Raw genomic sequence first — 142564 nt, 5'->3', positions numbered from 1 at the left:
TACTGAATTAAGTTAAAACGGACTGAATTAGGATTAACGCCTTTTGGGGTTCATTGGATTGAAAATGCAAATGTTTAGGTACAATTGAGATTAGGCGAGAGATGAGATTAATGCCATCTCTGGAAGGGCAGAGGGAGTTGGAAGGTCTTTCTGGAACAATATGTGTGAAGTGGGTTTCCTTAGGAAACAACATGAGAAAGCAAATTCTCCCCCTCTGAAGCCAACCTTTTGGAGAAATGCCCTCAGGAGAGAGACCTTCTGTATACTAACTACTTGCTTCTGGAAATGCCACTTGAAAGACCCTCCTGAACTGTAGAAAAAGGGAACGGAGCCTGTGGGGAGTGGGCTTGCTCTGAGCTGAAGCTCTGATGAGCTTGTAACCATCAGGATGGGGTATTAAAAGATTGCGCTTGCCAGAGCCCACGTGAGAGCGGGGATGAACTTGGGTGAGTTTGTCAGCAATCGTGTAGGTTCTTTTGCTGAGTTTTCTCTAACATTTTTCACCTTAAGAATAAAGTAGGCTCACTTAGAAAGAGCGGTGGGGTAACTTACATCTAAGTGATTCCAACAAAATGGCAAATGAAATTTAATGTGGATAAATGTAAAGTAATGCACATTGGAAAAAAATAACCCCAACTATACATACAATATGATGGGGGCTAATTTAGCTACAGTGAATCAGGAAAAAGATCTTGGAGTCATCATGGATAGTTCTCTGAAGACGTCTGCTCAGTGTGCAGAGGCACACAGCGCAGAGTCAACCTGTGGAACTCCTTGCCTGAGGAGGTTGTGAAGGCTAGGACTATAACAGGGTTTAAAAGAGAACTGGATAAATTAATGGAGGTTAAGTCCATTAAGGGCTATTAGCCAGGGTGGGTAAGGAATGGTGTCCCTAGCCTCTGTTTGTCAGAAGGTGGAGATGGATGGCAGGAGAGAGATCACTTGATCATTACCTGTTCTGTTCATTCCTTCTGAAGCACCTGGCATTGGCCACTGTCGGAAGACAGGATACTGAGCTGGATGGACCTTTGGTTTGACCCAGTATGGCCGTTCTTATGTTCTTATCTGTAGCAATGACACCGTCTGTCTCTGAAAAGAGAGTGCAATCGGGTGCCCTAGGGCTGGGCATACCACAGGGAAGGCAGGAAACTGTTCAGCCAAGGAATACCCTGCTCAGAAGGGAGAGAGATCTAGGTCTGGAAGCCTGATGGCGGATGCCCAGGCTGAACTGCTGAGGGGAAACACAGGGGCATTTGCCTTGAGCTGTGACAGGAGATTCTGGAAAAGCCATTTCAGTTAGCGGAAGCGAGGTGGGGGGACAGACTGGTAGTTAAGGGTGTTGCAGGGGCTGGGATGTGACAGACGAGTGGATGGTCACAGTGTTGCTGTCTCTTGTGAACTGTTTGGCTCCTGCCAAAATCCTGTCACTCGTGAATCTCCCAATGATGTCAGAAGCCTGAGTGCTCTGGTTGGTTGCCCGCCTCAGTCAGAATTGCTGCAGGAACAACGTCCTCTCCCGGCACCCTTTCCACCTAGGAACCCCAAGCCTTTCTCACAGGAGGGAGCTAAAGAGCTGTGCCACTGAGGGTGGCTCCATTCCCTCCCTGTGAGCAGTTGGGTGGCTCCTCTCCCTCCCCCCCTGCATGAAGACCCCTGGAGCTGCCCCCACCTTGGAAGGGGGAGATAGGACCCTGCTGCAGCCCCCCCACCCCAAGCCTGGCAGAGGGTGGTGAAGAGGCCTAGGAGAAGCAGAGGTGGGGTTGGGGAGCTGGGCTGCGTAGATGGGCTGAGCTGAAAGGGAACTGGGTGGGGGACAGGATTACAGGAGGGTGCCATTATGGGGAGATGGTGTCAGAGTGGCAGCAGTACCATCCCTAGGGGGGTGCAGGGCCTAGGACATAGGTGCTCCCACCTGACTCTTCCCAGGCCCTGCTCTCACTCCACCCCTGCCCTGCCTCGTCTCTTCCTCTCCCAGTTCCACATCCTCCACCAAGTGCACTGTGCCCTAGCTCCTCTCCCCTCCCCCCCAACACCTCCTGATGCTGCAAAACAGCTAATAAATTAATATATCTCCAATTATTAATACCAATCTCCTAGAACTGGAAGGGACCTTGAAAGGTCATTGAGTCCAGCCCCCTGCCTTCACTAGCAGGACCAATTTTTGCCCCAGATCCCTAAGTGGCCCCCTCAAGGATTGAACTCACAACCCTGGGTTTAGCAGGCCAATGCTCAAACCACTGAGCTATCCCTCACCCCCAAGCAGGTTGTAGGTGCTGATTAGTCGGGCCTGCTGCTGGACAGGAGGGGCTGAGGGGAGGGGGAGATTCTGGTAGGGGATTCTAGTGAGGGGAAAACAACTGGGAACACAGGAGAGAAGTCTCCCAGTCTGCCTGCTGTCATTGCCATAACTGCAGGGCAGGGGCGTAGACACCTTTTTATTTTGAAAGGCTAGAGTTTTTTTTTTAAAAAAAAAAGCTGTTGAGTGTCACTTTAAAGAGTAGTTTTATTCTGTGACTAAAACTGTCCATTTCTAATAAAGCAAGATAAATGAGTTTTTGTTCCATACCCAGTATTTATTTATTTACTAATACAACCCCCCCCCCCATTCCCCCAGTGCAAGGGGACCATGAGACAGTCTCTTTTTGGGGATGGCAACTCATTAAGATAATAAAAGCAGTCAGGTGTTGGGAAAACTTATTCTGTCTGACTGAGAGCTGTAGATCATGGACCAAAAATCAAATTAAAGGTAGATGGATATGTTTGTTTTCCCTATTGCTAAGGTGGGGTGGGGGGTTTAGAGGCTGAAAGTCAGGTTTTGTCAGTGAATAGGAGACAGACTGGCAGTTAGGAATATGGGGATGTTGGGCGTGTTTTATTATAAACTTATAGTCTGTTTATATATATATCCAATGTATAGTTTGTAAAGATATAGCAGCAATCCAAGATGGAGTCTGAACTGCCATCTTGTGACTGCCATCTTGTTGTTTACTGTTATCATGGCCCAGTCATAACTGGATCCAACTGGTTTTTTCTGCCACTGACCACTCCAAGAACAGTTTTACCTCAGACTGTTTCCCGCCTTTGCTGGGACTGTACCATCTTTTTCCACCACTAAATGCATAAAGGGACTGAACTCACTGACAAGTGGCGCAGTCCATCCCAGTGACTGTGCGTGTGCGGTTCAGGTCTTCACAGCACCAGTGCTTTGTTGAAGGACACCCCGTTCCTGAGGTGAAGAGAAAGGGAAGGAGACGTTCCATCGGACCTGCTCCTGTTCCTGGGTGCGACATCACCAGAGAGTTTCAGTCGCTTCTTCCGCCCAGAGACCTCCACCGAGGGACTCCCCAGTGCTCCTCCTCTGCGGGTTCCAATTACCCAACGAGTTGCAGGTCCTGGACTTCACCGCCAGAGACGTGCTGACAACATAGTGAGAGAAATCGGGTTTTCTCGGTTGGGGATTTGTGTGTGTTATTGCCAGTGTGATTTGTATTTTGGGCCTGAGCTTCATGCTCCTGTTTTAAAGCTGCTGTTTCACTGTCTGTATTGTTTATCTAGTTACTGTTCATTTACATCTTTCCCTGATTTTGTACGTGCCCCCCCCATACACTTACCTGTTGTTTTTACCTTCACCTATTGCCAGTTTTGATTATTTGCACAACACACAGGGAAGAGGGAGGGAGACCTGCACACCAGCCCACCGGTGACAGACACGGCAGAGGGCGGCTCTGCTCTTCTGAGGAAAAGGGGCTTGTTTTACATCTCGATACCTACATGATTATATATTTAGCGTTACCTTGACTCCCCTGTGAAGTAGGGGCTTGCCTATGTGAACAGTTAGTTTGTGGCAAGCTGGGTTGTGACTCTACCCTGTGCTCTATGGTCCCTACTGCTGTGAACTAATGGTTCCCTAGTGCACTTTGATCTTCTCCTGTTTCAAGGTGCAATAGTCAGGTTGGGACAGTCAGGGGACGGGGTGGGATAGGTAGGAGGTGGGGTCCTGGGGGGAGCAGTTAGGGTGGGGAGTCTCTGGAGGGGGCAGTCACGGGACAAGGAGCAGGGGGGTTGGATGGGTCAGGGGTTCTGAGGGTGGCAGTCAGGGGGCGGGAAGTGGGAGGGGGCAGATAGGGGGCAGAGGCCACGCTGTTTGTGGGGGCACAGTCTTCCCTACCCGGCCTTCCATACCATTTTGCAACCCTGATGTGGCCCTCAGGCCAAAAAGTTTGCCCACCCCTGCTCTAAACCCTAAGGCCCAGATGCATAAAAGGAGTTAGGCACCTGAGTCCCAGTGACAGGCTCCACTGCGATGCACAACATTCTGCTGAACCCTTTACGTTCATAAATTCACTCTGTACCTAAGTTTTTGCAGTAAACGTTCCCTAAGTGCCTATGTTTCTGCCTTTGCACATGTGCAGTGCAGCCCCACTCAGGACATTTGGGTGCCTATCTCCCAAAGCAATCCACAGGAGAAGATAAGCATTTGGCTGCCTAAGTCATGTGTAAGGTCCAGTCCGGTAGGCATGCTCAGAGGCTGCTTATCAGATCGGATCCCTCAGGCACATTTACATACAAGGGTGGGCAGGCAGGCAAGAAGGGCTTCCCTCATAACTTTCTGCCAAGTAGCTAGGGCACTCACCTGGGATGTGGGACACCCCTGGTTCAAGTCTCCTCTCTGCCTCAGGGAAAGAAGGGATTTGAACAGGACTCTGCCCCCTCTCGGGTGCATGCTCAAACCACCGAGCTGTGGGGCACCCTCAATCTCTCGTGTTGAACTGCTCCACTCTGGATAGCTAACTAAAGAGCCACTGGAGCAGACAGAGTGAATCTTGGCTCTCCCACTTCCTGGGTGAGTACTCTAACCACCAGGCTATCCTATCTCACTCTTGCTCTCTGTGTAACCCAAATGATGCAGAGAGAGAAACCCCTGCTACCGCTCCATCTTCCTATAAACACGTGGTCTAGCTACTCCTGCTGCCTTGGCTTCCTCACTTTCTCCTTAACTCTTTATAGTCTGGATTTTATCCTCCACTCCATTGAGGCTGCTCTCACCCATAATCTGGTCCTGGCCAAGTTCAAGGGTCTCTTCTCTTTCCTTCTTTCTCCAGTTTTCTCCTGCATTCATTACTATTGATCACTTCATCCTTCTTGTCTCTCTCTCTCTCTCTCTCTCTCTTATTTGTGGGATTTTACTGACTCGCCTACCTTTCTGTTGCTGCGTCTGCTTTCCTTGACAGCCTCCATCTCCTCCACCCTCTCATTCCGTGGGATTTCCACCAGGCTTCATCCTCAGCTCCTCCTCTTTTCCCTCTGCACTTGTCCCTGAGTGAGCTCAACCACTATCATGGCTTCAGTTACCATTATTACACTGAAGACCCTTAGATCTACCTCTCCCCACCTGACCTCAGCTCCTCAGTTCAGACTTGCATCCGCCACTGTCTCTGAAATTTCCTCCTAGGTCTCCCTTCGTGAACTCAAACTGCACATTGAACACAATGGGAATAACCCTCCCCTCACTCCAAAAAAGATATTGTCTCCTCCATCAGTTGACAATTCCATGACTCTTACCATTCCCTGGCGTTTGAAAGATCAATGTTGTCCTTGACTCCTCTCTACGCTTTACCCATTGCTCAGGCTACTGCTACATCCTGTTACTTCTTCCAAACTCCCTCCCTTCATTCCATCCCTCCTACCCAAGTTTGTGTCCCCTCCTTGATATCCCACTTGGACAGCTTCAGCATCCTCCCTCCGGTCTCCCTGACACCCACCACGCTCCCCTATGATTTCACTAAAATGCTGCAACAAACTCCTCTTCCTCACACACTGTCTGACCACATCACTTCCATTTACAAGTCACTCCATTGACACTGCATCCCTTTCAACATTATTTCCTCACTCCCTGTCCTCTCTTTCAAGATCCTGCACAGCTCTTGCCCTGCTACATCTCATCTGTGGTCACCCACTAATACTCCACTAAATACGCCTCCCTCCATATCCCTTTCTTTCACTAATGCCTATGCACCTTCTTCTAGTCTGCCCCCTATACCTGGAATCTCCTCTCTGATCCTGTAGACAATGCATCTTCCTTCTATTCCTCTTTCGTATCCCTCCTCAAAACCCAATTTCCCCCACAAACTCACACAATGACCTTGTTGCCTATAAACGATTAAGAAAAATAATCAAGCACTCCCAATAATTTGTTCTGTGCAATCCTGCTTGCTCCACCTCTATTCCCTTGCTTACTATTATCTTCCTTCCTCTGTTCTTTTGCCTGCATTATCCATTTGGCGTCCAGTCTTGTACCAATGAAGTCAGTGGGTATTTAGCCATTGCTTTTAAAGGCAGGATGATAATATGTAAGCTCTCTGGGGCAGGGAATTGTCTTATATTATGTCTGGATGCTTTAAGGGATGAGATTTTCAAAGGCACAAATGGGAATTCTGTACTTAATTATCATTTGTGCCTTTGAAAATCTTCCTCAACAATTAAGAGTCTAGCACTGGCCTCCTCTCTGCCCTCTTCGTACAATCTCACCACAGTCCCAGGAAGTTTTCTCCCAGGATGCATTGTCAATGAAATTGATATAAATTAATATCTTAGTTACTTTTAAAAAAGTAGGTGTTTTGGTTACAGTAACTATTTAGGCCAAGATTTTCCAAAAACAGGAGCCTAAAGTTAGGCTTTTAAACCCATGTTTAGGCGCCTGTCTACTTTTCAGAAGTACCCAACAAATCCCATTGACCTAAGTCTGTTCTATGTTACTGCTGGTTTGTCTTTTGTCAGACAGTTGCTACATTTTAACGCTGGGCGGCATAGTATATAAAAGAGGCACTGTCTGTGCTTTATAAAGAAATAAGAAAGGATTTTCAAAGGAGCCTAACTGAATTAGGTGCCTAAACCCTATTGAGTTTCACTGGGATTTGGGAACTTAATTCCCTTAGGCTTCTTTGAAAATTCCAGCCTGTATTTTTGTTTTAATTCCCATTTTAGGGATATTATGTATAAAGTTATAGGTTCATTAATCCAACTCTGTCATGATAGAAACGATACAAAGTCCAACAGTGGGGGGGGGGGGGGGGCGATTGGATATCTGGTATAATCCTCTAAAGGGATTGGCAGCAGCCTTACTAATTGAAACACTTAAAGTTAGGATGAGACAAAGAAAGGGGCAGGAGTGCGAAGACAAGATGCAATCTAATAGGGTTTTATCACTGCCACTTCACTTAATCTAACACGAATGAGTCTCAGATTTCCCACCTTCGATGACTGGACCACATCCTCTACGGGAAGCACGTCATGGTAGCGGTGCTCAAAGGATATATCACAGTCCTGACAAATGAGTTTGTTATGATGCTCACAGTACAGCTTAAGGGTTTCTTGTGTTCCTCACACAGTTTCTCTCCCTCTGACCCTTTCACAGCGGGAGCGCTGACTTGCTTGGCTATTTCTTCCTGCTGGGGGTTAGGCCTGACTTGCTTGGCTATTGCTTCCAGCTGGGGATTAGGCTGGATATTTCCCTTCCGAAACCTTTTCCTGCACTGAGGGCAGGGGAAGTCTCTCTTCAATCCCTCTCAGCGCTGGGCGATGCAGGAGCGGCAGAAATTGTGCCCACAGTCCAGGGTCACTTGATCTTTAAAAATATCCTGGCAGACTGAGCAATTCACTGTGTCCTGGAGGCTTTTCAGAAGGTCGCTGGTGGCAGCAGCCGAGGCCATGGCTCCTAGCGGAGAGGAAAGAGGAGTAAAGTAAGTTTCACTTTCACTTGCCCAGAAATCAGTTTGTTACTGAATGAAAAGGACACTGCTCTTCCCAGCACAGGACACACCCTCAAGACTCCTGTGTGCAGTTTGTTACCTCCTGACCTGTTTAACTGTAGCTTGGAAAGGAGAGAATTACTGGGAGTTTTTTTATGATGGGGCATGTAAAACAACAAATAGTGAGGAGGAAACTGAGCTCTTTGAGGCAGGGAGTGTCTCTTTGTTCTGAAATTCCCTCACCTATCTTGTCCTGTGGGGTCTGATCTGGTAGCCATGTTCAGAGCACACCTATCCCACGACTACCAGATCAGGTGCTGCATAAAGTATGGCTGCAGAAGGAGGCAGTGTCCTCTTTATAACTTTTAACCTAGAGGTCAGCGCACTTATCCAGGATGTGGGAGACCCAGGTTCAATTTCCCCCTCTGTCTAAGGCAGGCCAAGGATTCACACCTGCATCTCCCACCTATCAGGAGATCGCCCTCAACACTGAGCAATGGCATATTCTAGGGATTAGGGTCTCTCAGTCTCTCCTCTTGAAGCTGCTCCACTTGTATGACATATTTAAATAGTCACTGGGCCAAAAAGAGAGACTGATTCTACAGCCCAGAGGTAGGAGACTCAAGATTCAGGCCCTGCTTATGTGACTATTTAAGTATTTATACCCTGTGGGGTAGCTTCAACAGTAGAGATTGAGAGAGCCTTCACATCAAAATACCTCATAGCTCTGTGGTTAGGGTAGTCACCTACACGGTGTTCAAATCCCTGCTCTCCCTCAGGCGGAGCAGGGATTGAACCTGGGTCTTCCACATCCTAGGTGAGTGCTCTAGCTGCTGGACCCTTTGGCATAAGGGAGGTTTCTGTCAGGTGTTTTCCAAGAAATGGCTCAGATGCCTAATTTCAGGAGAGGGCTTATGGCTGTGAATCCTAAGTGGGCGGAGGCACATCTCTCCAGCCCTGACTTAGGCCCTGTGAGAGTGGCAGGGCTTAAGATGCACCCCTCTCCTTGGCATTTCCTACTAGCTATCTTAGGCATTTCCCTGCTCAGCATGCTGTTTTTGTAAATCCCATTCCTAGGTGCCTAACTCCCTATGTGTTGTATAGGGAGCCTGGGTGCCTAACTTGGGGTTGTGAATTCTACTGGGTGGCAAGGCACCAGAAGTTAGGTGTTACAAAACCAAAGTTCCTTTGTGAATGTAGTCCCACATGCATAAAGTTAACCACAGGAGCATCGGTGAGGAGGGGATCTGGACACATGGGCTTTGGGGTTGCAGCTCAGCACCACTCTCCCTAAGCCACCTGCTGAGTAGGTGGATAAGTCACTCACTGAGGTCTTTCCTGTGGAGCCTGAGATGAGCCACAAATGACTCGGATTTCCCACCTTTTGTCGCTTGGCCATATCCTCTATGGGACACACTAGATCATCGTGGTGCTCAAAGGATATATCACAGTCCTCACAAATGAGTTTGCCATGTTCCTCACAGTACAGCTTTAAGGGTTTCTTGTGTTCCTCACACAGTTTCCCTCCCTCTGACCCTTTCACAGCGGGAGCGCTGACTTGCTTGGCTATTTCTTCCAGCTCGGGGTTAGGCCTGACTTGCTTGGCTATTTCTTCCAGCTCGGGGTTAGACCGGATATTTCCCTTCCGAAACCTTTTCCTGCACTGAGGGCAGGGGAAGTCTCTCTTCAATCCCTCCCAGCGCTGGGTGATGCAGGCTCTGCAAAAATTGTGCCCACAGTCCAGTGCAGGGCCGGTGCGACGACACGTTTAGAAACCCTCCCGTTTTGCAACTAGGTGCAGTTTCCGCCAGGCAATGTAATTATCTGGGCTCCTGCTCAAGACTTGCTGCCGCCTGGTCCATGGGGTTGCAAATCGGGAGGGATGGGGTCTGTGGTCGAAAACACTCCCGATTTGCTTCCTCCTGGCTAATGTGCCAAATTGATGGGTCTGTGGTCCAGGAATGGTTGTGCACCAGTCACTTATTCCAGGGATGGTTGCAAATCGGGAGGGATGGGGTTTGTGGTTGAAAACACTCACGATCTGCTTCCTCCTGGCTAATGTGCCAAATTGATCTATTGTGTGATTGAGGCGTGCTCTTTCACTTTTTTGTGTGTGAGAATACGTGAAAAGGGAGGTAAGGTTTGGGGGTATGGAGCATGCCCATGATGAGACCACTTTCATTTTTTAAATTTACTTTTATAATTTTATAATTTGCATTATATACATGGTCACAAATACAGAGAATATTTTTTTCAAGTAAAAAACATGTATTATAATCTGATATATACATAAAAATATATTTCTTTGGGTTGCATTATGTTTTGAACAAGAGGCATTTAAACCCAGTCAATGGTTTGAACATATCTTTTTCTTTTTTTGGAATCATATTTTCTCAAATTTTTACTTTACTGCACCTGTATCTAAAAATGCAAATTTCATTTAACTGGTCAATCAATAGCAATCATTCACCCCATTCAAATTTTTGTGTACTTAAAGATATTATTGATTCATAGTCACCCTTACAGAACCAAACCTATGAGAGATCCCACTTTAGGGGTACTAAGATAACTGTCTACTATGTGACAGAATTCCACTCTTCATGTTATCTTCACATGTGCCTAATGAGTCCACAAGACATGGTAGAAAATAATTACCTGACTCCTTCATTAGAAGAATTGCTATATGTCTTCTAAACGTAGTATTAGCCTCTTGTGTTGTTTCTACCGTATTGATGTCTTTGTGCTGCAAATATGTTTCTGCAAGAGGGAGGAGGAAGGGGGGTGGAAGGGGGGGCATGAAATAAATTGGAGGTGGTACTCAAATTCCAGCTTGCGTAAGACCCAGCGATCTGACGTTAGCTGGGACCACGCAGGGAGGAAAAAGGAGAGGCGGTTGGAGAAAGGAGGGAACGGATCTTGTGATGATACTGGTATGATGCCCTCGGGCGCACCTTCAAAAGGAGGGTTTTGGCCCTGTGGAAGGTTTGGAGGAACCTTGGTTCTGCCCCCTTGGTTGCTTGACTGCCTCCGGCGACCGGTTCTACTCCGCCTTCTGGCAAAGTCCTGTCTCTGTCTGGGCTGAGGGTAAGAGCGGTGTGGCTGGGGGCGGAAGGGCCTGCACTGAGTCACTGGCGTGTGCATGCCTAGTGAGCGCATAATGACCCTGTTATCTTTTAGGCTTTGCAGTCTAGGGTCTGTCTTATCAGAGAACAGGCCTTGCCCTTCAAAGGGGAGGTCCTGGATTTTGTGTTGGAGCGCCGTGGGGAGGCCTGAGACTTGCAGCCATGAGATACGCCTCATAGTAACCCCGGAGGCTAGGGTCCTGGCCGCTGAGTCCGCGGCGTCCAGGGAAGCCTGGAGGGAAGTTCTAGCGACCCTTTTTCCCTCGTCCAGGATGGCCGCAAATTCCTGTCAGGAGTCCTGCGGGAGCAATTCCTTGAATTTGTCCGCCGCTGCCCAGGTATTATAGTTGTAGAGTCTAAGGAGGGCTTGTTGATTAGCCACGCGGAGTTGGAGTGCCCCTGCAGAATAGACTTTGCGCACCAGCAAGTCCATGCGCCTCGCGTCTTTTGATTTCGGGGCTGGAGCCTGCTGGCCATGGCGCGCGCTCTCGTTGACCGACTGGACAACGAGGGAGCAAGGAGGGGGATGGACGTATAAGTATTCATAGCCCTTGGGAGGCACTGTATATTTATGTTCCACTCTGCGGGCAGCAGGTGGGACAGAGGCCGGAGACTGCCAGATCGTGTTGGCGTTGGCCTGGATTGTCCGTATAAAGGGGAGGGCCACTCTTGTGGGGGCATCAGATGATAAGATGTCCACCACTGGGTCCTCTACCTCCGGGACCTCCTCGACTTGCAAGTTCATATTCTGTGCCACGTGCCGGAGGAGTTCCTGGTGGGCCCTCAGGTCGATTGGTGGAGGGCCTACAGACGACGTTCCGGCTACCGCCTCGTCAGTGGAGGAGGATGAGGAGAGACCTGGGACAAGCGGGTCAGTCGAGGGCTCTTCTTGTTGGACAGCCTCTGTCTCCCTTGGGATCTGGAAGTCCCGAGGCTAGACCGACACTTCCTCCGAAGCAGGAGGAGGAGGGCGGCTTATCGTGGGGTTTTATCACTGCCATTTCACTTAATCTAACACGAATGACTCTCAGATTTCCCACCTTCGATGACTGGACCACATCCTCTACGGGAAGCACGTCATGGTAGCGGTGCTCAAAGGATATATCACAGTCCTCACAAATGAGTTTGTTATGATGCTCACAGTACAGCTTAAGGGTTTCTTGTGTTCCTCACACAGTTTCTCTCCCTCCGACCCTTTCACAGCGGGAGCGCTGACTTGCTTGGCTATTTCTTCCTGCTGGGGGTTAGGCCTGACTTGCTTGGCTATTGCTTCCAGCTGGGGATTAGGCCGGATATTTCCCTTCCGAAACCTTTTCCTGCACTGAGGGCAGGGGAAGTTTCTCTTCAATCCCTCCCAGCGCTGGGCGATGCAGGAGTGGCAGAAATTGTGCCCACAGTCCAGGGTCACTGGATCTTTAAAAATATCCTGGCAGACTGAGCAATTCACTGTGTCCCGGAGGCTTTTCAGAAGGTCGCTGGTGGCAGGCTTTTCAGAAGGTCGCTGGTGGCAGCAGCCGAGGCCATGGCTCCTAGCAGAGAGGAAAGAGGAGTAAAGTAAGTTTCACTTTCACTTGCCCAGAAATCAGTTTGTTACTGAATGAAAATGGCACTGCTCTTCCCAGCAAAGGACATACCCTCAAGGCTCCTGTGTGCAGTTTGTTACCTCCTGACCTGTTTAACTGTAGCTTGGAAAGGAGAGAATTACCGGGAGTTTTTTTTATGAGGGGGCATGTAAAACAACAAATAGTAAGGAGGAAACTGAGCTCTTTGAGGCAGGGAGTGTCTCTTTGTTCTGAAATTCCCCCACCTATCTTGTCCTGTGGGGTCTGATCTGGTAGCCATGTTCAGAGCACACCTATCCCACGACTACCAGATCAGGTGCTGCATAAAGTATGGCTGCAGAAGGAGGCAGTGTCCTCTTTATAACTTTTAACCTAGAGGTCAGCGCACTTATCCAGGATGTGGGAGACCCAGGTTCAATTTCCCCCTCTGTCTAAGGCAGACCAAGGATTCACACCTGCATCTCCCACCTATCAGGAGATCGCCCTCAACACTGAGCAATGGTATATTCTAGGGATTAGGGTCTCTGTCTCTTCTCTTGAAGCTGCTCCACTTGTATGACATATTTAAATAGTCACTGGGCCAAAAAGAGAGACTGATTCTACAGCCCAGAGGTAGGAGACCCAAGATTCAGGCCCTGCTTATGTGACTATTTAAGTATTTATACCCTGTGGGACAGCTTCAACAGTAGAGATTGAGAAAGCCTGCACATCAAAATACCTCATAGCTCTGTGGTTAGGGTAGTCACCTGCACGGTGTTCAAATCCCTGCTCTACCTCAGGCAGAGCAGGGATTGAACCTGGGTCTCCCACATCCTAGGTGAGTGCTCTAGCTGCTGGACCCTTTGGCATAAGGGAGGTTTCTGTCAGGTGTTTTCCAAGAAATGGCTCAGATGCCTAATTTCAGGAGAGGGCTTATGGCTGTGAATCCTAAGTGGGCGGAGGCACATCTCTCCAGCCCTGACTTAGGCCCTGTGAGAGTGGCAGGGCTTAAGATGCACCCCTCTCCTTGGCATTTCCTACTAGCTATCTTAGGCATTTCCCTGCTCAGCATGCTGTTTTTATAAATCCCATTCCTAGGTGCCTAACTCCCTATGCGTTGTATAGGGAGCCTGGGTGCCTAACTTGGGGTTGTGAATTCTACTGGGTGGCAAGGCACCAGAAGTTAGGTGTTACAAAACCAAAGTTCCTTTGTGAATGTAGTCCCACATGCATAAAGTTAACCACAGGAGCATTGGTGAGGAGGGGATCTGGACACATGGGCTTTGGGGTTGCAGCTCAGCACCACTCTCCCTAAGCCACCTGCTGAGTAGGTGGATAAGTCACTCACTGAGGTCTTTCCTGTGGAGCCTGAGATGAGCCACAAATGACTCGGATTTCCCACCTTTTGTCGCTTGGCCATATCCTCTATGGGACACACTAGATCATCGTGGTGCTCAAAGGATATATCACAGTCCTCACAAATGAGTTTGCCATGTTCCTCACAGTACAGCTTTAAGGGTTTCTTGTGTTCCTCACACAGTTTCTCTCCCTCCGACCCTTTCACAGCGGGAGCGCTGACTTGCTTGGCTATTTCTTCCAGCTCGGGGTTAGGCCTGACTTGCTTGGCTATTTCTTCCAGCTGGGGGTTAGACCGGATATTTCCCCTCCAAAACCTTTTCCTGCACTGAGGGCAGGGGAAGTCTCTCTTCAATCCCTCCCAGCGCTGGGTGATGCAGGCTCTGCAGAAATTGTGCCCACAGTCCAGTGCAGGGCCGGTGTGACGACACGTTTAGAAACCCTCCCGTTTTGCAACTAGGTGCAGTTTCCGCCAGGCAATGTAACTGTCTGGGCTCCTGCTCAAGACTTGCTGCTGCCTGGTCCATGGGGTTGCAAATCGGGAGGGATGGGGTCTGTGGTCGAAAACACTCACGATCTGCTTCCTCCTGGCTAATGTGCCAAATTGATCTATTGCATGCTTGAGGCGTGCTCTTTCACTTTTTTGTGTGAGAATACGTGAAAAGGGAGGTAAGGTTTGGGGGTATGGAGCATGCCCATGATGAGACCACTTTCATTTTTTTAAATTTACTTTTATAATTTTATAATTTGCATTATATACATGGACACAAATACAGAGAATATTTTTTTCAAGTAAAAAACATGTATTATAATCTGATATATACATAAAAATATATTTCTTTGGGTTGCATTATGTTTTGAACAAGAGGCATTTAAACAATGGGTTTTTTATTGCTTTTTGGGGGGGGTAATGAAGTGAACTATGCACATTTCTTGCAGTTGTACTCTTTCTTCTCATCTGGCAGGTTTTCTTGATTGGTTCCTTTCTGTAATGCAGGGTATATGTGCCCACCTCTTGCAAGAATCACACTGGACCTTTGATAAGTACAGGGCCGCCCAGAGGATTCCGGGGCCCCGGGGTCTTCGGCGGCGGGGGGGCCCTTCCGTTCCGGGACCCGCCGCCAAAGTGCCCCGAAGACCCGTGGCGGGATCCCCCGCCGCAGAATTACCGCCGAAGCGGGACCTGCCGCCGAAGTGCAGCCCGGTCTTCGGCGGGAATGCACCGGCGGGGGGGGGCCCCCACCGCGGGTCTTCGGGGCACTTCGGCGGCGGGTCCCGGAACGGAAGGGCCCCCCGCCGCCGAATTACCGCCGAAGACCGAGCTGAACTTCGGCGGCGGGTCCCGCTCTGTCTTCGGCGATAATTCGCCAGCGGGGGGGTCCTTCCGCCCCAGAGTGGAAGGACCCCCTGCGGGCGAAGACCAGGAGCGAAGAAGCTCCTGCGCCCGGCCCCGCAAGAGTTTTCCGGGCCCCCCAGAGCGAGTGAGGGACCCCGCTCCAGGGGCCCCGAAAAACTCTCGTGGGGGCCCCTGTGGGGCTCGGGGCCTGGGGGAAATTGCCCCTCTTGCCCCCCCCCTCTGGGCGGCCCTGGATAAGTAACAATTAAGAAATGAAATCACAGAAGTTATAATGTTACACGTACTTTGCATTCACTCATGCTATTCCTTCCACATGTGAGCATTACCTAATATATGCCTATCAGCATGAAGAAAATGTTTACTGTTGTGGAATTTTTACAAGACTCATGATCCTTAGGCAGTTTATGGCATATATTTCTCATTCAATGCTATGTTTCTTACCATCGTGCAATCCTCACTTTCTTTTTCACAGTTGATAAGGTTGCAGTATATGCACTAGTCCTCCACGCTTTCTTAAAAATAAATATAGCGTTATGAAATGATGAATATGTTACAACCAACACTGAAAATGCAAATCTTGATTTATTAATTGCCAATATTTTAATCCAGTCAATGGTTTGAACATATCTTTTCTTTTTTTGGAATCATATTTTCTCAAATTTTTACTTTACTGCACCTGTATCTAAAAATGCAAATTTCATTTAACTGGTCGATCAATAGTAATCATTCACCCCATTCAAATTTTTGTGTACTTAAAGATATTATTGATTCATAGTCACCATTACAGAACCAAACCTGTGAGAGATCCCACTTTAGGGGTACTAAGATAACTGTCTACTATGTGACAGAATTCCACTCTTCATGTTGTCTTCACATGTGCCTACTGAGTCCACAAGACCTGGTAGAAAGTAATTATCTGACTCCTTCATTAGAAGAATTGTTATATGTCTTCTAAACGTAGTTTAGCCTCTTGTCTTGTTTCTACCGTACTGATGTCTTTGTGCTGCAAATATGTTTCTGCAAACTAACACTGATATTTAGAATAAATATCATAATTACCAGAGGTGAAAGTGGGCCGGTCCAGTGTACCGGTAAGAACTGGCCACTGGTTCCGGCCCTTACATGGCTGACATTACACTTCTGCTGTGGCAGTGCTTTATGCTTTAACGGCGCTGCCCCCTTTATCCCATGGCCCCCACATCAGCGGCCCTGCCACAGGGTGCGGCAATGCTGTTGAATGCTCCTGGCAGGGCTGCCTATAGTGGGGGAGCGAAAGGGGCTCTGGGTTACAGTGATTTACAAGCGCCTGGTGCTCCTGGCCACTGCAGCAGCAGCTGTCAGGAAGGGCTGGCTGGTAGAATCTGGTCCTCCAGCACCACACCTTCCACTGGAGACCCCATCCCTTCTTGGGGCCACAAGCCCACCCCGTACACCTTAGCAAGGATACCGGTGCAGTGCCCACTGCTAATCTCTGGCATTTACTTTCAACCTGGATAATTAAACATACATAACCAATAATAATGGCAATTTGGTATTCAATACCTTTAAGATGAGTGGTCCGCAGTTGTGGCCATCACTTTGTCTGGGATGCTGAACAATTTTACTGTTCCAATCAGATGAGGATTTGCTAGTTAATCGTTTGATGAAGTTTCTGAAATTTTTAGAGAGTACATTAGCAGACTGCAGAAAAGACGGTTACTCACCGTTGTAACTGTTGTTCTTCGAGATGTGTTGCTCATATCCATTCCAGTTAGGTGTGTGCGCGCCGCGTGCATGGTCGTCGGAAGTTTTTTACCCTAGCAACACTCGGTGGGTTGGCTGGGCGCCCCCTGAAGTGGCACCGCTATAGCGCCAGATATATACCCTTGCCGACCCATCCGCCCCTAAGTTCCTTCTTGCCAGCTGCTCTGACAGTGGGGAAGGAGGGCAGGTCTGGAATGGATATGAGCAACACATCTCGAAGAACAACAGTTACAAAGGTGAGTAACCGTCTTTTCTTCTTCGAGTGATTGCTCATATGCATTCCAGTTAGGTGATTCCCAAGCCTTACCTGGGCGGTGGGCAGGGCCGGCTCCAGACCCCAGCGTGCCAAGCGCGCGCGTGGGGCGGCATTTTCGCGGGAGGGCGGCAGGCAGGTCTGGCAGACCTTCCGCAGTCATGCCTGTGGGAGGTCCACCGGAGCCCCAGGACCAGCGAATCCTCCGCAGCTGCGAGAGGTCCACTGGAGCTGCGGGACCAGCGGACCCTCCGCAGTCATGCCTGCGGGAGGTCCGCTGCTCCCGGGGCTCCGGCGCACCTCCCGCAGGCATGACTGCTTGGGGCGGCCAAATTCCTAGAGCCGCCCCTGGCGGTGGGGTCGGAGTGAGACGTGGCACAATGTAAGACTGCTGAGTCGAAGGCTGCATCGTCTCTGGATTGTTGGACCAATGCGTAGTGTGAAGCAAAGGTGTGAACCGATGACCAGGTAGCCGCCTGACAGATTTCCTGGATGGGGGCATGGGCCAGGAAGGCGGCAGAAGAGGCCTGCACTCTTGTAGAGTGAGCAGTAAGATGGCTAGTCTGAACATGAGCAAGCTCGTAGCATGTCTTGATGCAGGATGTTACCCAAGACGAGATCCGCTGGGAAGAGACTGGCATGCCCCTCATGCGGTCTGTTACAGCTACAAAGAGCTGGGACGAACGCCGAAAGGGTTTGGTCCGCTCTAGATAAAATGTGAGAGCCCTACGGACGTCCAAAGTATGAAGCTGTTGTTCCCGGCGCGATGAGTGCGGTTTCGGGAAGAAAACGGAGGAAGATGTCCTGGTTTACATGAAAAGCAGACACTACCTTAGGGAGGAAGGAGGGGTGTGGTCACAGGTGCACCTTGTCTTTGTGGAAGATTATATAAGGAGGGTCAGCTGTCAGGGCGCGAAGTTCTGAGACTCGTCTCGCCGAAGTGATAGCGACGAGGAAGGCCGTCTTCCAGGAAAGATATAAAAGGGAACACGTGGCCATAGGCTCGAAAGGGGGCCGGATAAGTTTGGCTAAGACCAGGTTTAAGTCCCAGGTAGGGGCCAGGCGCCGGACCTGTGGGTATAACCGTTCTAGTCCCTTAAGGAACCTGGAAACCATCGGGTTAGAAAAAAAAACGGCCACCTTCACTTGGTCGGAAGGCCGAGATAGCTGCCAGGTGCACCTTTAAAGAGGAGACCGCGAGGCCCTGCTCCTTGAGGGACCAAAGGTAGTTCAATATCGCTGGAATAGACACCAGATGAGGATCGAAGTTGTTCTGATTGCACCAGTGGGAGAAACACTTCCACTTGGCGAGGTAAGTCGCCCTAGTGGAAGGTTTCCTGCTCCCCAAAAGCACCTGCTGTACCGCAGCAGAACAACGCCGCTCCACTTGGCTCAACCACCCAGGAGCCATGCCATGAGGTGGAGGGACTGCAGGTCCGGGTGGTGAAGCCTGCCAAAGTCCTGCGTTATGAGGTCCGGCCACAGTGGCAAGGGAATTGGTGCCGCCACTGATAGGTCGAACAGCAGGGTGTACCAATGCTGCCTCGGCCATGCTGGAGCAATGAGAATGAGGTTGGCTCTGTCCCTCCGGAGCTTGAGCAGCACTCTGTGAATGAGGGGAAACGGCGGAAAGGCGTAAAACAGGTGTCTCATCCACGGGAGGAGAAAAGCATCTGTGAGGGAGCCCGGGGAGTGTCCCTGGTAGGAGCAGAACATGTGGCATTTCCTGTTCTCTCTGGAGGCAAAGAGGTCTACTCGGGGAAAGCCCCACCTCCGGAAAACTGTATGGATGACATCGGGATGGATCGACCACTCGTGAGACAGCAATGACCTGCTGAGGCGATCTGCCAGGGTGTTCTGTACTCCTGGGAGAAAAGATGCTACTAAATGAATAGAGTGGGCTATGCAAAAGTCCCACAAGAGGATGGCTTCTTGGCAAAGTAGGGAAGAACGCGCCCCGCCCTGCTTGTTTATATAGAACATTGTCGTCGTGTTGTCCGTAAACACGGATACACAGCGGCCTTGTAGATGGACTCGAAACGCCTGGCACGCTAGGCGGACTGCCCTCAGCTCCCTCACGTTGATAGGTAAGGCCAGCTCCTGGGGTGACCAGAGGCCTTGAGTGTGTAGGTTCCCGAGGTGGGCACCCCAACCCAGAGATGATGCGTCCGTGGTCAGTGCCACGGAGGGTTGGGGAGGTTGGAACGGTATCCCTGCGCAAACTACCGTGGGGTCTAACCACCAAGTGAGGGAGTCGAGGACTGGCCCGGGGATCGTGACCACGGAGTCTGTATTGTCCCTGTGTGGACGGTATAGTGAAGCGAGCCATATTTGAAAGCGCCAAAGTCGCAGTTTCGCATACAGGGTCACAAAGGTGCATGACGCCATGTGACCTAGGAGGCCGAGGTAGGTACGCATTGATGTTGTCGGGTAGGATTGGAAACTTCGAATGATCGAAGACATTGCCTGAAAACGTGGCAGAGGGAGGCAGGCCCTGGCCAGATTGGAGTCCAGAACTGCTCCAATAAATTCTATCCTCTGCGTTGGAGTCAGAGTAGACTTTTCGACATTGACCATAAGGCCTAGCCTCCCGAAGAGATCCGTGACTACACACAGGTGTTGGGATACCTGCAGCTGGGAAGTCCCTCGAATGAGTCAATCGTCGAGGTATGGGTAGACGTGTATTCGACGAAGGCGGAGGGCGGCAGCGAATACGGCCATGCATTTGGTGAAGACCTTCGGGGCCATAGACAGGCCGAAGGGGAGCACCGTGAACTGGTAGTGCTGGTGGTTGACGACAAAACGAAGATAGCGTCTGTGTGGCGGGTAAATGGCAATGTGGAAGTACGCGTCCTTCATATCGAGGGCGGCATACCAGTCTCCCGGATCCAGGGATGGGATAATGGTCCCCAGGGTTACCATGCGGAAAAGACGGTTACTCACCGTAGTAACTGTTGTTCTTCGAGATGTGTTGCTCCTATCCATTCCATTTAGGTGTGCGCGCCGTGCGTGCACGGCTCTCCGGAACATTTTTACCCTAGCAACTCCGGCGGGCCGGCTGGGCGCCCCCTGGAGTGGCGCCGCTATGGTGCTGGATATATACCCCAGCCGGCCCATCCGCTCCTCAGTTCCTGCTTGCCGGCTACTCCGACAGTGGGGAAGGAGGGCGGGTCTGGAATGGATAGGAGCAACACATCTCGAAGAACAACAGTTACTACGGTGAGTAACCATCTTTTCTTCTTCGAGTGATTGCTCCTATGCATTCCATTTAGGTGATTCCCAAGCCTTACCTAGGCGGTGGGGTTGGAGTGAGACGTGGCCGAGTGTAGGACTGCAGAGCCGAAGGCTGCATCGTCTCGAGACTGTTGCACCAACGCGTAGTGGGAAGCGAAGGTGTGTACAGAAGACCAGGTGGCCGCTCTACAGATGTCCTGGATGGGGACATGGGCCAGGAAGGCGGCCGACGAGGCGTGCGCCCTCGTCGAGTGTGCGGTGAGTCGGCATGGGGGGACGCGAGCAAGCTCGTAGCACACCCGTATACATGACGTCACCCAGGATGAAATCCGCTGCGAGGAGACCGGCTCGCCTTTCATGCGATCGGCAATCGCCACAAATAGCTGGGTCGAACGCCGGAAGGGCTTCGTCCGGTCGATGTAAAAAGCGAGGGCCCTGCGGACGTCCAGGGTGTGGAGCTGCTGCTCACGAGATGAGGCGTGCGGCTTCGGGAAGAAGACCGGGAGGAAAATCTCTTGGTTGAGGTGGAAGGCCGACACCACCTTGGGGAGGAAGGCCGGGTGCGGTCGAAGCTGCACCTTGTCCCCATGGAAGACGGTATACGGGGGACCTGCCGTCAGGGTGTGGAGTTCCGAGACTCGTCTGGCGGATGTGATTGCCACGAGGAAGGCCGTCTTCCAGGTGAGATGAAGCAGAGAGCATGTGGCCAGGGGCTCGAAGGGTGGTCTCATCATCTGAGCGAGAACCAGGTTTAAATCCCAAGTTGGAGTAGGGTGATGTACCGGCGGGTACAGACGGTCTAGACCTTTAAGGAAGCGGGCAACCATCGGGTTAGAGAAGACGGACCGGCCTCCTATGGCGGGCCGAAAGGCCGCCAGAGCCGCCAGGTGCACCTTCAGGGAAGAGATCGCGAGACCTTGACCTTTCAGGTACCAGAGGTAGTCGAGGATGGTCGGGATGGGGACCAAGAATGGGTTAAGACCTCGTTGGTCGCACCAGATCGCGAAGCGTTTTCACTTCGCGAGGTAGGTAGAGCGCGTCGAAGGCTTTCTACTTTCGAGCAGTACTTGTTGCACCGCCAACGAACAACCCCTTTCTGCGTTGGTCAACCACTCAGGAACCAAGCTGTAAGATGCAGCGACTGCAGGTTCGGGTGACAAAGCCTGCCGAGGTCCTGAGTGATGAGGTCCGGCCATAACGGAAGGGGAATGGGATCCCGAACTGACAACTCGAGCAGCAGGGTGTACCAGTGCTGTCTCGGCCAGGCCGGAGCGACGAGTATAACGCGGACCCTGTCCCTCCGAAGCTTGAGTAACACCCGGTGTACGAGCGGAAACGGGGGGAACGCGTAGAGGAGGGGATCCGTCCATGCCAGGAGGAACGCATCTGAGAGGGAGCCCGGAGCTTGACCCTAGTACGAGCAGAACCTGTGGCACTTCCTGTTGGCCCTGGAGGCAAACAGGTCTATCTGGGGAAACCCCCACCTCTGGAAGATTGTGTAAGCCACATCTGGGCGAAGGGACCACTCGTGGGAGGCGAAGGACCTGCTGAGATGGTCGGCCAACGTGTTCTGCACCCCTGGCAGAAAAAACGCTTCTAGGCAAATTGAGTGGGTCACGCAAAGATCCCATAGGAGCATCACTTCCTTGCAAAGCGGGGAGGATCGGGCTCCGCCCTGCTTGTTCACATAGAACATTGCTGTGGTGTTGTCTGTGTACACCGCTACACAGCGGTCCTGGAGGTGGGCCCGAAAGGCGAGACACGCCAAGCGGATTGCTCTCAGCTCCCAGACGTTGATGTGGAGGGAGAGCTCCCGGGCTGACCAGAGACCCTGGGTATGCAGATCTCCTATGTGAGCACCCCACCCAAGCGCCGAGGCGTCTGTGGTCAGGGTGACAGACGGGCGAGGAGGGCGGAACGGGACCCCTGCGCAGACAATCCCTGGATCCAGCCACCAGGTGAGCGTCTGGAGAGTGGGCTTTGTAACCGTCACCACCATGTCTATGGGGTCGCGATGGGGGCGGTACACCGATGCCAGCCACATTTGGAACGGGCGAAGTCGCAGCCTTGCGTGCGCGGTCACAAACGTGCACGCTGCCATGTGACCCAGTAGGCGCAGGCAGGATCGCACCGTCGTTGTAGGGAAGGCCTGCAGTGCCCGTATGAACGAGACCATCGTCGCGTGCCGAGGACGAGGGAGGCAGGCTCTGGCTAAATTGGAGTCGAGGACCGCTCCTATGAACTCCACCCTTTGTGCTGGAATTAAGCTGGACTTCTCGGCATTGATAAGCAGGCCTAGTGAACGGAACAGATACAGTATTTCGGTCACCTGAGCCGCTACCAGTTCTTGGGACCGACCGCGAATCAGCCAGTCGTCGAGATACGGGTACACATGTATTCGACGACGGCGGAGGGCTGCAGCCACGACCGCCATACACTTGGTGAACACTCTCGGTGCGGTGGAGAGGCCGAAGGGTAGTACCGCAAACTGGTAGTGAGCGTCGTTGACCACGAAGCGCAGGTAGCGTCTGTGGGGGGGGGGGGAAATTGCCACATGAAAGTATGCATCCTTCATGTCGAGGGCGGCAAACCAGTCTCCCGGATCCAAGGAAGGAATAATGGTCCCCAAGGTCACCATACGAAACCTGATCTTGCACAGGTGTCTGTTGAGCTTCCGGAGGTCTAAGATGGGACGAAGGCCTCCTTTCGCCTTGGGGATGAGAAAGTATCTGGAATAGAATCCCCTGCCCCGCCTGCTGCGAGGCACCTCCTCTATAGCACCCACACTCAACAGAGACTCGACCTCCTGTAAGAGGACTTGCTCGTGAGAGGGGTCCCTGAAGAGGGACGGGGAAGGTGGGTGGGAGGGAGGGGGCGAAACAAACTGCAGGCGGTAGCCGTGCTGGACGGTGTTGAGGACCCAGCTGTCCGATGTTATGGAGCACCATGCCTGGAGGAAGCGGGAAAGGCGATTTGAAAATAATAGGGATGGATCCTGGGGGGAGAGTGGTTGGCCGTCCTCGGGCGTCCCATCAAAAGGCCGGTTTTGGGCCTTGAGGGGCCTTGGAGGGGCCCTGGGTCTGGTTACGCCTACCCCCCGACGGCCTGCGGCGGTAGGGGGCCGTCCGGCGATTGTTAAATGGCCTAGACCTGGCCTGGGTGAAGGGCCGGTAGGGCTGCTGCCAGAACGTCCGTCTCTGGGTGGCCGGCGTGTGCATGCCCAAAGTTCGAATAGCAATCCTCCCATCCTTCAGGGTCTGAATTCTCGAGTCTCTCTTCTCTGAGAAGAGACCCTGTGTATCGAAGGGGAGGTCCTGGAGGGTGTATTGCACCTCCGGCGGCAAGGTGGAGGATTGCAGCCACGCAATGCGCCGCATGGTTATCCCGGAAGCCATAGTTCTGGCTCCTGAGTCAGCGGAGTCCAAGGCTGCTCGAATTAAGGTTCGGGAGGCCGTCCTGCCCTCGTCCAGGAGCGCCAAGAATTCCCGGTGGGAGTCTTGTGGGGTCAGCTCCGAAAATTTACCCAGGCACCCCAAGATGTTAAAAGTGTACCGGGAAAGGAGCGCCATTTGGTTCGCTATGCGGAGCTGAAGGCCACCCGCTGAATAGATCTTTCGCCCCAACAGGTCTATGCGCCGCGACTCCTTAGATTTTGGCGCAGCGGCCGGCTGCCCGTGCCTCTCCTGGTCGTTCACCGACTGGACCACCAGAGAGTCCGGGGCTGGGTGCACGTACAAGTACTCGTACCCTTTGGGCGGGACGGAATATTTCCTCTCCACCCCTCGCGCCATGGGGGGGACTGAGGAAGGCGACTGCCAGATTGTAGCATTATTCCGCTGTATCGTGCGGATAAATGGCAGTGCTACTCTGACGGGGGCCTCCGCTCCCACGACATCAGTTACTGGGTCATCAACCTCTGGGACCTCCTCAATGGGCAGGTTAATAGCCTTTGCCACACGGCGGAGAAGGTCCTGGTGTGCCTTTAGGTCAACAGGCGGGGGTTCAGATGGTGATGCCCCCGCCACCGCCTCGTCGGGTGAGGAGGACGAGGAGCGGCCTGGCAGCACCTCGTCAGATGTCTGCTCTGCCCTTGGGCGATCAGCCGCCACGGCCTCCTGCCCCAACGCCAGGCCTTGAGGCGAGTTGGTCTTTCCCGTTGGAGGCGGGGGGGGCCTGCTGACTGTGGCCTCCGGCACCGAACACTCCGCACCCGCCTGCCTCGGAGGAAGGGGAGGCCCTCGTTCGTGTTGGGCCCAGGGAACCCAAAATCCCCACTGTTGGGGTCCATGGTCCCGTGCTTGAGACTCTGCCCTGAAGTCCACTGCACTGCCCTCAGGGGAAGCGATGGAGGGCTCACGAGAGGGCCAGGGAGGAGCTGAGGCGATCCCCGAGCGTGCGACCGATGCCGGCGTCAAGTGCCTAGCTGGTGTCGAAGGTCGGTGTCGGTCATCGCGTGACCTAATTGGGGAGCTGGACCTGCGTGTGGCGTGGTACCGGGAGCTCGACCGACGGCATCGGGAGCTCGACCGACGGCGCCGGGAGCTCGACCGACGGCGCCGGGAGGTCGACCGACGGCGCCGGGAGCTCGACCTCGACCGCGAGCGTCGTCGTCGTGAGTGGCTCCGGGAGTTCCGGTGCCGAAAGCGGTGCCAGTGACTCGGTGACCAGGACCGGGACCGTTGCCGGGAGTGCGACCGGTACCGCGATTGAGAGCGGTGCCGGGACTGTGACCAGTGCCGAGACGGGGAGCGGCGTCGCGATGTTGATCGTCTTTCGGATCGGGATCGGCGTGGCGGCGACCGTCTCCGAGAGTGGGACCGGGATCGAGACCGAATCCTGGAGCGCCGACCGTCTCGCTCATCAGGGGAAGGAGGCCGCATCATCAGCGGTTTGCCCACTGACTTAAGCGCCCGCACCGGCAGTGCCGGGGGCCGGAGGCTTTGAGCTTCCGCGAGCTCGATTAGCTCCCTCGCCGTCGCAAACGCCTCAGGCGTGGACGGGATCCGCAGCTCATCCTCGGTGGGTACCGGGGAGCCGGGTGGTGCCGGACTCGACGTCCCTTGCGGCGCCGGAGTCGACGGCACCGTGCACTGCCTGTGCACTGCCTCAGCCTGAACCGTTTGTGTCGGAGGCGGCTGGGCTAACGGTCTCTGCGGATGCTTTGCAGAGGCCGTCTTCGGCGCCTTATGCTTCCTTCCTGGGGAGAGGGAGCGGTGCTGGGACTTCGGTGCCGGGTGTCGAGGGGTCTCGGCACCGGAGCGGCTCGGTGCTGCTGGTGCGCTGCTCGCCGAGGAAGGCTTCGGCGCCGGTGGAGTTGGCGCCGGAGGCTGGAGCGAAGCCTCCATAAGGAGTTGTTTGAGGCGAGAGTCCCGCTCCTTCCTCGTTCGGGGTTTGAAGGCCACGCAGATCGGGCACTTGTCAGTCCTGTGTGACTCCCCGAGGCAGCGAAGGCAGGAGTCGTGTGGGTCACTCACCGGCATGTGCTGCTGGCAAGCCGCGCAGGGCTTGAATCCCGGTGCCCCGGGCATAAGCCTGCACCGGGAGCGGAAGAAGAGGGGCTAACCCCTCTAATTCCCTACTTACACTATTAACTACTAAACTTGTCTAACTATACTAACTACTCAACTAAGTAATGAACTATATATAAAGGAAGAGATGGAGAAACGCTAGGGCTGTGGAGGTAAGGGAGCACTCCACTGTTCCAACTGGCCGTCACGGGCGGTAAGAAGGAACTGAGGAGCGGATGGGCCGGCTGGGGTATATATCCAGCGCCATAGCGGCGCCACTCCAGGGGGCGCCCAGCCGGCCCGCCGGAGTTGCTAGGGTAAAAATGTTCCGGAGAGCCATGCACGCGCGGCGCGCACACCTAAATGGAATGCATAGGAGCAATCACTCGAAGAAGAACTTGAGTTTTACCATAAATCTGTTGAGTTCCCGCAGGTCTAGGATTGGTCGTAGACCTCCCTTTGCCTTGGGGATTAAAAAGTAGTGGGAATAAAACTCCCTGCCCCTCATGCCCTCCGGCACCTCCTCTACGGCACCCAGACTCAAGAGGGTATGGACCTCTTGCAAGAGGAATTGGTCGTGAGAGGGGTCCCTGAAGAGGGACGGATAGGGAAGGTGGGAGGGACAGGGCGAAACAAATTGGAGGTGGTATCCCCGCTTCCACCGTGCGGAGGACCCAGCTGTCGGAGGTTATCTGGGACCAGGCAGGGAGGAAATGGGAGAGACGGTTGGAAAAGGAGGGTGAAGGATCCGGTAGGGAAACTGGTGGGTCGCCCTCGGGCATCCCATCAAAAGTTTTGCTTTGTCCCCGAAGATGGTTTTGGGGGCGCTTGAGTTTGGTTTCCCTGGTTGCCAGATTGTCTCCGCCGGTTCACCCTGCCACGACGTCTGGTGTCTTGTCGCGGTCTGGGTTGATTATAGGGGCGGTACGGCTGGGGCCTGAAGGACCTACGTTGGGTTCTTCTTCGAGTGCTTGCTCATATCCATTCCATGTACGTGTGCGCGCGCCGCGTGCACGTTCGTCGGAAGACTTTTACCCTAGCAACTCAGTGGGTCGGCTGGGCGCCCCCTGGAGTGGCGCCACCATGGCCGCGGATATATACCCCAGCCGACCCACCCACTCCTCAGTTCCTTCTTACCGCCCATGTTGGTCGTTGGAACTGTGGAGTGCAGCTTAGCTGACCTTCACCTCCCTAGCATTCTCATAGCTCTCGTGCCGTCGAGAAGGTCTCGGGAGTTGAAGGGAGAGCTAGCTCAACTGCAGCATGAACCGGGGAGCTGTGTGGTACCGGACTCAATGGCCCTTGTGGTGCCGGCATCGACGGTGCTGCGCTAGAAGGAGCTTGGAGTTGATGGTGCTGGTGCAGGTACCGGGGTCTGGCCTGTGGGCCTGGGTGCATGCTCCTTTCTAGAGAATGTGGCCGGCGCAGCATGACATTTCCCAGAGTGGGAAAGGGATCAGTGCCGGGGAGCCGGTGCCGGCTGATGTCGGTTCCGGGTCTCGGTACCGGAGTGAGCTGGTGCCGAAGGTGCACTCCTCACCAATGCAGACTGCTGGGTGGTCGGTGCCGGCGCAACAGGGCTAAGTGCCGATTCCATTAGGAGCTGCTTTAAGCAAAAGTCCCGCTCCTTCTTTGTTCTTGGCTTGAACGATTTACAAATTCAACACTTATCAGGAAGGTGAGACTCTCCTAAGCACTTCAGGCAAGATTCATGAGGGTCTCCCACCGGCATCGGCTTCTGGCATGCCGAGTACGGCTTAAACCCCGGTGCCTTGGGCATGAGCCCGCACCGGGTCAGGGGAAAAAAGGGGCTACTCCCCCAATCCCCCGGTAGACTACAAACACTAACTATAACTACACTAAAGTTGAACTATATACATGATAAGCTAGAAATAAGAGCAAGAAGCTAGGGTTGTGGAGGACAGCGATGCCGCACTCCACCGTTCCAACCAGGGCTGCCCAGAGGATTCCAGGGGCCTGGGGTCTTCGGCGGCGGGGGGCCCCACTTCGGCGGTAATTCGGCAGTGGGGGGGTCCTTCTGCTCCGGGACCCACCGCCGAAATGCCCCGAAGACCCGCAGCAGGGGCCCCCCGCCGCCAAATTACCGCCGAAGCAGGACCCGCCGCCAAAGTGCAGCCCAGTCTTCGGCGATAATTTGGTGGCGGGGAGAGCCCATCGCGGGTCTTCGGGGGCCCTTCAGCAGCGGATCCCGGAACGGAAAGAGCCCTCACCGCCGAAGACCCGGAGCGGAAGAAGCCCCCCGGGCGGCCCTGCAATATGGATTTGCATGGAAACCTCTTTGCAGACCTGTCCTTAGATGCTTAGTCATGATCTGTAGAGGTTAAAAATTATTTTGCATCTGTAAGTCCTTGAAAAGTCTGCCCATGCAGTCAAAGTCTCTGGGATTCTTCAGTCTGAACAATGCTAGAGCAGCTTAACTCATTCTTATCAGTCATTAAACTTGGCACTTACCAGAAACGAGCATGCTTTCTTTTCTCCATTTGATATACATTTCAGCATTCTCTCTCTCTCTCTCTCTTTTTTAAAATAACGCAGTTTGAGATGAATTTTCTCCTGCAAATAAGACGTTTTAAATGTCAGTGTTCAGTTCACGTGTGTTGTTTTTACACAAACAACACTTTGTGGTAAAAAAAAAAATAAGCCCCAGTCCTGCCAGTGTGGCTGCCTGGCTGCACTCCTGTGCTCCCGCAGCACCTCCTGAAAGTCAGTGGGGCTCTGAGCAAGGGCAAGAAGAGTTCACCCCTGTGGATCTGTTTGGAGTACCAGAGCCTTAGACACTAATTCAGCAAAACACTGATTCATTTCTAATCAGTGGCTTATGATTGTCCCTTTCGTCCTATCCTGTGTCTGTCTTTTCCCTTTAGTTTGTAAAGTCTTTGGAGCAGGGACCATCTCTTAGATATGTCTGTTCAGCACCTAGCACAATGAGGCCCTGATTCTGATTCAGGCCTTTTGACTCTATTATAATGTAGGTAATAAATACTATTAGTATACTAGAGATACTAAAGGATTGATTAAATCACTCCCACCAAAATGCAGAGACCTGGCAAACCCTAAAGGTAACAGGCAGGCTGACTATTAGTTTGAGGATTACTCTCCCCAAGGAACGAAGTGGCAGCCTAAGAGCCTGAGATATTTCAAAAGAAAACAAATTAAAGAACTGTGTGTAGGGAAAGCCGGCTGTGAGAAGACAAAATGTGACCCCTTAACTCTAATTTCACTACTTATAAACCAAATGACTTCCAGATTTCTTACCTTATAAGTCTTTACTGCATCTTCTATAGGAAGCACACTGTGTTCTCTGTGATTTTGGGATATAACACAACCATCACAAATGACTTCTTTGTCCTGTTCACAGAACAGCTTCAAGGGTTTGTCGTGTTTCTCACACAGTTTCTCTCCCTCTGACCCTTTCACAGCCGGCACCCTCACTTGCTTGGCTATTTCTTCCTGCTTGGAGTTAGGCCTCACTTGCTTGGCTATTTCTTCCAGCTGAGGGTTAGGCCTGATATTTCCCTTCCAAAACCTTTTCCTGCACTGAGGGCAGGGGAAGTTTCTCTTCAATCCCTCCCAGCGCTGGGTGATGAAGGCGCGGCAGAAATTGTGCCCACAGTGCAGAGTCACGGGATCTTTAAAAATATCCCAGCAGACCGAGCAATTCACTGCATCCCGGAGACTTTTCAGAAGGTCGCTGCTGCCAGCAGCAGAGGCCATGGCTCCTGGGAGAGAGGAATCACAAGTATAGTTTCACTTGCTCAGAAATGCACTGCTGAAGTGAAAAAGGCACCGCCCTTCCCACCACAGCCCTGTGTCTCTGTGGTTCCTTTGTGCAGCCAGTTCTTTCTTGATTGTTGTGACTTTTATGGCTGGTATTTGTTTAGAAAAGAGAAGAATATTTCTGATGGATGTTGTGGAGAATGGACTATGTTCACTTGGAGATCACCCTGAGATCTTGTTACAGGATAAGTGCTGTTGAGCTAACTGTATGGTGGGGTATGTTGTGGGACTAAGACCAAAATAACGTATGTCGTGAGGTGCACAGAGATACAACGCTCAGGCTCCTGGATGGAAGCTCCACTGGGATTGCTCAACTGGAATTGTGCAGGGTTGAATTTGAAAGCTTGTCGGGGGCTCTGGAGGAGAGGGGGAAGAGGCTCACACAGAGGAGTCGGGGAGCTAGACTGTGATCAGGAAAGGAAGCACTGACAGGATCTTATAACATTAGACTTTTCCTAGTGGAGCACAAAGTGGAAAGGTTCCTGAATGCTGCTGCAGGGCCACCCAGAGGATTCAGGGAGCCTGGGGCAAAGCAATTTTGGGGGCCCCTTCCATAAAAAAACAGTTGTAATACTATAGAATACTGTATTGTTGTGGGCGGAGGCATAGGCAGGTTCTAACATCAGGGGGAGCGAACACATAAAAAAAGGCGCCACTCAACATATCAAATTACTAATTACATCCACTCCCTCCCACTTCCTGCCCCCCTCAGAACCCCCAACATCCCCCCTCCTTGTCCCCTGACTGGCCCTTCCTGGGACCCCTGTCCCTAACTGCCCCCCTAGAACCCTACCTGTCCCCTGACTGCCCCAACCCTTATCCACACCCCTGCCCCCAGACAGACTGCCAGGACTCCCACGCCCGATCAAACCCCTCCCCGCCCCCTGACAAGACCCCCAATATACACCAAGACACACCCCCTAATCCAAAGTGTGTGGGAGGGAGCGGGGGGACCACGCACAGCTCCTGCCATTGAGGGTACATGGGTAGCTGCTTCTGCCCTAGCACCTGGATTTAATGTTTAGCCAGAAGCCTTTGCGAGCAGGCGGAGGGATACTGCTAGCAAAGGGAGCCTTTGATTTTAGAGTCTGATCCAAACAGACCTAGCAGAGAACGCAACAATACCCCTGCCTCTGCCATCCCAGCACAGAGCCCATAAACAAGAGAGGCAGAGACGCGCTTAATACAGTGCATGGGGTGGAGAGGGAGCACAGACAAGGGACGGGGCATGGAGAAAAACCACAGAGAGGGAGGGAAGAAGAAAGTGAGGCAGGAGGAGAAGCCAGGAGGCTGTGTCTCTGGAGGGAAGGCCTGGGGGAGGGGCGTTCAGATGCAGCATGTTAATGAGACCCTTGCAAACACAAGGGAAAGAAGCAGGGAAGGGATTGCAGAGGACAAGCCAGGCTACTCACTCAGTCTCCCTATGGGGCCCTGGGCATTGGGTAGAAGGGCCCCGGAAATGAAAAAATCTCTTACCCACATAGGGCAGGCTCTAGACCCAAGCGCGCGCTTGGGGCGTCGTCCCGCGGGAGGGTGGCAGGCGGCTGCGGCGGACCTCCCGCAGGCATGCCTGCGGAGCGGCCGCTGGTCCCGCGGCTCTGGTGGAGCATCCGCAGGCATGCCTGCGGAAGGTCCGCTGGACCCGCGGCTCCGGTGGACCTCCCACAGACGTGCCTGCGGAGCGGCTGCTGGTCCCGCGGCTCCGGTGGAGCATCCGCAGGCATGCCTGCGGGAGGTCCACCGGAGCCGCGGGACTGGAGACCACCAGAGCGCCTCCCGCGGCGTGCCGTCCTGCTTGGGGCAGCGAAATTACTAGAGCCACACCTGTACCCACACAGAATTCTTAACTGCTCCCAAATCCTTTGCCATGGCTGCAAGCTTAGAAGAGCTTAAGCTGTGAGCTGCATGGCCTTCCTCAATACATAGCTCTTGTGCAGTGCCTCAGGCAGGTTTGCATTGTACGACCCAGATGAAAAGCCCAGCAGAGACAGTTTGCAACTTTCCCAGCTCTTTCAGCAGCCGTCGGGGCCTTTAAATCACTCAGGCTGCATCTTCCAACTAAAATGCATTAATAATACAGCTCAGGCAAGCAGGCTGGGGGCCGTGCAGGCTGCCCGGGCCAGCGGAGAGCACTGCCCACTGAAGGCTGCTTTTCTAGGCTTGTGTTTTGCTGTTGGAGAGACACCCAGACTTCCTCCCCTCTAACCCCACCCCCTGCTCCCTGACTGCCCCAGCCCCTCTCCCCCCCCAACCATCCACCCCTCATCCTGCCTGCTCCTTGACTGCCCCAGCCCCTCTGGCCACCTCGAACCAGCCACCCCTCCCCCTGCTCCCTGACTGCCCCAGCCCCTCTCCCCCCCAAAACCATCCACCCCTCTCCTGGCTCCCTGACTGTCCCAGCCCCTCTCCCCCCCGAACCAGCCACCCCTCCCCCCGCTCCCTGACTGCCCCAGCCCCTCTCCCCCCCCACCGGAACCAGCCGCCCCTCCCCCTGCTTCCTGACTGCCCCAGCCCCTCTCCCCCCCCCCGAACCAGCCGCCCCTCCCCCTGATCCCCGGGACTCCTCTCACCCCCGCGCAGCTCCAGCCCCAGCTGCATCTGGAGCCCAAGTTAATCCTGCTGCCAGCCCACAGCCCCTCCCCCACAGAGTGCTGAGGCAGCACGAGGGGGCGGGGTCTGGCTGCTGGAGGCCCAATGGGAGCAGCTCAATAGGCCTCGGCAGCCAATCAGCAGTGCCGTGCTCTGCGGGGGGGCGGGGAGGGATTCCAGACCTTGCTACCTTCTTACCAGTTCCCCTAATGGCGCTCTAGGGGGATGTCTCAGTGGGGGATCGGCGCCCCCCCCAGGTTCCCCCTTAGCTGCTCTCCAGTTGTGGGGGCCCCTGCAAGGCCCGGGGCAAACGGCCCCACTTGCCCCCTCCCCCCCCCGGGCGGCCCTGATCGCAGATGGTACAAACCATGTCTGGATTGGCCTGAACAACACATCCCACACCAGGAACTGGACCTGGGTGAACAGCTCCCCTTTAAATCAAACACTGTGAGTGTTGCCTGCAGATTATCTGTGACTAAGATACATTTTTCCTCCACAGTTGTAGGTTTGTTAGGAAGGAACAATCAGTTGCACACATACAGAATGGGACATGACTGCCTAGGAAGGAGTACTGCGGAAAGGGATCTGGGGGATCATAGTGGATCACAAGCTAAATATGAGTCAACAGTGTAACACTGTTGCAAAAAAAGAACATCCTTCTGGGATGTATTAGCGGATTGTCGAAAGCAAGACACAAGAAGTAATTCTTCCGCTCTACTCCACGCTGATTAGGCTGATTAGGCCTCAGCTGGAGTATTGTGTCCATTTCTGGGCACCACATTTCAGGATAGATGTGAACAAATTGGAGAAAGTCTAGAGAAGGGCATTAGTAAAGGTCTAGAAAACATGACCTATGAGGGAGTATTGAAAATACTGGGTTTGTTTAGTCTGGAGAAGGGAAGGCTGAGAGGGGACATGATAACTGTTTTCAAGTATATAAAATATTGTTACAAGGAGGTGGGAAAACAATTGTTTTCCTTTACCTCTGAGGACAGGACAAGAAGCAGTGGTCTGAAATTTCAGCAAGGGATTTTTAAGTTGGACATTATGAAAAACTTCATAACGGTCAGGGTGGTTAATCACTGTAATAAATTGCCTAGGGAGGTTGTGGAGACTTTGTCATTGGAGGTTTTTAAGAGCAGGTCAGACAAACATCTGTCAGGGATGGTCTAGATAATAGTCCTGCCACGAGTGCAGGGGGCTGGGCTAGACGACCTCTCGAGGTCCCTTCCAGTTCTATGATTTGCTCATTCTGAAGTTTGCACATTTGGGCTCAGATTCCACAGAGTTGTAGTGCAGGGCTGTGCGTGTTTGGAAAGGAATCTCTCCTAGCATCCCAGCAGGGGCTCAGGTTTCATGGACGACTTGGTCGTAGCTGCGATTCAAATGTTCTTAAATCAACCATCTGCTCTGCAACTAGGCTATAAATCAGAGCTCCTTTGTTTCTCCTTTGGCTCCTACTGATTCCAGGGCCTTGGATTAGCCCATCTGGGTTCTAGTCCCAGCTCTGGGAGACAGCAAGGTCTGATAATAAAACGAGAGGATTAGGAATCTCTTCATCCCATTGGGCCTCAGTTTCACCATCTTCATAGATTCCAAGGCCAGAAGGGGCATGTGTGATCATATAATCTGACCTGCTATATAAACACAGGCCAGAGAACTGCCCCCAAAATAACCCCCTGAGCAGATATTTTAGAAACACATCCACTCAATTTAAAAATGGTCAGAGATGGAGAGTCCACCATGAACCTTGGGTTATTTTACCAGTGGTTAATTACCCTCACTGTTAACAAATGTATGCCTTATTTCCAGTTTAAATTTGTCTCGTTTCAACTTCCAGCCATTGGGTTGTGTTAGACCTTCCTCTGCTAGATTGAAGAGCCCGTTATTAAACATTTGTTCCCCATGTAGTTATTTAGAGACTGTGATCAAGTCACTTCTTCACCTTCTCTTTGTTTAGCTGAAGAGATAGCAGTGTAGCCTTGTATTTTATTTCAAGTGAGTTTTGTAATGTGGTATTACACCCCTGTGCGTTTGGATGTGGTCCCTACAGTTTCAAGCTTAACAGAGTGAAAGTCACGTTTGCTACTCACTTCAGATTTGGAGTCCTTAGGAACAAATAAAGATCAAGGGAGTGACCACACAGACATTCACAAGTACACCTCTACCCCAATATAACGCTGTCCTCGGGAGCCAAAAAATCTTACCGTGTTATAGGTGAAACCGCGTTATATCAAACTTGCTTTGATCTGTCGGAGTGCGGAGCCCCGCCCCCCTGGAGCACTGCTTTCCCACATTATATCAGAATTCGTGTTATATCGGGTCACGTTATATTGGGGCAGAAGTGTACAAAGTCTGTTTGTTTTACAAATTGTATTAAGGTCATGAATACCCCTGCGTATAAAAATTCTAGACAGATGTGGAAGTACAGAAAGAACTTACAGGGATTTGTAGGGGATCTTAATGCATGACAGTCTCTGTTGGCCAGAGTTATGCTAACTGTAACCCTAATAACGCGAGATTTGTAGAAGCGAGGATTGTGTGAGGCGAGTGGAAAAGAACTGTGTGAGAAGTTGTTTTTCGACCTTGTGTAGATAATACAATATGTAGACTGGCGTCTCTTAAGTGAGAAAAACAAGATATCAGGATGACTTATGTATAAACAAAATGCAGCTGTTGCTTATTATTGTCTGTAACAAAAGTATAAATGCTGCTGTAATTGTTTACCTGTTGAGAGACCTGTCTAGGAAGGGGAGACCCTATGTCCTAGTGCACTCTCTGCCTGTTGTAGCTGCTAAACAGAATAAAGTATCTGACTCTGCTGCACCCAAAGAAAAAGCGAGAACTGAGTTTTTCTCTGACAATGTGGGGGCTCGTCCAGGATGGCAACGCCTACTGAGACACAGGCAGCTGCTATGTATCATTCCCCTTCGAATCCCATGGCGCCACAAGAGAGGTATGAGACCTTTTGAAATCTCTACTGGGGTATCGGAGGAGGACTGTCCGTGGGGCCTTCTGTCCCTGTTGGGCTTACGCCATCTGAACTTACTGACTGTGCAGCAAGATCAGATGCAGAGTGGTATTGGGGAACGGTTTTACCACCCCCCAAGAAGGTTAGGTTGAAGCAGTACTGGGGAACTGCTTGGTTGGCCAACAAGGTTAATGCATAGGGAAATGTATTAGGTAATGCATAGGGAAATGCATTAGGTATGTACCGGGGCTGAGGGGTTTTTTACCGCCTCAAGAGGGGTTGTCATACCGCCTCATGGTATTGGGTCCGGACGTAAGGTACAGATGCATTGTGGTATATGGAAATAAAGGCCTTGGGTTTTTTGTGTGTGTGTGTATGCGTGTTTGTACACACCAGTGTGAGTGTCTGTTACCGGAAGACGCCCAGAGTACTCTGCGAAGCGAAAGCTCGCGACCAGGACTACTCTAACGCAAGCCCGGTACCTAGAGGATCTTAGAAGATCCGACCCACGGTGGGCTGATTCGGCTTGGCATCGTCCGGCGAGGAAGCTACCTGGGTCTAGGAGCCTGTGAACCCATCTTCCCTCCCCGCTTCCTTTCTATGTGGGCTACTGACAGTCTGAACATCTCACTAGATGCAATCAGAGTAAGCGGCGCCGTCTCTCTGAGACTAGCCGACACTCTTTGCTGAAGGGAAATGTAGGAGGGTCATGGCCATCCTCGTTAGCCTCTCCTGCGTGAGTACCCTGTAGGGAGAGACCCTTAGTTTATGTGCCGCTAGCGTAGACAGGGCATCCCCCCTGTGAGTGTGTGAGTGGAAAATGGGTGGGGGACAGTCTAAGCATTCCACCTCACCCCCTAAGGGTACCCCATCTTATTTCATGTACGTACATTATGGTCCTAAAACCTGCAGGTATTTAGACAATTGGAATCTTTACACATGTGAAAATCCATTTAAACAATGCCCACTAGAAGGTACCTTCAATCTAGATAAGATCATACATCTAAGAGGCGCTTTTAATCACCAAAAAAAGCCTCTGACAGTGTGAGCAATTTGTCTATTGAGGAAAGGAATGAGTTAATTTGAAATTCAGCTTGGCCCAGGGATAAAGAGAAAGTTGCTCTGCGTTCAAGGTCAAGAATCAACGCAGACCATGCTAAGTACAAAGAAAAACTGCTTTAGGCCCCAGCTGGCTGTGAAAAAAAAATATACATAGACAGAGGCAAACCAAAGGCAATACAAGTTACAGAACTGAGATTACATTTGCAAAGCTTAATTGTCCAGTGAGATCCAACAGTGTGCCTTTGCGACCTCGGAGCCGGGGTGGCTTGGTGACACTGAAGAAGCCACAGGCAGCCGACCTGGATTGGAATCTCTGAAAGAGACACCGCAGGAGATTCCAGGGTGTAAAAGAACAGCCCTCCCAAGAGCGGAAGCATGTTGGAAATTCTGGACAAGCTGTATACAGGATAATCTCCCGTCCACCTATTCCCCTTCTCCGAATGTTTTACACAGACGTGGCCAGTCTGGATGTACGTGTGTGAGTATGAAAATGGCTTAGGGCTTGGGGCATTAATGTTATTCCTGAGTGATGTGGGAGCGTTCCCAACACTCTCTGTTGTTGTTCTATTATTTTATTAATGAAGCTTTAAAATTCAGTCATATGGTGTGTTTTCTTTATCTTCCCCCAACGATCCCATAGTGTCAGCCTGATCACCTGACATGAGGGATAGATTGGTAACAGAAATTTGTCACAGTTTGGTGAACAATTGAGAAGGGGGAAGCCCTGCAGAATTTACACCATCTATTTGTTTTACCCTTGTTATTTTATGTTTGCTTTGTTTGGTAATGTTGGTCTTATATGTTGAGGACTGCATGATTAAAGGTGTGCCTACTCAGCCATAGTAAGTCTGAGAACTGGAGAGGGGTTTAGTTTTCCTCTCTCCACCCTGGTTGACTGGGAAGGGTGGCAGGTGGATCTACCCCAGTCGTAGCAGGACTGGGCAATAGAGTAGTTGGAGAAAAGGGAGGAGATGTGTAGTTGAGAACTAGAATTGAGCAATTAAGAGCACAGATCATGAACCAGGCAGCAACTCAAACATACGCCCAGGGCAAGTTGCAGGCCTTGAGACAGGACTTCCAGTTAGAAAAGGAAGCCCTGGCTAAGCAAGTACCGGTCCTTCAGGAACTTGTCAAAATGTAACCATTTGTGCTCAGCATATGCCATAACAGCAGTGTGTTTGCCACAAGAGGAAATTGAATAGTTAAACGCCAATGGGCCATGTGTTTTTGCCCAGGTGGCAAGCCTCACGAGGGAGGACTCAGGTAGTCTTGTGAGTAAGAATGTTTAAGGGAAGAGATCAGGAAGGGTGGGGGCTAGTTAAGAAGCCCACCCTCCTAGCTAAACTGGTAGTGGAACAAAGTTGGTGCCCATGGAAGGGACGGTTCAGCGAGAAAAGCAGGATCGGGCCCAGGCGGGCAGGCAACAGACAGAGAGATTGGAAAACAGGTTGGAAACTTTTGAGGTGTAGTGGAAGGAAGGAGTAAGTAAGTATAAGCATGGGGATTTCAAATACCCAGGACAATACTTGAAATGGTGATTTGAGTGGATAAAAGTGGCTGTTGGGAGACAAGCAAGTGATTTAAGGAAAGAGTGAGAAGTTAACTCTGTAGTTGCTGGAGGGAACAGAAGTTGAACGTTGTAAAAATGCTAAAGAGGAAAGTTCTTGGTGTCTTTGAAATGTTTGTAAATAAATTCAGGCAAAGAAATTATTAGATTGCAATTATTTGGCTATGAACAATTTAGTCGAATTAGCTAAAGAATGTATATAGTGCTATTGTGTCTCTAAGGGGCACTATAAGAAGTGCTTTTCTTTCAGATCACTGTGTGTTTGAAAGCAGGAGTTAGAAGTAAAAAGCCATCAAAATTGTGGTAAAAGTTAATTATGTCCCTTTTAAGGCAAGAATCTTTAAGCTGTGAATAGCTTTGGATCCAGAAGCAAGCCAGAACGCATCTGTATTAATGCAAATTATCTAACTGATAAGGTAGAAGCCACTGAAACCTGGGCTGCCTATGAAACAAATACAAGAAAATATGGGGTAATTCCTCTGTTTTGCCTGAAATCAACAAGGGCATTTGTATATTTTAAGCGATGATTGACTGCCCAGAAGGGTAGACCTCTGTTTTTTGTCTTTCAGATAATCAGAGAAAACTGATGCCAGCTGGACAGCATTTAACGTACCATGCATTTACTGGCACAATAGGAATTATGTTTTGTGTTCTATGTCCTGTCTTGTGGTGTTTGTCTCGTGGCCAGAATTGTTATGTTTAATATTTTCTTAGGATAGTCTAGTTTTAAAATCAAACAGAAGGGTTAAATTAAAATGCAGATACTTGTTTTATTCAGCTTGGAACACAAAGTGTTTGCATAAATCAGAAAATGTGATATACTAAAGTCTAGAACATTTCCTTAAGTAAGAAAAAGAAACTTCATTAGCCAAATCTTTTAATTGACAATTGTTATTAAAATTTGCATACCGACAGTCTTTGGAAGCAAGGACATGAAAAGTTAACCCACTCCCCATATTGCACATGGGATCTTCTGGCTACCTCAGATTTCTAGCCAGAGGGCTGGGGATGGTGGGAAGCTATTGGACTAGAGGTTGTATTGAGTGAACTCCTCAAAGTGGGTGTGCTTGTCCTGGCTTGTTGCTCCAAAGCTCTGTAATAAAAGTTATTTTAATGGAAGGGTATATGTGGCATACATTGAATAATAAGACTAATGTACTGTATAATGGCAATGTTTATGTGTTCATGGTTGGGAAAAGGTGTATGAGTGAAGAGTGGAAGTTTCCTTTGTAGGTTAAAAGAAGCCAAGAAGGGGAGTAGGAAAAAGAACAGAATGAATTAACTGGAAAAAAAATAGCTAGCATGCTCAGTCTAAAGATAAGACACTGGCCCCATTCAAGGACACTGCTCACAGCTAAGACTTGGCTGACAACCAAGAAAAGGTGGGGCTTGAATGTGCCCAAGCAGCTATGAGATCTGCAAAACACTGCCAGGCACTAATGAAATGTGTTAGGTTTCTTTTCTCAGAGGTAAAGAAGCGCTACCCAAAGACCCTAGCAGCCCTGCCAATCCTTGGAACCAGGAGACTGGATCTATGTAAAGGTCCACCAACAAAAGACTGCTTTGGCTCCATGCTGAAAAGGCCCTTATTAAGTCCTGCTGACTACAAACACCGCTGTGAAGTGCCAAAGACTGACTGCCTGGACCCATGATTCTCACTGCAAAAAGATCCCTCCATCTTGGGAGAATTCTCCTACTGATGATTAGCCTATTTCTCCTTCTGTGCCTTCTGGACAGCAGGGAAAAAGGACAAGGTGAAGTGCTAGTAACCTCTCCCTTGTCCACTAACAGACCTACTGTGCCTTTGAATTTTTCTAGAAGAAGCAAAACCATTACAGGGTGATGTGCTGGTAACCTCTCCCCTGTAGGATGCTGAACCACGACTGTTTCGGGAAAGAAGAAGGAACACTCACTCCACTGAAATTGCCAAAGTCCAGGAATTCCTGACCAAAAAGGACATTAAGAACTGATCCTGGTGAAGAAACAAAGAATTATACACTGGCAGGAAGAAATTTGTGGAACTCCTGCTTGGGAATGTGGTATTGATTGGATTTGGGGGTTTATTCTACAGGCTGCGCCCTGTGTTCTGGATAAATCCTTCAGCATGTATTGCTCTCCCTAATTGGATGTTAAATGACAAGTACCAAAGGCACCTTGTTGCCACTGCCCCTGCCATCTCCTCCATTACACTATTACCCCTGTATTACATCCAAATACAGACAATGCCATATATTTGATAAAATCAATGGCCAAGGCCTTCACACTTTAGTGATTTATTTAAAGATTGTTTGGAAAAAAAAGAAAAAATATGTTTAAAGTTCAGGATATCCCATATAAGCAAACATTTGAGTGGAGAATAAATGGATCAGTGGAAACAGAAGTATATGATATCACTACAAATGAACCCCAAGAATCTGTAACTGAAATTGATGGGTTCTATAGTGAAGTAGATATGATGGCTATTCCTGGAATTTGTACTGTTTTACATGAAAGAGACCCTTATTGTTATTTGGTTACCCAATTAGTGAATAATCAAACGAATACCCAAAGAGTTTGTTCTGCCACTGGAAATTTTACCTGTATTGAAACCATTCCAGTGACTAATAATGTAACCTGTACCTTATTTCAATACACCCCCTCCTATGCTGTTAGTGTTAATGCCTCTTGAAAGTACCTGAGAATAGTTAAATAACAGATGTGATATAGTACTACACCAAAGAGAGATGTATTAGGATATCAATGGACTGTGATTCATATAACACTAGGGACTGTCAAATTTACATTGCCCTTATCCAGTTTCCAGATCACCTCTACATACCCAAATTGCTCACAAGGAGCTGCCATTAGATTAGTGCAAGTGAGGACCTGGGTTATTTCTTCTGGAAGAAGAGGGACTTGACCGGATCCCTATGGGATGGGGCCAATAGTGCAGGGGGTTTTTTTGTTTTGTTTTTTTGGAATATTCTTAAAAGCCAGGAACATGATGAGAAATTGGGCCAACTAGAAAAGGCCACTAGCCTTATTTCTGAAGCTCAGCTAACCCAAGTACAGGCTGGAGTTGGTGAGTTACATGTCATTTCCACCCTTAGTTCAATAACCCAGAAGTTACTGACAGAGATGGTATTGAATATCACTGAGGCTGGGAAGGCATTGCAGTGGGATCTAGCATGTTCGGAAATTCAGGATTTCCTGAATGACCAGCTGATGGCCATTCGGAATGATCTTGAGCACCAGGCTTGGCCCACTGCCCTTACAGACACATCAGGAGTACCATCTGATCTGTGGTCATGGAGACATACTGGAGACTTTCTGGGTGGAAGTGTGGACATTCACAGTGCTCCTTCCAAGCATATGGACCGGTTAGGGGGGGTGTAGGCTCCCACATACCGAATCCTGATGGGTCCATGGGGAGGATGCATGTGGGACTGGATTATTCACCGAGACATCTGGGAGATTAGACCACCTGGTATACCTAGCTGATTTACAGTCAGTGCCCCTAGAATAACACCTGACATTTTGGATAGGAATAGGGAGTCAATGGACATTTTGGCTGTTAGAACCCCTACAGCTTCAGTGTATCCATAAACTGAAGCCAGGGGAAGTTGTCACTGTTCATGATAACATTTGCTGGGAGGGTAGAGGACAAGGAACTATCCTGACAGGACACCTACTTTTTCAAGTTAATGATAGCTGTGTGTATGTTAAAACTACCACATTGCAAGATATACATTTTAATCTCATTACCACTGCAGCCAATCATATTGTTTACTGGCCTGCAGATAGAATTTTGCAAGTAGCCTTAGGTTCCAGATACCCTTTAATTGGACTAGTTTAGTACCTGAATGGTTTCAAGATTTGCTTTCATTGTTACCAGAGGTTCAAAGAATCTCTGAAATACAAGGGCAAATTCATGTTTCAAAATATATATCAAGTTGAAAAGTATGCCTTTCATCAGGGCCGGCTCTAACATTTTTGCCGCCCCAAGCAAAACAAAAAAGCGCCGCCCTGCCCCCGCAAGCACCGCCCGACCCCTACCCAAGCGTCGCGTTGCGTTGCGTCGCGACGCGCCGCCCAAGTCCCCGCCCCCCAGCGCCGTGTCGCGCTGCCCAAGTCCCCACCCCCCAGTGCCGCATCACGTCACGCTGCCCAAGTTCCCGCTCCCCCGAGCGTCGCGTTGCGCCGCCCAAGTCCCCGCCCCCCAGCGCTGCATCGCACCACCCAAGTCCCCACCCCCCCGAGCATCGCGTCGGGTCGCCCAAGTCCCTGCCCCCCCCCCGAGCATCGTGTCGGGCTGCCCAAGTCCCCGCCCTCCCAGCGCTGCCTAGTGCCGCCCAAGTGCCCCCCCCTCCGAGCATCGCGTCTTGCTTCCCAAGTCCCCGCCCCCCCTTCCCCCCCAGCGCCGCCTGGCCAAACCAAAAACAAACCCCGATCACTGCCCCCTCCCAAGGTGCCGCCCCGAGCACGTGCTTGGTAGGCTGGTGTCTGGAGCCAGCCCTGCCTTTCATACAGCTTATAGAGTGTCTATTTTATGTACCAAGTATGATGTATTGTGCTTTGTGACTAAAACTGTACAACAACCCCATCATATTATTGCTATGGGAATGTTATTGCTTATATTGCTATTAGTTAGTTTAGGATTATGTTGTTGTTGTTGTAGTAAAGGCTGTACTAAAAGTAATACCTTTCATGTCCATGCTAATCATGCATTTTCATTACATCCAATCAAAACTCCTAAGGTTGAAACATCTGGTGTAGAATCTGAAATCCATGGTTTAATGCAAATAGAGGTTTGAAAATATTTGTTGTACTAGAACTACAAAAGGGGAGAGTGTGGAAGTACAGAAAGAACTGACAGGGATTTGTAGGGGATCTTAATGCATGACAGTCTCTGTTAGCCAGAGTTAGGCTAACTGTAACCCTAATAACGCGAGATTTGTAGAAGCGAGGATTGTGTGAGGCGAGTGGAAAAGAACTGTGTGAGAAGTTGTTTTTCGACCTTGTGTAGATAATACAATATGTAGACTGGCATCTCTTAAGTGAGAAAAACAAGATATCAGGATGACCTATGTATAAACAAAATGCAGCTGTTGCTTATTATTGTCTGTAACAAAAGTATAAATGCTTGCTGTAATTGTTTACTTGTTGAGAGACCTGTCTAGGAAGGGGAGACCCTATGTCCTAGTGCACTCTCTCGCTGTTGTAGCTGCTAAACAGAATAAAGTATCTGACTCTGCTGCACCCAAACAAAAAGCGAGAACTGAGTTTTTCTCTGACACAGACATATGCACAAGTTACAAATATACTCACAACCTTAACAGTAGTGTTAGGATCTGATGGGTCTCTCATGGATTGCCCATCAACAGAGGGATGGTTCCTGCTGGAGTTTCGCGTAGGGAGCTCAACTTTCCCACTCTGAGCATCCTCCTTATAATGTGATTCAATCTATACCTACATTCTGCGCATGTCCATGCATATAGTGTCAACCCTCTTTTTCCTTATTGGTTTGATGGTCCTCTAGGAACTTACAGTACCCCGATTTCTATAGGTCGTGTAGGTTCTCTTTATTCTCATTAGCACTGATGCACAACCTGTGTCCTGTGGTTAAGATACATGTTGGAAACAGATGCGCCTTTACAGCATTTTTATGATTTAAAATTAATCTTCCAGCTAGATTTTCACAATGTCACCACTTGGTACCACTTTTCCATAATCTTAGGGCATCGGGTTATTCTTCAGTCACTTGCTTATGTCAGCATTTCTTAGCTCTAACAGCTAAGCTAAAATCTTGCAGGCCTCAGCCTGCAGCTGTGTGTTTCAGCCCTTGTTATTTAGATGTCGAATACATAATTAACCCTTCCAGCTACTAAATCATTCTTATACTTGTATTATCCTACCACTTAACTCGAGCATACAAGGATTATATACGACGTAACCTGCTAGTTGATTATAACCATAGAAGAAATGAGCAATAAACTAATACCATTGGCTACAGAAGCTTTATAATGATCAACACAAGGAGCTCAAACTTTCATTGAATTCAATGGGAGTTAGGAGCTGAAATACCTTTGTGGATCTGGGCGTACATGTTGTTGAACTGGCAGTGAGCGAGAGAGGAATTGGCCACAAGAAGACAGCAGAGGTGGAATGATTTTGGCAAAGCTCCCAGGATCTCCCCGGAGACTTGTGGGGCCTGAACAATGGGGAGTGGTTATCAGAATGGGGGAAGACGGATGTTGAGACACCCTAACTCAGTTCATGTCCTGGGAGGTTTTGCTGTGATGGCTGACAGCCCGGGGACTGAACCAGGGACCTCCAGAGCTAAAAGCAAGAGCTGCTACAGCTTGAGATAAGGCCCCAGTAGCCTAATTAGACCTGTATGAAATCTGCGTGGAGCCAGCCTTAGCCAGCTTGGAAGCAGTTTGAGGCAGGGACTGTGTCTTCATGGTGTACGTGCAGCTCCCAGTGGGCCCTGAACTTGTCAGTGGGCTCTGAGCAATGGTTTAATTAAACTCATAGACTTTTAGGCCAGAAGGGCCCATTATGACCATCCAGCCTGACCTCCTGCTCATTGCAGGCCACAGAAGCTCGCCCACTCACTCCTGGGGTAGAGCCAGGGCCGGCTCCAGACCCCAGCGCGCCAAGCGCGCGCGTGGGGCGGCATTTTGCTGGCAGGGCGGCAGGCGGCTCCGGCGGACCTTCCGCAGTCATGCCTGCGGGAGGTCTACCGGAGCCGCGGGACAGCGGATCTCCCGCAGGCATGACTGCGGAGGGTGCGCCGGTCCCGCGGCTCGGGTGGACCTCCCGCAGGCATGCCTGCGGAAGCTCCACCGTAGGCGCGGGACCAGCCGTCCCTCTGCACGCATGTCTGCTGGAGGTCTCGCGGAGGTGCGGGACCAGCGCCCAGCAGCACGCCCCCTGCGACGTCCCGCCCTGCTTGGGGTGGCCAAATTCTTAGAGCCGCCCCTGGGTAGAGCCCTGCTTCTGGAGTTGCTCTCCTAGCTCCAGAGTATGGCATTTAAAGCAGCTATTCAATATCTGTTATATAGGAAGCAGCAGTGGCAGCTGAAGAGAGGGGATTTGCTTCACTCCAGTAAAGCTTGCAGGGCCCCATTTTGTTTCCTCTTTGCCAGTTCATCCGGCTGGCTACAGATCCATTTCATGGCGTTCTGGCCCAATGAGATGCTGGGGCGGTCGTTGAGATATACATATAGTCCGTCTCCTTCCACTTTGAACCTACAATGGAAGGAGAGTCACTCATCAGCTGAATCACACAGGAAGCCTCCAACCACTGGCCTCTCTGTGTAATTGCTGCACTCGCAGGTCCAGTCTACAAGGGCAGGGCCCATCTCTTTGTTCTAGGTTTGTACAGCGCCTTGCGCAATGGGCTCCTGCTCCATGAATGAGGCTCCCACAATACAATTAATCGGTAAAAACTAACCAAGTTAGGGTTCTCTCATCAGAGGTGGGTATAACTGACCTGGTTAAATGGTGTTCACAGACCATGTGTCACCACATTTGCGTGGACACTCCCACAGCGCAGCCTGAGCTGTAGCGGTGGGAGTGTCCATGGGGAAATCTAAGCAGCTGTGCTAGAGAGAATGGCCTTCTGGGTAAGGCACTAGGCTGGGACTCAGGGAACCTCTGTTCAAAGATCTCAGCCTTAAGCATTCGTAGAGCACCTGATGCACGCTGAACAGATTTTCCCATGGGAGACTGTCACAGATGCCTTTTCTATACTAGGGATATTTATCATAGCAAGAACCATTCTGACCCATAAAGAGGGTAAATTAACAGATTTTCTGGTACTTTGGCAATTTCATAAAATAAAAAAAACACCTCATTTTGGGTCAAAGAAATGTTTTGACAAAAATTGAAATGTTTTATTTGGCTGTCAGCTAGTTTTTGAATATTTGAATTAAAAAAAAATAAAATTAAAGAAAATTTTGCAATGAAAATTTGTTTGAAAGCAAAACGTTTAGATTTTTTTTAAATGAGCAATCTAGTGAACCTGACAGGAAATCACCAAACATTGCTGCCTTCCCAAATGGCTTGAGCCAAAAAGTTTCATCCATCTCTCTTTCTAATGTGCTTCAGGCCAATTGTATGTGGCCCTGCCCCTTGCATGGTCATTTTCACCACTGGAAAGTGGCTGAATCAGCATGGAAGCATTTCACAACTGTTTTGCACTGGTGTGAAATCCCGGCACAAAGTGCGGGGGGAAATGTGACTAGCCCAGTGCCGCTTTTTAATCCCTCGCTAGTGAAAGGTTTATAAGTCTGCTCCTGCCTGTTAACAGACTTGGTTCTTTAGCTTAAGCAGTAGAGATGCATGTTTTACATCCAGAGATCTGCAGCTCAATCTCAGCCAGCGCAATATCTTCCCACAAAAGGTGCTGCAGTTATCTTACAGGTGTCCAGAGAATGAGATTCCTACATGTACACCCCACTGGCTGTACTCAGAGAAGGGATCTGACCCTCTGCACAAAATGAGGGGGACACCCCTGGAATAAAGGGTTGTTGGAGCACCTGTAATACCTGAAAGATCATCAGCTCTGACTATCAGATGAGAGCCCTAACTTCTGGCCCAACTATGACCAGGCTGTTAGCATGAAGCACTCACAGGCTGTTGTTGAATTCTGTACCATCCACCCATCTCCAGGGCTGGGCCAGGTCCCTCCTGCAGAGGCCGATCCAGCATTCAGGGGAGCGTTTATGTTGCTGCAGGAAATCCTTTAAAAACAACAAAGGGCAGAGGGTTAGGATGCAGGGGGATGAGGGGTTTGGGGTGTGGGAGGGGCTCAGGGCTAGGGCAGAGGGTACAGGTGTAGGGAGGGTGAGGGCTCTGGGGTGGAGCAAGGCTGGGGATGAGTTTGGGATGCAGGCAGGCTGCTCCGGGGCTGGGGCCAGAGAGGAGGACTCCCCCCAGCCCTCTCCCTGCTGGCAGCAGTGACCTCTGGGGGAGGGGCCCCTCTCTCCCCTGGCAGCACACTCACCCCCCCCCCCACTGTCACTGCACGTGCTCCTAGGGCCCCTCTCAGGCCCAGGAAGCCCCCTCGCCATGTGCACCTCCTCCCCTGCTGCTGCCCCTCACTGTAGCTTCACTGGGGGTGGGGGATGGGGTTGGGGCTGCCCCTTGCCCAGTGTGGGACAGGAGCAGTGACTGTGGGTGCGGGGACCCCCTGTGCTGGTGGAGGGTCCCACTGGAAAAGAGAAGGGTCCAAGGCAGAAGGGCAGGGTAAGGGCAGCCTGCCCTGCCATTATTGATGGGGGGGCACTAGGACCCTGCGGCAGCAGTTGATGCCAGGAGCAGGAAGAGCAGAGTCAGTGTTGAGCTGCAGGCTCCAGGGGGTGGTGCGTTGGGGGCAGATACAACTTGCTGCCCCTACAAAGTCCTTAAAGGGATGGGACCGTGGAGGCTGCTCCACTCTCCAGGACAGCTGGACAGACACAGATTGGGGCCAGTGCCATGACCTCAGCTGTAGACTTCCTTGCTGGGAGAGATCAGAACTGACCCGAACCTGGACTGTGGTCAGATCAACGTGTCAGGTGCACTTAAGGAGCCGATTCATAATAACCTTGAACATAAACTATGTGAATCTATTATTTGTGTATGGCAGTAGCCCCAACTAATATTCAGGGCCCACTGGGTGTTGCACAGACACACAGTGACAGTCCCGGCCCCAGCTGAGATCAGGGCCCCATTGTGCCAGGCACTGCACAGACACACAGCGAGAGACAGTAGCTGCCTGAGGAGCTCACAGTCTACATAGACAAAGGGAGGACTGTTATGTGATCCAGGAAACCATCTAACCCTCAACTTTCATTGTCTGAGCTCCCAGCACCGGAACCCCAGAGCAGGACAGGCCTCATTCCACTATTGTCTGTGCTGTCACATCCGCCTAACTGCATCTCACAGAGAACCCGTATCTCTGCCTTACCAGGTCTTTCTGGGTGTCAATGACAGCCAGGGAAGCGTTGAGTGAAGAGCAGTTGCTCTGGCCTTCGTTCCAGGTCCCATCTGCTTTTGAGAAGAGGTAGCATTTCCCTCGGTAGCCAACCCAGTCATCTGGGCACGCGGCACCAGGGAGGTCCAGCGGCGAGGAGTGACGTTTGGAGGTTACCACTGAAAGTTAGCAAGTAGCAGAGTGGTTAGGCATTCTCCCCTCCCCACTGTCTGTTTTAATTGCTCCTCCCCCCCCCCAGACATATGTTTCTAGGAATAATCCTAGCCCTTATCCAGTACTTCATCTGTAGAGCTCAAGGCTCCTTATAAAGAAATGCTGTGTCATTATTCCCATTTTACAGATGGGAAAACTGAGTCACAGGGCGGGGAAGTGACTGGCCTAAGGTCACCCAGCAGACTGACAGAGCTGAGAATAGACCTCAGTTCTTCTGAGTCCAAGCCCATCTTGTAAACTGCACTTGTTGCTCTGAGTTACAGGCAGGAAAGTTGGCATTTGAAATGAAAGTGATCGATACTGCAGATAAAACTGATCCAAAAGCAGACTCAATTACCCATATTTAAATAGGAAATCAGGTGCCCCAGCAGCAGGGTAGCGGCACCTGTAGTTCACAGAATCAACCACTATGTGTCACTCAAGATACAAGAAAGAAGCTACAAGAACTGCTAGTCTAACGGATGGAGTCAGGACTGGATTCTGAGCTCGGTGACTTGGAGGTAAAACCGGAGTCATTGGAGCCAGCATAGGCGGCAGGTTATATACTCTTGTGGTGCCTGGGCTCCAGGAATATTCAGGGCTAGGGGCTCTGCTCCACCAATATTTGGAGCTGGGTCTCTCCACCGGCCCTGCCTAGAGCGGGCCCCGGCCCCCGCGGGTCTCCCCCCTGCCCCGCCGCATCCCTGCCTGGAAGAAAGTGGCGCGTGCCTCTCCCTTGCCTGTTTGTGCTGCCAGAGTAGCACATTCCTATGCGGAGCCCCTCTCCCGGCAGCAACTGCTGTCTGCTGCCCTAGGGTCCTAGCGCCCCCAGCCGCTAATGGCAGGGCAGGCTGCCCTTCCGCCCTAGCCCTGAGCCTCTCCAATGCCCCAAACCCCTCAGCCCCAACCCTCAGCCCCCTGCACCCTAATCCTCTGCCCCAGCCCTGAGCTCCCTCCTGCATCATGAACCCCTCAGCCCCAACCCTCATCTCCCTGCACCCTAATCATCTGCCCCAGCCCTGAGCCACCTCCCACACACCAAACCCCTCATCTTCAGCCCCACAGCCCTCACCCCTGCACCCCCTCCTATCCCCAAACTCCCTCCCTGAGCATTCACCCCCTCCCCCTTCCCACACCCCCCCTCCTGCCCTCAAACTCCCTCCCAAAGCCTGCACCCCCTCCCTTTGCACCCCCTCTCGCCCCCAAACTCTATCCCAGAGGCTGCACCCCCTCAGTCCCTCCTGCACACCCACCCCCTGCCCCAGCCTGGAGCCCGCACCCAGCACCCAAAGTCCATCCCAGAGCTTGCACCCTGTACCCCTCCTGTACCCTAATCCCCAATACAGGACCTGCACCCAACCTCCTCCCCTCACCCAACCCCCTTCCCAGAGCCTTAGGCAGGTGGGGGGATGGAGTAGGCGGTGGGGGCGGGTTCTGGGCACCACCAAAATTTCTACAAACCTGCCATCCATGGGAGCCAGGTGTGGATTCTGATCTCAGTGACTCTGATGTAAATGTAGAGTGATCCCACTGAAGTCAATGATGCCCAGGACAGGTTCTAATCTGTTGTCCTGGTGTAAATCCAGAGTCACTCTGCAGAACCCCACGGAGTTATTCTGGATTGTAGCTCACAGCAGAATCTGTCAGATCACAACCACACCATTCTCCACCCCGGAGGCTGACACAGCAGATTCAGAGGCCCTGGTCATAGCCCAACCATTAATCACATCACCCCTGCATGCTAATGCCTGTGAGGTTAAGCATAGATTCGTCTACCAGCCCCTCTTGACTGCACTCTCTGGCTGAGAAGAGGCGCGAGAGGCCTGGACAGATAAGGCAGCAGGAATTTTACTGCCTTATGGCCTGTGCATGAGACTGATTGGTGGTAGTCCCATGTTCCCCTTATACCCTGATGTGGAACGGCCAGATCACAGGTGACTGAGCCTGGGCAGTTATACAGAGCAAAGCTGTGTAATGTACCAAATAGCTGAGAACTGTGAAAACTCGACTCACCTCAACATTTCCTTCTTCCGCTAGGAAAGCAGTAAAAGGAGAACAAAATGAACCAAAATTTAACCTTTTCAATCTAGCAAAGCAGCCATGGTATAATCCCCTACAGCAGCAGGGAGGGAGCTAAAGGGCCAGGGAAGTGGTTTCCGATCAGAGTTGGGGCTCTGACAGCATCAGAATGATCTGAGATGGGCTGATATTTCCAATCAAGCTGGAAATAAAATGCAACTTTTTAACAGTCAGGGAGAGTAACCACCAGAGTAACTCCCTATGGGCGGGGGCAGATTCTCCATCACTTGCCTGGAGATTTGATTGGTCTCTCTTAAAGGTTTGGATTCAGATCCTCAGCTGATGCAAGCCAGCAATGTAAACAGAGCTAATTACACCAGCCTGCTCTAGTTAAATTGGTTAACAATTTCCCTCCACCCCCCCCCCCCATGGAAATTCATTGGTATTTTTGGTGAAAATTGGAATAGTAAGAAACTCAGCAAAAAGACAAAGTGCCTCATGGGAGTTGAAGTTCAGGTGTCTCATGCTCCCATTCTCTTCTATAGGCCAGGCTCCCTGGTTGAACTATATTTCCCATGATGCATCATGTTTCCCCCCTTTTGGAGAAGGGCAACAGTGCATTATGGGAGTCCCTGGCAATGAAGCATCATGGGAGATGTAGTCTGTCCCACTGAGGAGACTGATGTCATGAGAGTCATAGCTAAGTTGTCTCATCCCCAGGTTTAAATTCTCATGCTGTATTTCTTGGAGCCCCGGGACTCGGGGTTTCTGCCCCACAGAGGGCACTGGGGCTCGAACCTTTGGAAATATTTATCAGAGCTGCACTCTGGACCGCTCGGGCTGAATTTAAGCCCTGCTCATGCCTTTGTGGCCTGTTTCTTTAACTTTTCAGCCTGGAGATTGTGTTGTAATAGATTTTTGCATTGTTTAATGGAGCATGTTCTATAGACAAAGGGCCAACCCTTCAGCTGGTGTCAAGCTGCTGAGATCCATCGAATAATAATAATATCTCACTCTTCTAAACACTTTTCATTCACAGCTCAAAGCACTTTGCAAAGGGAGATCAGGGATCCCCATTTTACAAATGGGAAAACTGAGGCACCGAGGCATGAAGCAACTTGCTCAAGGTCACTAGCTTGGCAGAGCCAAGAATAAAACCCAAGTCTCCTGTGTCCCTGTCCAGTGCCCTATCTACTAGACCACACTGCCTCCCAGCATCAAGGAAGCTCCCCCGATTAGTGCCAGCTACATGCATTCTGCTGTGGGAGTGACGGGGAGTTTGATGTAGGGAGAGCCCTACAGAAAAACAGGGCAGTGGCCGCTCTGAAGTGTTGGGAGCCCCAGAAATAATCAGAGAGAAGCTGAGCCAGCGCCTATAATCAGTCCGGAGATCGTGAGTGAGACAGAGCTGCAGGGGAACCGGAACAAATTGCCAGGGGCGGAGAACTCACCTGCCAAAGCTACAACTAGGGCAGTGATGATGCTGATAACTGCCATGAATCTGATGGCGTATCGAGACCGGTTCCTGGCCCTGGCCGGAGGCTGAGCTGAAAACATTAAAGCAGCTGTTCATATTCCTTGTGCCATTCGGGAAGAGACGATGAGGGATCAAACTTCGGATCATCACAGCAATTAAGCGCTGGGCTACAGAACGGAGGCAGCGGCTAGAGGGGATGATGGGGTCAGAATGGCAGGCTAGGAGATGATCGGAGCGGCAGAATTTGGAAAGGACAGCTTATGCCGTTTGCTGATTTCAGGCCAATGTTTTCAAACCTGGATGCTTAAGCCAGACTCCCGTATCCACAGTCAGGCATCTAAGCAAGAAGCTGATTTCTAGCAGTCTGGCGCTCCTATTGAGGCCAAGGAGGGTATCAGCACCTTGGAACATAGAACTAGCCACCCTGGATCAGACGCAGGGTCCAGCTAGCCCAGTCACTTCAGGCTGGATCCATAAAGTGACATAGCTGCCTAAATCTGGGATTAGGCACCTAAATCCAAGGCTTAGGTACCGCTGCGATGCACAAACCCCTGCTCTGCTGGATCTAACCCTGCAGATGCCTAAACTAATTCAGCACCTAGGGTAAGTGTCTATGTTTCTGCCTATGGGAATGTGCACTGTCAGTCTAGGCACCCAGACACCTAACTCCTGCCTAAGCTCCAGAGTGATTCAAAACCAGGACGACCAGCGCCCCTCCACCTAACTTGCCTGATCCAGTACGTGTGCTCGGAGGCCACCTAGCGGAGGAAGACCTCTCTTTAGCCTACTGGTTAAGCTACTCACCTAGCTCAGAAGGGACCCCTGGTACACGTTCCCCCACAAAGCGATTTGAACAGGGCTCTGCTACCTCTCCAGTGGGTTCCTGAACCATTGAGCGATGGGATATTCTGACACAAGTCTTGCTTGGTGACATTGTTCATCTTTAAATAATTGAACCGTTAAATGGGCCAGAGACCATGTGAGACTGACTCCTTACCCCCATGGTTAGGCCACTCACCTGATAGGCAGCAGATCCCTGTTCAAATCAGCCGGAGGAGGATTTGAAGGGGAGTCTCCCACATCCCAGGTGAGTACCAAAAACGAGGGCACCTCAGCCACCTGACGGTAGGATGGGGCCCCCAGCTGCAGATTGCTAGCAGAGAGAGGCATCTCCTGACAACCTGGCCTAGATGCTGAATTCCGATGGGGACAGGGCTGAGGATACCCCCCCTGCTCAGCATCTCCCATGGGCTAGCTTAGGTGTCTCCCTGTCTAGCGAGCTGCCTTTTGTGGATCCCATTCTGAGGTGTCCCTCTCCCCGCAGGCAGTGCACAGGAAGCTGAGGCTCCTAACCCAGGCTTGGTGGATCCGGGTGATTTGGGGGTTGGACTAGATAACCTCCTGAGGTCCCTTCCAACCCTGAGATTCTATGATTCTAGGCACCTCAAAGTTGAGCGATACGACACTTCGCTTTGCAGCGCCTAAGTCCCTACGTGGATCTGGTCCCTTGTCTCCCTTGGGCTCAGTTCCCCACGTGTAACTTCCCTAACCTCACAGCAGGGTTGTGAGGATCAATACACTGACGATTGTAAGGAGCCCTGGTACTACATTAACAGGAGGCCACGTAAGTACATAAGCTGCCTAGATAGATCACTCCGTGAGAAAGCATCTATGAGATATTTGAACACTATGGCAATGGAACAATGGAAAAGGAACTAGAAAATTAGATAGACCATGCTGAAAAGAGACGCAAGGCTGAAGAGACAGAGGAAAATTGGCACATATATAGGACTGACAAGCTTAACGGATAGTTTGGCTCAGTGGGTAGATGACAGATGTACCAGATTTCTGGTTTTCATCCTGGCTGACCCTGTGGCTACTGAAATAGAACTGTAATTGTGAGAATTTCCTATTTGCAAGTTTTTGAGGGCTTGTCTTTTTTAATGCTACATGAGTCATGCATATTTCATTGTCTCTTTGCCTTTCAACAACAACCAGAGAAGGGAAACGCGTGAAGGAAAGAGGCAGTTTTTATTAGAAAGTGAGAGTGTGACATTTTGACTCCAGTGGAGCTACGCCAAATTCACACCAGCTGGGGATCCAGCCACTTTAACCCTCAAGGAGCTTTAAGTTACGCTGGCAATAGCAGTCCCTATGGCCACTCCACTGCCCTAGGGTCTCTGGAGTATACTGTGCTCCAGCCCTACCCCCTCCTGCCTCTGGCAGCCTCCCCTCCCCTGTTGGGCAGAGGACTAGGAGCAGATACATAGGCTAAATTCCCAGCTGCCCACTTTATGAGCTTTGCACCACTTAGCAGCTAGAAGGGGGATCCGGGATCTGGCCCAATAAGCGCAGTTTTTGCTCCACCCTCACCTTTGTGCAGCTTTTAAAATGAAGTTGATACAGCAGGCACTGAAATAACTCGCCCTGACCTGTGTCTGTAGCAAGATTTGAGCCGTGTAACCTTCAACACTGAGAACACTGGCTGCTACCACTTGAGCTAATGAAGTAAATCCAGTGGATAGCAGCAGTAGTAGGCTATTGTCCTCCAGTAGACCAGCTTCTGGGTTGAGGGATGCGACACCCACTCCCCGCAGCAGGGTTTGAACCCAGGACTCTAAAAGCTGCTGTTTTGATGACTTGAATTAAAGAATTAAACCCAAAACACAGCAGCAACAATAGGCTGTTATCCTCCCGTGATGGGGTAAAGAATGTAACACTCCACCAACAGGGTTCAAACTGGGGATCCTACTACACTAGAAAGCCTGGAATGCTCTTAATTGAACTAATGGAAAAAACAATTAGCTTACAGAGATTGTGAGTTGTTATTCTGTAGTGCTACTAAGGGAGAACGAGAACCCGGTCTCCCAGTGGGTGACAGTCTCACCAAACTATGCTGAGATGGCTCCCTAGGAAACTGCTTAAGAACAAGAGCAAACAGAAGATAAATATACCTCGAGGCTGCTCTGTCAGCACCTGGTTGGAACCGTTGTCTCCCACCTGCTCTTCATTGTGCCTGGGCGTCCTGAAGTTGTCCCCCATTCCATCCATGTCAGAGCACACTAGAGTGAAAGAAAACTGGAGCATAAAGAAGTTTTCCATTAATTAAATGAAGAGTGCAAAGTAAGAGCCAGACAGTCACTAAAATCAGAGCGTAACCCACAAATACACTGGAGACTTTTTGTCCCCTTCTTGTGGCAGTTTCATGATGACTCTGTTGTAACCACCACATAATAGGAAATAAACCCCGGCCCTTCTTTGGTGTGGTAGTCAGACCTGAATCTGGGGGCCCTGATCCCTGATCACGTGCTACTGAACTATAAATTAATAGTGATCTGGCTCCTGGGAAAAAACCCTAGGAGGCAGCAGTGTATTTCAGAGCTCACTAAACACACCATGGATGGCTGCATAATTGTGTCACTCAGTCAAATCCGGCTGAGCCTCCTACTGCTGGAGCAGCCCGGGCAACAGACGCCTGTGTCTGTAAACTTCCAAGCTCATGTGCAGCGAACCACAGATAATTGTGGTGTGTGTTACATCACAGCTGTAAATCATTCGTCCCAACTCAGTCACTGCCAACAGCTTCTCGCTGACTCAGCTACGCTTTTAAACACTCAGCGCTTGGCTACATAGGGAAATTGACCGGAATAACCATTTCAGAATACGCTATTTCAGACCAGCTCCCTGTTCAGATGGTATTGTGGGAAAAAAATGATTTTATTCCAGAAGAATTACTCTACTTGGGATTTTGCACTAATTATTCCAGAATAAGGTGGCGTTTGTTCCAGAAGAGAGTGTCCACTTGCTCTCCAGAATAGCTATTGCTGTCAATTTCCCTGTGTAGATGAGCCCTTATAAAACTCCCATGGACTTCAGTGGGGCAGGATCAAATCTGTTTGACAGTGCACAGCACAATGGGCAGCCTGCACCCTCATTTGGGCCTTTGGGTGCTACAGCCATAGAAATAATAATAATAATAATAATTAATACATCTCTAATAACATAACACTCATTTCTTATCTAGTGCTTTTCATCAATAGATCCCAAGTGCTTCACATGTATTCACCCTCCCAACATGCCTTTGAGATAGGCAACTGCTGTTACCCCTAATGTACAGATCGGGAAACCAAGCCACGGAGAGGCTAAGTGCCTTGTCCAAAGTCACTCAAGAAGTCTGCGGTGGAGCAGGGGATTGAAGCTGAGTGTCCCAAGGCCTAGCTAGTGCCCTAACCACTAGGTGATCCTTCCTCTAAATAAGAAAAAGATATCAAGAAACTGAGGTGCTGGAGCTCTGCAAGCCACTCCACTTCGGAATCATTTCACTGCATTCTAATTCTTGAATCAAAAGTTTCTGTATAAAAGGTTCTTGGCTAAGAGGGAAAGAAAAGTGTCAGAATCCTGCTACTGGGATATTCAATCAGGATGAAATTTAAGCTGGGCAAGGGCAATGCAACACATAAATCCCACATCAAGGCTTTATGTGGATTGGCAGGATGTCTGGTTATTACAGATTGCGAATGACTCACCGTCCAGAGATCTGCAACACTTTGAACTTCCAGTCATGCGCTGGGTGGCTTGAAATGTTATGAGGCAGTAGTGCTATGTGACTTCCAAATGACCTGACCTCAAAGTATATTCCTGCCTCACCTTCAGTGACAAAATCACCCCCAATCTCCTGGCCGCATGTACGCTAAACCCCTTCCCTTATGTTCCTACTATCGGGGGTGCAGCCCTGCTGACACCTCCACCATCAGGGACATGGTGTAGGGGAGTCCGTCACAGACAGCACACTCATTGGAGAAAATTCACCCTGCAAACATTGCCCCCCCACCCTGCTCCTGAAAGAAACTGAGCTGCTGACTCTTTGCATCTCATTCAGTTAGGAACCATCTAGTTGCATTTTAATTATTGAATGAAAAATGTATGTGGCTGTAAGAACTTCTGGGAAAGAAAGAAAGAAAGAAAGAAAGAAAGGGAAGCCCCAGGATTCCTGCTACAGAGGGCAGCTTTGTAGGGGGCGTGAAAGGATATTCACTCTGGGGGACATTTACCCCTGTGCAAGACTTAAATGCTGCACAGGCATCATGCTGGCTCTCTGTGCAGGAGTGGATCTCACCCTAAAGCAGAAGTAATTGCAAGGAGATGGACTGAGAACGCTGTCAACAATGCAATTGATAAGCAGGCTCGGAGGATGTGAAAACAAGGAAATAGGCTGATAGTTCAATCGATTCCAACACATGAGTGAGATCTCTGATGACCTGGCCAGAACTGGACAATTGGAAACTCGGGTGGGAATGACAACGGGTGAGGATGTGGGAAAATAGGAAGATATTAACTGAGGAAGAGATGAACGCTCCTCTGACTGAGATCAAAGCATCTCAGAGAATAAAAATGTCTGTCATGAGATTGTGGCCGGGGTATGTGGCAGGACTGACCATCACTAGAGATGAGACCGAGATTATATGCAGTCTGCATGAAGGGGCAGGAATATGTTAACTGAACACCTGCCCACACTTGTCAATTTAATACTATAAGGAAAGGGAAGCTTTATGGATCAAGCCCTACAAAGGACCCCATACGAGTTGCCACATTCATTCTCAAACTTCCTGGCCTGATACAACTATTGCAGGACAGGAAAAGAGGCAGACAGAACGAAGGACGCACCTTGCCTGCTTCCTAAACCAACTCCTCTCATCTCCTGGCCATAAGAAGGCACACACCACACTGAGACCCACATGCTAGATCTGTGTGTTGGGCTGGGGAGGGGATCTAGTCTATAAGGTACTTACAAGGGGCTTGGCCTCTAGGATGTGAAACACTGACTGCCACCTGGAACGTGTGTAGCACCAGCGGTGAGTCGGTAGGGAGACGGTGCAGGGAGAGAATGCCTCCCCACAGCAAAAAACCTTATAATCCATGCAGCTGGATTTGGATGATTCCCCCTTCCCCCATTTCGAACACTGCACCTCACACCTGATTTAGAAATAAAGCTTCAACTACCAACAAAATCTCCCTCTCCCTGCATGCAGCAGCCAGTCTCACTCCTCCCAGCCTTAACAGGGCCGCCAGGGCCCAGCTGAGTACATCAGCGCTCACAGCCCTGAGCAAGCATCCTGCAGAGAATCAGGCATCCTGCCAGAAGCAGTGTTCTGGGCTTCTTTATCTTGATAAATCTGTTACTTCGTAAATGGGAGATTTCCCCTCACAGCAACCCCTGGCAAGCCTAATAAGTTTCCAGATTGGAAACAGGGTTTCTATTTAGCGATTTCCTCAGTGTCGTCTTATCTTAATTATAGTATTTCCTAAGTCACATAATGTATGAGATTTGTACAGTGAAAGTGAGCTGCAAGTCAGTTTCCTTGACGTATCTCTGATGGCCGCTTGGTCGGACACACTGGGGTAAATGAAATGCTCCATCTTTAGACAGACTAGGCCCATGGGTGAGGTGATATCTTTCACTGGACCAAATTCTGTTGGTGAGAGAGACACGCTTTCCAGCTACACAGAGCTCGTTTTCAGGTCTGGAAAACTGACGAAGAGCTCTAAGTAAGCTTGAAAGTTTGTCTCTCTCCCCAACAGAAGTTGGTCCAGTAAAAGATATTACATAGGGGGACCAGATAACAAGTATGAAAAATGGGAGGGGGGGGGTAAATAGGCACCTATGTAAGACAAAACCCCAAATATTGGGACTGACCCAACAAAATCAAGACATCTGGTCACCCTAATATCACCTCACCCACCTTGTCTCTGTAATATCCTGGGACCAACGTGGCTACAACAACGCAGCATGCGGAGTCTTCGAAATGTTAGGAATCACTTGGTTACATTTTAACTATTTAGCAAAGTGTCTCGATGAAAATCAACACAGCAGAAAGAAAAGTAGGATTCAAAGGGGACTTAAAAGGCTGCCCAGATCTTGTAGGGAGAAGTAGTTGCACGGAGACAGACTGAAGGATGGAAATATAGAACATTAAAGAGGACGATGGCGACTGAGGCTGGAGAATCAGAACAAAGGATAATAGCAACATCTAGTTTTTTTGTCCATAGATCTCAAAGCACTTTACGGATGGGGAAGAAGGCTGGGGATTGGGCTTGGTCTTGGAGAGTGGGGTGCAGGCTTATCTGGGGTGGCTGCCAGTCAGTGGCTCAGCATGGCTAAGGCAGGCTCCCTGCCTGTCCTAGGTCCATGGTACATTGCTCCTGGGAAGCAGCCAGCAGGTCCTGCACCTGAACCGCCTGCCCCAGCCCTGAGCCCTCCCAAACGTGGAGCTCCCTCCACCACCCCAAACCTCTCATCCCCAGCCCCACCCCAGAGCCAGCACCCCCAGCCCAAAGCCCTCACCCTCTCCCACACCCCAGCCAGGGCCGGCTCCAGACCCCAGCGTGCCAAGCGCGCACGTGGGGCGGCATTTTAACTGGAGGGCGGGAGGCGGGTCCGGCGGACCTTCCGCAGTCATGCCTGCGGGAGGTCCAACGGAGCCGTGGGATGACCGGACCTCTCGCAGGCATGACTGTGGAAGCTCCACCGTAGGCGCGGGACCAGCGGCACGTCTGCGGGAGGTCCCACGGAGGCGCGGGACCGGTGCCCGGCAGCGCGAGCGGCGCAGCGCGCCGCCCTGCTTGGGGCGGCGGAATTCGTAGAGCCGCCCCTGACCCCAGCCCTCTACCTCAACCCACAGCCCCCTCCCACACTCTGAATTCCTTGGTCTCCCCCCGCAGCCTAGAGCCCCCTCCTGCACCCCAAAACCCTCATCCCTGGCCCCACCCAAGAGCCCCCTCACACACCCTAACCCCCTGCCTCAACCCACAGCCCCCTCCAGCACTTCGAAACCCTCAGTCGCCCCCTCAGCCATATATTATTCCCAGACCCACTCTAGGGCTTCAGCCACCATATCACATTGCATCTCATAGCCCTGCCCCCAATGGACCCAGGCAACGGGTATGGAGGAAGAATGCTCTGATGAAACAGACACGTTCCACACCAAGCACAATGTTAGCACTTCAGCAACAACAACAAGAAGTCTCTCCCCATTTCTATATGGCAATACAATTTGCATCTTACCTTTGGGGAGATACCCTGGGCTGTTGGCAAGCAGAGCGCACTCGGCAGAACCAGCCCAGCAGAGCTCCAGACAGCGAGATGAGCTGCTGGCAAGGCAGGAGCGGGAGAAGTATTAAACAGCAGTGTGGATGCACATGCTGGAGTATGAGACTGAGCCAAGATGTACTGCCGTCAGGAATGCTGGGCACTTATATTGCTCAGAAGTAGCTGGGCAGCCTGCCAGCCAAGCCAGACTTCTGCGGGCTTGGGTATTGTACAGTAACTCAGCTCTGCCAAGTACATTTCCTTTACCTGGCTGCAATGATGTCAACTCCAGCGCACAGAGGGGTGTCCCCATCACTCTTTCATGACCAGAGAGTGACATAAAAGACCCACCCCGATCACTCTCCCCCATGCACCTTAAAGCCCTCACTGCCAGCTATGATAGGGACCCCCTGCAAACGTCACCAGCGTGGTGGACATGCGGGGGATGAGAGCGCCGAGTAACTGGGCAAGGCCACCCTGCAGACATTGCTGTGGGGAAGCAATGTCTGACATGAACCCAGTGGAACCAGTTGTGCAGAGCTGATCCGTAGAAGGACACGGTCACTGAGTAAAGCCAGTGCTGGCTGAGTGTTTACTGAACGCCACGGCTAAACCCCAGATGGATGCAGAGTGGAGAGGGGGGTCTGCACTCAGCGGGAGAGACACCCTGAAGTCAATGGGGAGAAGAGAGGGGGGGAGAAGCTGGGTAAACACACCCTGCATTTTCTTCTCTCCAGACACCCTGTGTAACCCACTGCTCAGCCCCTCCCCAGCTCCTTCCCCGGCCCCCCTCCCTGCCACCCTGCACACCCCTGATTGGAAGGCAGTGCCAGTCAAACACACCGAATTAACTCTGGCCCTGGGGAAGGAATGAGCAGATGGGGAAGCAGCCTGGGAAATTGAGAAAGAAAGCAAAGAAAGAGTGAGGAGCTGTCCCTGGAGTAAGAGCAGAAAGGGAGGAGAGCCAGGTCCTGGCAACAGGGGACTCCTGTCAGCTCTCCCCCTGCCGGCGACAGGAGCTGAGACCACGTACCCGACCCACCGACGTGAGCTCCCACCGCACGCCAGCACCAGAGCAGAGCAGGGACCGGCTGGACTGACCCAAGCAGGGGAGGGGATTGCGTTGGCGTGGGGCAGAGGCTCTGTGTGTGTCTAGCCAGGCGGGGTGAGGGAAGAACAGTTTTGCTCTATGCTATGCCAGGGAGAGGGAGCATGTGAACCCCTGGCTAGAGATCCTGACTTGGGTCTGTCCCTGGCTTGGCTGGGTTAGATGAAAGTGTGGTGCGATTGTTGAGTGTGGTGCTGGTTCCAGGGTTACTCTGAGCACCCCCACGAGGGCGGGCAGGCGGCTGTGCCGAGGCGCATGGCTCGGACCTGGGACCCCTTCCCTGATGCTGGATACCCCCGTCTGACAGAGATTAGGGCTGAGTCTTAACAAATAACCCCTCCCCCCGTGTATGGAGCAATCAAACTTCCCTCTCACCTGGGGCAGGCTGCTCTGCGCAACTGTCAACTAAGTCACATGGCATCTGTCTGTCCCCACTCTGTGTACAGGCTCACACCCCAGAGGCAGCCTCTGATTGCAGCCTCCTGAACCAAGATGCTGGGAGCTCTGCCCTCGGGAAGCAAGCTCAGAAGTGGCTCAGGTAAAAGAATTCTCCTCTCTGAGCTCTAACTGCTGTACGGTCGTTCACTTGGCAGAACGCCTGGAAAGGGGCGCGTGGGAATAAGGAAACAGCAGAAAGTGCGGGGAGCTTGCACAAGGTCCTACACACACCCTTGGTAACACAGGACAGTTTTTCATTATGAAAGGAGCTTTGCACCAGTCTCCTGCATCCTCCAGCGAATCGCTTCCCTGTGACATCGCGTCCCGCACCACAGAGTCCCAGCTTTCCTCCTCTTTAAAACCCAAAGTGACAAGACTGAGACATGTAGTCCACATGGATTACACCGGGCACCAGCCGCCACTGTATTGTGTGTGTAACAGCTAGCTAACCCCAGCCTGTGACAGCTACACAAACTGGGGCGGGAGCCAGCCATGCCACTGCTCCTGGGAAATATACCACAAAGGCAGCGTGTTTTCCTCACAAGGCCCGGGGCATGAGAGGAATGTGAGATTACCACTGCTGACTAAAGTAGGCAAACAACAACACTCCACCCTTGCTACCTCCTGCACTACAGCAACTCCCCACGTCTGGAAGGTTCACCTGGCAACAAGATTCCTGGCTTAATGAAGCAAGTGCATCCAGCAATGACAGTGCCCCCCTCTCTATGCAAGGCACTAGTGGGCAATTGACCTGACCGTCACGGCAAGCCCCAATCTGTGAAGACAGAGAGGGAGGGAAGGAATGGATTTTGCAATGAGCTACAGTGCAAGGGAAGGGCAGTGGATTGCACCAACTAGGGACTGTACCCCAAATCAGTGCAGGGGTGAATGCACTGTACCCCTGAGTCAGAGCAGGAAGGAGTGGGGAGAACTCCATTCTGACTTCTTTGTTTTGTCTCTCTCAGACTTGGCAGAATGCATGACTGGAAAGGGAAACATGCTGTTTATCAAGCCTGAAGGGCTAGTTTGGGACCGTGACTTATGAGAGAGCTCTGCATGGGTGTGACACGTCTTCATGGCACGTCTCTAAGCTGGAAGCTGGCAGCCAGCCCAGGAAAAACAGGCAATTCTGACATTGCAAACATTCCAATCGGTCTGATTCATGGTGGTTCTGCTGAGTGAAGGAGCAGTGGCCATGTGAAAGGTCAGTCTCTCAGCTTTGCTGCCCTAAGATAGGGTGACTCGATGTCCCGATTTTATAGGGACAGTCATGATTTTTGGGTCTTTTTCTTATATAGGTTCCTATTACCCATCAACCCTATTCCGATTTTTCACATTTGCTGTCTGGTCACCCTACCTTAAGATCTAACGCTGCATCCCACTGGGAACCCAGCCTGTGCCCACTAGAGGCTTGCATAGGTTGTGCAGCGTGGTTGTAGCAAGATGCAGTCACCTTGGGCAGCTGTAGGAATTGTGTGCTGCCCCATGCACTTCAATGGGGAGTTAACTCCAGGATCCATTGCTTTGAGGGGGCTCATCAACCCCATCCCAGGATTGATTCAGGCTAGTGGAGGATGGCAGTCACTGCAGGGGGCCTTCACTCCCTCCTCAGCTATTGAATATTGAGGTTCATTGGCAAGAACCAACCCATCTCCCAACAAGCTGTCATTTGGAAGAACCTATAACCTGTTCATTCAGAGCAGCTGCCCCAGCATTTCCTGGACAAAGAGCCCTCAGTGTAGGCTCTACCGGGATACATGCATCAGTGGGCAGTTCCCTCTGAATGCAGCAGCCACTGAAATTTTCTGCTGCACCCCAAGGTCTCTCTCCGCACAGGGTGGGACCTGGGTCTTCTGCACACTGGCAGGGGTGGGGTGGTGGTGGGAGCATATTAAGATTTTGCTCCAACAGAAGGGAAGTACAGAGAAGTATTGAATAGGGGTGGGGTCCAGTGCCCACCCTTCTCCAACCCCGCTGTCCCTGTGCTGGGCCCAGGGTGAGTCATCCCCACTAGTGCTGGTCCCAGGAGGTAGCCTATGGAGGAGGAAGGGGTGCAGAAGACTAACCAGTAGAATGTGATTGTTAAGGTCTGGTGTCTGCTTAGGCATGGTGGCTGGGAGCAACATCACTGCCCAGGCTGGGTTCCCAGGTTCCCAAGGGCTGCGGCATTAGGATCCATGGCTGTCAAGCGGAGAGACTGAGCTTCAACGTGGCCACTGCTTCCTTGCTCATCAGAAGCAGGGATGAAAGTAACTTAAAACTCTTACTGGAAGGGGGTGGAGCCTTGAGCAGAAGGGCGGGGCCTCAGGCAGAAGGGGTAGGGCTGGGTCAGCCTCCCTTCAGCGCTGCCCAGGCCACGCCACCAGGCGCTCTGGCAGCGCTTTAATGTCAGCTGTGTACGGGTCTGTACTGGCAGCCACTTCTTACCGGTACACCATACTGGCCAGTACCGGCCCACTTTCCCCTCTGCTCAGCAGAATCACCGGCAATGAGTGGGACCCGCTGGAATATTTGCAATGTCAGAATCGCCCCTTACTCCTGGGCTGGCTGACAGCTTCCAGCTTAGAGACGTGCAGTGAAGAGCTCGCTGTGATTATGGGCAGGGCTAGGTTCACTCAGCTCACAGGCTTCTGTAAGTCACATGTTGTGCCGGTGCTCCCTTCCTAAATATCAGTACGGTTTGTTTGTGTGAAAGCCAGGCTTAGTGTTTGTGGGTGTTCCTGTAGTGCCTAGAGGCCCCAGCTGAGATCAGGGCCCCATCGTGCCAGACACTCCACACAGAAACAGTCTCCAGAGGCTTGGGGGGCAGTGTGGCGTAGTATCGTGGCATAGCATGCTGGACTGGCATTTGGGATATGGGGGTTCTAACCCTTGGGCTGCTGTGTGACTTTTGGGCATCACTTTGCATCCTTGTGACTCTTCTTCCCCACCTATAAAGAGATCTACAGACGAGAAATGCTCCATGAGAACTACATGTTGCTAGTATCAGAGGGGGAGCCGTGTTAGTCTGGGTCTGTAAAAGCAGCAAAGAATCCTGTGGCACCTTATAGACTAACAGACGTATTAGAGCATGAGCTTTCGTGGGTGAATACCCACTTCGTCGGATGTTGCTATTGTCCTTTGTTCTGATTCTCCAGCCGCAGTCCCCTCTTCTCTTTATTTTCTATATTTCCATCCTTCATTCTGTCTCCGCACAACTGCTTCTCCCTACAAGACCTGTGTATCCTTTAAGTGCCCCTTGAACCCTACTTCTCACTTTCCTTTGTTGATTTTCATAGAAACATTTTGCTAAAATACTTAAAATGCAGCAACCTGATTGCCTTCTATGATGCGATAACTGGCCCTTTGGATATGGGGAAAGCGGTGGATGTGGAGTCAAGATATATCACATCCACTGCTTTCCCCATATCCAAAGGGCCAGTTATCTCATCATAGACGGCAATCAAGTTGGTCAGGCATGACTTGCCCTTGGTGAATCCATGTTGACTGTTCCTGATCACCTTCCTCTCCTCCAAGTGCTTCAGAATGGATTCCTTGAGGACCTGCTCCATGATTTTGCCGGGGACTGAAGTGAGACTGACTTGTCTGTAGTTCCCTGGGTTCTCTTTCTTCCCTTTTTGATAGATGGACACTATATTTGCCTTTTTCCAATCGTCCGGGACCTCCCACAATTGCCACAAGTTTTCAAAGATAATGGCCAATGGCTTTGCAATCACATCAGCCAACTCCCTCAGCACCCTTGGATATATTAGATCTGGACCCATGGACTTGAGCATGTCCAGCTTTTCTAAATAGTCCTTAACCTGTTCTTTCACCACTGGGGGCTGCTCACCTCCTCCCCATACTGTGTTGCCTGGTGCAGCAGTCTGGGAACTGATCTTGTCTGTGAAGACTGAGGCAAAAAAAGCATTGAGTACTTCAGCTTTTTTTCACATCATCTATTACTATGTTGCCTCCCCCATTCAGTAAGGGTCCCACACTTTCTCTGACCTTCTTCTTGTTGCTAACATACCTGTAGAAACCCTTCTTGTTACCCTTCACTTCCCTTGCTAGCTGCAACTCCAATTATGATTTGGCTTTCCTGATTATATGCTCCCTGCATGCTCGAGCAATATTTTTATACTCCTCCCTAGTTATCTATCCAAGTTTCCACTTCTTGTAAGCTTCCTGTTTATGTTTAAGCTCACCGAAGCTTTCACTGTTAAGCTAAGCTGGTCGCCTGCCATATTTGCTATTCTTTCTGTACATCAGGATTGTTTGTTCCTGCGCCTTCTTTAAAAGACAGCCAGCTCTCCTGGACTCCTTTCCCCCTCATATTAGCATCCCAGGGGATCCTGCCCATCGATTCCCTAAGGGAGTCAAAGTCTGCTTATCTGAAGTCCAGGGTCCATATTTTGCTACTCTCCTTTCTTCCTTTTGTCAGGATCCTGAACTCAGCTATCTCATGGTCACTGCTGCCTAGGTTGCCACCCACGTCTACTTCCCCTACCAATTCTTCCCTGTTTGTAAACAGCAGGTCAAGAGATACTGTGATACACGGAACAAGATACTGTGAGCTCTGCCCTCAGGAAGCAAGATCAGAGGTTGTTCAATGTACTCTGATAAAAGAGGGCTTCCCTCCGAGTTCTATTTAACTGCTGTACAATCATTCACTTGGCAGAAGGCCCGGAAAGGGCTGTGTGGGAATGAGGAAACGGCAGAAAGTGGTGGGAGTTCGCATCAGCAGCAGGTTTAGCCAATGCAGGTTCCTCAACACATCATGATCACGGCCAACCCTCATCTTCTCCTGTGGATCTAGCAATGGTTCTTAGCTGGCTCCCAACACTGTCATCCCTCAGCACCTCAAAATCTTTTCAGGTGTTTCTCCTCACAACACCCCCATGCGGCACGGCTGCGATACCCGTTGTACGGATGGAGAACCAAGGCACAAACTTGCCACAGATCGCACAGGAAATTGAACCTGGGCCTCTTAAGTCACAGGCTAGCATCCTAACCACTGAACCATCCTTCCTCTGGCTGGGCCATTCTGTGGGAGGAAAACCAGGCCTATGTCGATGCTAGGCCAGAATTATTCTTAGAGGCCCAGCTCATGCTGTAGCAGCATCACACACAAGTAAACCTTCCCTCCTGCCCTGCCCTTGGTAGCACAGGAGAGGTTTTCATTATGAAAGGAGCTCTGCACCAGTCTCCTGCATCCTCCAGCAAAATGTTTCCCTGTGACAGCCCCCTCCCCGAGTCCCAGCTTTCCCCCTCTTTAAAACCCAAAATGACAGGAAACGAAGACCTGCAGCCCACATGGATTACATGGGGCACCAGCTGCCACTGCACTGCATGTGCAACAGCTAGCTAACCCCAGCCTGTGACAGCCACACAAGTTGAGCCAGGGGCCAGCCATGCCACTCCTTGTGGGAAACATTCGTGGAAGATAAGAAGCTGCCTGCTATTGTCACAGTGCACAGGGGAGGGGGAGGACTGTGCAATACAATGAGATCACCGAAAAAGATGAAAGGAAGTGAACACCACCACCACTTCACCCTTGCTACCTCATGCACTCCACAGATCTCTCCAACTCTGGGAGATTCACCCTGCAACAAGATTTCCTGCTTCCACAAACACATGATGTAAGCAAGTGAACAGACACACAGTGAGAGACGATCCCTGCCTCAAGGAGCTGACGTACAAGAAGGATTATTATCCCTTACAGATGGGCATTGAGGCCCAGAGAGATGCAGTGTCTTCCCCACGGTCACCGAGGGAATCTATGGCAAAGCTGAGTATTGGTCTTGTGCCTAGACCACAAAATCACCCTTCTCCAGCAGGACCAACCCATGTACGTGTGTAGACTGATCCAGGAGGTGTGTTACTGGCCCCTCTGCCTGCCTTGGCTCTGAGGGACAGTATTCCACAGCGCTGCAAACAAGTGGGTGACCCCCATCTTGCCTGTCATGCCAGGGATTGAACCAGGCACATGTAGAGCTAAAATGTACAACCCACTATAGCTGGAGTTGGGCTTAGCCTGCAGTGGCTGTAACACACCCAACTCCTCTGTGGTTAGGGCTCGTCTGGCAGGGCTGAGCAGTGGGTTACACAGAGTGTCTGGAGAGAAGAAAATGCAGGGTTTATTTACTCCCCAGTGACTTTGTGGTTCCTTCCTGTTGAGTGTTACACCCTCTCCTCCTTCTGCATCAATCTGGGGGGCAGTCGCGGAGTTCAGTAAAAAGCATTTGCAGAGCACTGGCTTTATTCAGTGACAATGTTCTTCTACTGATCAACTCTGCACAACCCGAGAACTGGTTCCACCCACATGTGCCAGAGCCTTGTAAAGGGACACATCCCCACAGCAGTGTCTGCAAGGTGACTTTGCCCACTCAGTCTGCTCTCTGTGCAGGGTTCATCTCCCCCATGTCCACCGTGCTGGGGACTTCCACAGGGAGCCCCTGTCATAGCAGGGAGCTGGGAGGGAGGGTTTTAGGGTGCACAGCGGAGAGTGTTCAGAGTAGGGTTTGTATGTCACTCTCACTCAGTGAAAGGGTGATGGGAATATTCTGCTGGGCCCTGGAGCTGTGGTTGCAGCTAGATGAAGTAAACGTGGTGAGAGAGTTGTGTCATCTTACAGTGGGCTTGGCTCATAATAAAGAGGCTTGGCTGGCAGCGCAGATATTGCTGAATACACGTCATCTCATACTTCAGCATGTGCAGCCAGCTGCTTCTTTAATTCTTCTCACTTGCTGTCTGGATCTCCGCTGGGCAGGTTCTACTGAGTGCGCTCTACTTTCAAACAGCCTGACACAGCCCAGGATATCTCCACTCAAGCGGAATGCAAATTGTATTGCACAATAGAAAAACAGGATGATTTTACTGTTGTTGCTGTTGAAGTGCTAACATTATACTTGGTACAGAATGTGTCTGTCTCATCAGAGCCTTCCTTATTCATTCCCTTTAGTCTGTGTCTCCAGAAACTGTAGGGGGCACTGGGGTATAGTGTGCCATTCTGGCATTTAGATACAGGGTTTCTAATCCTAGCTCTGCCAGTGGCCTACTGTGTGAGTTTTGGGCAAGTCAATCTGCCTCCTCCTGATTCTTTTCCCCAACTGTAGAGCCCTTTGAGATCTATGGACCAAAAATGCCCTATAAGAACTAGGTGTTGCTATTGTCCTTTGTTCTGAGTCTCCAGCCTCAGTCTCCCATCATCCTCTTTAATTTTCTATATTTCCAACCTTCAATCTGTCGCAGTGCAATGATTTCTCCCTACAAGACCCATGAATCCTTTAAGTCCCCTTTGAACCCTACCTTTCTCTTTCCTTTGTCAATTTTCATAGAAACATTTTGCTAAATACTTAAAATGTAACAAAGTGATTCCAAAATTAATTAACAGATTTCAAAAACCGAACATTTCACATACCCAAGGTTGACTGCCCACTAGTGGTTTGCATAAATTGTGGGGTGTGGTTGTAGCAGGATGCAGTCCCTTTAGGCAACTATGGGAATTGTGTGCTGCCCCATGCACCTCAATGGGGTGTTAACTCCCGGACTCACCAAGCCCACCCCAGCAGTGGTTCTGTGTGTGATGGGAGGGGCAGAATGCAGAAGACTCAGCCACCCCGGTAGCAATGGGAGGGACCGCATGTTCTGCCTCTGTGGGAGGGCCCCCTGCTAGTGCTCTTCCAAATGGTGGGTGAAGCTCTGGGGTGGGGTCACAGTGAAGATTCACATGAGAGCTTTTGTCATGGCTCACCAACAGCCCTCGATTGCTGTAACCTGACCTGTTGCACTCATGCAGCGCTCTCTAGTAAATCACAGTCCCAGCCTAACCCTTCATGCTTGGCAAATAGCACATTTCCCTTTCCAGTCGTGCATTCTGACAAGTCTGATTAGAGACACAGAACTTAGAAGTCAGGATAGAGTTCTCCCCCACTCCTTCTTGCTCTGATTCAGGGGTACAGTCCCTACTTGGTACATCCCACTGCCCATAACTTGCACTGCAGCTCATTGCAAAATCCATTCCTTCCCTCCCTCTCTATCTTCACAGATTGGGGCTTGCCATCATGGTCAGGTGAATTGCCTACTAGTGCCTTGCCTAGAGAGTGGGGGACTGTCATTGCAGGATTACTCCTGAGGGCATTCTGTGGCAAAAAATGAAATATTCTGCACCAAAAAAAATTCTGCACACGATATTTTAAAATTCTGCAAATTTTATTTGTGAAATAGATGTGGAGGCTCCAGCCTGGCATTGGGGAACACAGGACTCTGGCTGCACAGAGGTGAGAGATCACTGTGCAGCTCCCTCCAGGACATGGACTCAGTCGTGAGGCTGCACCCAACCCTGACACAGCACAAGGACTTGGGCCTGCAGGTTCCCCAGAAACATATGAGGGCCCTGCCCCTCCGTGACAAGTGCATCAAGTGTGGGCGGGCAGGCGCAGCAAGGCAGGATAAAAATGTGGAGGGGCTTAGTGTGTGGGAACCCGATGTCCTGATTTTATAGGGACAGTCAGTCCCGCTATTCAGGGCTTCATCTTCTCTAAGCGCCAATTACCCCACACTTCCTGTCCTGATTTTTCACCCTTGCTATCTGGTCCCATAGTTAAGAGGGTTCTGTATTGGGCAATCTGGGTGAGGGTGTCTCAGTGGGAGATCCCGGTGCGGGGGTGGGGGTGGGGATCTGGATGCACAGGGGCTTCTTGTGGGAGTCCTGAGTGCAACCTTAATGGGACTCTGCAGGGGAGTCCAGGTGAAGGTTGTTGGGGCTCACCGGGGGGGTCTGTGTGTGGGGAGCTCAGTGGGGAGTCCAGATGTTGGGGGAGTGGGGCTCAGTGGGGTGGGGGTCCAGGTGCAGCTGGTTGGGGCTCAGTAGGGTGGGGTGCAGCGCCCAGCACAACGAGGCCCTGATCTCAGACTTGTCTTAACTGGCGCTGCTTGTGGCACTGGTCATAATGTCTTTGAGGCTGGGTGTATAGGGCAGTGTGGAATCACTGGTTATAGAATCTGCCCTGTTTCTTTTTGTTCACAGGGACATATATTCCCAGAGTCTTTAATGTTGCATGGGAATCCTTCAAAGTGTGTAAGCATACAGCTGTGCTCTCTGTGAACGGATTTTGGCCTTCAAAACGTAGGTCCTCTACCGTAGCCTGAACTTCCCTGGGGAAGCCAGAGAGATGTAGCCAGGAAGTCTTGCGCATGATGACGGATGCGGCGATGGATTGGGCCGCTGTGTCAGCAGAATCTAGAGAAACTTTCAGAGCGGTTCAGGAAATGAGGGAACCCTCTGTTATGTTGGCTTTATATTGTTCTTTTTTTATCTGCTGGAAGGTGTTCAATAAAAATTGACGTCTGAAAAAACGTTGTGTGCGTATTGGCTAGTAGGGCAGAATAGTTGGCTCTGCGAAATTGGAGGGTCGCCGATGAATAGGCTTTCCTGCCAGAGAAGTCTAGCTGTTTCCAGTCTTTATCATACTGGGTGGTTCTGGCCTGATGTTGCTTCCCCTTTTGATTAACTGTCTCTACCACCAATGAGTGTGGGATAGGGTAGGTAAACAAAAAGTCAGCTCCGTTAGCTGGTACATAGTACTTCTTGTCAGATCTTTTACAAGAAGGTGGAGCTGTGGCTGGCGACTGCCAGGCAGTTTTTGCAGGGTCCATGATGGCAGCATTAATGGGTAGAGCTATTTTGGCTGCTGGAGAAGCTTGAAGTATATCTGTCAGCTTATGCTGTGTCGTTGGTAGCAGTGATATATAAAGGGAGTCGGCTACTCATTGAAACAGATTCTGAAAAGATTTGAAATCATCTCCCGATGTCGTGAGAGGCAGCATTATTATTTCGTCAAGAGACTAAAAGAAAATGTGGGTAGGTGGGAGGGTGTAACCCTCTGGCCTATCTTCAGGTTCTTTGGCTTCCTTCTCCAGCACTTCTGGGGAAGCTGGGGTAGAAGGCGAAGATGATTGTGGTGTCCTGAACCTGGGGGGGTTGGAGGACTTAATGTTCTGGACCCTGCATAACACCCATGGATCCCAATATACCCAGTTTGGTGGGAGGTCATGGGAGGGGGCACCCACTGTGGGGGTTGTCAAGCTGTGCTCTGCTGCCGTGAGCAGGGGCGGCTCCAGGCACCAGCCCCAAGCGTGTGCCTGGGGTGGGAAGCCACGGGGGGCGCCGTGCCGGGCGCCATAAGAGCTGCAGTCAGGCTGCCTTCGGCAGCATGCCTGCGGGAGGTCCACAGGTCCCGCGGGCATGCTGCCGAATCCGCATTACCGGTGGACCTCCTGCAGGCATGCTGCTCCTGAAGGCTGCCTGACTGCTGTGCTTGGGGCAGCGAAATACATAGAGCCGCCTCTGGCCGTGAGGGTCCAGGTTTGGGTGAGGAATGGCGAGGGGTGTACATCCCTGCTTCTACTTCCTCCTCTTCATCTCTGGAAAGAGGAGGGGCTGAGCCAGCAGGGGTAGTATTCAAGCTTGGCCCTGGTCTGGCTCGGGTGCCGCAGGTGCCAAGAAGCAGAGTTCCTGGAGTAGAAGGGATGAGGAGTTCCTCCTGGCTGACACACTGTTGAGGCACAGGGAGGCTCGATACTGAAGTGGGAGGCAAGCTCTGGCTGGGAATCAGCGTGAGCCTTGCTGATGCAGCAGATTTGCTGTACTGTATTGGTGCAGCAGGTGGCACCATTGTGCTGCTCAGTGCCTGGATTCTCTTAGGTTCCCTCAGTGCTGAGGTAGGAGGCTCAGTTTTGGTAGGTGTGCGTCCATGAGAGGTAGGCCTCACCGGGTCTTTTGCTCCTTGGAACATCTCAGTACTAGATGGTCCTTGTGCCTCGCGGTCTGGCACTCTCAGTGCCAGCAGACTTTGAGGTCGAGATCACTTTTTTCTAGGGGATTCTCACTGTGAAGAAGTGTGAGACCACATTTTTGTGGCTTTTTTAGGAACAGGATCCTTTGTAGCCGTTTTTGAAGAGGATCCCATGTCTGAGGCAGCTGCAAGCAAGCGCTGGCCAGGAAGCGTCCGGGACTTGGGATCGGAGGCAGGTCTGAGGGATTTCTCCATCATTAGGCGTTTTAACTGGGGACCCCTAGCCTTTCTTGTTCTTGCTGTCGGTTTTTTACAGTGGGGATACTTCTGGGCAATGTGTCTCCCCCCCAGCCAGCAGACACACTGCATGTGGCCATTGAGAGTCTGCAAGTCAGACAGCATTTGAAACCTGGAGAGCCAGGCATGTCTGAGAGGTTGTTGTTGCAAAAGAAGGGGATAGTCCCATTCCAATGCCTCTTCTGTCATTAGGCGACTGCCTGCCTGAGGCCCGGATACATGGGGAGGGAAAAGTGGTGTGGTTTTTTTTTTTTAAGGTGAAGAAAAAATGAAGGGAGAAATTAATAAAGGAAGGGTAAAAATTGAGAAAGGGCTGAAATAATAGGAATCTCTAGAGTTGTTGAGGGTGCTGGTGTTGTTCCAACCAAAGCTAAAAGCGGTAGAGAAGGAACCGGGGGATGTTTGGCTGCGCACGGGGTAACCGCTCAGTGCGGTGCAAGTCAGCTGCCAGGCATGCGCAGCCATCCAGGGCACTGCTACTACAAATCTCCAACTAGAAGTGCAGGGCCACATACTGCTAAAGTGGAGCATCCACAGGCACAGTCCTCAAAGAAGAACTAAGGTTTCTCATTCATCCTGGTGTAAATCAGGAGTAAACTCAGCTGAAATCAATGGAGTTACACTAATGTAAAGTGAGTGTGACAAGAGAATCAGGCCCTGCGTCTCCTTATTTATCTGTCCAGTGTCCAGTGCACTTTTGGTGCCATATAAATAATACTCGGGGCCACATTCTTAGCTTTTGAGAACCAGCGTAGGTTCATGTGAAGCTATGATGATTTCCACCAGCTGAGGATCTGGCCCATAACTTTGAATGGAGCCCATTCTCCATTCTTTAAGTAACCTCATGCTCCTCTATAAATATATTATTTAATAAAGTATTTTTATATCTATGTTCAGTGTTACAGTGTTGTCTATCAAGCCCTTCACAGATTTCTTTGCAGGAGCTACTTTGGTGAGAACACAAAGCCATTCCCTCTCGTTGTGTGATAAGACTGGCTCATTATAATACATAGGAACCACTTTTCTCAACCTGAACTGCAGCTGCCTCTGGGGCAGGGTGCAGCAGCTGGTTAACAGTCACATAGGATGTAGCACAGAGATCCCTCACCCAGTGTTGAAATGCAGCTGCCTCTAGGGTGGGGTGCAATAGCTGGTGAACAGCACACAGCAATGCCTTATGCTGCCTTAAGACAGAAAATGAAGTATCCCATCTCTATTTGCAACTGCATGGGGCTTCCCAAAGCGTGGGGCCTGGGGCAACCGCTCCAAACCATCCAATGGACGGGACAGCTCTGGAAATGTAGATACTGACATAAATAGGTCGATGAAAGCAGCCTCGCATCAAGCTAATCTCACCGGGCTGTAGTCATGGACCGGACCCATGAAGAGCACTCCACCTAGTGAACATCCGTTGCAAGTGCAGAAAAGACCGTTGTTCTTCGAGATGTGTTGCTCATATAGCTGACAGTGGGAGGCCAAGGAAAAAGAGACGAGCAGCCAGTCCCATAGAAAAAGGGGAGGAGTCTATGGAGGTAGCACCAAGTTTGGGCCCAGCGAGGATACAGGATGGCTTAAGGGGAACCACAAGGGATGATAGGAATGGAAGGAGCTTGCAACCAGGGGGAACGGGGGATAGGTTAGAGGACCGCACTGTCCCCAGGCGAAGGCAGGTCTACGTGATTGGGGATTCCATACTGAGAAGGTTGGACAGGCCTGTGACCAGGGCCGATCCGGAGAACAGAAGGGTGTGCTGTCTACCGGGTGCTAAAATACGGGATGTGGACCTGAGGTTGAAAAGGATCCTAAGAGGAGCAGGTAAGAACCCTTTGATCATCCTTCATGTAGGAACGAATGACACGGCTAGATTCTCGCTAGAGAAGATCAAGGGAGACTATGCCAGGTTGGGTAAGACGCTCAAGGAGATTGAGGCTCAGGTGATCTTCAGTGGGATTCTACCTGTCCCTAGGGAAGGGCGCCAAAGGGGTGACAGGATCGTGACGATTAATAGTTGGCTGAGGGAGTGGTGTTACAAGGAGGGCTTTGGGATGTATGGGCACTGGGAGGCTTTTGGGGACAGACAACTGTTCTCAAGGGATGGGCTCCACCTAAGTAGGGAAGGAAGTAGACTTCTAGGAGGGAGGCTGGCTCATCTGATTAAAAGAGCTTTAAACTAGACACTGGGGGGAGACGGTCGGGAGAGGTCCTGGTGCTCTCCACGCCAAATTTATACATTGGGAGTGAGGACAACAAGATAACAACAGATATAGCCAGAGGGGGGCAGTTAGGTGTAAGGAAGGGGGGGGGGACGGATACTAGATCTACAAGTCATACTGGAAGTACTGTGTCCCTACCGAGTTGGGTGAAAAGAGTGAGAGGAGCCCAACAGGAATAATTAGGATGTTTGTTCACCAATGCGAGAAGCTTAGGTAACAAAATGGAGGAACTGGAGCTCCTGGTCCGGGAATTGAAACCGGATATCGTAGGAATAACCGAAACATGGTGGAACGGTAGCCATGACTGGAGTACAGGTATGGAAGGGTATGTGCTGTTTAGGAAAGACCGATGCAAAGGTAAAGGTGGGAGAGTAGCATTGTATATCAATAATGAGGTGAAATGTAATGAGATAACTAGCAATGCAATGGATAATACGGAGTCTGTCTGGGCAATGGTCACATTGGGGAAGAAAACTACCAGAGCCTCACCCGGGATAGTGATTGGGGTGTGCTATAGACCGCCGGGATCTAGCTTGGAGACGGATAGAGAGCTCTTTAATGTTTTTAAGGAGGTAAATACTAATAGGAACTGCTTGATCATGGGGGACTTTAACTTCCCGGATATAGATTGGGAAACAAATGCTAGTAATAATAATAGGGCTCAGCTTTTCCTAGACGTGATAGCTAATGAATTCCTTCATCAAGTGGTTGCTGAACCGACGAGGGGGGATGCCATTTTAGATTTGATTTTGGTGAGTAACGAGGACCTTGTTGAGGAAATTGTTGTAGGGGACAACCTTGGCTCGAGTGATCATGAGCTAATTCGTTTCCAAATAAATGGGAGGATAATCAATAGTGCATCTGAGACTAGGGTGTACGATTTCAAAAGGGCTAACTTTACTAAATTAAGGCGACTAGTTAGGGAAGTGGACTGGGCTAACATATTTAGGGATCTAAAGGCAGATGACGCCTGGGGTTACTTCAGGTTGAAGTTGCAGGAGTTGTCAGAGGCATGTATCCCGAGAAGGGGGAAACGGCTCGTAGGTAGCAGTTTTAGACCGAGCTGGATGAGCAAGCGTCTTAGAGGGGTCATTAAGAAAAAACAGAAAGCGTACCAGGAGTGGAAAATGGGAGGGATCAGCAAAGAAACCTACCTTATTGAGGTCAGAGGGTGTAGGGAAGCTGTGAGAAAGGCAAAGCGACGGGTGGAGATGGACCTAGCGAAGGGGATTAAAACCAATAGCAAACGGTTTTTTAGCCATATAAATAGGAAGAAAACCAAGAAAGAAGAAGTGGGACCGCTTGAAACTTTAAACGGAGTGGAGATTAGGGATAATCTTGGAATGGCACAATATCTGAACGAATATTTTGCCTCGGTCTTTAATGAGGCTAATGAAGGGCTAAGGAATAGTGATAGAGGGACCGATGGGAATGAAGATATGGGGGTAGACATTACGGTATCTGAGGTAGAAGCCAAACTTGAACAGCTTAACGGAAGTAAATCGGGGGGCCCGGATAATCTTCATCCTAGAATATTAAGGGAATTGGCGAGGGATATTGCTAGCCCGTTAGCGATAATCTTTAATAAATCTCTAAATTCGGGGATTGTACCGTCTGACTGGAGATTAGCTAATGTAGTTCCTATATTCAAGAAGGGGAAAAAAAGTGACCCGAGTAACTACAGGCCTGTTAGTTTAACATCTGTAGTATGCAAAGTCATGGAAAAAATCTTAAAAGAGAGAGTGGTTCCGGAGCATGAGGCCGATGGCAACTGGGATAGATTACAGCATGGATTTACGAAAGGTAGATCGTGCCAAACCAACCTGATCTCCTTCTTTGAGAAAGTAACAGATTTTTTAGACAAGGGAAATGCGGTGGATCTAATATATCTGGATTTCAGTAAGGCGTTTGATACGGTACCGCATGAAGAATTACTGGTTAAATTGGAAAAGATGGGGATCGAAATGAAAATCCAGAGGTGGATAAGGAGCTGGTTAAAGGGGAGACTGCAGAGGGTAGTATTGAAGGGGGAACTGTCCGGTTGGAGGGGGGTTACCAGTGGAGTTCCTCAAGGCTCGGTTTTGGGTCCGATTTTATTCAATCTATTTATTGCTGACCTGGGAACCAAGAGTAGGAGTGGGCTGATAAAGTTTGCAGATGACACCAAGTTGGGAGGTATTGCCAATTCGGAAGAGGATTGGGATATTCTCCAGGGAGATTTGGATGACCTTGTAAACTGGAGTATTAGTAACAGGATGAAATTCAATAGTGAGAAGTGTAAGGTTATGCATTTAGGGATGACTAACAAGAACTTTAGTTATAAGCTGGGGACGCACCAGTTAGAAGTAACGGAGGAGGAGAAGGACCTAGGAGTCCTGGTTGATCGTAGGATGACTATGAGTAGGCAATGTGATGTGGCCGTTAAAAAAGCTAATGCGGTCTTGGGATGCATTAGGCGAGGCATTTCTAGTAGGGATAAGGAGGTGCTAGTCCCGTTATATAAGGCGTTGGTGAGACCTCATTTGGAGTATTGTGTGCAGTTTTGGGCTCCCATGTTTAAGAAGGATGAATTCAAACTGGAACGGGTACAAAGAAGGGCCACTAGAATGATCCGAGGAATGGAAGGCCTGTCGTATGAAAGGAGACTTGAGGAGCTCGGTTTGTTTTCCTTAACCAAAAGAAGGATAAGAGGAGATATGATTACACTCTTTAAATATATCAGAGGGATAAATACCAGGGAAGGAGAGGAATTATTTCAGCTCAGTGCTAATGTGGACACGAGGACAAACGGATATAAATTGTCAGTCAGGAAATTCAGGCTTGAAATTAGACGAAGGTTTCTAACCATCAGGGGAGTGCAATACTGGAACAGCCTACCGAGGGAAACAGTGGGGGCGAAGGACCTCCATGACTTTAAGATTAAGCTAGATAAGTTTATGGAGGAGATGGTATGATAGGATAACGGGCTTAGTCAATAGGTCAATTGAGTGCCACACTGGTAAATAGTACAATGGGTCAATGATATGATATAACCTTTTCCAGAGGGTATGGCTGGAGAGTCTTGCCCGCATGCTCGGGGTTCAGCTGACCGCCATATTTGGGGTCGGGAAGGAATTTTCCTCCAGGGAAGATTGGCAATGGCCCTGGAGGTTTTTCGCCTTCCTCCGAAGCATGGGGCAGGGGTCGCTTGCTAAGGAGTGGGTGGATCGGCTTATGTGGCCTGCATCGTGCAGGAGGTCAGACTAGATGATCATAATGGTCCCTTCTGATCTTGAATTCTATGATTCTATGATTCTATATCCATTTCAATTAGGTGTGCGCGCGCCGCGTGCATGTTCGTTGGAAGATTTTTACCCTAGCATGTACTTGGCTGGGGCATTGGGTGCCTGCTTGGTTCAGGATAAGCTTATGCAGTGCTCATGCAGTGCTTTACCAGCTTGCTTCAGTTGCCTTGGATGCCTCACAATAGTTTTTCCAAAACTGCAGCAGAAATCTTTCTTGCTGAGCATGCATTCTGGCTTCTATTTTGAGAAGAAAAGTTGGAACTAATACAGGTACAAGGGAATTTATGAGACTTTCTCTGGGGACTATGAGAATTTGTCTTCTTCTTTCACAATCCCCCTGAGTTTTGTGATGTATCCTTTGGGGCCTTTTGAAATCTCCCAGAATTCACTGCTTCTGGGGATCTGTGCAAGGAACTACGGGACATGTACCCAGAGGACATTGTAATTGTGCAGTGTAATGCTAGGTGACTGCTGGGTCAGCACCCAAAAGAGCATGGTTACGCTGAACACACTGCACCACTGATCACTGCAACTACGCAGTCCCACCAGTTCATTTCTCGATAATCCAACAAGAAACAGACAAAAGGTGGGAGGTGAGGGATACAATTATACATTTTGCTATTATATTGTTGTAACCACATACAATTAACCCATCTGTCCCTAGACATTAATTAGCTCATTACTTACAGGTGTAATAGAGATGGGATCGTATGGGAAAAGATTCGGGGTGGGTTGCTGAACCTGACACGATTTTTAGGGGGCTGCATCGAACCTTTGAGAGCCCAGATCCACAAGGAAGAGAGAAATAAAACATGACTTGCAATGTTCTCTTTGTGGTATTGGTTCCTCTTTTCTTTTCTGTAAAGCTGAAGTAGTTAGTTCAAATTTAAAAACAAGAAGTTGAAAGAGGCAGATGTGAAAACAGAACAAACTCTAAAACAAACGGAAGCCCAAGTAAGGAGAAAAATGAGGTTAAAAAGCTGCTGGAACAGTAGTCCTCAAACTTTTTACTATCACACTCGACACAATGCATGTGAGTTCAAGCTCCAGCATCCCATGCACTAGGGATAATGCTCACATGTGTCTATTATTGAGATACTGGAGAATCCAAATGCTGTTCTGCCCAACTGGTTTCACTCACTGCTACTTATCTGCTGCCAAAATGACAAAGTCAAAAGTACAAGGCATTCATTTCTTTCCCTCCCACACACGTAGCCCCTTAGCAGGTGCCTCTCAACAGGTGACATTTCTCCTCAGTGAAGAATAGTCACTGATTCACCCCTGAGAGAGTCCCCAAGCATTGGGACAAGAGAGCAAAAGGGCCAGTGTTGGGGGCAGCCAGTGGGGAGTAGGGCATTGGACAGCATCAGGGTAGGGGAAGGATGAGGAACAGTGCCTATGTAACCCACACACCTTGTGGATGTGGTGTTCTGTCCCATCTAGTGGCCCTAAGACCACTTAGAGATCAAATGAGTCTGCACTGCAGCCTTAGCTAAGTGTCAGAGGGGTAGCCATGTTAGTCTGTATCCACAAAAACAACGAGTCCGATGGCACCTTAAAGGCTATGCCCAAATAAATCTGTTAGTCTTTGAGGCGCCACTGGACTCCTTCTAGCCTTAGCTAAGAAGCAGTTGGCTTTTAGCTCATGTGGTAGAGGCTCATGCGCTAAGCTCCCAGAGGCTCCAGGTTCAATCCCACGGCTGATAACCAAACTCCATCAGTGTTACACCTGCAGCCTTGGTGAACTGAGGAGAGATTCTGGATCAACCTCATTTACTCTGTCCCTGCTTTCCATTACCTCCATGAGCCTCCTGTTACCCAGCTTGTCCCATTCCTAGCTAGTCCCATCTATCCCTCTGCCCCACGTTCATTCCCTCAGCAGCACACGAGCCTCCATTCTCTCCCCTAGAACTAGAGGAAGAGTGAGGATGCCCTGGATAGACACAGTGAAGAGTGGCAGAACAAAAGGTTTGAAGGTGAATGAAGCCATGAAGCTGTACAGAAAGTTACGGAAAGACTTCATTCAGCCCTATCATTGCTGTTGAGCTGATGGATGCAAATCAAAGAGGAAGCCTGTTCTTCTCCTTGAGCTCTTGTCTCCCCATTAGAGCCCCTTCTCCTCACAGCTGGCAGGACCCTGAGGTTGCTGGGTGCTGCTGCCTCCTCTCCCTCCCTACTCTCTTCCTCACAATGGTTCCATGCTATCTGGACACCAGCAAGGGGGCCTCAAGAAGAGAGGAGGCAACACAATCTAACTAGCCTCGGTGCCAACCCTACTGCAGCTCTTGACAGGAGGCTGAAAAAAGACACTGCAGGGGAAATCCCTGCTCAGTCACTGCAGCCCTGCTGGTTGCTGGAGAGAGATTTTAGTGGGTGCTAGAGCAAATGTACAGGAATCTCAGAGAAAAACCCAGGCAGACATTTGCATTTTCCCAGTTTCAAGATTGTAAACAAAAGAGTAAGGCAAGAACTTTAGGGCTTCCCCAGATACCACCTCTGTCCCAGCAGTGAGGCCTAGCCCCACAGCTCAAGAGAGCCTGGCCAGGAGAATACCCTACCAAACATACTTATTCGACTCGCATTTTCCCTTTTCCCACCTCTTCTACCAGGTCCCTCTCCCTACCAGTGCCACATTCACCCCTTCTTGCTTCCAAACTCATGTCCTCCCTACCAGGGTCACCTACCGGGGTCTCTTGTTCTCCCCACTAATTCAGTCTCCAGCTATAGGCAGGGGATGGGGTGAGGTTTCTTACCCTTAGGGGCAGTAGTATATGAGAAGGCACCCCCACCAAATTATACCAGTAAGGATCCTGGAGTTTTCAGCTTTATGATATCCTAGGCCCAGGCCATGGAGTGCCTTGAAGAGAAGAACCAAGACCTGGAACTTGATTTTCTATTCTGTGGGACGCAGCTGTGGAGAGCACAGTGCAGGTCTGATGTGTTCATGGTAGTCTCTGCTGCTGAGCAGAAACTGCAGCATTCTGTATTAGCTGGTGATTCCTAAGGGCTGAGGGCTTTGTGCCCAAGTATGATTATTGCTATAGTCCAGATGGGATATGACTGAAACCAGATCGTTGTCTGCCAGGGTAGGACAGAGCCTCCTACCCAGTTGGAGATGATAGAAAGTATTAAATGTTGTTTTGAGGGTTCAGCCTCTGGGAGGAATCCAGGAGCATTCCTAACCTACAGACTGAATTGACCACTTGTGGGTGTGACCCTACAGCCAAAGCACACTGCACAAAATACTTAAATATTCATTGGTCCAAACAGAAAAAGGGCTTGACTGTATAGCCTGGTGCTTAGGCTTCCCACTTAGTGCTAAATAGAACAACAGCAGAGGCTTAGATTGACCAACCCAGAAAACTCTATTGGGAGGTGGGAGTCCTGGATTCAAATCCCCTTAGGGAAGAAAAAAAAAGAAAAGAAGGGGATTCAAACCTGGTCTCCCTTGGCCTGAGTGAGTGTTTATCCACTGGGCTTTTGATGGAGATGGGCATACACACTACAGTGTTATGAATGGGGCCTACGTTTAGCCCCTTATCTCCATTGCTTTGGTAAAAATACCCAACATTGAAACAATATGTTTTGGTGTGGGTCAGCCAAACCATTTCATCCAACTCAAAATGCTATGTCAGTTGAGAAAAAAATCAGGTTGATCCATACCACTTTTTCTCTCAGTTGTTCAGTTCAGCCACTGAATCAAAAAATCAGTTATACACAGAGACCTGTTCAGGATTGAGGATGTGGGTTAACACCCTGCTCAGATCCTTGGGATTTGGCAGCTTCAAAGGAGACTGAAAGGAAGGTTTTCTTGGCCTGTATACAGATCCAAAGAGGCACGCAACTGTTCTATTCTCTCAGTGTTGTTCTCTATCTTCTTTCCCTCTCCCACCCCATATTCCCCTTTCTCATTGTCTGCTGATTCAGAGTCATTTTGTAATGACCAACATCCCTATTTCTCTTCCTCTTAATTTAGGGTTGATATTAGCTTGTCATACTGGCTGGGGAAGTCAGAGATCCAAGGGAGAATGAACAGTTATCAGCCTTATGAAGCTGGGAGTCTTCTGGCTCACCCCAGTCCTGCCAAGCAGGTAAGCAGAATTATAGAAGGTTGTTTGAGGAGGGACAGCCCTGTGTTCTTATTCTAGGAGGGAAGAGGAAAAAGGTTACCGATGATTTTCCAGTAGGACACTGGAAAAGGAACTGTTGTCTGACTGTCTGATTCTGGGTGGTAGAGATCACAGGGGCATGGAGAGAAAACCAATTACTGTGTAAGTCACTGTGACAGATGGAGAACAATAGGACGTGTTTAGTGAAGCAATTTTTGGCTACCTTGAATGACTACTTTTTTCTGAGCAGCCAGTTCTAAAGCACCCAAGAGAGGAGGCTGTTCTTGACTTAGTCCTAAGTAACACACCTCAGGTAATTCAAGTGACAGTAGTTGAGTGATTAAGTATTATTTGCAACTATATAATTAAGCTCAGTATCATCAGGAGAGGAATCATATTAAAAACTAGATAAACTATGGAAGAAGGGATTTCAAGAAATGTGTACACCAAAAGTGCAAAAAGTCAAGAGTAAGAAAATTAAAATTCTTATACTCAGCTGGGACTTTGAGACCCCTGATTCAAGCCAAAGAGAGAGCCTTCAGAAAGCAGAATTCCACTCCTACTGGAGCCAAGGGAAAGGACCATAATCTTCAGTAAAAAAATGTAAACTGGAAATTAGGAGGGCTAAAAGGACATTTGAAGAGCAAATAGCCAATGACATAAAAACAAATGTGTAATTCTTTAAGTTTATAGATCTGCAAGAGAACTGGTGACTCAGCTGGACTACTAGGGAGTCAATGGAGAAATAAGGGAGGGTAAGGATATTGTAAAGAAACTAAGTGATTTCTTTGCATTCATCTTCACTACAGAGGATCTTGGGGACATATCTTCTACCCCAGTCCTGCCCTTGTCAAGTAATCAAGTTGAGTTACTGTCAGAAATTGGAATGTCATAAGAGGAGGTGTTGGAACAAACTGTTAATACATTAAAAAGCAATAAATCACTGGGACCAGATGGTTACACCCCAGAGTTCTGAAGAGTCCTAAGAAAGAAGTGGCTTGCTTGCTAGCAAAAATATGCAATCTGTGTCTGGAGTCAGAAGTCATTGGGGTCAAAAGCTTTGTAGAAATAAAAAAAGGGTTAGACATTTATGTGTATAGTGAGCATGTACATTTACATACAATGGGATTAAAAATATGAGGGACATAAACACTCCTGCTTCAGGGCACAAGAGTCAATCTGTAATTAACAGGATTAGAAAGAACCTTCCCATATGGAATAAGCTACCTGTATTTGTCAGCTAAGAGATTTGAAAGAAACGGTGTTTTGCATCTTCTTCTGAAGCAGCTGCTTCTGGCCAGTATTGGTGACAGGATAGGGAACCAGACAGATCTCTAGTCTGATCAGATATTTCCTATATTTGTAAATTCCTATGAGAATGTGCTACTGTGGAAGACGGAGACTCAGAGGCTGTTCTACTGAGTATGAGGCAATGGGAGTGTATAAGGGATTTGCTGTGTCTCCTCCCTGAAGGTGTGACAGTGAGAAATGAGGACTCTGAGGCGATCCCAGCTGAGTATGAGGTGGGGTTTATACCTCAAAGGCAGTTGGAGTGCATAAGAATATTGGCATAGGAGTGTTTTCCCTTCAAAGTGTTAGTGTGAAGTGGAGCTAAATTGAGCATGGAGCCGTGTTGGAAACAGAGTTTGTTCTTTGAATGGATATTTCTCCTTTTGTAGTTTTCCTGCTGATAAGAGGCATCTAAGGAATGACATGATTGAAATGAAGAGTTGGGAATGTTTGGGATCTTGTGACATTACTCACTTTTGTATTAATTTAATTACATTGTTAGGGTCCCCCACAGATGTGATCTTCTTGTTACTGTGGTTTAAATTTGGTATGGCGGAATACAAAACTCCCCTATTCTTCTCTAAGCCATGTGTATAGGTCTCTACCCCTCCTCTTAAATTTAGCAGGGGCCCCTAAATGTGCTCTAAATCACTTCTCATATGATACTGTTATTACATTCTCTTCTTCTTACAAAAGACAGCAAGAAACACAGGGATCCCATTCAGCATTTTCGCATGTGGAAAAAGTGAGGCTGGTGCTTTCATTGTGACCAAACAAAGTGTTGACATGATCATTAGAGTTGGTATAGTTGGGCTAGAGATGTTTTCTCTTCCCAACTTCTGAATTTATGATAGCAACTGCTGTGGTAGACACTGGCAGAAAGGAAAGGAAATGACGTACCTTCACGTCACATCCGTTATTGTCGCAGCCATAATGGCGGCCTTTTCCTTAATCATGCTGAGAATCGTTGTCCTATACGGTCTTCCAATGTTCTCTTCCCCAAACAAAGGTAAGAGCCCCTACTCCCATACCATCCATGTAGCCCTGTAACATGCCCCAGTGCCTCCAGGGCTACATCTACATTGCAATCGAGAGGCATGACAACAGCACCCGTTAAGTGTTCCTCAGTTAGTCTGATCATGGGCAGTAGGTATACTAAGCCAGGGACTAAACTCAGTCTTCTCTGGTGCAGCTGCTGCTGCCAGACGCTCGTTGTGGGTTTGGTGGGAGACATTTTTGCTTATTATTATGCACCATGCAGGTTTCTGGGGTGGCTGTGGAGATGGTACCTTCATGGCGCATGTTGAAAGCTCAGATTCTTCTTCCGGAAGAGAGAAGAAGAGAAGAGCTTTTGAATTTTCCTGCGGGGCAGCTTGGGGTCTGGATGGGGGAGGCACGGCTGTGCCTGGCCTGGGCTGCAGCCAGCCCGGTGCTTCTCCAGGCAGGTGTGTGGAAGGGGGGCTCAGGGCTCTGGCACGCCTGGGGTCAAGTTGGGAGGGGCCTCAGGGCTCCAGCTAGCCCAGGGTTCCTCTGGCCACAGGACAGGGGTGGACATAGGGCTCCTCTGGGTGGGGGCCGGGCTCATGGCTCTGGCTGCAGGAGGGACAGGGGGGTCTCGAGGCTCCAGGGTGGGTGCATGAGCAGAAGGGGCCCATGACTTTGATCAAGTTGACTTGGTAAAAATAATAGTGTAGCCACAATGGTATGGGGGCTGACATGGGATAGCTGCCTGAGTACTTACCCAGGGAGTCGGGCAGGATTGTACGTGAATGGCTAGCCTGTGCCGCCACCACTATACTGCTATGTTTAGCAATCAATGGTAGCTCAGATATGTTTACACAAGCTGTAATCACACCTCCCTATGTAGACATAGCTGGAGGGGTAAGAGACTAACTTCATCCCTCCTTTCTAGTTTCTTTCCCCCGCTCTCCCCTTTAATACTGATATTTATTAGCTTCTCACGAGGGAGTACCTTTGTACAGATCTTCTCGTTAAATGGCGTGGGGGTGGGGTTGTAGCAATTCTGTCTGTTTTGAACTGTTCTCCATTTGCCTGTTGGGCTGAAGCAGTTTATTTAAATGTTTATTTCTTGGACAAGGAGGGGAGGGGAGGCATTCATTTAATTATGTATGAATATGAGAGAGCCACAGAAGATGTTTCTCTTCCTCATGCCCCAGGAAATTTGGCTATTCCCCCGACTCAAGTGGGGTGCAGTGAGGGACACTCACCCACATGGGAATGAGAGATCCATGTAGAAGGGATAGGATTTTCAGTGTTGGTTGGGTTCAGGACATATACCCATGGGCTCAGAGACAACCTGCACCTGCCGATGTATTGGTGAAACAGAAAATTTAGGCAAAAATACTAAAATAAAGTAGTTCCTCTGCCCAACATGGAGTATAGTTTGACAGGCTTTTCCATCACCTCAGCCCCTCCAGATCATTCCCTTGATCCAGGGACCAGGGCCGGCTCTGACTTTTTTGCCATCCCAAGCAAAAATAACCCCCAAAAACAAGGGCACAGGACAGCCGGACCCAGAGGCAAAGCAAAAAAAAACAAAACAAACCCAAACCCCTGGGCGCAGGGCGGCCGGACCTGGAGGCAAAGCAAAAAAAACCCCAAAACCCTGGGTGCAGGACTGCTGGATCTGGAGGCAAAGCAATAAATAAATAAATAAACAAACCCCAAGGTGCAGGGCGGCTGGACCCGAAGGCAAAGCAAAAACAAAAACAAAACCCCTGGGCGCAGGGCGGCTGGACCCAGAGGCAAAGCAAAAAACCCTGGGTGCAGGACGGCCGGACCCAGAGGCAAAGCAAAAAAAAAAAAAAAAAAATAGGGCAGCCGTGCCACCCTAGGATTGAGCGGAAGCCGCCCCTTAGAATCTGCCGCCCCAAGCACAAGCTTGCTTGGCTGGTGCCTGGAGCCGGCCCTTCCGGGGACTCCCACAGAAGCCATTTTACTCCCTGAAGTTCTCCCTTTCCAAGCCATCTCCTGGAAGTCACCTAATAGCCAGGTTCTCTCCCTTGCTCCAGAGCCTACCTGCTCCACAGTTCTCTAGTTCAGTTGAACTCATGCTGGCCTTTATAAGGACTCGTTGTCCTTCAGGTTATTACCTGAGCTCTAGCTCCACAGCCTGAGAAGGGAGACAGCTGATGAGTCACAGGTGGGGCTGGGCCCATCTCCCCATGAGACAGAGGTGTTGACTTATGAGGTGAGAGGCTTTCAGACTCAGAAGAGAATCTTCAGCATCTGCACCTTATTCTATATGCAATCACCTTTGCCCAAGTGGCAGAGGGAGGGAGCATCAGCTCAGTGACTTGGAGGTGAGAGACCCATTAGGGTGGGACCGTAATTGCTGGAGGGATTCAGGAGGCTGGGAAGGGGGAACATGGTAGTAGTGACCCACTCCCCTGGAGGTGCGCTTGCCCCTGTGAATAAAAGGTCAGGATTAGGACATGCCTGTGGAGATCAGATATCCAGAAGCAAAGAGAGAAGACTGGCAGGAGGTATTGTTTGCTGTAGCAAGCCTAGGGTAAATGTTTGAGAGTGAGCTTTCTGAGGGGATGCTCAATGTATGATGTGTCCTAGATAGTTATTAATTTTTAGATGGCCTTTGTAACACTGCAGGGTCAGTAAGGATGCAGTTTTAAATTCAACATGAGGAAGCGGTGGGAATCAAGGTATCTTTAATTTTTGCATCTAATCTGTTTTCCTCTGCTGTAAGTATCCTGGGTGGGATGGGGTTAAGATGGGCTTGTCTTAACATATTGATCACCCCCACAGCAATGCAGAGGCCCTACATGGGTCAATCAGCTTTCTCACTGAGATGGCACTGGAATCAGAGGCCACTGGTTCTTGATGATTCCAACATCCACTCTCAAACACAGACCCCGCACACCCTTCCCACAGTGAAGCAGCCAGCACAGGCCTGACTTTCAGAAGTGATGAGTATCCAGCATCTCCAACTGAGGTCAATTAAAAGGAGGAGAGATCAGCACCTCAAAGTCAGGCCACTAGGTTGGGTACCTAACATGGAATTCTTGGATGTAATGTATTCTAGAACCTAGAGCTTTATAAAACTAATTAATAATAATTTCGGTCTCCATCTGCCCCATGCCAGCTTCACAGTGTCCTCCAAACTAAATTTCACTTTTCTTTTTAAACAGGCTGTGAAGTTTGTTCTAATTATACTGAGTTGCTGGTAACAGAAGGATCCTCTGGGCATGTCCCCCTCAACATCTCCGAAGTGTCTTTCAGTGTGGAAAAATGGAACAACTCCACTTCTCGATGGGATGAAGTAATCATCTCTGTTATTGGGAATTCAAAGTCTCTCAATGGCCCCATCAAAGAGCAGGTCTCTGTGTGTGTGGGATATTTCAATCTGAAAAACGTGAGCAAAGCAGCTGGGGGATATTATAAGGTGATATTGGTGCTGTCTGGAAAGTGTGTGGCCTGTATACATCTGAGAGTGCAGGGTAAGTTCTGTTTCTGATGTTCCAAGAGATGCACTGTCCTTACCCCCAGGAGTCGCGGTGATTCCAGTTCAGTACCACTCACTGACTCTACTCATGGATGTAGATGCAGAATATGCCATATAAATATGACTTCTTAATGGAAACACTTCTTATGATAGCTGGCAGATTTTTGTTCTTCTCCTATCCTCACATGTACTTTACGTATAAGTCACAGTCCATGCCCCAGAGAGCTTACTGGAAGTTCTGATGAGTCAGTGAGTGAACAAATTGCCAGTTGCACTCTTGCCTCTTACTCTCCTACTCATCCCACAAACATGACATTTCTGTCAATAAGGTTTGTGCTCCTGTGATCTGTGCTAAGTACCCACTTTGAACCAAGGAGGAACAAGGCACTGTCCATCTGGCATTCCCAGTTGTGTGCAGTGACCAATATCTTGCACAGAAGGGAACACATTTTTAATGATGGTGTCAGGAGTGGTTCTCTATGCCCGAAGCAGAGCCAGACACCATAGGATTGCAGAGTTGGGATGTACCTTGTGATTGCATATTGAACCTCCACTGAATTTCCTTTCCTCATTCTTATTCCAGAGCCCACCTCATCCCCACCTCCCACAGCACAAACCCCCAGAGTGAGTAAGGAACCCACCACTAAGAGTGGAAAGGAGGGTAAGTGAAAAGGAAGACAATCCTTTCCTAGAAATGGGCCCAAGCACCCAAGGCAACTTCAGGAATCTCCATAACTGTGCTGAGGCCCAAAGTGAAGAAAGCAGGGTTTTTACTGCCTGTCAGCTCTCTTCTTGCCAAGGGCAGTCAGTTGTTCCTATGTGCCAAGCTTCATCTTCTGAAATCTTTTCACTCCTCTGATGTCATCACTTCACTATATCTCCTCTCACAATAGAATCTTCCTGAATTTCTAATGTTAAAAGAACCCCAAGCCAATCACCTCTTTTTTTGTTTTGTTTTGTTTTTTGTTTTCCTCCATGTAAAAACATTTCAGGCTGCCCTTTTCCATCATAAAGATGCAGAAAAGGACACAAGCCCAATCCCCCATTCGACTTTTCTAGTGACGTTTAAGTATGTTGGGATCCTATTGGGTTTAAGGTGTTAGAGAAATGTAAGTTACGGTTAATATACCGGACTCTCTCTTTTTTTCTAATTACAGGATTGAAGGGTTGGAAATGGACTATTCCTGTTGGGCTCCTTGCTATGGTGCTGATGATGTTCTGATAACAGAGGTTCATTATCTTTCGAGGGAAAAATCATGGTTCCCAATAAAGATCTGTCTGTGCCATGGGCCTGAAGTTTCTTGCATTGAACTATCCCAAGTTTAGGAAAGGAGTGGAATACAATACCTAGCTCGTGTACAGTGGTTTTCATCTGTAGATCTCAATGCTCTTTACACAATTGTGCTAGTGATGGGCAGCCATGTGTTCCATGAGGACAACTGAAATATAGAAATGTCCAGGGGTAGGCAACCTATGGCACGTGTGCCAAAGGCGGCACGCAAGCTGGTTTTCAGTGGCACTCACACTGCATGGGTCCTGGCCACCGGCCCAGGGGGCTCTGCATTTTAATTTAATTTTTAATTAAGCTTCTTAAACATTTTAAAAACCTTATTTACTTTACATACAACAATAGTTTAGTTATATAATATAGACTTATAGAGAAAGACCTTCTAAAAACATTAAAATGTATTGCTGGCACGCAAAACCTTAAATTAGAGTGAATAAATGAAGACTCGGCATACCACTTCTGAAAGGCTGCCGACCACTGATCTAGGTGCTGAATGACTTCCAGGCAAAGTTCACCATCCTTAAGTCACTTCAGCATGTGAACTCTAAGGAGAGAGACAGTGGCCAAGGGGTTAAAACTAGGTAGAATTCAAAAGGGAGGGGCATTTAGGGCAGAAATCCAGGCCAACAGATAGAAAAGATGCTCTGTGGCTAGGGTGTAAGCCTGTACCCTGGGTTCAATTCCATGTTCTGCCCCAGACTTCCTGTGTGGCTTTGCCCAAGTCACTTAGGGCTGAATGCTCAAAAGGAATAAGGCACCTAAGTCCCAGTTTTGGCACCACTGCAATGCACAAACCCTGTAGGTAGGTGCCTAAACTCACTCAGAGACTGGAGGCTTGTCCACACTACCAAGTTTTGTTGACAAAACTTATGTTGACACCCAAAAGTCGACAAAACAAAAATCACCAAAGGGTGTTCACACTTGCTTCCTCTGTCGACAGATCTTGTCCACATTGGGGGCACCATTATCGACAGGGTGAGAAATGCACTGTGGGTATGTATCCCACACTGCAGTGTTGTGGGAAGGAAGAGCATTTTGGGATTGTCTCCAAATTCTCCCACAGCTCCCGCCCTCAGCTGCCGAGACCGTGCTGAGGAATGTCAAAGCAGCACAGCAGTCTCCTGCCCCGCAACAGCAGTCTGCCTGCTGCTTTGTTCCTAGTGCAGGGCAGAACAGGAGCATTCCAATTATTTGCTCTTTCTTTGTTTCCCAAATGGAGCAACGCACAGATACTTCCCGGAGCTTTGAAAGGAGAGGGGAAAAGACAAAAGTCTCTTGCAGGGGTGGAAGTTTTTTGTTGCCAAAACTGGGTGTTTTTTGTGACATAAGTCGCATTTCTGTCTGTACGCTTTGGCTGTTTTGTCACTAAAAGGCAGTTTTTGGTGGCAAAACTTGGAAGTGTAGACAAGGCCTAAGATTTTACAGTAAATGTTCCCAAGGTGCCCAAGTTTCTGCCTCTGGGCATGCACACTGCTGCCCCCTAGGGGCATCCAGTGGCCTACCTCCTGCCTAAGGCCCAGAGTGATTCCCAAACTGGGGGAAGATAGGCATTTGGTCGCCTAAGTCAGTGGTCCCCAAACTTTTTTGATCGCGCACCCATATCAGTAAAAAAATTTTGAGCACGCACTCCCTGCCGTGCCGGCTCTACCATTTTTGCTGCCTGAACAGATGAAGCAAAAAAAAAAAAAAAAGCGCTCCTCCTGCCACGCACCCCCAAGGATCCTCTTGTGCACCCCCTGGGGTGCATGCACCCCACTGTGGAGACCACTGGCCTAAGTTTTGGGTAGGCCCAATCCGACAGACATGTTCAGGGGCTGCCTGGCTCCACACAGAACAGCTGGGGGGGAGGGGAAAGACTTCCCTCATAACTTTTAGCCCAGTGGTTACAGCACACACCTAACATGTGGGACATCCAGGATCCTGTCTCCTCACTCCGATGGCTCTAATTCTTTATCTGAAGTGCAACAGCTTCAATAGGAGAGACTGATCGCAAGCAGAGATAGGCATTTATCTCTGAGACATGGGTGGGGCTTAGCGCACATCCCTGTCGTCAGCATTGCCCATTGGCTGGCTTAGTCTAAGGTGCCTATCTCTCCCCATTCAGACCTGCAGAATCACAGTGATTTTTCCAGTTAGGTGTTGTGATGCCTAAATCCTTCTGAGCATTCAGCCCTTACCCTGTCTTTGTTCATCATTTGTAAATAAATGGAGGGCAATAGTGCTCCCCTATGTCACAGAGATGTTGTGAGGATAATATGTTAAAGATTGTAAGTGGCTTAGATACTACGCTCAAGGGGGCCATGTAAGAGGTTAAGACCCCTGGCTCTAAGGGTCTGTGAGCATCTAGCTCCCTAAGGCGTAGACTGGGAGCCCCATCCTGGATGTGTTTCAAATGGTCAATCAACAAACTCTGAGATATTTATAAGAAAGCTATTATTGTGGGATCAAAACCGGGAGTAGACAAGCCCTGGAGGAAAAATCTGTCCCAAGGCCCCAGAGGTAGGTAAGATTTAATAGTACTTCCACCCATGATTATCTATTGAAATCATGTGACCCTAACAGGCCTTCCCATTTCAAATTTCCAATCCTGGAAGGTCATGAGGAGACAGGGGAGCTGCAGGAATAAGCAATACAGAACTCAGAATCAGTCTGGAGGAGGCCCAAAATCATCCACATCAGGGCAAGCTGGAAAAAAGAACAGATCCCAGGGGCTGGGCAGGTGCACGGCTGAATCCCTGCTCTCCAGAACTAGAAGAATTGAGGCTTTCTGCAATGCAACTGTAAAAGCTACCCAGACCAACCTCTTTTCTGCTGCTCTCTCCCTCAATATACTTATGCCCTAACTTACCACCCCCACAGCTATTTATTTGGATCCAATCTACCTTCCAACTGTTGTTTCTTCTCTCAGCATCCTTTAATGTCTCCTACCACTTGATATGCAAACAAATTACAACAGCCGCTGAGACAACAGTACCCTGCTGCCAGGAAATGTTTTTTATCACCTCAGATGCTGGGCGCTTCTCAGTTTCCCCATCATTCTGTTTGAAGTCCTTCTCTGAAATGGTGTTAGTGGCCATTTCCGTTCTGCCCTCGCCTCTCTGAATTAGGGTTCAGAGTATCCTGTGCTGGGCCTGAGACCACATCCTGTGCTGCTGAGGCCTCCAATGATCATTGCAATAATAGGTATGGTACTGCCCTGGACGTTTGTGGGAGAGTAAAGGTGTCTGGGAGGTTAGCAATGGCTCCTTCAGAGGAGAAGCCGAAGATAACAGAGGGGAAGTCGGCCCACTGGTGATGGCAGGTAACAGAGGGGAAGGGGGAAATGGATTTCTGTTCAGCGTCAGTATATTTAGGTGGGGAGGGGAACAGAGGGGGACCAGAGGTCTCTACACAGTGTGCAGGTAGCTGGAGGGAGCCATTACAGATAGGTATATAAAAAAAACTGACCTTAACAGAGGGGGCTAGATGTGTTGGGGATTGGGTAATGGAAAATTACAATAGAGTCATATATCAGAGGGGAAGCCGTGTTAGTCTGGATCTGTAAAAGCAGCAAAGAATCCTGTGGCACCTTATAGACTAACAGACGTTTGGGAGCATGAGCTTTCGTGGGTGAATACCTACTTCATCTGATGCAAGTGGGTCCGACGAAGTGGGTATTCACCCACGAAAGCAAGTGCATCCGACGAAGTGGGTATTCATCCATGAAAGCTCATGCTCCCAAATGTCTGTTAGTCTATAAGGTGCCACAGGATTCTTTGCTGCTTTTAATAGAGTCATAGGAACAATAAGAGAGAAATCAGTGGGTGAATCTCTTAATATCTTAGAGGTCTATACACAAATGCAAGGAGTTTGGGGAATAAACAGAAGAACTGGAAGTATTAGAATACATAAGCTAAATTATTAGCTAATTGGCATAACTGAAACTTGGTGGGGTAATTCTCATGACTGGAATATTAGTATAGAGGGATATAGCTTGTCAAGGAAGGACAGACAAGGAAACAAAGGAAGAGGTGTTCCACTATACACTGAGAATAGAAGGAGGTCAGAGGAAGACTGGGTGAAGATAGAAGGGGAAAAAACAGCGGTGACGCCATGGTAGAAGTCTACCACAGACCACCAACTCAGAAAGAGGGGGTGGATGTGGCATTTCTAGACCAAATAACAGAAATATCCAAAACACTCAACCTGGTAGTAATGGAGAACTTTAACTACCCAGACATCTATTGAAAAATAATATGGTAAAATACAAAATGTCCTGTGAATTCTTGGAATGGATTGGGGATAACTTGTTTCAGATGGTGGAGGAAGTAACCAGGAGGCAGCCATTTTAGAACTGATTCTGACTAACAGGGAGGAATTGGTTGCAAATCTGAATGTTGAAGACAATTCGGGTGAGAAAGTGATCATGAAATGATATGATTTCATAATTCTAAGGAAAGGAAGGAATGAGAGCAGCAGAATATGGACAATGAATGTCAAAGACATAGACTAAAACTCAGAACGGGTAGGTAAGCTCCTACAGGAAGAAAATCTAAAGGAAAAAGGCATTCAGGAGAGCTGGCAGTTTGTCAAAGAGAGACTATTAAAGTTATAACAGCAAACTTCTGAGTGAGAAGGCAAGGGTAGTGAGAGGGCAATATGGTTCCATTGAGAGCTCTTTAATGACCTGAAAATCAAAAAGGAATCCTACGCAGAGTGGAAACATGGACAAATTGATAAGGAGAAGTACAACAGAATGACACAAGCATATAGGGAGAAAATCAGAGAGGCTAAGGCATAAAGTGAGTTACACCTAGCAAGGGACATAAAAGGCAATAAGAAAAGGTTCTATAAATACATTGGGAGCCAGAGAAAGATGAAGGAAAGTATAGGTCCACTATTTAGCAGGGAAGAATTGCTAATAACTGATGACAACAAGGAGGCTGAGGTGTTTAATGCCTACTTTACTTCAGTCTTTACTAAAAGGGTTAATGGTGACCAGATATTTAACACAATTAATATTAACAACAAGGGGGAAAGAATGCAAAATAGGAAAAGAACAGGTTAAAATATTTAGATAAATTAGATATATTCATCAGGGCCTGATGAAATTCATATTAGGGTACAAAGAAACTAGCTGAAGCAATCTCGGAACCATTAGCAATTATCTTTGAGAACTCATGGAAGATGGTGAGGTCCCAGACAACTGGAGATGGGCAAATATAGCAGCTATCTTTAAAAAGGGAAACAAAGAAGATCCAGGGAATTATAGACAAGTCAATCTAACTTCTATACCTGGAAAAATTCTGGAACAAATTGTTAAAACAATCAATCTGTGAGCACCTAGAGGCCAATAGGCTAATAGGTAATAGCCAAATGGATTTATCAAGAACAAATCATGCAAAATCAACCTAAATTTCCTTCTTTGATGGAGTTATAGGCCTAGTGGATAGGGAGGAAGTTGTAGACATGCTATATCTTGACTTTAGTAAGGCTTATGATACATTTCCACATGACATTCTCATAGGCAAACTAAGGAAATATCGTCTTGATAAAATTACTATAAGAAGGGTGCAAAAAATTATATTCAAAGAGTATTTAACAGCAGCTTACTGTCAAACTGGGAGGATGTATCTAGTGGAGTCTAACAAGGGTGTTTCCTGGGTCTTGTACTAATCAATGACTGGGATAATGGAGTGGAGAGTATACTCATAAAGAGGAGCAAGCACAAGGACAGGATGAGAATTCAAAATGAGCTTGTTTAAGAACAGGTTAGACAAACACCTATCAGGCGTGGCCTAGGTGAACATGGCCCTGCCTTAGTTCAGGGGCTGGACTAGATGAACTCTCGAGGTCCCTTCCAGCCACACGTTGCTATGATTCTATTACAGCTGGCAGCCCTGTGGCCAATATAACTGGTATGAGTTGGAGCAACCCTTGTGCACAGCTCTAATATAATGCAGTAGGAACAGCCTACGCAGGGCAGCAGTGAGATAGCTCAAATGTGAGCTTGGAGACACCTTTGCTCAGCACCCGCTGACCTGTGCTCTGTGCAGTTTGGCTGTATCCAAGGGCCTGGTCTGCTTGGCACGTTTACTCCTTCCACACCCCTCCAAATATAGCCAGGCAAACATTTTTAAGATGAAAATTGCAGATCCGGGTTGACAGAAACATTTTACAAATTCATGTCAACTTTCACAAGGTGTTTACATTGAAACAAACAAAAAGAATTTTGGGGAGAAATGTCAAAATGAACCTTTCTTCTGCTCCCTGTTCCCCTTTACCCACCCCCCACCCCTAATCCTTCCTCACCCCTCCACATATCCAACAACCTCCATACCTGCTGGTGCCCTCCCCAGGTTCCCAGTAGATCTACTCCCACCTGCCAGGCCATGTAATTGCAAGGAGAGCAGCAGCAGAGAACATAATTCCCTGCTTCTAGGAACTGCTGTTCATTACATATAACAGTGAGGCTTTGACAATTTTCCAACATTCTCGGTTTGTAGTACATAATTCTTTGAAAAAGTGCTGGTGATAATTTCTGCCCTGCCTCTACCTGGCCAAATTAGGACACAGGATAGCCTGCCATGAACACAAAAGTCATGGGGGCCTGAGACCACATCCGTTCTTGCTGAGACCTGAACTGACCATAATGTTAGAACTGCAGAACTGTCAGTTTCTCTCAGTGAGGATATTAATCTGAATTAAATATGTAAAGTGGAGATACTTTCATAATTAAACTGCTTTAAAGAAATGGCTTTCTTTATAAAGAAGATATGAAACAAAATAAGGAAGACTTGTGCCTCTCTGAAGTTCAAAGGCTGAGTCTATCGTCTGAATGAGGATTATATGGTGCTCAGCTGTGTGTCCCTCCACTGCAATGATTGGCATGCTACTTCTCTGGGCTTTCACAGGTGAGTAAGGGATCTAGGAGGCTATATCTCAGTAGCTGCCCTGCTGCTTCAGAGGGCTGAGCAGAGGAAAAGAGGGAGGAAAGAGTTTGGTAGCTCAGAATATTTCTAGGAAATGGGGAAAACCCCATCAGGTCTTTTCTGATCCATGCTGCTCGGGGCTAATGCTGCATTGTCCCGTTGTTGAGTGTTAAAACTCCCCATTGATGGGGTAGCCACTTGTTTCCTTTCATGGGAGGGGACCCTACACCACCTGCCCAGGGAGAGGCAGAAGGAATTCTGATGCAGCCAGCTGCAGTTCCCCCCGAAGGCTTGCACTCAATACATGAGCTTTAGAGCCACCGCATAGCCCTAAACGTAGACAGCCACAATCTCTAGCAGGGCTGGTTCACTCAGTGCAGCCAAACAGGCAATGGCCTGATCCCTGATTCACAGGGACTCCACCCTACCAGGGATGGGTTGAAATGGTAGTGGGATTTTACTTCTTTATTACCTCCCAGTGTGGGATACAAGCTGACAGAGCTCTGGAGAGATAGTTTTCCCCTTGTGGGGTCTGTTTAAGTCACCAGTCACCATTCCCTACCAGTACCCAGCACATGGATCTAAAACCTTCTCCCATCTGGAATGGCAGCGCAGTTTGAAGTAAATTGGCTGGAAAAAGATCTCACTACATTTTAGGTGCTGCATCCTGGTGCCCAGAGGAATTTCTTCACAGGGCTCTGTATTTGTTTGAACTGATTCCCTTGGAACCTCCCTGGGTAACTTGTTCCACTTTTCTCTCCCATGCAGATGCCTCAGTTGCACTCTCTATAATTTCATTGCAGAACCCAGTCCGGGTCTTCTCTGGTCAGACAGCTGTCCTCCCCATCTCCCTCCAGTTCCAGAACCCAGCATGGGAATTCTACCATGTCAAGTGGGATTTCATCACAGGGAATCGTCCTGTCTTGGTCTACATGGTGGACCACTGTACTGGAGCCCCAGGGTCACGGGAGCGCACCTGCCAGCACAGCCTGGAGCAGGCGGGATTTTATCAGCAGCGGGCGAATGTCTCCTTCGAGAGTGCTTCGCTAGTGCTCAAGGGCGTGCAGCCAGAGGATGCGGGGACGTACCAGATAACGGTACGAAGCTTGGATGTATCGGGCACTGCGCTAGTGAACCTGACTGTGGAAGGTAACAGAGGGGAAGCAAGCCCAACAGTGATGGAAGGTATCAGAGGGGAGGCCAGCCCACTGGTGATGGGAGGTAACAGAGGGGAAATGAGCCCACCCGTGACAGAAGGTAACATAGGGGAAGCCAGTCCATTGGTGACAGAAGGTGACAGAGAGGGAGCCAACTCACCGGTGACAGGAGGTAACATAGGGGAAGCCACCCCACTGTTGACAGAAGGTAACATAGGGGAAACCACCCCACCGGTGACAGAAGATAACAGAGATGAAGGCATCCCACTGGTGATGGGAGGTAACAAAGGGGAAACTACCACACTATCAACTGATGGTAACAGAGAGGAGGCCAGCCCACTGGGGAGAAGAAGTGACCGATGGGAAGCCAGCGCACTGGTGACAGGAGGTAAAAAAGAAGAAGGTGGGAATGGGTTTTTGTTCCACATCAGGATATTTAGGTGGGGAGGGGACAGAGAGGGACTTAAGGTCTCCACACAGTATTAAGGGAGTTGGAGGGCACAATTACAGCCGGCAGCCCTCCGACAAGTACAGCTGGTATAAACTGGAGATGCCCTCACAATGCTTAATTTGTGCCAGGGCTTGCCACGGCTGAGCCCCGGCTCCTCCAGGCTTGGCAGTTCATAGTCCCGGCATCTCTGGGCTTGCCACATCAGTTATGAATGTAAAAAAATTGCTCGAGTCCCGGCAGCTTCTTCATTACAAATGAAGCACTGTGCCCTCCTCGGGCACGGCTCTAATATAATGCATCAGGAACAGCCTGCAGAGAGCAGCAGCAGAGTCCAGATAGTACAACGGTGAGCTTGGAGCCATCTGTGCACAGCACCCACTGACCTATGCTCTGTGAAGTTTGGCTGCAGCCAAGGCTCTGGTCTACTTAGCTCTTTTAATCTCTTCCCCACAAGTCGAACCCTCCAGGCCTTTCATCATTTTTTGTTGCTCTGCTCTGCACTACCTCACAATTGGTTGGCATCTTTCTGGTGTCAAGATGCCCAGAATGCACCATCAAGGCAGAGTGAAAGTCAGAAATGTGTTGTATATAATAACAGCAATTACACTCATAAGGGAATTATGGCTACACTTGCAGGTGTGCAGCACTAGGAGTTACAGCTGTCTTTGTACAGCTGTGTAGGGAAAGCGCTGGTGTGTGGCCACACTCACAGCTACCAGTGCTGCAGTATGGCCACATTTGCAGCGCTGTTGGGAGTGATGCATTAGGGGCAGCTATCCCAGCATTCAAGTGGCAGCAACGTGCTTTTCAAAAGAGGCGGGTGGGGTGGAGTGTGACAGGGAGCGGGGGAGAGAGAGAGAGTGGATTTTTGGAGCCGACACTGTATCAGCTCTCTGCCTTGCAAAATTTGAAAATTTCCCCGATCCCTCATTTACTCTTAACTGCAAACAGCCTGCAGACCAGATAAGCAGCTGCTCCAACAGACTCCCTTTCTCCCCCTGCCCCCGCTGTTTCTTTCCTCAAGCGGACACTCATCCCCCTGCCTGCCTCATTCACAGCAAGGTAGTGGGTTATCTCAATTGATTGTTCACAGTCAGTTACAGATTGATCACAGCAAAGGGGAGCTGTGTTTGTTTTTTAGATAAGCAGCTCCCGGAGCCCCGAATTCACAACAAAACAAAGAGAGGCATCATAACAAAACAAAGAGAGTAATTTAGTTAAAAGCATTCTGGGATATCTCCTAATACCCTGGAGGCCAATAACAGCGCTGGTGTGTGGCCACACTTGACGAGCAGCGCTGCATCACCAGCGCTGCACTCGTTATACCCCAAGCAGACCCAGGTGTACAGCCAGCGCTGCAGCCAGGGAGTTGCAGCGCTGGATGTGCCCTGCAGGTGTGAACAGTTACTAATTGCAGCACTGGAAAGCCTCCACCGGCGCTGCAACTCTCAAGTGTAGCCATACCCTCAAACTAGAATCTTTGAGATCTATAAAACCAATGCAATGGTTGAATCTAACCTTGCAGAAAGCTGTCTCCAGCAAACCACAGCAACAGCAAAGGTGTGAACTCAACTATTCTTCTACCTTATATGTAGTAATGAGTTGTTAATGTGAATTATAGTTAAGGCTGCAAGTTTGTCACGGAAGTCACAGATTCTGTGACTTTCCGAGACCTTCATGACTTCTGCAGTGGCCGGTGCGGCTGGACTGGGGGCCGCCTGTGCAGCTCGGACAGCCCCTAGGCCAACTGCACCAGCTGCTGCTGGGGAAGTCTAGGGCCACCACCCCCTCCCAGCAGCAGCAGCAGTTTGGGTGAAAGAGGGGACTGGGGGTTGGAATTTGGGAGGGGGTGAGGGCTCTGGGCAGTGCTTACCTCGGGGGAGCTCCCCGGAAGTGACAACATATCCCTCCCTCAGCTCCTAGATGGAGGCGCAGCCAGATGGCTCCACATGCTGCCTCTGCCCACAGGCACCATCCCTGCAGCTTCCACTGGCCACAGTTCCTGGCCAATGGGAGCTGCAGAGCCAGCACTTGGGGCTGGGCAACGTGCAGAGCTAGGAGCTGAGAGAGGAACATGTCGCTGCTTCCAGGGAGCTGTGAGGACCTGGGTAGGGAGTCTGCCAGCCCAGACAACCCCCACCCAGCACCAACGGGGGTCCCAGACTGCCCCCCAAACACCTGTGGCACCCCCAGACTGCCCCCCCCCAGCACCCACAGCACCCCCTGTGCCCCCTCCCCCCCGGATTTAGTCAGGGGTATATAGTACAAGTCATGGACAGGTCACGGGCCGTGAATTTTTGTTTACTGCCCGTAACCTGTCCATGACTTTTATTAAAAATATCCATGACTAAAACATAGTCTTAGTTATAGTAAAGTAAAAAAGTGACCACGTTATAAATACCATCTTTGTGTTCACTAGTATACGCCCTTGGTAACTTTTATATTAGGACACTGCATAGATTAGAAGGGTGGGGAATGGCCTACAAAGACTTTCATGTAGAGGGCAATTCCAGCTGCACTTCAGGAAGTCAGGTGATTGGGGGATCAGCTAGGGAGGCTTTCACCCCTCAGACAGGTAAAGCTCCATGCAATTTTCCCCCTTGTTCTCACACTCAGGTGCCCTGCCTGCCCTTTCTATAATCACTCCCAAGAACCCAGTCCGTGCCATCACAAATCAGACAGTTCTGCTGCCCTTCTCCTTCCAATCCCTGAACTCAGCCTGGGAATTCATTTACATCAAGTGGGAGTTCATCAGAGGCATTGGGAATCACCCCATCTTGGTGTATATGTTGGACAACTGCACTGGGACCGCCCACAACTGGTGGGAGAGAACCTGCCAGCTGACTAAGGAGGTGGCAAAGAAATATCAGCAGCGGGCAGACATCTGCCAGAATGCTACGTTGGTGATACGGGACGTGCAGGCAGCAGATGCCGGGATGTACCTGGTAACAGTACGAACCCTGGATGTATGGGCCAATGCGACAGTGAACCTGATGGTGACTGAAGGTATCAAAGGATTAGGGGCGAGATAGAGTATCTGTGTAATAAGGAGATTGAAGTTGGAAATGGCTTGGGGGAAGTGAGGAAATGAAGAGAGAAGGGAAGCGGGGAGGAGTGGATGGTAAGAGAAGAAAACGGAGGAGAGAAAGGATGCAATGCAATGAGAAAAAGAGAAGGTAGAATAGAGAAGATGAGTAAAAAGTGGGATTGGACGTGGCAGAGGAGACAGGGAGGCTGATGGGGCAGAAAGGAGAGAGAGGAAGTGGAGGAGTCCGAGATGGTGTGGTGTACTCATATTTCACTGTAACTATGAAACTCTGGCAACAGCAGTGCTCGAATCTTCAGACAAAAGAAATGATACCATGATAAATTGCTCAGACTGCCCGAGGCTGAGGCGAGGTGGTGCAGTACAGGGGCAAGGAGAAACACATTTGCAGACATACAACAGGAGAGGTGGGCTAAGGCGAGTTGAGGAAGACTAACAAATGTTACAAGAAAACCCTATCACAGACAGCAGCAGTGTGTATATGCTGCAGTGCTAGGTCTTCATGTTATATATGTTTAGTAAACATGGTTATTCTTTGGACCTCATCATGCCCATGGTGTTCCTTCACACTGTATTATGTGCACTTTTTGAAAAGCAAAAGGCCCAACAACTGATGACTTAGTGTGGGACACCACCCAGTTCCTATACGCTACTCTTTTAACAGCTATACATTAGCCACAGAGAAAGATTAACCCAGAGGATCCAGCAAGATTATCCCCTTCATATGCCCACAACCCATTCCTGATTCACCGTGCGCTGAAGTGACACTCTTAGAGAGCTGAAGCTGTATAGTTTAATGAGATTCATTTACACCTATTACCTTCTCGACTTTTTGTGGTGATCTCACCTCTCCTTATTTGCAGGAAAATTTGCCTGGAAAAGCCTCAGCCCCATTAACACTATCCGTATGGTCTTTGCCTGCCTGGTTCTCTGCATTTTGGCACTGATAGTTAGAGAGGTGAGTGATTGCTGCTGCCATCTTTCCATCCCCAGCAAAACATGTTGGAAGAGATCAGAGGAGACGTATGATGGAGGGGAGCCCATTGGATGTTGTAAGGAATGAGTGTGTGAGTCCACTGCCCCCTAAGGCTTATATCAAGTTAGAACACAACCTTGAGAAGTCATGTGAACTATCAAAATTTTGATCACAACATTGCAGTCATTAATCTGATTCCTTCCGTGTCTGTTAGAACTTGATGTGATTTATCTAGAGAAGACAAACCCTTGGTGACTAGGACTCTATCTTAACCATGAACTGTGTTGGCATGTGTGCAAGTGACACATCAATTCCCCCTGAATTAAAGGGGCAGGGGAGATGCTCAGACACTGTGGTGATGGGAGTCAATCTAAGAATCAGGCTGTTTGGCTGGAGATAGATTGAGAAATTAAGAGGATGGGAGTGGGGGACATCCTAAAGAGAAAGGGCTTAAGGTTTATCTGGTGACAGAAGTGTCATTCAAGACAGGCTGCCAATCACTTGGACATAGATTACAGGTTTGATAGTCAAACATAACTGATAGTATTTCTTCCCTTCTGCAGTATATTCATGCATCAGGCAGCAACATCGCTCAGTGTGAGGAGACACTGGGTCCACCTGAGACGCCAGATGGAGGTGCACCCCTGGTTGGGGCCACACAACACATAATTGTTGTTTCATCTACTTCAGCTTCCTTCCACGGACAATGACCAGCACCAAATGCTTCAGAGAGAGGAGGAAAATGCTTATAGTGCACCGTGTATGATTATTTCTTTACTTCCTGCTTGCAGCCAATCTATCATTTAAAGTCCTGAAGCTGGAGTTATCCATATATCATGAAACGAGGTTGGCATAGACATGTTATTTCCCCTCGTTTTATTCAGCCTTTTAAAAAACCTTCCCACAGTATTTGATTCTTTAACCTCCTACTGCAGCAAGTTCCACAGATCAACCCACACGTGTGGGAGTTATATCCTTGTTACATTTAATTTTAGGATGAATATAATCTCCTCTTCTCCTGTGTTCTACTTGTAATTGAAAAAAAAAAAACATCTTTCCATCATGGTCAAGTCAGGAAAGATTTGAGCAGGTGAAGGGAAGGAGAAAACTTCTTTTAAAAAAATCACAGCAATTGTTAATCCCCTGGTTAAGCTTTCACATTGTATAATGAAGTGAATCAGCAGTGTCATTTGAGGGGTCTCTCTTGAAAGGGAATGAAATGGGAACAGAGACCCAAATCAAGTCAATCTCCTGGCCCAAGAAGGAAACAATTGTGAAGATAGAGCCACAATGGCCAGAATCGGGGTAAATGCATTGGACAATCAGATGCTGGAGTAAAGCCTCTTTTCTTATATCAGAGATCTAATGTAAGCTCTGATGGGAGACCCTGGCTAGTCAGCTCTCACATCCTTGTTTCCATCCACAGGTCTATATGTGCTTGTCCTGCAGGTGGAAAAACCTAAAGGCTGACTATGAGAACGTGGTCCCAAAGGGTAAACGCTAAAGATACCAAGGCCTCCTGGGCCAAAGGAGGCCTGGAGAGTGGGGCTCAAGACATTTCTCTGGTTTGTTGATTGGTATTCCTCTGTTAGGTGGCACCCAAGTGTCCTGTTTGCCTTGTTCCAGTATCTGCATAATGGCTCCTTGGGTGCCCTATTGTTGCAGTGCCCTCTAGTGCAGGGTTTCTTAATCCGTGGATTGGGACCCAAAATTGGGGTGCCGGAATGTTTCAAAGGGTCATGTGGCAGCTCCTGTCCCCCGGGGCTGGCTGGGCTCACCTCTCTGCTCCAGGCACTGCCACATCTGGAGTACCCGCACCACTCAGGTTAGACCCAGCTGTCATAACGATGGGAGCCTGGGTTGGCCAAATATAAGTGAGTGGCACTGAAGGCCGAGATCACAACTCCACTCACACAAACTTGGTCCAGTCAGGGGCACAGGGCTAAAAATGAGTGGCACTGCAGCCCTGGAAATTGCGATACCCAGAGCGGAGAGCCAAGACCAGCTAGCCACACGGCACAGGAGCTGCCAGAGCTGCCACTGTGGAGTGAGTGCCGGGCAGGACCCAATTCCCCTGTGGGGAAGGATCTGACAGAAACCACCCCAGGGCCTCCAGCTCCATCCCCAGGCTATTTAATGGGTTGCGACAGGCCATAAACATTTACAAATGGGTCTTGAGCCCAAAACAGCTAAAAAACACTGTCTAGTGGTTATGTAGCTATTTCTTAGTGCATGTGAGTTTTGTTGTCTTCCACCAGATATATTACCATTTCAGCACTCTCAGCTGGCACTGGGATATTATTTCTTTCTCTCAAAGGCACAGAAGGGAGCAAAGTGATTAAAGAAAAAGAGAGAAATTCATATTGCTGACAGGGTGAGGCATGATGAAGGCAAATCCCAAACTTCCACTCTTAACGAGAGATTGGAAAGTACCATATCAAGTTCCCTGAAGACACAAGAGAAGAAACTACCCATATTTTTGTTTTTTTTTGTTTCAAGTCAGCAAGTAAAGGACACTGACGTCAGCAACCACTATTTCTGCATTTAGGGCTTTTAAAATACACCCAAAGATTTTCCAAGTTGAAAGGATCAGAATTAAGGAAGGCAAGGGACAGAGATTAATCTTTCTCCTTGAAAGCCAGGAGGCAGAGTTCATAGCTGTATTCAGGATTCCAAGATCTCTCCTGTTACAATGACTAGAATCTTACTTCTCTGCACCCTTATAGGTGAGTATTGTTGCGTAGGAAGCTACAATGCTCCTGGAGTGAAGCCATGTGGAGAGGTGGGAGGAGGACAAGTGGCGACACGAAGAATATGGTTACACAGCAGCAGTGAAAATGGGGAAGGATTTATTGTTAATGTAAATAAATATTAGTTAAATTCTATTGCGCCATTTATCTAGGAACTGGCATATCAGACTCTATCTCGGGTTGGCAACCTTTCAGAAGTGGTGTGCCGAGTCTTCATTTATTCACTCTGATTTAAGGTTTTGCATGCCAGTAATACATTTGAACATTTTTCTATAAGTCTATTATATATAACTAAACTATTGTTGTATGTAAAGTAAATAAGGTTTTTAAAATGTTTAAGAAGCTTCATTTAAAATTAAACTAAAATGCAGAGCCCCCCGGACCGGTGGCCAGGACCCGGGCAGTGTGAGTGCCACTGAAAATCAGCTCGTGTGCCACCTTTGGTACATGTGGCATAGGTTGCCTAGCCCTGCTCTATCTAATCCCATACGTATGTCTGGTAGTATCCAGCATTTGAAGAAATCCCCCTTGCTGCATCTGGCCAAAGCTGTAAATAGGGATTGAAGGGGATCCTGTCCGATTTCTGCCAGTGACTGGTTAACACCCTGATCACCTTACTGCTGGGGCTTGAAAAAATTGCCCAAGGACTAAGCCCAGTAGCCAGGGTGAGAAATACTGGACCCATCCCTCCCACTGCAATTTAAAGGGGTTCTGAAGTTGTGCACTGTATTCAACAGTAACATATTGTTATTCAACATTCTATTTAATAAATTTTATAGAGTGTAATTTATTGTCTCACCTTTGTTTAACCATCTTTTCTACTGGGCTTTATTCCTCTTTTTCTCTCCTATAATAAAGTACTATGTATCATTTCTTGAATGGTCTAGTGTCTTTTTCCTTCACTCTTCTGCATCCTTTATCTCTCTGGTTTCCCTTTCTCTACATTAAAAAAACAACAACAACGAGGAGTCCTTGTGGCACGTTAGAGACTAACATATTTATTTGAACATAAGCTTTCGTGAGCTAGAACTCACTTCATCAGATGCATGGAGTGGAAAATACAGTATCAGGTATAAATACACAGCACATGAAAAGGTAGGAGTTGCCTTACCAAGTAGGGGGTCAGTCTAACGAGACAATTCAATTAACAGTAGGATACCAAGGGAGGAAAAATCACTTTTGTTGTGGTAATGACGGTGGCCCAATTCAAACAGTTGACAAGAAGGTGTCAGTAACAGTAGGGGGAAATTACTATGGAGAAATTAGTTTGTGTAATGACTCATCCACTCCCAGTCTTTATTCAGGCCTAATTTGATGGTGTCCAGTTTGCAAATTAATTCCAGTTCTGCAGTTTCATGTTGGAGTCTGTTTTTGAAGTTTTTTTGTTGAAGAATTGCCACTTTTAGGTCTGCTATTGAGTGACCATGGAGACTGAAGTGTTCTCCTACTGGGTTTTGAATGTTAAAATTCCTGCTGTCAGATTTGTGTCCATTTATTCTTTTGTGTAGAGACTATTCGATTTGACCAATGTACATTGGCTAATTAAGGTGTGGTTCCCTGTAGACTAGGGAAGGCTACTACAGGATAATTGAAGCACCTGTAGCCAAATAAGACCCTGTCAGGAACCTAATGTGATACAGCATGCTAATTAAGATGTGATTCCCTGTAGGCCAGCTGAAGCACCTATTGACAATTAAGGCCCTGCAGGGAACCCAATACACACACACAGCCCCTCATCAGACAGGCAGTGTGGAGTGAGGGAGGAGAGAGAACTAGAGCTTGGAGGTGTGCTGCTGAGATTTGAGAGACCAGAGAATTGGAGGAAGGGAGACCCTGTCCCCAGCATCAAGGATTGAGGGTAACCCTACCTGGGAGGAAGGGGGTAAGAAACCTGCAGGATTATGATGAGGGTTTGGGGCTCAGACCCCTTCCCTGTTTCCCTTCTCTACCACTTTCCTGGTCACTAGCAGGGCCCTTGGTGACCCACCATACTAACACTGGCCATTTTGTCACACCATCCACGCATTCATTCACATAGAGGGAGGGGTTGGAAATTTGACTAGATACCTAGGAACCGGAGTATTAAATGGACAAGAAAAAGACTGGAGACCCACTGATCACAGCAATACTGCTGCTGCAGGAAGCCAAAACCAGGCTGTCCCCAGCTTTTGGGAAAGTCTACCCGGGAGCTGTCCCTGGATCTAGGTCAGAGGCTCATCTTTTATATCAGCCTCCAGCTAGTAGGTGCCTGATAAATGCAAAGGGCCCTCGTCATAATCCACAGTTTGAGCATTTTCAGTGTCTAAAATTATATATGCTGCTGCACAAAGACATGTCTCCAGCCAAATAATAGCAACAGCAAAGTCTTTTTGGCAATGGGAATTAAAGTGCAATTGGGATCAGAAAAGCTATGGTTTATCAATGACATTTCATTAGCTGCCACTATGCATAGGCAGCGGCGACTCTAGGCACCAGCGCTCCAAGCATGTATCTGGGGTGGCAAGCCGCAGGGGGCACCCTACTGGTCCCTGCGAGGGCGGCAGTCAGGCAGCCTTCGGCGGCATGCCTGCGGGAGGTCCGCTGGTCCTGCAGATTTGGCGGGGATTCAGCGGCGGGTACCCCGAAGCTGTAGGACTGGCAGACCTCCTGCAGGCTTGCCACCAAATCTGTGGGACTGGGGACCTCCCGCAGGCATGCTGCTGAAGGCAACCTGCCTGCCGTGCTTGGGGCGACAAAATAGCTAGAGCCGCTCCTGTGCATAGGACTAGCTGCCTGAGACAGACTCACAGTGTGTGGCTGCTGGAGCCATCCGAGCATGAAGCCAACTGGATGGTTTGCAGGGGAGTTGTGTTTGTTTCAGCTGGCCCTGGTTTTTAGGGGAGATCAATCTGGCATCTTAGAGAAGATGCTGATGTTCCCTTTAAACCTCCCTGTTCTCTTTCCCATGCAGACACCACAGCGGCGCTGTCTGTATTTACACTGCAGAACCCAATCTGGGTTTCCCCTGGCCAGACTGCTGTCCTGCCCATCTCCCTCCAATTTGCAAACCCGGCGTGGGAGTTCTACCATGTCAAGTGGTATTTCAAGACAGGGAATCGTCCCATCCTGGTCTACATGGTGGACAGCTGCACAAGCTCCCTTGAGTCACAGGAGCGCACCTGCCAGCACAGCATGGAACTGGCAGATTTTTATCAGCAGCGGGCAACTCTCTGCTTCCACAATGCTTCCCTGGTGCTCCTGGGTGTGCAGCCTGAGGATGCTGGGATGTACCGGGTAAAAGTGCAAGGCTTAGATGTCTCAGCAGATGCAACAGTGAACCTGACAGTGGTGGAAGGTAAATATTGGACAAGGGGGCCGTGCAGTGTTGGACAATTAGATTGGAAGAGGAAGGAGAGAGGTGGGACTTGCCACAGTTTACATGGTATCGGAGGGGGGTGGAGGTGAATGGAAGAGAAAGTAGAAAAATAGAGGGGAAGGGAAGGAAGAAAAGAATGAAAAGGATAGAGAGAGAAAGAAGCCAGTGAAGGGATGGAAAGAGGGAAAGGGAGGAAAGGAGTAGGAAAAATAGAGGTTCAAAGGGAGCGGGAGGTGTAAATTTAATAGAGAAGTGTAAATTTCACAGGAAGGAAGATGGGAAGCCAGTGTAGGGTCTCAGGTAAGAAAGGAGACATGGTGGCAGTATGGAGGAAAGGAAGATGACTTGGGCTGAAAACTTTTGGAGGAAGATTGGATATTGAGAGAAATCCACAAGTTTACTTGGTGAAGATAAAAAGAGGGAGGGGGATTTAAGGAATTATTAAAGATGCTACTCTTATTCTCGCTCCACTTTCCCAGTCCTGCTTTCCCTTCTGATCGTCAATGTTTGTGGGTTGTTCTTTGCATCTCCTGGGGTGCATAATGATGGCAATGACAACTCAATGTGCTCAACGACAGCCAGGGACACACTGGGCGTTATGTACCCTACACTCAGTGACTTCCTCTTTCTCTCCCTACATCGCCTTTCTTTGAGTTCTGATTCAATGTGAGATACACACAAGGACCTACTGCTGGGTAATTTAAAGATACAGTGAAATGACTCAAAGAAACTTCTCTCTCTCTTTTTTGTGGTTGGACCACCAGACTTATCTGGAGGAAGAGCAAAGGGGAAGGGAAACTGCATGATGTCCAGTGCCACCCAGCTAGGAGTAGCTTTCCTGGCTTTCTGCCTGTTAGAGCGGTTAGTCAGAGAGGTAAGTGATTGCTGCTGTTTTCTCTCTGGTTTTCCAGTCCTTAGTGAGATACAGTAGAAGGGATCCAAAGAGTACATGAAGTGTGCAGGTGCCATAGGTGTATTGGTATCAAGCCCTCTTGCCTGGGAGGCATATTAAATCAGTTTTATGCATCAGGACCCTGGATTTTTAGAAGCAAGGAATCTGGATTTATTCAGTACTGCTTACTCCCACTACCTATATCCAAGCCCTCTCAGCATCACTGTACCCTGGTCCATTACTGCCCTCCATTGCAAGTGTATGCACATTGTTTAATAGACCCCATTGAATCAGAGACCTAGTTATTTTGGATGAGTTTGGCATCTCTATTTTGTTTAGATTAGGGCCTGACCCATGCTCATGTTACCATGGGAGAGATCTGAATTCAAGTCAGGTTCAGAGCATCTGGACTGCAGAGACCTGGGGGCGCTACTACCAAGCTGCTTATCTTGGGGTAAGGGAGGGAGCTCCACCCTCCTTTGACTGCAGCTCTCTTCTGCTAGAAGGGTTCACCCCTCTGCAAGGCTGTGACGGGAAGTGGGGAATTAAAAGAAGAGGAGAGAATTCCCCCAAAGGGGAATGATGTTGGTTAATCTAGCGAGAAGCGTGAATATCGGGGGACTCTGCCATCTCTCGCACAGGCCCTGACACAGATCAGAGAAGGAAGTGTCCAAACACACATTGTATGTTAGGTGGCTACATGTATCTGATAATTGTTCTGCTCTCCACCAGTCTGTAAATATGCCAAGCCGTGATTCATTCCAGTGTGCATCAAAGAATGGTTCCTGATCAGAGCATCAAGTAACTTTAGATAGAGTTTCACTCCTGGCAGAACCTGCATAGCTAATGACCATGGAAACATCTAGTCCAATGTCCAGATTCTGAAAGTTGGCAAAACCAGCATCTCCAGAAGAAGGAAAATGTCTATAATGCACTTAGGCAAATTTCCATATGTGGTGTATAGGAGAAGGGATCCCTAGCATACTTGTTGGAAACATAAAATAGCATTTTCTTCATGTCTGCAACAATCACCTTATGTCCTGAAAGTGGTGGAATTGATTATCCTGGCTTGTGCCTAGTTACAGATGTCACTGATTATATAACGGATTACACAGACACCAAGATTGCTGATGCTTCACAACTACCTATGATTAGCTTCTCACGCAAGCATCTTGACATTCCCTGTTTTCCCTTATGCGTGGAACAAATAGATAAATGCAGCCTCCTTCAGATAGCTCCTCAAAATCCATCTCTATCATGCCTTTAAGAAATCAACTAATTAAAGATCATTTGATGGGCATGTGGGGTGAATTGGCACTTTAGCTGTTTATGATAATAGTTTTATGTCTTAACATGTATCTATGTATATAATTGTATATATTTGATTGCATATGCTCACCTATATTTTTCCTATGTCACTTGTCTTCTTAGACTACAAACTCTTAAGGGCTGGGAGAATGTCTTTATATATGTTTACACAGCACCTACCACAATGGGGTTCAATCCTGTCAGAGACACCTGGTCATTATATTAATATGAACATTAAATAATAATATTAGTAACCTGTGGCAACAGTGACTTAGTCTACTGTATGTATGTGGAAGGAGAGTTTCTTTGGATCAACTTCAAATGTACTAGCCAAGAATTTCTTTCCACAAGTGATGCTGAAGTATCAGTATCAATTAATGTTTTACTTATGCTAATAAAAGATATACCTTCTACTACCAGCAGTCACTAAATATCCATACTAACACTAGCAAACTATCAGAAATCTCCCATCTGAAGGGTGAATGGAAAACCTGCTAACCCTCAGGACACTGGCTTCTTCTAAGGGCTTGGGATGTTGAATGGATAAAGAGCACTAGTCTGGGTATCAGGGTGGGTTTTGAGCAGGTGGGACTCTTGGCTGGAGTCAGCCCAGACTGATCCCACTTCCTTATTTTCAGAAACGCCCCTCTCCCTTGTATCTGCATTCCCCATGACAAAAAGCACTCCCATGTAGCATCCTAAGAAATAGAAGTGTGGAGGTGGGCAATCTGGGAACAGGTTGTGACGGGTTGGATCACAGAAACCCCCTTGGGAACTGCCAGCTGCCAAGACTACTTCTGCCCCTGCTTTCCCTGCCAGCTCGGGAATACAGCACCCTGTCTTGTTGAGCCAGACACACCTGTCTGCTCCAGCACAGACCCAGGGTCTGAACCACATGCCCCAAAGCTGCAGACTTAACTGAAAACAGCTTACAGAAGTGTTCCTGTCTTTAACACTCAGATGCCCAACTCCCAACGGGGTCCAAACCCCAAATAAATCTACTTTACGCTGTATAAAGCCTGTTTATAGGGTAAACTCAAATTGTTCACCCTCTATAACCCTGATAGAGAGATATGCACAGCTGTTTGCCCCCCCCCCAGGTATTAATACATACTCTGGGTTAATTAATAAGTGATTTTATTAAGTACAGAAAATAGGATTTAAGTGGTTCCAAGTAGTAACAGACAGAACAAAGTGAATTACCAAGTAAAATAAAATAAAACACGCAAATCTAAGTGTAATACAGTAATAAAACTGAATACAGATAAAATCTCACCCTAAGAGATGCTTCTATAAGTTTCTTTCACAGACTGGACACCTTCCTAGTCTGGACACAATCCTTTCCCCCCGTACAGCCCTTGTTCCAGCTCAGGTGTTAGCTAGGGGGATTTCTCATGATGGCCGCCCCCTTTGTTCTCTTCCACCCATTTATATATCTTTTGCATAAGGAGGGAATCCTTTGTCCCTCTGGGTTCCCACCCCTCCTTCTCAATGGAAAAGCACCAGGTTAAAGATGGATTCCAGTTCAGGTGACATGATCACATGTCACTGTAAGACTTCATTACCCACTTGCCGGTATACAGGGAGACTTACCAGTAAAACAGAGCCATCTACAGACACTTGTCCTGGTTAATGGGAGTCCTCAAGATTCCAAACCACCATTAATGACGCACACTTTGCATAGTTACAATAGGCCCTCAGAGTTATATTTCATATTTCTAGTTTCAGATACAAGAGTGATACATTTATACAAATAGGATGACCACACTCAGTAGATTATAAGCTTTGTAATGATACCTTACAAGAGACATTTTTCACGAAGCATATTTCAGTTACATTATATTCAAACTCATTAGCATATTTTCATAAAATCATATAGAGTGCAATGTCACACATATTTAGGGTTAACTAGCAGGTAGCTGATTATATTGCAATGGGAGAGGTAGACAGTAAAATGGAGGGAACTAGCAGAGAGGAGAAGTGAGATTCTTTCAAGATCCAGGGTTTTCTGAAGGAAGATGAGATGACTTGATTTTAAAGCTGGTTGCTGCTGGTGCTCTATCCATAGCAGTGAAAGGTTCATATTTAGGTATGTATGTGAGTGTGTGGGGGAAAGAGAAGTTAGCAGTTTGCGTTCCAGCCTATAGGGGAGCCTATGGTTGAACCTGAACTTATAACATGAGTTAAAAGATGAGTTGCCCTGTTTTCCCTGTTATTGTAGTCTAAATTAGTTTACACGGTTTAGCTAATCTGAATTAGGAATGCGCTTTTTTTTTTTTTTGGCTGAATTTCAGATATAGCCAGAAAGAGATTGATGGAAGGTGGGGGAAAGGCTGCAGATGGTCTGAGGATACTTCTCTACAGCAGTTGAGAGGGTGATTCCCATCTTGGGTACACGTATATACACTAGCTCTGCTCAAGGGAGCAGACTGATAATAGCAGTGTTGCTATGGCAGAATGGGTGGCGGCTTAGGCTAGCCACCTGAGTATTATCCCGCCCAACCCTCTGTGTATGTACGTGGGTGGCTAGCCTGAACTACACTGGCTACACTGCTATTATTTTTAGTGCACTAGCTCATGTATGTTTGGCCAAACTGCGAATCACTCTCCCAGCTGCTGTGTAGACATACCCTAGGAGTGCAACTGTGTGTAGATCTACTTCTCACAGACCCAACACCTCTTGATGCCGGTAAGGAGCTGTACTCACCTCCCTTGCCTGGTGCATTATCAGAGCCGGATGTCAGCAACTGCAGTGAGGACAGGTTCCAGTTTGTATACCTGAAAGAGATCAAAAATGGAGAAATTAAATACACTTTGCTGAAATCCTTCTATTAGGCCAAATTCTGAAGTCCATGCTTAGTATCTATTTAAACCGTATTTATTCCAAATTCCCATTGCACTCAGTGGAACTACTCATGTGTGTAAAGTTACTCATTTGCATAAATGGATTCAAGATCAAGACTTACTGAAAAATATTGATCTAAAATCCCCTGATTTTGCTCAGTTTCTTTCAGTCTCACATTTTAGTGATATAACTTTACTGATATAAAATCTGCTCAAATTTCCCCTCTTTTTCTCTGTAATTATCAAATATTGATCTAAAACCACCCTGAATATTGTTCCATTTTCCTCTAAGGTTTTGTATACACAGAAACACTCAGGTAAGTTAATCCATTGTGAAAGTTAATTCAGATTAAGTACACCTTATTAAACCCCTGTTAGGAGCTCTTATTCAGAATTAAAATAACTTTAATTCAGTTTACTTAACATTGGAAGTGAATTAAGCTAAAGGCACTCTAATTCTGTGTAAGAGCATCCATGTGACTGTATAATGTGGTTTAACTAATCCACTTTAAATTCACACTGTTTGGATCAATTTTCCTGACTGTCTCTGTGTAAACAAACCCTAATTAATGAATATTGTTATAAAATTCCCCCACTATGGGGTTTCCTTCCCCCACCCCCCATTTTTGATTATAGCCAGTTTGAAACAGTTGGCCTGAATCATTATCCCACGTAGAGCGTAGAAGCTGCCCCCTGCCTATCTGTGTTAGCTGCTGCCCACTCCCACCTGCCAGAGCCCAGTCTGGTTTCAACTTCCCTTCCCTTCTGCTGTTCAAGCAGCATCACCCCCAGCTCCCTGTGTGAATGGTTGCTGAAGAGGACTTAATAGTGACCTAAAATCCCTCAGATTTGTCCTCTGTTGTGTATTTGGTTGAGGATATAACAGCCTCTTTCCTTTTAATTATTCAACACTGATTTACAATTCCTCATATTTTGCCCCATACTTGCATTATTGAATATTGATCTAAAATCCCTTCTGATGTTGAGTTCCCCCACCCTACCCATTTTCAAATACTGGCATAAAAGCCCCTCACATTTTGCTCTGTTCCAATTTTCAAATATAGATAAAAATCCCTTCTATTTTGAAGCAATTCCCCTCCTCCAACACTAAAATGTAGCCACTTCTGCTTTTCAAGGGAAACCACTGCCATGAATTATTGCCTCACACTGTGGAGGAGGGGGACTAGTGGGGGTTAAACCCTCCCCTGTTCATTTTCTCCTCAGATTAAACCTTTTTTCTCTCTCATTCTCAAAGTGCTAAATCACCTGCCTGAACCCTATCTTTGAGCTGCTGTGCTGCCTTATCACAACTGTCCCAGAAACTGAGAAATTAAATTCCTTCCTTTTCATTAAACTGAGGGGATTTTCTTTCACATGATCAAATATTGATATAAAATCCTCTCAGATGTGATCCTTTCCTTCTTAACATTGAACACTTATTTAAAGTCTCTCAGATTTTTCCCCACTCTCTGTAATTATAAAATGATCAAAATTTCCCTCAGATGTCGACACTTTTCTATTTTTAACTATCATCCTAAAACCCACTCACCTTTTTCCTCTTTTCTCTGTAATACAAAAAATAGATAGCGTAGCAACTTTTTCCCTTTTCCATTACTAAGTCCATCTACTTCTGCTTTTGGCAGAAAACAGCTGGCCTGAAGCATTTCCCCACATAGTGGATGTGGAAATGATGAGTTAAATTATCTATGATCAACTGTCACATCAGATTAAACCCCTTCTTCTCCTCTAATTCTCAGTTACTGATCTGAAATCCTTTCTGTTTGGCCTCTTTTCAATCTAATTTAGAAAAACTCATCAAAATGCCCTCAGATTTTGCCCTTTTTCTCACTAGTAATTAAATATTGACATAAAATCACCTCAGATTTGATCCCTTTGCTCTCTAATCCTTGAATGTTGATATTAAACCCTGTTAAAATTCACTTTTCTCACAAATTCTTTAATGCTATATAAAATGCTCTTACAGTTGGTCCCTTTTTCTCTCTGTTGAATAGCAATATAAAATCCCCTAAATTGGGGGGATTTTTTCCCTTCTAATTTAACCTGAAGCCACTTGACTTAGTTTTGGAGGGAAACAATGCCTCGGAGTCATTATTTCACAGGGTGGTGCAGGAGCAGAGGGATTAAATTCCCCTGTGATCAATTTTGCCCTCATGTACCAATGTGTTTGCTGATTAAAGCCACTTGCCCACTATTTAACATTCAACAAGCCTAACAGCATTCACCCTCCAGCTGGTGATGCACCCAGTGAAGCCTGCCTACTCCAACCCCATCTCCTAACTGCCAACCAACTGCCCTATCTCCCCTGCTACCCTTGCCCAACTGTCATGGAACCTTCCAGCACAGTCTGGTACCAACGTCCCCTCCCAATCATTTGTGAATGGCTGGCAAAGGGGAAATTTTCTCTATCATTACTGAATATTGGTGTGAAATCCCCTCAAATTTCACCCCATTTTTCCCCTAATTCTCATTCCACTTATATTTTGCCTTGGTTTCTCACTGATTATCAAAACAAACACAAATGTCAATGATTATCAAGTTGGTATATTAAGTCCCCTGGGATTTATCTCCATTCCTTTCTGCTTATCAAACACGGTCATACATTTTCCTCTGTAATTGTCCTGTTTCTTGCAAAACCTGGAATATTGGTATAAAGTACTTTCAGATTTTTCTTGTTCTCTCTCTAGTTGGATAGTGATAAAAAAATCATGTAAGACTTGGTTCCTACCCCCCTCTAATTCTTTAATATTGTAATTAAACCCCATTAAACATTGTTCCTTTTCTCCCTGCATTTTCAAATACCGACCTAAACTCCCCTCTTTTTTTCTCCTTTTCTCTCTAATTGTCATATATTTATTTATATAAAACTCCCCTAGTTTTGTCTTTTTTCCTAATTATTCAGAATCAATCTCAAATCCCCTCAGATTGCCTACATCCTGTCTAAAAAATGAATATTGATATAAAATCTCCTCAGTTTCCGCTCCCCACCCCTCTCAAAAGGCAGCTGGGAGGTTGTCATTTGTCTTGGGAGAACAAAGAACAAGCTGTAAAAATCAGCTTGAAATAAATGACCTGAACTGATGTTTCTACCCATTTATCTCCAGGAGATGGCAGTCATTGTATATTGTAGATCTTCCTTTAGACTAGCTTCCAGTGACGGGGTCGGGGAGGGGATATATTTGGTCAAAGAATGGGGAGGGGCTGGGGGGAGTGGGGCTCTCTCTGGTCCTTACACGGAACTTTTTAAAAAGAGAGACTAAAATTCTTTGGCCCACGAGATCAGACTAGACGATCTAATGGTTCTTTCTGCCCTTAAACTCTATGACATACTCTATGACAACCTCAGAATGGAGGTTGTTTGTTATGCTAAAATGTTCATAACTCTGAACAAAACGTTGTGGTTGTTCTTTCAAAAGTTTGCAACTGAACATTGATTTAATACAGCTTTGAAACTTGACTGTGCAGAGGAAAAATGCTGTTTTCCCTTTATTTTTTTAGTAGTTTACATTTAACACAGCACTGTGCTGTATTTGGTTTTGGTGTTTTATTTTGTTTTTGTCTCTGCTGCTGATTGCGTACATCCGGTTCCAAATGAGGCATGTGGTTGACTGGTTTCCGCAGCATGATCCTTCCTGCACTTTTCTGCAGCAGGGTAAGGAAGACCTCCCTTTATTGGGAGTGGGGGTGAGGAGTCTCTTTAACAGTCAGAGAAGGGAGGTCTCTAAATGGGGATGGAGTGAAAGATGGGACAAGGGGCTGGAAGTAGGAGTGGGTAGGAAAGGTTTCTAGCCGTTCAGAGACTGCCTCCTGCTTGCTTCTGAGTCAACTCAGACCAAAAATGAAAAAAACAGGAACAAATAATTCACTCTGGATAGAAACCAAAATACATCCAGGCTATTAACTCCTGGCTCTAGCTCAGAGGCTAGGGCATTGCTCTAATAAATCAGAGGCAGTACTGGGTTTACAATGGCACCAGAGGCGCCCTGGCACCGGGCCCATGCTCAACAGGGGCCCGTCAGCCAGCTGGGCACTGCACTTCACCTGTGCTGCCAGCCGAGGGCCCACCGCAGGCTGGCTCCTCTCCTCTCCAGCCCCTTCTGGGTGCTGCTCTCGGCTGTCCCACCAGCCCAGGTATCCTCGCCCCGTCCCGTCCCCTCCGCCCACTCGCTCCTCTGCCGGCTGGGCTGGGGGGCTCTCGGGGGTCACGTCCCACAGGGGTAGGGTGACCAGATGTCCTGATTTTATAGGGACAGTCTCGATATTTGGGGCTTTAGCTTATATAGGTGCCTATTTTCCCCCCTCCCATCCCGATTTTTCACACTTGCTATCTGGTCAGCCTACACAGGGGTCTGCCTGCCCCACTCCCCAGCGCAGTTCCGGCTCCAGGCTGTCTTTTTGCTCTGCCTGCCACCCCCCAGGGCTGAGCTGCCTGTGACCAGTGCAGGGGCCAGGTCATTCTCCACCAGTGGGGGCTCATCTGGGCCCCAGGCAAGGGGGTTCTGAGGGACCCGAGCCTGGGCAGGCCCCCAACCGGCCCCAGCCGTGATGCTGGCTCAGCCCAGGCAAGGCAAATAGCCCCCGCCCACTGGGCCGGTGAGTGTGACTGGGGGGCAGGCAGGCGGGAGGAGTGGGTCTCTGGGGGTGGCACTGGCAATGGGGGTCTGTGTGGGGTACTCCTAGGCCCCGGGGGAATGAAAACAGCCCAGGTCCCGCTCCTGCAGCGTTCTTTGCTTCCCTGCAGAAAGTGAAGGAGGAAGAGGGGGGTGTGATTGGGAATGTTCATGGCACAGTTTGGGGGCATTTCCCCCCAAATAGAGGCGAGGGGTGGGGGCCACATGGGGTGCAAGGTCACATGCCACTGCCCCCCCGCCCCCAGCCATTTCTGTGACCCCAGAGCTGCACAGCACGGGTGAAAAAAAAAAGTGCTGCTCAGCTCCCTGGACTGCAGCTGGACACCACCTTCTGGGTCCTAGTACTGGCTGAGCTCCCTTCTGTGTGCTGGGAGGCATCCTTCATCTTGTGCAACAGAGAGTGAAAGAGGCAGTGGGGCAGGAAGGGGGTGGGAAGGGGCATGGGATGGAGAAGAGAAGGGGATGGGAGAAGTGGGGGCAAGGAGAAAGAGGCAGTGGGGAAGGAAGGGGCATGGGATGGGGAAGAGAAGGGGATAGGGGAAGCAGGGGCCCAGCATGAGGATCCCCTTGTCAGCAGCTGGGGCTCCCCTGTTAAGCAGGCCCATCAAACCCTCACCCTGACAAACCCCACCTCCCCTGCATCTGTACCACCCCGATGAGCCCCCCAGACACCCTCCCCACTGAGCCCCAACCACTTTCACTTGGTCCCCGCTGCAGACTCCCATTGCTCCTGCACCTGGAACCTCCCTCTACATCCAGATCCCCCACTGAGCTGCCTGCACCCAGACTGCCCCCCCATAACTCTCTTACCCCCATGTGGAGCCCCCCACTCTAAGTCCCTCTGCCCTTGGATCCTGCTGCCAGGCTGAGCCTCCTGCCCACATCTGGGGTGCCTGGCACAAAAGGGGCAGGGCCCCAGGGTGTTTCTGTGGCAGGCACGGCCCTTGTTCTGTGTCAGGGTCAGGTTCAGCCTCACTGCCAAGTCCCTGTCCCGGGGGAGGCTGCAGGGTGATCTCCCACCTCCATGCAGCCAGTGGCCTGTGCTCCCCCCGCTATGGTGGAGCCGCCACATTTATTTATTGTTAAAAAAAAATTGCAAAATTTAAAAATGTGATGCACAGAATTTGCTGCAGAATTCCCACAGGAATATGGGGCGCTGTACAGCTGTGCTGGTGGGACTGTGAAGGGGTGCTGGACAGTAGGGGATCTGTGGGTGGGGGAGCTGAGCGGGGGGTATGGTGTGCAGGGTGCTGTGCAGTTGTGGTGGGAGGTCAGCGGGAGGGGTCTCTGGGCAGGGGGTGCTGGGCATAGTGGGGCCGGGGCATTGGGCATAGGGATCTGTAGGGGAGGTCTCTGGGCGAGGGAGCACTGGCATAAGGGCAGGGCACTGGGCAGGGGGGCAGTGTGGAAGGGGCACACTGGCAGCGCAGGGCTGGGTGGGCCAATGTGCATCTAGCAGTTTTGGGTTTGTAAACTGTGCCCTTGTGCTGGGCTGAGTGGGGCCACTCCTGCTGCGCTGCACCTCACTGCCCCAACCGGCCCCTCGCTCTGCGGACCGCCCCCCATCACATGCCCTATTTTCCCAATGGGGGCCCACAGATATGTTTGGCACCAGGCCCACAAAAAGTTAATCTGGCCCCAATCAGAGGTTATGAGTTCAGAACTCCCCCAAGATTATCTGCAAGCAGAATTAACGGCTGTCCTAGCACTGCCCTGTGCCCGTCCATAATGTGGAAAATGGCTAAACTCAAACCTCTGAAAATCAGGAATAAAATTACATGTCCCTCTCTGGCAGCTTGGTAATGATGGGGTGGGCAAACTTTTTGGCCCGAGGGCCACATTGGGATTGCAAAACTGTATGGAGGACTGGGTAGGGAAGGCTCTGCCTCCCCAAACAGCCTGGCCCCCGCCCCCTATCTGCCCCTTCCCACTTCCCTCCCCCCTGACTGCCCCCCTCAGAACCTCTGACCCATCCAACCCCCCTCGCTCCTTGTCCCCTAACTGCCCCCTCCTGGGACCCCCCACCCCTAACTGCCCCAGGGACCCCACCCCCTATCCAACCTCCCTGGTCCCAGTCTCCTGACTGCCCCAACCCACTCCCCCACCCCCCCACCCCAAGACTCTCATGCTTATCCAACCATCTCCCCACGTTCCCCATCTCCTGACCGCCCCCCAGAACCTCAGCCCCATCCAACCGCCGCCTACTCCTTGTCCCCTGTCACCCCCCCAGCCCCGGCCCCCTTACCATGCCGCTCAGAGCAGCATATCTGGTGGCTGTGCCGCCCGGCCAGAGCCAGACACGCTGCCGCGCTGCTCGGCAGGAGTGTGCAACCCTGCCGCCCAGAGTGCAACCCCGCCACCCAGAGCGCTGACTGCGCGGCTGCGGGGGAGGGGGGACCTCAGAGGAGGGGCTGGGAGCTCAAGGGCCAGGCAGGACGGCCCCATGCTCCGGATGTGGCCCGCGGGCCGTAGTTTGCCCACCTCTGCTCTAGGTACTGGCTGCTTGTTATCATCTCCTGGTCTCTCCCTCTCACTGCCTGCCCCAGCCCCCACTCTTCACAGAGGGGCAGGGGTTGGGGGTCTCAGCTTGGCAGAGGATGGAGGGGCTGACAAGGAGTGTGTGGGAGCATTTTTAGAAGAGGGGAAGAAATGGGGGGCAGAGCTGAAGCCCCTACATCCCCCCACAGCTCTGACCCCCCCACCATTTACTTTCCTGCACTGCTCTGACCTCCCGCTTTGCCTAGGAGCAGCAGCATGGCGGGGGGAGAATGGGGACGATGAGCCTGGAGTTCTCTCCAAACTGATGGGGGCGACCTGGGAAGGGAGCAGGTTTCTGGGTTCCTTCCCCAATTGGGGAGCAATGGGGGGGAGGGGAACCCCTTAGTCCCTACCACAGCCATGGTACAGGGATAGAGGGTATTTGTAAGGGAGGCTACAGATGGCTCCAATTTCTGCCCCTTCATTGGCCCTCATGTCACCAGAGGGGAAGGTGCCCCTTTTCCTCCCACTTATAGTTCTGCTCTCTCAGCACCAGAGGGCAAAGAGCCTTTTGAGGAAGTCCCTCTGCACATGGACCATCTGACTGTTATGAATGGGTGATTGCTTCTACCATTATAGACTCTGACTGAAACTTGGCTTCGCTGTAAAACCTAAGGACTTCCAGATGCTGTATTCCAGTTGACTAATAAAAGCTACTTTCTTTTAAAAAGGCTGCATTGATTCAGTGCAGGTATTTGCTGTTTCGGCAGTACCCCCAGGACGCCAGTGCGTGATGGAACTTTAGCATCTCTCCTGTATTTCATATCACTCCCGTATTCCTCATCTTGTTATGCCTTTACCACTTATACTGGGCAGCAGACACAAGGGAACTGATTGGGCTTTCAGGTCTCTGTTCATTTAAAATTTCTTTGGGCAAAATCCATGTGGAAACCAACCTTTGTTTCTATTTCAAAATACACCTCACACAGCAAACCAGAGCTTTCCAGAAAGTTTTAACAGACAAATTCTTCTCCCAGGTGCATCCATTGGGCAATTTTAATAGGTGAACCGAAGAACACAGCTTGTCTACACTGGGGGAAATGCATTATGTTAGAAAATATATTAACACATTTAAACTAGCCCTGATACATATGACTTAGGTGTTTTTGCAAATCCCATCCTAAGTTATTTAGGAGCACAAATTCCCTTGAAAATCAATGAGATTTAAGTCACTTAGTTTCTTTTGAAAAATTCAGCCTTAGTATGTTATGTACACAGTAATAGCTGTATTTAAAATATATTAGCTGGTTGTGGCTAATGAATGAGCAGCTAACATGATTTTAAACACAACCGCCCATGTCTGCACTAGGCACAAAGCCAAGTTTACTTTCATGTTAGTTAAAACACATTATTTAACGTGGTTTTTTTAACCAGGATGCCTTTTTCCAGTTTAAACAAAACCAAGGAGGGAATTTGACCCTGTATGTACAGCAAGATCTGTCGAAGATAAAAGAAGGATCGTCTCTTCTAGTTTCTGCCACAGAAGCAGTTCATTTCCTATTGCAGAATAATAATACTTTGAGACAAATTTGTTCAGGAGAAAAGTAAGGAGATTTGATCCAAATACTAAAACTTGCATATTTGATACTTAAGCACAACCCCTCTTCAGCCAGGCCTCTCCCTCCCAGGGCCTTGGTTGGGTCTCCCTCGGGGTCTCACTCCAGACAGATTTGACATCCTGGATCATAGAGTCTCAGCCTAGAACACCTCTCTGCCCTCACACAGAGCTCCACAACCCTCTCCTTATCCCTGTCTCCATGGTGGTACAGATGGGTGGTTGATGGCTGGAATTCAGGTGGGAAAGGGTCTGGCTGTGTTCTGCAGGGTCATACAGACTAAGAAGCTGGGGTTAGCACAGCATGCTTCATAGGGTCTGACTAGGATGACCACTCATCCCTTCTTTTAATGGACTGTTGCTTATTTCATCGATTTGTCTCTTAGGGTGACCACCCATTCCTTATTTTAAGAGATGTCCCTGACCATTTTAAACATTACATTGAAGTTTATGATAATTGCATTGTATTCTTGAGGTAAACTTGAGAGAGAAATATATATGACAGGTTAAAGGAAATAGCGTTTCCCTTCCACGTCCTTTAAAATAAAGCCTTGTCCCTTATTTTTCACGTGGGCTTTCCCTTCTTTCCAGCCAACAAAGATGGTCACCCTAGGCCTGACAGGGCATCTCAGGGACACAGTGTGAGTTGGGAACTGGGATGGAACAGACCAGAGAGACTCCTGAATCCAACTCGGAAGAACGGGCAGATTCTCTCACCAGCGAAAAAAGTTGTTGGGAAAGTGAAGATTGGGTCCCCTTTACCTGCATCGATAAATGCCACCTTCCCCCTTTCATAGTCCAGATAAACCCGGATCCTGCTAGGTGCCTTGATCAGGAACAGTTTGATCACAGCAGAGGTAGAAGCCCGGCACCACTGTTCCCCGCTCCATTCCACAGCCCAGACCCCGTCCTTAGAGCTAAAGTTGATATTTCCCTTTCTGTTCACAGACTCTCTGGCCACCCCAACAGCACAGAGTCCCATTGCCTCCACCTCCCAGCAGTGCCTCCCAGAGGTGAATCCCTCACATCGCAGCACGCAGAGCTTGGTATCAAATCTCTCAGGATTGTTGGGCAGAGCCTGCCCTGTGTCTCCCCGTCTCACACTTTTCCGATCCTCAGACACGATGAGCTCGGGATGGGCCGTGTCTGGATCCAGAGTCACGTTTACTGGAGAGGGAAAATCAGAGGGTTAGGGGCAGAGCTCAGTCCTGTGGGAAAATCAGGGACAGAACCTGTCCCAGCTGGAGAGCAAATCAGAGAATGGCCTCCCTTCTGGCTTTACCCTGCTCTGAATGGGGAGCAAATCATAGCCACGTGCAAGTGGGATCCACCCTCTGGGCCGAGATGCATCAGTGACAGAGCCAGGGGATCAATCCAGGGCAGAGACTCAGAGCCTTTCCCAGTCTGCACCACTTCTCTCCAGGGAGGGGACTAGAGATCCTAGTAGATTGTAGTGAAACCAAATGTCTGTCCAAGCACCTCATTGTGATCCTCATCCCCTGAACTATGGTCCATCATATTAGAGCTCCTCTCCCATTCACATCTCTCCCCACCTCCAGACGCTGGCTGGCTCAAATGCCACTTTCCTCTCATGCACTGTTCCCACAATCCTGTCTCTTTCCTCTTGGCCCTCCATATTGTTGCTGATTTCTACATGTCTTCTCACAGCACTGTGCCCCACCCTGCCTCCTCATGGGGCTGCTGCCAGGTGTGCCGGCGGGGAAACTGAGATGGGAGGTCTGAATAGGGGTATTGGGGAAGCCGAAGGCAGGAAGCGGGATTGTGTTAATAGGGACCAGGCTTGTGCAGGGGAACAGGGATGAGAGGTGTCCTCAGCACTTGGAGGATTCCCCTGACACAGCTGCCTCTGATTCCCAGCACATGAGGCAACAGGGCCATGGTGAGGCCTGGATGTGCCAGAGGCTTGGCACAGAGACTCTAGGATCCCCCAGAAAAGCCACCTAGCTCTACCTGAGAGCAGAGCTAGCCAGCCATTCGGAGAGCTCTTCAGCCGCCTCTGCCTGTCACAGAGACACTGGACACAGACCCTGCAAGTGCCCTGCACAGACTCAAACCTCATTCCTTGCTACCACTCACACAGACGACTTCCCCTTCTCAGGCCCCCCAAATATCCCTGCTCACGCCCAGTGCCTCCAAAGCCATGCTCAACCCCTCCGTGGCCATTCTGTGGTCTAGGGGATAGGAACCTGGACTGGTCTGGGAGTCACTAATTCTATCCTGCCCCATCCCTGCTTGCTCCCCTTCCTCATAGACCCAAGTTCCAGACAGCCTGGGTCCCTAGCTCACCAAGGTCACAGCGGGCAGGGAGTCAGGGTGGAAACGGCAACAAACAATTCAGTTTGTTTCTCCTTTCCATCAGAGGTGGTAGATCTGAGCAAGTCCATTAGCTCATCTTTGCAAAACTCAGCCAGGCTATTCGGGTTTAGGGGAGTAGCTCTGGATGTGTTTAATCATTTTACAGTCAAAAGGGGCCCGTGTATGAGCTCTCAATGCAGACTGTAGGTGTGGGAGTTTATAGCGAGAGGAACCCAAATACGTGTGAGCAAAGCAAGGCACAATTTACCAAAAAAACCTTTTGAATGTTTCATTTGCAAATATAATGAAACCTTTTATTAAATAAATTAGAGAGAAAATGTATTTCCTCTCTGAAGAGAGCCATTGTGCTCTGTTTGAAGACTCAGTTCAATCAATATATATAAAACTTAAGGACTTTAGTGACACACTGAGTGGAAATCCCAGTACAACTGAACTATGGAGATGTTAATTCCTCAATGTATCCTCACGGTTACTCTGTTATGTGAAAATATCCATGGATCTGAGGCAATCTCCTTTCTCTTTCATTTCTTTTACTCTATGTATTCTCACAGCTTTTTGTCTAATGTGATTTTTAGATGCTGCTCTACCAAAAAGCCAGAGTCCTAAATTAACTTCTTTTCTCTTTATTTTGGGAAAATACGCCTATAATTTTCAGTTGCCAAAAATTTACCTTTGTGCAATTTCCATTCAGATGAGAAAGATTCTAAAGGAAGGAAAAAAAGGTGAAAGATGAGATTTCATGTTACCACAATAATGGTGAAATTCCTATTGTTAACATAACTGGTTTTATTGTATACCTGGTGTATATATTAATACCAAACACTTTATTTCAAACAAATAGGACTTGTTGAGTGATAACAATGTACTTGCCTATCACTTCATTTTATAAAATCTGATTACTTAAAAGTAAGGAAATGAATAGTTAAAGATATCAACAGTCTCCTACCTGCATAATACACAGATAATCTAATGAAGTTTAGTAATGCACACACTACAACTCTGACCCAAAATGAAAAGTATTCTTTCACATTTAAGATTATTGTGATTAAATATACATTTCTTTATACTTAGTAAGAATAATATGTTCATTGTGTGGGCAGCGTATGATTTGTGATCTCCTTAAAGCCATCTTTGCTCATCCACCCCCATTCCCTCTAGAGTGAGAAAGCAGAGAATTGGGTTGTTCTATTTTAAAGTGATATAATTCAGAAACCCATTGTCTAAAACCTGTCAAATTGTGTGGAAAAATTCTATCGTTGTCTACAGATTTTGAGATCAGTATGAAAGTTTTAGTGGATTTAAGAACAGGTGGATGAATTAGCAAAATGGAGTTTATTGTAGAAATTGTAGTAGTAACTATGGAGCAACTGCTGCCATTTCATAATGAAAGATTACGCCTGATCTTTAGAGTGACAGTGTTTAATCAGTAGTCACAAAGGACACAATTCTTCCATCAGAGACACTAGTGCAATTTCCTATTGACATCAGTGAGAGGTGTATCTATGCAGGTGTCAGAGCCAGGACTAGAAATGCAAGAGTCTGTCGTTAGTCCAGGGGTTGGCAACCTTTCAGAAGTGCTGTGCCGAGTCTTCATTTGTTCACTCTAATTTAAGGTTTTGTGTGCCAGTCATACATTTTAACATTTTTAGAAGGTCTCTTTCTATAAGTCTATAATATATAACTAAGCTATTGTTGTATGTAAAGTAAATAAGGTTTTTAAAATGTTTAAGAAGCTTCATTTAAAATTAAATTAAATTAAAATGCAGAGCCCCCTGGACCGGTGGCCAGGACCCGGGCAGTGTGAGTGCCACTGAAAATCAGCTCATGTGCTGCCTTCGGCAACTGTGCCATAGGTTGCTTACCCCTGCGTTAGTCCTATGCTTAGTTCACAAGACAGTGTGGTGTCTCATGCTATTGAGCTGCCCATTCTCTGTCACTAGAGGGCGCAGTAGCTATTCAATAGCGTAACTGGCTCAAGTATAGCGAACCAACTTGGAGGGACCTTTTATTGGTCCCAATGACCTCAGTAGCGGCCTGACAAGCACTGTTGCCTGTAGTTACAAATTAAACTGGGCTCTTCCCAAAAACTGTGACCTGAACTCTTGATTTCTTATTATCTCAAAGCCAAGACCATGCATGGCTGTGAAGGACGATGCATATAACCTGCCAGGTTTAAGCAAGATCGGTGATAACGTTTTCAGCCCTAGCGAACAGTGTCTGTCTGTGTAACAGGGCTCCTTACCTCTGCATTTCTTCTGTATGTTGTGTAGAATTGTGGATTTTTCAGAGAAATTCCAGCTGCCCCATTTCAGTTCAGGAGAAAGAGACAAAGGATTCTGAAACGTCTTTCTTTCATATCTAGAGAAAATGACCTATTATTAGTGAATGTTATCTGAATCTTCAGTCCCCAGTGATCAAAGCTGCCGAGTCCAGATTTAAGTCCCTCAGCTCTCCTGATGAGTGCTTATTTCCCCATCCATCTGTAACTGAAAGCATTTTAAGTCCTTTAATTTTACTGTTGTATCACTCAAAAAGTGAAGTGAGTGACATAGTTTTTAATATCTCAATCTTCTAGGTCAGAGTTAAGGTTGGTTTTGGAATGTCTAACTGAAGTTGGGTTCCTTATAGTTTATTTTTAGATAATGCATTAACTGCAGGAGACATTTTTTTCCTTTGAATTACAGTGCCCGTTCTTTAACAATCAGTATAAATCAGTGTTTTTCAAACTTTTTTTCCTTGTGATACAGTTGAAGAAAATTGTTGATGCCCATGACCCAACATAATTAAATCTTTTGACTAGAGTGAGGGCTCCAGGGTGGGGCTAGGGATGAGGGGTTTGGGATGCAAGAGGGGGCTCTGTGTTTAGGGGGGGCTCAGGGTTGGGGCAAGGGATTGAGGTGTGGGGGTGTGGTGCAGGCTTACCACCGGCAGATCCTGGTCAGTGGCGCAGTGGGGGTTGTTACAACAGGCTTCCTGTCTGTCCTGGCACCATGGACCATGCTGCGCTCTGAAAGTGGCCAGCAGCAGATCCAGTTCCTAGGCCAGACAATGGAAGTGCAGAGCTGGTGCCTGTGGTGGGGCAGGGCAGCATATGTAGCCCCGTAGCCCCCCCACCTAGGAGCCGGACTTGCTGATGGCCTCTTCCAGAGCTCAGCGCGGTGTCAGAACAGGTAGGGACTAACCTACTGGATTTTTATCACCTACACTTTACAGCAAGGTTTATTAACCTTGGAACACACTACCAAGGGAAGTAATAAATCTTTAATCTCATGACTTGTTCAAGTCAAGACCAGATGCCTTTCTAAAAGACATGCTTTAGCCAAACACAAGTTGTTAGGCTCAGTACAGGCTAATTGGTTGAAATTATCTCAGTATTATTCAGGTCAGACAGACTTGATGATCTAATGGTTCCTTCTGGCCTTAAAACCTATGACCCTGACCACTTCTATGCATTTTAAAATGTAGGGTGTATTGATGGTCCCACTCTTTTCATCACCATGCCCAAGCACCTTTCCAGAATCATGACATGTGAAAGGGGAGTGCAAAGGAGCCACATACCTTCTCAAGGTGCTTCTGATGTCCTGTGGGGGGAAATAGAGAGAGAAAAGGAACCTCAGTCCACATGCCACACACTGGGGTCCTGCACTGAAGAGGATTTACTTTGCCTTGAGATATAAGAGGCAGCTTTAAGTTATTTTCCGACTCCCAGTTCCCTCTATTCACTTTCACAGCCCTGGAGATCACTTTTGGAGTTTAGTGTTTTAGAGATCTGTTGTCTAACACTCAAAATGTGAAGATTTTTTTTTTTTTTTACTCATCTGAGTGTGACAGGGAAATCTTGGAGCAGTGACCACTGGAATTTAGCTACTGAGCAGTGTGGAACAGGGCAGAGGACCACACAACGTAGCCATACAAGAGCATTAGATTTTCAAAAGCACATTTTAGGAATTTAGTTTATGTAATTTAATGAGTAGAGCTGCTTGCCATTTGCAGTTTGAATAATATTTTGTTGCGATTTTTTTGTTTAGCAAATTGTACGATTTCTGTATGTTTATATGATATTCATAAGTATAGAAATAGCAGTGGCCTAGATGCCAGGATATTTTCTTACTGAGTGATACTGACTGTGACAGTAAGGGTCTGGATGAATAATACAAACAAAAATAACAAAAAGTTTAGATACTACATGAAGTCCAGATCTTTTACTAGCTCCAGGAAGATGGGCTTTTTTAACAGGGCTTTTCCATGTCTCAGATGTATGTTTCTGTGACCTTTCCTTCACAGGATAATATAATTTGATGTCAACAAAATACACATTAAGTTATATTGAGACCTCTGACTGGAATCCAGTACACATGATGCAGGCCCTCCCATACTTGTATAGGGATCTCGGGTATTTCCATCATAGTCTCACCTGCAGAAATTCACTTGCTGACTGCCAACACTTCTTGTATAGCTCATAAATCAACTTATTGAGAAGTGATATTTCCTCATTTAGTCTGTCAATATATCCATCCCTCCTCTTTACAATGTCCTGCTCCATCTCATCCAGCTGGGCCAGCTGGAATCTCTCTTGTTTCTTCAGAAACTGATGCAGTTGCTGAAATTCAGACACAATCTTCTGCCTCTCGGTTTCTGTCTTTTTCTGTAATGGGCAGATACAAAGAGAGAGAGGGCAGAGAGTCATGGGATATTTCATAAAGCTCCCTATGTGCCGTAGCGATTAGTTCACTGCAACCACTAAGAATTCAGCGCCTGACGTGTCATGAAAACATGCTTACTACTCAGTAGAGAGCTTCCTTAGCAGCCCCAAGTGCTTTAAATAGGAGGTTATTTTTCTTACACGATTACAATATTTAGTGTGGGATACAAAGGCATTTACCTGCCAAACTTCTACCAAAATCTATGTGAATTAGGCACCTAAATACCTTTGTATCTCAGGCTTAGGTGTCAGTGGGCTCTGGAAAACAAGGTTGTTAGGTCATTGTAAATCAGGAAGGGCAGCAGGAACTGGAACCTAGAGCTGGACCAGCAGGGCCTTCAGAATGGTTGGCAGAAAGTGGAATTCAGAACTGGATGGGTCGAGACAAGTGAAGAGAGCCCCTGGTAACAGGCCAGGAGAATGAAGCACAGGCCAGTTTCTTACAGGACAATGACAAACAGACAGGGCACCCCACATGACTGACGAAAGGTATGGCTATACTGCAATCCCAGGCTGCGATTGCAGCTTGAGTAGATGTGCCCAAGCCAGCCTTAATCTAGCTAGCTCAGGTCTGGGGCAGCGAGGCCATGGCCACGTGCACTGCAGCATGGACTCGCCCTGCACTGCGAGTAAATTCCCAGAGCTCCAGATGGGCTTGTATAGCCCATGCCATAGGTGCTGGAAGGGCTGCAGCACCCCCTGGCTTGAAGTGGTTTCCATTCTATCCAGGGTTTACAGTTTGGTTTAGCGGCTCACAGCACCCCCACTATAGAAATTGCTCCAGCAACCCTGGCCCATGCTGAAGCGTATGCCGAGACTAAGTCAAGTCCTTGGGGCAGCCGGTGTAGGAAACAATCACTTGAGGCCAGAGAGCAGACAGCTAACCAAAACCTCCATTTTATTTACAGAAACAGAGAGCTCACTCAGCCGGTTGAAACCGGCTGAGCTATCCCTTAATAGTCTAACTCAGTTGCCATAGTAACAAAACCCATGACAACCAAATACACAACAGAGACAGCTTCACTGCTCCAGTATTGGAGCCAGCTAATGTAGTTCCTCCCCTGAGGCATGGCTCAAACTTCCTCCCTCATGCTTGCTAATTGGAGTGGCTTCTCCCCACTTCCTCACATGGGAAGGCTGGATGAACCTGCCAGGCTGGAAGGCTAATGCTAAGCAGGGGCGGCTCTAGGCACCAGCACGCCAAGCCACAAGGGCAGCCTGCCTGCCGTGTTTGGGGCGACAAAATACCTAGAGCTGTACTGTTGCTCAGTTGAAGGAAGCTGGCAAAGGCTGTGCAGCTGACTTGAGGCACATTTCCAGCATCCGGGAGAGGGTGGAGGGAGAACTGATTGAAGGAGGGGTGTTGTGTATTTGGTTGTCAGGTTTTTGTTCCTATGGCAACTGAGTTAGATTATTAGGGGATAGCCCAGCTAGCTTGAGCTGGTCAGGGGAGTTCCGTGTCTGTATGGTAGCTTTGTTAGCTGTCTGCTCTCTGGCCTTAAGTGATTTTCTTCCTAAACCGGCTGCCCCCAAGGATACAACAAGGGGAAAGACAGAGTAGAGTATCCTAAGGCGAGAGGCCTGAGATAGAACTCCAGCTGCAGGGAGGGGGCTGAAGGAGGAGGGAAATATGGCTTGAGACTGCATGGAATGCAGCTCCCAGCCTACAATGGATGCTGAACTGTATTACACTGCTCACTAATTGGTGGTGGTATATGCAACCAGGGGCGGCTCTAGAAATTCCGCCGCCCCAAGCAGGGCGGCGCGGTGCGCCGCTCGCGCCACCCTTCGCCGGTCCCGCGGCCACGGCAGATGTGCCTGCGGATGGTCCAGTGCTCCCGCGGCTCCGGTGGAGCATCCGCAGGCATGCCTACGGGAGCTCCGTCCGAGCCGCGGGACCAGCGGACCCGCCGCAGTCACGCCTGCGGGAGGTCAAGCGGAGCCGCGGGAAGAGGAGACCCTCCACAGTTATGCCTGCGGCAGGTCCGCTCATCCCGGGGCTCTGGTGAACCTCCCGCAGGCATGACCGCGGAAGGTCCGCCGGAGCCGCATGCCGCCCTGCCGGGAAAATGCCGCCCCACGCGCACGCTTGGCGCGCTGGGGTCTGGAGCCGGTCCTGTATGCAACGTACCTTACTTAAGCTCACAACAGCCATTCCTGGCAGTGCAATAGAGGCTCTTATGTGAACCTATCTGGTGTATTGCTCTATAAAGGAAGCTCAACTGGTCCATATCTGGCACAGAAGCCTGACCTGCTAGCAGCAGCCCTGCAAGCTACTGTGTACTAGAAGTACATGACACACAGGTCCAGAGAGACAGTTGAGGGGGAACCATTTGGAGTGGGGAGGAGCTAGCTATCCACTGCTCTAAAGGGAAGAGAATGAGGGACTGCTTACAACATATCACAGCTATGGCAGAGAAGGGCTTTGAGGAAGCAGGGTCATAAGCTGCGGGGAAGTAGATCCAGGCTGGGATAGCAGAGTGCAGAGATCTAGTGATGATGTTGACCAGCAGGGTGAAGGTAGGAGCAAGCAGCCCAGAGAAGGAGTCGAAAGATGAAAGAAACAGCCCTTATCTGCTGGAACCCAGAGGAGAGGGTGGGCCTTTGTCCCCAGACAAAGAAGGAAGGTAGAAGAACAAGAAAGAAAAAGGGGCCAAGAACTGTGAGTCCCAGAAGCAGGTGAGGACCAGGCTTAATTGACACTAAACTTTGGGGTTTCTTATTTGGGACATCTCTGTTAACCCTGAAATGGGAAATGAGCAATGAGCTGAGCTGGCTGCAGGGTTAGGCCATGGACATAGACGGTTGTGGAGTCAGGATGGATAAAAGGGGATTCTAGACTGAAAGAATCCCTGCAACAATGCAGCTGGATATGAGGGGGGTGCTACAGAGGTGAGAGCCTCCATTGCAGAGACACCTAGGGCTCATCTTGTTTCTGAAATTGCAACTTGAAGGTAAAGGAACTTGGCTAGCACTAGCTTATAGCAAAGCTCAAATCTAGTCAAGAAAGATGCATTTATTTGCTTTGCTTCTGAATAATTATTTTTTTCTGTTTTTTCTTTGCTAAATATATAACTACTTTTTAAGAAAGAGCTGTTGCAGTGTTTTGGAAATCTATGTTGTCTTCCATCCATGGAGAGAATCAAGCAGGCAGATTTTCTTGTATTTTCCATTTATCTGCTTAACTTCTATTAAACCAAAACAGAGCTTTGCTTTGCACTGAGGAATAAATAAATAATATCTCATTCATAAAGGGGAATTATTAGTCCCAGGCTATTCAGTGTCAATAATGTCCATGTACACTACCGCCGATGAGCAAGAATAACACCTACCAGTAGTTCCTGGCTTTTCTTTTCCTCATTCGATCTGAATGTCAGAACCTCTTTTCGATTCTTCTTTAAAGTCTCCAGATGGTTCAGAATCTGATCCTAAGAAAAGAGAAAATATTTTTGCTTTAATTGTATTTTTGAGATATATTTTCTCTGGCTTCTTTTTATGCTTGGAGTCATAAAGCTGGTTTCCTCTGAGGTGGGTGAATCCCTGGCTAGCAGAGAACCATGATAATTTGATAATAGGACCACTTATAGCAGCATCGGGATGTGCCGAATGTGGCTGGACTGCATTGTGCTCTGGCAGTGACTTATCAGCATAAAAACCCACTAGGGTCATTATAAACCAGTGTATTAGAATTAGAGTTGGTAAAAAAAAATTAATTGGACTGAATTTTTCATGAAAAATACCCATTTGGTAAAAATACCCATTTTTTCATGAGAACTTCAGTTCTGAGGGGAGGAAAGAAGTGAAATGAAGATCCCAGGCTGCTTGCCTAGAAGGCTCTTGTCAATTTCACATTCATCCCGTGAAACTGACAAAAGCTTTCCCAGCCTACTGCCAGGGGAGCTCTGTTCTGCCTTCTCCCTTACTCCAGGGGATTATGCTTTTTCCAAAATATGCAAAATAAATAAATAAATACTTTTCAAAAAGGAATTGCCTCTTTTCAGACAGCTCCGATTAGAATAACACTGAGGGCTTTTCCATACAGGGAAACTAACTGGCATGGCTATGCTGGAAAAAAACTATTCCGCAATAACTACCTGTGTGGACACTATTCTGCAATACAAGTGAATTTATTCATGAATTATTGCTCCATGTTGGAAGCAGAACAGTTATTCCAAAATAATGTTATCTGTATTCCAGAACAGAGTGTCCACATGGGGGAGTTATTCCAGCATAGCTATAGTGGAATAGTAATTCTGAAACAACTATGTTGGTCAATTTCCCTTTGTAAATAAGCCCTAAATTATGTTGATGATCAAACTAGCCCCCAGGAGGCAAAGGTGGCAGATAGCTCCCTTTGCCCTGCCCCTAATAAGTCCTGTGTCAAGGATATCTTGGACAGATCCTAGGATCAGGGCCAAAGCTTTCACATTGAAATCCATAGCTGTCATTTTCAAATTCCGCTTCCTTCCTGAAGGATTCAGGATGTCCAAGAGAGGTGAGTCAATGACACTTGCTGCACCATGTCTCAAAACTCCTGCAAATCACAGTCTGTTGTTGCTCTAATTTCTGCCCAACCGACTCTCTGGGCTTTATGAATCCGACATGACAAGTGAAAAATTCCAGGCTTCCTCAACCTACCTGCTCAGGCCTGCAGACCTGTCATTGAGCTAAAAATAATTCATGCCCTTTCAATATAACATTGTGGAGAAATTTATTTGAAACAACCTTAACTATCCATCCATTAAACTTAACCATCACTGCCTATAATATTAATATTTTTAATGGTAGTGTTCGGTGAACTTGGCTTTGGCCCTGGGCACTAGAATCTCAACTAGGTGAGTCCAGTAAACAAGGTTTGATTTTTTTCTATATATGTGAATCCTTTGAAGGGGATGAGGGGTGGAGGGAAATACACAAACATGTTAAATGTTTTGGCTTCTGAATGCTGATCATTTAAGGGGTCATAATTATTGAACTCCTTGTGAAAATTATACCTCATCCACAGACAGCTGTTATCAATTTTGAAGGTGAGATTCCCTTTTTGTGAGCTTTTCAAACACATGAGGCAAATTCTGCTTATCATGGAAACTCACTTGTAACCTTTGCTGTAAAGACACTGCTTGTTGGGATCAAGGAGACGCGGAGTCAAGAGGTTTGTCAAGCAGGCGTCCCGAGCTCTCTTGAGCTCGGTTTTTATTAGTAATTACATCAAAGAGCATGAGATCATAGTTACTTGTAACATATTGATTGGTTCACCCATAGCCATATCCCCTTGTGCAATATATCATGATTGGAGAAGGGACTACGTGAGCTATTGGAGGGGCTACGTGCGCTATTGCCTAGTCTGTGCTTAATCAATAACCTGAGCATTGCTTTACCTTAAGATAAGCCAGGAGTAAATGTAATAAACACGGGTGTGGTTTGCCAGCACAGCATGTTCACTACAACTGCTGACTGTCAAATAATCCATGGTTAGTGATTGCTTACCTTGTAATCCTGGGCAGCTTCGTCTATGGGAACCACAGTGTGGTCTTTGTGATCTCGGGACAGATGGCAAACCATACAAATGGGAGTTTGATCCTCTTGGCAGAAGACTTTTAAAACCTCGCTGTGTTTCTTACACACGTTACTGACTTCTGGTCCATTTGTTGACTCCGGTCTAAGTGTTCTGGAGGCTTCCACAATATTCTTCAGATGCCTGTTTCGTTTGAAGTTTCTATGGGAAAAGGTGTCTCTGCACTCTGGACAGGAGAAGTCTGTCTTCAGTCCCTCCCACCACACACTGATGCAGGCTTGGCAGAAATTGTGCCCACAATCTAAAGTCACTGGATCTTGAAAATAATCCAGACACAGTGAACAAGTCAGTTCACCTAGGAACAGTTGTGCTGGATCTGCAGCAGCCATGGCTGCTTCTGCAGAGAGGAGAGGAATTTAGTTTCTTTTTGCTATTCTCAGAATTGGGCTGATTCTGAACTCTGAACACCAAACAGGCGTTTCCTATGTATACATTGTCTCATGTTACTTTTGGGAGGCTGGAGACACCTTTTGGTCTGAGTTAGCACCTGGAGGAAGCACCATGACAGACTGTGGAGTGGGAGCTGTGGCCACTGGAAGCTGTGGGAGGCCATGCCTGTGGACAGTCAATGTAAATAAACTCTCGTGGCCTGCCAGCCAATTACCCTGATGGGCTGCGTGCCAAAGGTTGTCGACCCCTGGCCTAAAGCCTACGGCCTTTGTCTGTAGCCAGATTGAAAGAGCAGCAGCCATTAGCTGAGAAGCAGGAAATCACATCCTCACATTCCATCTAAATTAAATTAAAATAGTGTAATATCAGACTGTTAAGAAGGAGACCCCCTCCTAATGGCGCCCACTATCACCAGATAGATCTTAATATGGTTAAAGAAAACTTAGTTTAATGGCATCCTGTCTGGCAAGAAATCACTTATCAATAGTTGGGGTTGTGAAATCCTCATTTCTTTATTGTTCTATCATTATGGTCCACACTTCCCTATTGTTTGTCTGTATGATCTCAGTCTGGTACTTTAATTGTTTCTGTCTGCTGTATAATTAATTTTGCTAGGTATAAATCAATTAAGGTGGTGGGATATAATTGGTTAGAGAATTATATTACAATATGTTAGGATTGGTTAGTAAGATTTTAGTAAAGTAATTGGCTACGGTCTAGCTAAGCAGGACTCAAGTTTCACTATATAAACTGGGGTCCAAGAAGGAGACCAGCAGAAAGGAGGAACAGAAGAAGAAGAGTAAGAAAAGACCTGGAAGAAGAAGAAGAACTCACCTCCAAGACACAGCCTAAGATCAGAGCTGCCAAGAATCCTTTGCACGACCGTGACGTGCAGCAACCAGAATCCAGATGAGACTGACCTTGCCTGGCCAACAGGGAAAGTTCGCCTGCCTGATCAGGATTGGCAAGCGTAGCATTGTATGTTTAGCATGTATATTCTGCGTGCTTGATAATTGTTAATAAATAGAGAGTAAAGATATTACTGTGTAAGGCTCTTTCTTTGGTAAAAGGTCCTGCAAACCCACAGGAAGTTACACCCTGAGAATTGGGTATGGGTGGGTATTTAAATGAACAGGGTTACGCCTGAACCCTAGGAGCGGGTAAAGGTGGGTGTCCCTAGAGTTTGTGAGTGACAGAGAATTTTTTGCGGGTAACAAGGGGGAACATCCTAAAGTCATTCCCCCCCCACCCCAATAACTGTGGCAGTAACTATCTTTTTTCTGCTTAATGTTTGCTCTCTGCGATTGATACAATAATTTCTAAATACTGTCTTCCTAGCCATGTTCCCACAGGTCATCAGGGTATATACAGATGGTTTGTGACAGAGGAAGAGGGAAAAGAGCTGGCTGGAACACTGGTGGGAGGAGTCACTAGCTGATTCTCCCCAACTGCAGCATGAAGACATTTTGATATCTTGTGCCAAGGGCTTTGCATGAGGCACAGATGGCTTCTTAGCCTCCACCTACTTCTGCAAAGTCCTGATCAACAAAGCTGTTCTGAGTGACAAAAAGGCCAGGTGGATCTGTGTTGCTTCCAGTGACGTACACAATCAAGTGGGGTTTTCACTGTGAGGAGTTTCTAACCCATTTCTCAGAAAATAACATGCAGATTCAGACCAAATTTTCAGACTCCAGAGCAGTGGACTTATCTTTGAGGGACAAACACTGTCATTTCTGCTTGAGTATCAGTGACTGTCTCTCACCAAGGTAGTGGAAGTACCTACCATTCTTTGGGTTAGAACCTTAGATGTAATCTAATTAGACCCAACTGGGAGATATTGGGCCAAACCCTATTTTTTTTACCTAAAAATCTTCTCGGTTATTACCCTATCTGTAATCCCCTTTTAAAGGGACACTTTATGAAGTAGTGCTAGTTAGGGGACCTCAGATTTCCTTGACTATTGTCAGTCCGGTTGCTAGCCAGCATTTCATACACAATCTACATTGGTAATGGATCTTCTCCTGATGATGGGTGAAGATCAAGTCAATCATGCTGACTCTTTTACATCTGTCAGATGCCTTTGATACTCTCTTATGAAAATTTATAGCACAACTATCATGAAAACTTATAGTGCTAATCTTGAGTAGCTTTGTTCTTTTCTTTCTAGAAGAATCCCATAGGTAGTGCTTTGCAATTTGTCTGCCCCAGGGACTTTTTCATGCAGGCTGCCACAAACTTCTATTCTTTAGGCTAAGGAGAAAGGTCTCTGAGCTACTCTTCCAAATTTAAAAAAAAGCTGTTCAACTTTGCACTTTGTGTTCGGAGGTTTTATTTTGAGGATCGAGTTCATATGGCAAGTAACCATCATATTGTGTGGCAAGAGCTTATGGGCATTATGATTTCATCTTACTTTATCACAGCAAATTTGATGGCTAAAGTCCAGCCCGTCCCTATTCTTGGAGAAGGGTGAATCTATAATTTAAAGGAAATTACCGAACAGTGTTAGGAAGTCCTGTGTTCTGATTGGCCATTAGACAACATCTTGAGACATATATTGCAACCCCATGCAGTATCTTTGGGGACCATTGTATTAAGTTAATAAACGGCTTATGTATGATTGTGTCTGATTCCATAGGGGATGGTACCATGGCTCCTCTAGGAACTAAAAACAGTGAGGGTAGTAATAGGTGATTAAAGTGAGTTACTAAAACTGTAAACAACCTGAGAGGCACCACCCCCTTCTGCTCTGTGCTTCTTGGGTAGGGCCACATGGCCTCCCCTTTCACACACCACACCCTGTGCAGCCAACTGAAAGGGGTGTCAAAGCTTTAACTGTATGAGGAAGGTCAAGGGGATTAAACCATTTAAGCTTTTTAAAAATGTTCTGGGTGCGGTGATTCCATCAATGGCTACTCCTGGCAACCCATTACATTATTCAAACAAACAAAAAACTTAGTTTAAACCAGTTCAAGTTGCAAAGAGCAAATAATTCCCAATTTAGAACTAGAAAAGCCAAGCAAGTAAAGCCAGACCAGCTACATAACACACATCACCCTCTCAAACTCCCACAATCCCTACCTCAGTCTACTGCACATTATAGACAGATGGTGTGAGGTGGCTAACTCTCCTATGATCCACTGTCTCCTCACATTAAATCCTTTCTTTACATTTGTCAGTTATAGACAAAATATCCCTTCGGATTTGGTCTGATTTTCAAACACAAATTGAAAATGCCCTCAGAAGTTATACCTTCTCTTTCAAATAATTGAATATTGATGTAAAATTCTCTTAGATTTTACCCCATTTGTCCTCTAATTCACAAGTAAAATCCCATCAAATGTGGCCCCTTTTCTCTCTATTATTTATTATGAATATAAAATCCCCTCAGATTTTGCAAACTTTCTCTCTAATTCCATTATATTGGTATAAAATCCCCTCATATTTGGCCTCTTTCTGCTCTAATTATTGAATGGTGATTAACAAAAATCCTGCTTATCATTCCCATTTTAAACTGCAGCCCCTCATGCTTTTGGAGGGAAAACAGTTGGTGGGAGTCATTTCCCTGAAGTCTGTTTGTTTGTGGGCTGTGGAGGCGAAGATGGTTAAACTCCCCAATGCTCAGTTTTCCCCTCATGTGTGAGAATCAAATGCTCTCTCCCTTAAATACAAATCAGCTTGTTTGATTGTAGTGACTTGCCTCCTATTTAATACTCAGGGCTTGAAGCCTTCCCCATTTAGGTGGTAATGTGCTGACAGAGGCTACCCACTGCCGATCTGAACCCCAACTGCCAATCACCAGCCCGTCCCAACTGTCATGGAACCTTCCGGCACATTCTCGCTCCAACCTCCCTTTCCCTCTCCTGTTAAAGCAGCATCACCTAGAGCTCCCTGCCGCCTGTGGGGAATGGCTGGTGAAGGGGACATCATATATCTCTAATTGTCAAGGATAGATCAAAAATCCACTCTATTTATTGAGTCTTCTATAAAAATCCCCTCAGATTTGGCAGTTTTTCTGTCAAATATTGGGATAAAATCTCCTTACACATTGTCCCTTTCCCTCTCAATTATCCAGGATTGATCTAAAATTCCCTCCAATTTTCCCTTTCTGTCTTTTGTTCTTGAATATGGAGAAAGAAATTGCCTCAGTTTGGGGGCTTGTTTCCCATTCCATTTTCAACTTTAGCCACTTCTGCTTTTGGAGGGAAACCGTTGGCGTGAGCTCTCACCCTATGTGATGGATGAGCAAAGGAAAAGGAAGCTGTTAACCTCTCACTGATCAGCTTTCTCCTCAGATTTGACCTGTCCCTAATTCTCAAATCTGGATCTCCTACCCTCTGAAATATTAAACACTTCTCTCTGTGTTATTCAATATTGATATAACATTGCCTCAGATCTGTGGGCTTCCCCCCTCCATGTTATACTCCAGGGAGTTCTGGTTTTGGAAGGAAGGAATTAGCCTGACTCATTACCCCACAGGATGAAGAATTCAGGCCAGGGAGAGGTGAAAAGCCCCAAGAAGCAACTTTCCCCTCCTGCATGAGAACCAAATTCTTTCATCTTGTGTAATTAAAAATCAGTACGTTTGGGAAAGTCATACTGAGTGACAATCTTTAAAATACATCATGGGGAGAGCCCTTCACCCCTCCAGCTGGTAATGGAGCTAAGGGAGGCTGCCCACCCGAAACCCATCCCCAGCTGCTGCCCTCTCCTAGTTGCCATGAAACCATCTGACACAATCTGGTTACAATCTCCCCTCCCATCTCCTGCTAAAGCAGAAAGGCCCAGATCTGCAAAGGTATTTAGGCTCCTAACTTCCATTGAAACCAATGGACCTTTGAGGACCTGGGCAAAATTCCAAAAGGATCATGGGACAGTAATAGGATGGGCAGCAGTACATGCTGCAAAATGGGGCACAGACCAAAAAGAGCTCCCTTCTTGTCACTAAAGGCACATCTACATTGGGATAAAAGTCCCACGACAGAGCTGGCTGGCTGAGGCCAGCTGACTCAGTTTTGCAGGGCTTAGGCTGCAGGGCTAAAAATTGCCATATAAATAGGCTTGGGCTGGAACCTGAGCTCTGGGCCCACCCTGGCAGAATCCCAGGCCTTCAGTTCCATCTCTAGACCAAACACCATCAAAGTATGCATTTATCCACATTTTAGAAGGACCAGTTTGGGAGATAATTCAGATACAATAACTTGCTTTCGGCAAAATCAGGGAGATTTTTACAAGATAAAGAAAAATGAGTTACATGAAGAACAAATATGGCAATTTTTATATACAGGTTGTACCTCATGAAAATAACTCGTATGTAACGCTGGCCATTTTCATTTTAATTCAGTGCATCCCAAGGGGGGTTTCCATATGATCCATTCATATTTATTTCATAGTCCTGGTATTACCAGAATAATTCCCACTCTTATTTACCTGACGGTGTAATAGTGGGTGGAAGAGATGATCTAGTGGGAAATCGAGTCCATGATGGAACTTCAGCATCACTGATATATTTTGCATCAATCCTATATTTTTAGGGGTTTTTTTTTTTGTTTTTTTTTTGCATTCTATCTTAGACAGGGCAGCAGACACAAGGGAACTTATTGGCTTTTCAAAAGGTCTCAGTTCATTTTGGCAAAATCCATGTGGAAACCAACCTTTTCTTTCTGTCTCAAAATACACCTCATACAGCAAACCAGAACTCCTCAGAAAGTTTTAACAGACAAATTTCCCTCTCAGGTGCATCCATGGGGGGACTTTAATAAGGTAAATAGGAGAACAGAAGCAATTTGCATACATGGGGAAAATGCATTATTCTAGAAAATATATGAACACATTTAAACTAACACAATGATAAATACTACCTAGGTGCTTTTGATAATCCCAGCCTAAGTTCCATTGAAAATCAATGAGTCTTACGTCACGTCGGTTCTTTTGGAAATTCCAGCCTTTGCACCTCATACACGCTAACAGTTGTATTTAAATATATATTAGCTGGTTGTGGCTAAATAACGACCAGCTAACATGATTTTAAACACCCCTGCACTGCCCTTCCAGCCTCTTCAGCCAGGCCTCCCCCTGCTCCCCTGCCCCCAGTTGAGGGGTCTCTTCCTGGCCCTTGGCTGGGTCCCTGCCACGGGGGCTCCCTCCTTCCGTGGTGGGACCCCCCCCCACTCCACACAGAGTTGGCCTCCTAGGAGCATAGAGACCCAGCCTAGAGCCTCACACAGAGCTCCACAGCCATAAAGCTACCGGTAGAGCGTCACTCCCGCCTTCAGCCCTGTCTGTGCGGATTGTGGGGAGGGGTAGACTAGGTGGCTCAGTCCTCCAGGGTCATAAAGATCAGGAGGGTGGAGGCTAGAGGAGCCTGTTTCCCAGGGACAGATGGGGCACTTCAGGGGCGCAGTGTGAGCTGGCAGCCTGGGCCCCAGAGTCCCACCCGGAAGAACGGGCGGATTCTCTCCCCGTCGAAAGAGGCCGGCGGGAAAGTGAAGATTGGGTCCCCATTACCCGCGTCGAAAAATGCCACCTGCCCCGCTTCGTAGTCCAGATAAACCCCGACCCTGGGGGGTGCCCGGCTCAGGGACAAGCGGATGCGCTGCTCAGGGGCGGTGAAAGCCACGCACTGATCCTCACAGCCCAGCACAGCCCAGACCCCCCGCTCAGGGTTAAAGCTGATCTGTCCCTTCCTGCTCACAGACTCTCTGGCCACCCCCACAGACCAGTGTCCCCTCCCCTCCACCTCCACCTCCAGCTCCACTTCCCAGTAATGTCTGCCCAAGGTGAATCCCGCACAGCCCAGCACACAGAGCTCAGTGTCAAATCTCTCAGGGTTGTCGGGCAGAGCCTGCCTTGTGTGTCCCCTTCTCACACTTCTCCAACCCGCAGACAAGACGAGTTCAGGATGGGCCGTGGCTGGATCCAGAGTCACGTTTGCTGCAGATTGAGAATCAGAACATTAGAGGCAGAGCTCAGCCCTGGGGGAGGATCTGGTCCTCTCAGTGACAGAACCTGCTCCAGCTGGGGAGCGACTCAGGCAATCTCCCCTGTTCAGGCTTTACCCAACTCTGAATGGGGAGCAGCGCTGAGATCTCAGCCATGTGCAGGGGGGATTCACGCCCCTGACAGACAGAGTGAAAGGAGCAGCTCTGCTGAGCCAGGCCCCCAAACCCAGAGTCTGATTCTCAGTTATTCCATTCTTGTGCTGGGGGAAAGACAAGGGGGTTTAGAGGGAGGTGGGTTTAAGCCACCTTTGTCCTTCCTTTTGTTATACCTGGCCCCTGGTGTAAGCTACAGGGGGCTCAGGGCTCCAAAGCAGAGAGCAGCCATAGCGCAGTGCATGCTGTCTGTGCCCCACCCCAACCCACTCCTACAATAACGGCTGGGAGCATAGTTGCTGTAGAGCCCCTATGCCAACTTCACACGGACGGGGGTGGCTCCCTTGCCCAGGAGCTATTTTCTGGGGACAGTTTCCATGCACGTTAAGGCCCCTTTGCTCTGACAGAGCAGCATAAAAGGGCCTGACAATCAGGCCCAGGGAATCTTTCCCCACCTGCACCCACCTTTCCCCATAGATGTGATCTACCTAGGTGCCAACTTTCCCTCTAGCCAGGGGGGTGCTCTACCCCCAATTCACCCCTTCCCCCAAGCCCCTGCCCCGCCTCTTCCCCCGAGTGCACCCCATCCCTGCTTTTCCCTCCCTCCCTCCCGGAGTGTCCTGAACCCTGTGAAACAGCTGTTTGCAGCGGATGGGAGTCGCTGGTAGGAAGAGGGAGGAATTGGTTAGCGGGGCTGCCGCCGGCGAGAGGCGCTAGGGGGAGGGGGTAAAGAGGGGAGCTTGGCTGTCGGTGGGGGCTGAGCAGCCACTAATTTTTCCGCATGGGTACTCTGGGGCTGGAGCCTATGATTACTATTCAAAAATTCTAAATTATAATAGAGAAAAGAATCTGCTTTTCTGTTTTTAGGAAAGTTCTGTGTAGCCCCCAGTAATATGGTGCTCAGCTCCTGTCAAATGCAAAATTGAAACAAAACCTCAACCGTGGGGCTACTGGTGAGCCACTATCATTCATATGAAAACTTTCACTTCATCCCAGAAATTACCTATGTCCAACTGTTGTCTGGATGACAGCGTGTCTAGAGGAAGAAAATGGTGAAAAAGAGAAACATGACAAAATGACATTTAATGAATATATTCACATTGTTAAGATTCCAAAACCAAAGAAGAATGAAAAGAAAACAAACTGTATTAACTTGGTTAAGGTGG

The 142564-nt window shown here is 48.6% G+C and overlaps 4 protein-coding genes across 7 annotated transcripts in view; all 4 read right to left on the bottom strand.

Annotated features, from left to right (window-relative positions):
* Nucleotides 1–11720: 11720 nt before the first annotated feature.
* LOC123345850 lies at nucleotides 11721–19979 on the bottom strand. The gene is made up of 4 exons (XM_044982910.1): nucleotides 19836–19979; nucleotides 16667–16804; nucleotides 15566–15636; nucleotides 11721–12399 (listed from the first exon to the last, which is right to left on the bottom strand). The coding sequence occupies exons 1-4, from the start codon at nucleotides 19977–19979 to the stop codon at nucleotides 11934–11936; spliced, it is 819 nt and encodes a 272-aa protein (XP_044838845.1). The 3' UTR covers nucleotides 11721–11933.
* A 24690-nt stretch (nucleotides 19980–44669) lies between these two features.
* LOC123347049 (C-type lectin domain family 2 member B-like) lies at nucleotides 44670–112497 on the bottom strand. Of its 4 annotated transcripts, none has more exons than XM_044984477.1 (6): nucleotides 112425–112497; nucleotides 54455–54578; nucleotides 51475–51570; nucleotides 47786–47970; nucleotides 46468–46577; nucleotides 44671–45081 (listed from the first exon to the last, which is right to left on the bottom strand). In XM_044984477.1, exons 1-6 carry the CDS (start codon nucleotides 112440–112442, stop codon nucleotides 44931–44933), a joined length of 684 nt encoding a protein of 227 aa, XP_044840412.1. In that variant the 5' UTR covers nucleotides 112443–112497; the 3' UTR covers nucleotides 44671–44930. The 4 variants fall into 4 exon arrangements, with proteins under 4 accessions (XP_044840416.1, XP_044840412.1, XP_044840413.1 ...); XM_044984478.1 differs by lacking the exon at nucleotides 112425–112497 and adding an exon at nucleotides 59563–59707; XM_044984479.1 differs by lacking the exon at nucleotides 112425–112497 and adding an exon at nucleotides 59563–59707 and having other exon boundaries at nucleotides 54455–54562.
* Nucleotides 112498–121336: 8839 nt separating this feature from the next.
* LOC123347048 (E3 ubiquitin-protein ligase TRIM39-like) lies at nucleotides 121337–134391 on the bottom strand. The gene is made up of 7 exons (XM_044984476.1): nucleotides 133830–134391; nucleotides 131675–131770; nucleotides 128055–128285; nucleotides 127199–127221; nucleotides 125883–125998; nucleotides 124311–124343; nucleotides 121337–122470 (listed from the first exon to the last, which is right to left on the bottom strand). Exons 1-7 carry the CDS (start codon nucleotides 134244–134246, stop codon nucleotides 121932–121934), a joined length of 1455 nt encoding a protein of 484 aa, XP_044840411.1. The 5' UTR covers nucleotides 134247–134391; the 3' UTR covers nucleotides 121337–121931.
* A 5216-nt stretch (nucleotides 134392–139607) lies between these two features.
* Nucleotides 139608–142564, bottom strand: part of LOC123347047 (zinc finger protein RFP-like) — a 19021-nt gene continuing 16064 nt past the window's right edge. The window contains exons 6-7 of the mRNA XM_044984475.1: nucleotides 142402–142434; nucleotides 139608–141237 (exon numbers count right to left, since the gene is read on the bottom strand). Of these exons, the coding sequence (XP_044840410.1) occupies nucleotides 140696–141237; nucleotides 142402–142434 (575 nt within the window). The 3' untranslated portion in view covers nucleotides 139608–140695. The remainder of the gene's footprint in view (nucleotides 141238–142401; nucleotides 142435–142564) is intronic.

The sequence above is a fragment of the Mauremys mutica genome, chromosome 12 (genome assembly GCF_020497125.1).
Source record: "Mauremys mutica isolate MM-2020 ecotype Southern chromosome 12, ASM2049712v1, whole genome shotgun sequence".
In the NCBI taxonomy this organism is placed as follows: Eukaryota; Metazoa; Chordata; order Testudines; family Geoemydidae; genus Mauremys; species Mauremys mutica.
Note: the sequence above shows the minus strand (reverse complement) of the source record. Positions and strands in the feature narration are given on the sequence as shown.

Coding starts and splice junctions, on each gene's coding strand:
- LOC123345850 (XM_044982910.1), bottom strand. CDS start 19,979: ATGAAGGACGCGTACTTCCACATTGCCATTTACCCGCCACACAGACGC. Junction 15,637..16,666: donor GCGGACCACTCATCTTAAAG/GTATTGAATACC, acceptor TTTATTTTTAAG/AAAGCGTGGAGGACTAGTGC. Junction 12,400..15,565: donor AAAGTGAGGATTGCACGATG/GTAAGAAACATA, acceptor CCTCTCTGCTAG/GAGCCATGGCCTCGGCTGCT.
- LOC123347049 (XM_044984477.1), bottom strand. Junction 47,971..51,474: donor CCTAGTTGTAGCTTTGGCAG/GTGAGTTCTCCG, acceptor GCTAACTTTCAG/TGGTAACCTCCAAACGTCAC. Junction 45,082..46,467: donor ACAGAATTCAACAACAGCCT/GTGAGTGCTTCA, acceptor CTTCCATTGTAG/GTTCAAAGTGGAAGGAGACG.
- LOC123347048 (XM_044984476.1), bottom strand. CDS start 134,246: ATGGCTGCTGCAGATCCAGCACAACTGTTCCTAGGTGAACTGACTTGT. Junction 128,286..131,674: donor AGAAAAGCCAGGAACTACTG/GTAGGTGTTATT, acceptor TGCCCATTACAG/AAAAAGACAGAAACCGAGAG. Junction 122,471..124,310: donor TGAATGGAAATTGCACAAAG/GTAAATTTTTGG, acceptor TTCCCTCTCCAG/TAAACGTGACTCTGGATCCA.